General features: G+C 39.1%; 2 protein-coding genes and 1 long non-coding RNA gene across 3 annotated transcripts; all 3 read right to left on the bottom strand.

Annotated features, from left to right (window-relative positions):
• Positions 1–2,902: 2,902 nt before the first annotated feature.
• Positions 2,903–41,907, bottom strand: LOC147338724 (uncharacterized). The gene is made up of 3 exons (XR_015130202.1): positions 41,805–41,907; positions 41,338–41,404; positions 2,903–2,992 (listed from the first exon to the last, which is right to left on the bottom strand). It is a non-coding gene; the product is annotated as an uncharacterized LOC147338724 (long non-coding RNA).
• Positions 41,908–61,780: 19,873 nt separating this feature from the next.
• cd276 (CD276 molecule) lies at positions 61,781–133,845 on the bottom strand. The gene is made up of 8 exons (XM_086269730.1): positions 133,609–133,845; positions 128,627–128,722; positions 116,476–116,826; positions 114,708–115,004; positions 84,194–84,331; positions 80,687–80,731; positions 72,860–72,898; positions 61,781–62,652 (listed from the first exon to the last, which is right to left on the bottom strand). The coding sequence occupies exons 2-7, from the start codon at positions 128,670–128,672 to the stop codon at positions 72,876–72,878; spliced, it is 900 nt and encodes a 299-aa protein (XP_086125856.1). The 5' UTR covers positions 128,673–128,722; positions 133,609–133,845; the 3' UTR covers positions 61,781–62,652; positions 72,860–72,875.
• Positions 89,344–90,857, bottom strand: LOC147338723 (uncharacterized). The gene has a single exon (XM_086297379.1). It carries the CDS (start codon positions 90,664–90,666, stop codon positions 89,344–89,346), a length of 1,323 nt encoding a protein of 440 aa, XP_086153505.1. The 5' UTR covers positions 90,667–90,857.
• Positions 133,846–134,392: the final 547 nt, after the last annotated feature.

Here is a 134,392-nt window from a genome sequence, read left to right as displayed (position 1 = left end):
TTTGGTTCTTTGATTTTGTTATTTCATTATATTCTAGCTTTGCTTTATGGGTTTTAGGATCATTCTTATTCATATCCAACTGATACACAAACATTCAAACCTTCTGTTTATATCACTCAGGGTACTAGCAATAAAGATCAATAAAATAATGTTTAAAAAGGAAATGGGGGTATCTAGGGATCTGCAGGGCAGTAATACAGTGGAGGAGAAACTTGCGAAAATAAAGCCAATATTGTAGTTGCTTTAAAATGATTTTCATGTAAAGATAAGGATGAGGTGAGGACTTGCAGTTTAAAAAGCATGCAAGTGTGTGTGTGCATCCATGACTCAGATATGTAAGCCTGATGAGAGAAAGTTACATACAGGGCGGTATACCCGCTACTGATAAGAAAATTTAATGATAACCTATAGTGTGCACTGCACCGCTATTTCTAAATCTTATAGTTAAAGCCTGGGGGAACAGCTTTAAAATTTGGTCCTAAGACTTTGGTCTTTATGTATCATTTGAAAAGACTAAAAAATGTTAAAAAATGAATAAGAAACTAGTGTAGTCCCTGTTTTTATTTTTAATTGTTTTTGCAGAACCTAGAGAATGCATACAGAGGATGAAGGCAGCCATCCTGTCTAAGTGCCTTATAAATAACACCAAAATCTACTGATGCATGCCCTTGTTATTTTTCTTTTCTTACAGATACAGTTACAGGATAATTTGCTCATAATAATTTCTTCAGTAAGTCTTGTATAAAACACTCAAAAGGTTTTGAAAAACTTTTGAATACAGAGGATATTCCACAGGTTACAGTCACTGAGCCCGTGGAGTTACTGACAGAGTGTGGTTATAAGCACTTTTATACAGTTTTACATCGGCCCCAGAAATACTACTTTATTCGTAAGCAGTCTTCATGCAGCTTTGCAACCTGCATATATCATAGGGTTACAACCCAACTATAACTTTACACTGGGTCTATTCATCAGGTGCTGTGATGCATAGTGTGATTTTCAGTATCAGCACAATGTGTACAAAGCAGTAAATCAGAAAGGCTTTATGCATACGTACTTGTTTGTGTGTGTGTGTATGTGTGTGTGTGTCTGAAGAGTATGTTGTTACTTTGCACCAATAGGACCCACTACTGACATTAAGTTGAAAGCGACAGTGCAATTACAGTTGATTAAAAGTTCCCTTACTTCATTCTCTGCTGCATGTTAATTGGATTTGGTTGGAAATAACGTGCACTTAAAAGTTTTTTTTAATGCAGGCCCATAAGAACTAGATTTTTTTGTGTCCACTATTTTGATAGTACATTTTTTGTTTATTTTTTTGTTGCAGTGACATTGTTACAAAAAATTAAAAATAGAACTATTTCTTACGTTACGCTAAAATCATTAACACCATTTTCACACATTTTATGTTTGCGAAACCTTTTAATTACATTTTAAACAAATACTTGAGATTTTTAAAGCCTAAAGCTGTATGAAGTTAAGCATATATAGAGCCAAGCATAAGGTAATGCTTGGCTCTATATATGTTTAACTTCATAATAGCCTTTTACTGAATTAAAAATAATGATGATTAGCTCTTTTGAAGCAGTCCTGTGTTGATGGAAAATAGTGATTTATAGCAGTGCTGCCCTCAGCAGTTCAGGTGCTGAAATGCTGATCTATCAGTTTGCTAGGTTTATCTTAAATATCAGTCCTCCATAAACCTGAAGTCCAATACTTTACATTTTCAGTATTTTGCTAAATTAGACTCTTCCGAGTTATTTGAAAACAAAAAATTACTATGCACTTTACTGATGATAATGCATAAATATATATACCACAGAACTTTGGGAGAACATGCTGTACTATTACGACTAAATACTCAGCGCTTTACAAGGACTCTGTGGGTCTTTGTAAAGCAATACTATGCCTACCCAAAGACAGTCAATACTGGAAAAACAGCAAATGATAAAAAAGCGCCTTGGTATATGGTGATACATACTGATGCAATATTATCATATCGAAAGTAGCTTCACTTAACATTTACTCATGCACCATTGAGTAAAATTAGCCTACTTTAGGTCACAGCAACACAGTCAATTCACTGCGAGAGCTGCTTCCCAAGAAGTCAATAGAAAGTATTGTATTACATGCTGGCAATGATGAGAGGAGCAGTCCAGAGGGATAATACAGACTGAAATGCTGCATACATAGAGGGTTGCACTGAAATCTGAAGTATAATATGGGCAAGCAGAAAAATAACAGCCCCACTCTGTGGAGTGGAACCAGAGGATTCAGAGATCAAATAGATAAGCCACTTCAGACCTTTCCATTTTAGTGCATGATAGAGCTCACATCACTAAATTCTTGCTTGGCACATCATCCCTTCCCTATTTGATCTCTGCTACTTATGCTTAGACTACAAGACTTGACTGTGTTAGAAAATAGGGATCCAAACTGAAGTTTAATTAAATTCTTAATTATTCAATTGACCCAGCAGCTGGTGATGAGTGGAAATGAGGCATGAATAGGGTGTTTTATTAAAACCCGTAATCTCAAATTATAAAAGCAATGTCAATTCAAATTTGTCAATTCAAGTTTGCATTAGTCGGTTTCTGCGTGATGCTAATTAGAACAGTACACATCTTATTCAAAATCAGAGTCAACTTCTCAAACGTGTATGGCGAGTAAACTCCAGCACTGATATCACTAAACAGATGCGCTAAAGACTGGTAATGAAATCAGAGAGAAGATTATATGTGGTAGAGATCCAGCGTAAACTCACGGAGGGGGAAAAAAGAATATCAGCCTTTCACAGCGGTCCATACACTTCACCCTTCATCATTTGGCAAAACAGTACCTTAGCTACACGACCAATAAGAATATGACATGAAAGGAGGAAACACTTAAGTTGATACTTACTCCTTTTTAAAATCTTCATCGTGCATTACACTCCCTGCCAGTGTCCCCATTTAGTGGCCCCTCTTCTGTTTGTCGGCACATATTTTGAGAGCTGTTGAGAGAAAAACCTGATTACAGAAACCCAAATTGTGCTTTCACAGTAAGGACACTGTTTTGATTTTGCTGTATCATTTCACAGTAGAGGTAACACATGGAACACACGAGAGGCCAAGAGCATTCCTCGGCTGTCAAACGAAAATTTCCCTCCTAATTCTTGAGGACTTAAAGCCCTTAGATTCTAAACACACTAGTAAAAGTCATCCCACTCCCAGCTTAGTTTTACTTTACGAGGTTCTCTCGGTTTAACACATTTACAACAGCTCTCACTTTAGTTCTGGGCCTTTGGGGGTATTTGATACAGTCATCCACAACTCACTTTTGTAAAAATAAAAAAACCCATAATATTACTCTTTAGTGCTAAATTTTTGCATGTATAAAATGGATTTTGACAGACTTCTTGCACTGAAATGGGACTTTGAGAAATGACGCAGGTTTCACAAAAAACCTGATCAATGAAAAAGGCCAGATGTTTACTTCAAACAAACTTCAGCAGAGTGTGGTGAAAATCCCTCTAAAATAACACTGCACATTATCCTGTCTGATTGGACGCTATTGTGACACAGAAGTCCATAAGTGGCACATTTTATTTGTATCATCAACAGTAATTACGTTCCCACCAGCATGGTAAGAAGAGATGAACAGATTGCAAGTATTGTCCCCATACCCACTCACAGATAAGTTTACAAAGTGAACCTATGTCCTCTTTTGGCATTCTGAACTTCATGTCCATCTCATCAATGGTTTCAGTCAAACACTTGTAATTATCTTGTTTGTGAAGTATTACAGTTTGTTATCTTGAAAGAGCCCCTTGATCATCCTAAGCCATTATACAGCAGGTCTGCATGCCAGTACTAACATGTAATGATGACACATATTGTTAGATTTCCTGCATTTCAGCTACTCGTGTTTCGAAGACAAACTTACAGCATTTTACGAAGGTCTGCAGCCTGCATGTTTCCTCAAGCTTGGGTGTCAAATAATATCTTAAGCCCCTCACTGAGTGGTAACAGATGGAACCAAATCAAAACAGTGGAAAATAAAGGCAATGCATTTGAGTCGCATGGGCTGACAGAACTGGATGTGAGCCATACAAGCTACAATACAGTGGAAGCTGTGTGAGACATATGTGCTGCTATTTCAGTGTTCCAGAAGGGTGCATTTGTCATGACCCACATGGCCCAATATCCCACTCGCAGATTGGAATTTTAGAAACCTTGTGGCATTTGACAGGAGACTTAAGAGCAACCAAAGTACCATCAATTCTCTGTAATCAAAGCTTAGAAAAATCACATGAAATGAAAAAATAATAAGGCCTGTCTGAGGCATTTCTATACTCCTCTGTTATTAAATTTGATTACCTCGTCATGCAAATATTAGGTGGTAAACAAAGCTATGTCTGCAATCAAACCTTAGTTGACTGTAATCAAACAAAAGCTAGAGCCAGTAATTGGTGTTTACCAAGAGAGAACCAACATATCAGTTATGCTTTTTTTTAATCTTTCACTAATTCCAACCGGTAAACAGCTATAATCAATGGAATGCAATGTTTTATATAAGTACCAGTTTGTTCATGCCAAGCACCTAAAGACCAGAATAGACAGAAAACTCTATCAGTAAACACATGCATGGACTCAAAATCCTTCCAGACTTTATTATAGAGTCAAAAACAAAAATGTCCTTCACTTTTTGCTTTTGTTCACTTAAAGATGCACTCTAATATTTTAAGTTAATAGAAAAATATTAGGTCATAGACCACTAATAAACTAAAATAGACCACTTCTGGGTAGGAAAACTTAAATAAATAGAAGTGGCATTAACCTGCTTTGTTTGATAATGATTTATAGATAAAGATTTACAGAAAAACACTCTCAGTTCCTTTGACCTTAGACCCTTCCCTGATGAGTTTTTGGTCTCAATTGCTTGTTTCAAAATGTAATCATTCTAAAATGATGTTTATATGGCTCCTATTATAGTAGAAAAGAATAAAGCAGGGAATGCGTTTGAGGGGGTGGGGTGCTGTCTATCTTGTCGTTGATCATACGAGCATGCATTGTGCCTCTTAATAAGATCAACCACTCACTTATCCCATCCAGTTATCCAAACAGCAATAAAGAGCTAAAATGCTCAGCTCAAGGAACATAACAGAACTTCACTAACCAAGCACAAGGCAATATATTAATAAATAAATTTGGGGCATCACCAATTTATTGTGAATGGTGATGACTTTGTGGAGCCAGAAATTACAATATTTGGATATATTTGCAGTTAAAGTACCAAGTCACCAGCTAACTCTGGAAAGCACATAGCTGCTAATTAGTACTAAGTAACACTGGAGTTTAACACACCAAAGTTGGAGCAGGTGTTAATACAAGTTAGAATTCCATAAATAATAGTGTAAAAGAAAAAGAGGAAGTTTTAGCAACACCCCTTTTAAACCTTAATGTAATTAAAGACTTGATATATATATATATATATATATATATATATATTTGGCACTTCTATGCTGGCACACTTAAATTTCTCAATAATTTATTTTTGCCCTTAAAAACAGCATTTTTCTGTAAGTATTTGTATTTTCAGGCAAATCTGGAAAGAATGGACTGCCTTTACTGAAATGTTACTAAATATACTACAGAACCTTTAAAGGAACAATAAACATATATTTCTTTTTTAACGCGCCAGAAGGGCTTGCTCATAGGGGGTCATATGATTGTTGGGTTTATCTTTGTAACTATTATTGTATGATCTACTGTGCAATATAAAGCGCCTTGAGGCAACTGTTGTTGTGATTTGGCGCTTTATAAATAAAACTGAATTGAATTGAATATTTCTATTATGGAAATTCTGCTCATCATACAATTTTAAAGTGCCCATTTTGTATGAAGATAATGTCATAGATACGAATGTGTAGACATCCCTCAGGTGGATTTAAAGTAAAGCACTCTTGACAGTACAGGAGGAGAGGCCACAGCTTGACCCCTACTACTGTAGACCCACTCCTTCTCCTAAAGGCTTTTAGTTTGGTTAAGTGGGCTGGCCTGTGGGGCAGATGGTTGTAGGTAAGTGGGGGATGCACAGAAAACAACTGCGAATTCGCTGACCTCTGTCTCTCTCTTTCTAACGGCTGATTTGAGAGAGATCTGAGATTTCCCTCAGAGCCATGCCTTGGTCTCAGAGTGACATATTTATTGGCTGCTATCTCAGAAAGGAGGCCAGAGGAGGTAAGATTTTGGACACACACACACACACAGCAATTTTAGAAAAGCTATAGTAAATCTGGCAACATATACTTTATATATCTGCACAAAAGCTTCATCTACTTGCAGCCACACCAAAGACAGTTATGATAGTAATTCATATTTCTGCAATTTCTACAAGAGTAAAATAAATGTAATCAGTTAAACACCACCCAACTCCAGAAGCTATGCAGTTGATATTAAACAACAGCAGGTTGTAGGTGCAGGAACTAACAGAGGAGAACTAGCAGTTGTGTTATCTGGAAGAGGAGAAAACTTGGCTTAAGGTAAAAAATGAGGATTAGGCCGAGTTTTGCTTTTTTTGGCCATATCGTTACATTTTTAGGCACAGCTATTACAGTCCTCCTGGACAAGGTAATAAGGACATTAGACCTCTGTTGACACTGGGCTCCCACAACAAAGTCAGGATAAACACAGAATCTCATTAATAAAACAAAAGGTGGTTCTCAAGCTTAAAATCTCATTAACCATAATCATGTCTCCTGTTCTTCACACATAGGGTACATTAAAAAAAACACTATATATTCAACAGTTCTCTTGAGTCATAAAATTTATTCTGTTATTAAAAAATAAAGCCTTACAACCAAGAGTGACTACTTAAGCAGTTTTTAGATAGTAGTCACTTTAGTCTCTTCACGGTATTTGTTGTTCATGGTATGTTCTATGAACTAAATGTGTGGATAAACAACATTGAGCAGGGAAGTGTGCACACTTGTCTTAGCTTAAAGGAGTTATCATAACAGCACTAGAGTGATGTTTATTGCATGAAACAATTATTACTCCCAACAATACAGAAGACCTTATTCCCCGAGGCTACCTGCACAAGACAGAGCACGGTGAACAGCATCACCATAAAATCCAACATTCATCTAAGTGTTCGTTTATTCATCATATAATATCGCTCTAATGATTACTTATGTTAGCCAGCTCATGCTGGCACAAACAGCCCATGCCTATGGACTTTTATCACAGCTCTCTGAAAAGAAGCTTGGCAAGTTTGTTCGTTTGTTTGTTTTTGTTTGGGGTTTTTTTTTTTGGGGGGGGGGGGGGGGGGGGGGGTGTTAACACTTCATCAAGCCACTACCCTTCACCACAAAGAAAGGTGTACTACCATGTTTCATATTAAATGGAGAGCCACAAGGAGCAGTAGCCTCTTGAGGACGTATACCAGAGAGTCAGCTGAGTCCATCAAACCATCCAAGGTGTACTCTCAGTGGAGTGGCAGGTGAACAATATAAGAACAACCCCACCAAGGCTGGAGATGGAGCAATACTGGAAAAGTGTATGGGAAAAGGATGCAACCCATAGCAACAATGCTCAGTGGCTAGTGGAGCCAAGATCAGTCACAGTCCAGTAACCATCACAGTGGCAGACATCCAAGGAAGGGTCTCAAACATGAAGGGCTGGACAGCACCAGACCGTGACATGATTCACACAGAAACTAAATGCTTCTTGAGCCAAAAAAGAAGCTACTGGTAGACAGAGTGGTAGACTGAACAGACTAACCAATCTGTGCATTGCCTGGACTGATTACGAGAAAGCCTATGGCCTAATGCCCCCTGGAATCCCTAGAACTGTACAAGATCAACAGGACCCTAACAGCCTTCATCATGAATTGGATGGGGATGTGCCAAACACTTGAGGCCAGCTTCAAGCCAGTTGCACAAGTCATCAAGTGCAGGATCTACCAAGGAGATGCCCTGTCCACACTACACACCTGTTTCTGCATAGGCCTGTACCTACTCCGTCAGATCATCAACAAGACTGGCAACAGGTACCAACTACAAAATGGAGCAATCGTTAGCCACTTCCCCTACATTAAGCTGTATGCCAAGAGTAAACGAGACATCAGTTCACTGATTGATACTACTAGGATCTATACCAATGACATCAGAATGTCATTCAGAATTGCAGAAGTGTAGTCGGATGATAAGAAAGAGAAGGAAATTAGTCAGAACTGAGGGAAATGCGCTACCCTTGCAGATATCGAGGAAAGCTAAAAGCACAAGAGGAGCAAGGAGAGGAACCATCATGGAATGACACGCTCCTGTACAGCATATACCACCAGCAGATAGAAGTAGTTGATACTGAGAGTTCAGCTTTGTCCAACCACTGAAAGACACTACAGAGGCACTAATCATGGCAACACAGGAACAAACTTTAAGCACAAGATTCATAAAGCCCGGGGTCAACACCAGGCAAGATGCACCTGAGACAATCCAGCACATAACAGCAGGGTGCTGTTACATGATGCCAGCAGGCAGGGCATACATACATACCATAACTAAGTGGATGGCAAATATACAGGAACATCTGTGCCGAATATGGTATGGCAGTCCGAAAGTCAAAATGGAATATGCCCCCTAGGGTGGTTGAGAATAACCATGGTAAGATCATGTGGGACTTCCAGATACAGACAGAAAAGCTGGTGATAGCCAACCATCCAAACATAGTATTGGTGGAGAAGCAGAGGAAGATGGCCGTAGTGATACATGTATCTCTACCAAGTGATAGCAACGTCAGGAGGAAGGAACACGAGAATACTCAGGGCTGAGAGAAGCGCTCTGGGGTCCTCTTGGTAATCGGAGCACACGAGAGGGGTGACCCTCAAACTGGGTGAGTGGCTCTAGCAGATCCCAGGAATCTGCAGTCCTATGAACAGCAAAGATACTACACAGGATACATATACATGCACACAAACTGATCCCAGTAAAGTAGGTTAAAAGCTGAAGCTTATTCAGAGAGCTAAACTGCTTGGCTGATCAACACAGATGTTACTAGGAGTGTTTTTTTTTTCTTAATTTTTTCCTTTATCAGCAACTGTCTTTCATGCAGAACTGATGTGTGGAGATTGCTGAGTTGTCTTGTGCATTTGTAGTCAGTCATATATCAAATGGTTGTCATGGAAATACTTTTCCATGACTTGTACCAATTAACTGTAAATTGACCTTCAAAACAGAGACTGAACGGAAAAATGGATAATGAACGACATGCCAAAACATTTTTAGATATTTATTTAAAAAAACAAGGCCCCAGAAAGGGAAAAGACCCTCACATTCAGGTTTGTCATCTTAAAAATGGATGTGAAATATGAAAGAGATGAAGGACGACAAGGTTAACTGAGGCTTCTCGCACTGCTGTGAAGTTGTAGCACATTTTTTGGACAAAGAACCATAATGTGTAGTCTTGCAAAATCAAAGACAAAGCTCAAAACTTGCCTGAAGGAATTTTGTTATGAGATCCCTAAGAAATGTATTTGATACTTTAAGATGCTCTTTTATGATGTCCTCATTAGAAGATAAGACACGAATAAGGCACACTTGCTTACAGTGGTCATTTACAGTAAAATACATAAATTAGAAATGCAAAACTAATTCCACACGTGAATCATTACTCTGCTCATTAAAATTTAACTACTGAAAGAGCACAGGGACTTCAGAAGGAGAATAATACATACATACTGCAAAAACGCAACCCTTCAACATAAGAAAATGGCCATTAATGTGCTCACCTTACAGTAAAATCATAACTGCATCACTTCACTATTTAACACATTCAGGCTCCAACACATAAAATCCTGGACAGGAATGTGCACATGCATTTTTCCTTTAGATTTAAAAAGCCATGAGTACAAATAAGCACCCTTTATAAAACCCAATCATTGTGAAATGTTACACATGTGCAAGAGCTTGATTTTCAATCCCATCTTTACCCATGGATGCCGATTTTCCTCACTTTATTCTTCATTTGCATTTAAAAATTGCTCTTTATGCCACAAATCATTTCAAGCAGCAATTAATACAGCAGCAAAGAATCAGCATATTTTCAGTGAATATTAAACCGTGACACTGTTTGAAGAGGTGGTAAAAAATAAATGATGGTTTCAGGTCTACATTTTTGATCACAAACATTTTTTTAAAAAAAGCAGCGAATGAGAGCCAGTAAAACTACATCCACACATGGGACATATCATTAGCCACTGCAATGCTGGGTTTTTTCTAGCCTGTGATGCAATGGTGGGGAGCTAAGTTTCAGTTGCACATTAGCAACCCTGTAGGTCGCTGGTTTGAGTCCCTGTTCATATCGCAGCATCCCCGCAAATTGCCTGCGTGGTGTGTAAAGGCCTTTAGATGATTCACTTTGTAAATGACCTAGATGAAGAAGGGGAGAGGGAAAAAACACAAAACAAACAAAAAAAAGAAAAACATGAGCAAAAACCTCACCAAACCAATATTAAGAACCAGGTGTTCCACACCGGTGCTACCACTAGGCTTAATTAGATTGGTATAACTGTGTGTGGAAATTAGTGGGAATTTAGGTACTTAATTTGTGGGAATCAGTTGAGTTTTACACAATCCTACACTGAATTTTACGCACTGATTAAATACCATGTTGTTTAATTTCTTCCACTTCATCATATCAGGTGTATGCATGGTGTGATGCACCCATGTGTGTGATAGAGAGACAGCAACATTCTCACCAGACATCTCTATAAGTAACAGTTTTTGTAAATGGTAAATGGACTGGTTCTCATATGGTGCTTTTCTACTCTGAGCACTCAAAGTGCTTTATAGAATTTGCCTCACTCACCCATTCACACAAGAAGCAGGTCATTTTTTTGTATACACATTGTTTATACGTTCGGCCTTTGGTTTTGAGGATTGAGGTGTTAACTGATAACGCATCTGAAAGAATGGCTTTTGTATTTCATGTACAAGAATAATGACTTTAATACAAGAACTGATCATTTAGTATAAAGCACTTGCCATTACACAGTGGATATCCTCATTCCACTGTTTGAAAACTCTCCTCAGCAGAGTGCAACAACCGTTGTTCATCACCAAAAAAAATTGCAGATTACAACTTTCACAAGATTTTCTTTTTAAACTGATGAGGCAACATGTTGGTAAGTCTGACAAACTGACCATAGGCCCTCCATAAAGAAACACGTGGTGAGAGCTGAGAATTGTTAAATAGACCTCACATATATTGAAAAAAATGTTGCTTACGGATAAATGTGCTAGATTATAAATTATATTGTGCTCTACACAGAGATGGGGTTAGGAGTGATTATTCTACATTTTCCCAGCGATTCCATCTATGCAATGCATAAAAAACGTAGACGTATTAGTAGACAATTTGCATTCTGGAATGAGGAGCTATAGGGCAGCAATCTCTGCCTGCTCTCTTAATTTGTCTCACTGTCATTTCTCCTCTCAATCACAGAGATGCTACAAACATTACAGGCAGGCCATGGACCCTGCTGGGAGTGCAAACAGTGATGGGTATCAGTATTGACATTGGTCTAAAAGGATCAGTTAGTCTTCTCTTTACCCTGCAGGCCTCATGATTCCCTATTCATACAAAAACAGCCTGCAAATGCACTCCTCCCCCAATGCTTTCTCTCCAGGGCGCTCTGAGAAAACACAAGGAGCACTACTGCCTAATGCCCCATAAAATTCTGACATCACCTTTCCACAGGAGAGGAGGACACACTCGATTTGATAGGCTAATTGTGTGTGGCATAATTAATCAATGTCTCCTGAACGAAAAATTCCCACAAGTAGACTCCCAATGTCGCATGAATGCCGACAAAAGCATAGAGGGTAATTAAATTTACATTTATTTTTTCTCCTTTATCATGTGATTTAGTTGTTAATGGAAAATATTTGTCATTTCCCCTCACAGGAATCTAGATGTGGCTGACAGCTGTGCAAGATGGGTTAACATTACGTCAGCAGGGCAAGACTTGATTGCAGAGATAGTCTTTTACATTAGGGTAGTTTTTTTATACATATAAAGTAATTTTTGCTCTGTTTCTCACACAGGAAATTGCCATACTTAAAAAAGTATGCCGCTGATGTTGCTGCTGAATAACTGGTGATGTCAACATAAGAACTGCTGCAACATAACAAAAAAGGATTTAAATAATTCACAACTGTTTTAAGAAATTGAGGTCTTTATAAATGTGTTGAGGGGCAGCACAGATGTACAGTGGTTAGCACTGTTGCCTCACAGCAAGAACACCCTGAGTTTGCCTCCACCATCTGGCCGGGGCCTTTCTGCGTGGAGTTTGCATGTTCTCCCTGTTTGCGTGAGTTCTCTCTGGGTACTCTGGCTTCTGCCCCCAGTCCAGAGACATGGGGTTTGGTTAGCTGGTAACCCTAAAATGCGAGTGAATGTAAAGATGCTACTGTGGTCTCTGGTGGGTCTTCAGAAGTCTGTAAATGTGAATCTGCCCATTCACATTTTAGCCCATTCTTCAAAAGGAGAAGTATGACAGCCACTACATTTTGTAGCTTTACCATCAGGAATTCTGACTGATCAAAACAATAACCTGAAAATTACATTACGTAAAAAGCAATCAATAAGTATTTAAATAAGTCAAAATGACATATAGGTGAATGGTAAAAGCTTAGCTTAACTATCAACACATTAACAAAGTTAACAAATTGAATCCTGCAGTGGCTCTGCAAACAGATCAATTGTAAATGTCTCTTCACTTCGTTGTCTCTTCCCGGTTATGAAACAAACAAGTAATCAGTGTCTACAATTCATACTGTGTACAATTACCAGCCGCCTGTAGCAAATATCTCGAGAAAGCTTCAAAACAACATTTGAATAAATCTCACAAACAGAAGACAGGTCGGTGGTTGTTGTGGGTGCGCAGAGATTGTATTGTGGATGTTGAACTTCACTGTGTTAAATTACAAATCTTGGTTGAGCTAAAGGGTTACCCATTGTCTTCAGAATTTCAATGACTGCCTGCAATTCAGCTAAATGAAGAGCAACGCAGGGGATGAAAAAATACTAATTTTAAACTTGCTCTTCAAACGCCCCACATTAAATAAGCTGCAGAGACAAATTAAGAAGAAGTTGCATAAATCCCACACACAGTATCTAAAGGCATAATAACTTTTAAGTTTATGTTTAGAGATACTGCTCCTCTGAGTGAATCACTGTATGGGAAACAGTCAAATAAGCTTAATTTCCTGGAGCAATCGCAGGGAAGGAGTCATTTCAGCAGCAAGGAGTGCAAGCCACAGATTAACAGCTCCCTGGTGGCAAAAGTGTAAATATTGTTCTGACCCTAAAAAGCTTATGTGTGGAAAAATATGCTCGGGTGAAGGTAAAGAAAAGTTTAAATACTTTTGTAACTTTGACAAGACAAAAATAACTTACAACCACCAGCCTCCAGTCCAGCAAATTAGTAGTGGGGAAAATAACAATTTAATAGTGCACATGCCTGTTTAATGCATTTTTATTTTGGGAAAGGCATGTTTAATTAAAAGCCATTGCTATTAGAGCATAATGAAAAATTGGTTAATTTAGGATTGAGACCTTTTTTTCCCCGACTATTTACAGAACGTGTTTGTTTGAAGGAACAGCTTTTCAATTTGCTTGGCAAAGGCAAACAGCACACCACATTAATGCAAATGAAGTTTAAATGGATAAGGAAGACTTATCTTTACCTACAGTGAAGAGACTTATCTTTATCATACATTTAATTGTATTCCTACTTGAAAATTGTGTGCACAAATATTTGTGATTGGTGCAGCATATGTACAGAAATCATATTTGAGTGATTGTTTTAGGAGGTTACTTTGTCTGTTTTGGTCGAGACCTGCACCACAGAAAAGCAGAACAAGTGTGGATATTGCATAAATCTAACAAGTTAGACATACACTAGAAAATCATACACCAGGACACAACACATTGGCTTAGTTTGGCAGGATATTTACACAATATGATGAAGTATAATCTTCATGGTCTCCACTGGGAAAATACGGTGTTCCAGCAGTAACTTGTAAAAATAATGTGTGACCAAAGAATTAGCCAATAAAAATGAAATGTATACTTGGATTTAAATTTGGTCCATCTACCTTTGAAGTTCATCTTCATGAGCAGGTTCAGAGAGGGTTTCCAGCACGGTGGCTATATTTAGATCACTCAGAGTAGGTCTTGTTCTGTCCCCTTGCACTTGTGCCTCTGTTGTGTGCACTAGATTTCCTCCAGTGTGTCAAAACAGTGAACCATCAGCTTGACTTTTATTCTGGAGAAGTGAAAAAACTTGCTAACAGCCAAGTGGGCTGGTGGTTAGCAAAGATTGTGTTGGTATGACCAAAAAAACATTCTTCCAATGCACAGTGTGTTGGCACACAATAGCATGTGTCACAGATAAGGTCTTTCCTCAGATACGTTAGGATGTTACGTGTTTAAGTTGACAGTTTTACCTTGGAGGATGAAATAAAGTTGCACATCCTTGTGAATGTTTTTGAGAACTGAAGCTGAAAACTGCTGGACCACAGCCAGAGACCTCACTTTTACCACCAGTGGTGATTTACCAAATGAAAATGGATTGAGTTTCTGAGACAGTTGATGACTACTATCTATGTTTAGTTTGATGAAAATATAGACATGATCACAATACTTTACAATTTATCATTCTAAAAACTGAACTTGCACTGGAAGCCACCCAGATATACACAAGAAGAGTACCCTAAAACAGCGGCCCCCAACCTTTTTTGCGCCACGGACCGGTTCATGGTGTCCCGGATAAATACAACAAAATAAAACTAGTACCAGTACCAATTCATAACACAAGTGAAAAGACCCAGGAAAACCGAGTTAACGATAAAAACGATAACAAAATAACACTAAAACTGATAAAAATCCTGAAAACCATACATTTCACACCTGAGCCTCAACTCTCGCGGCCCGGTACCAAGTGACTCACAGGACCGGTACCGGGGGTTGGGGACCGCTGCCCTAAAAGGAAGATTGTATATAGTTTTTGATTTTTAAGTGCCTAATTCTTAGCACACCTTGGCAGACAACACCAAAGAAAAAACACAAATCTAACCATCTCAATCACAGAGATTTAAAAGCAGTAATTATTAATGTGAAGCAAAAAGCTACGGTAGTTTGATCAAGCATTCCATTCTACTCCATTCAATTAAAGCAAATGGGTATTTTTACTACAAAGGATTATTGTCATAAGAGTGTAAGAAAAGATCAAACTGGGCCATACAATAACTGAATTGGGTTTTTTTTTTGGTTTTTTACACTCACTGCTACATGTAGTAGTTCGCCTTTACATTTGTTATTGTGCTAAGTATGTGCTAGCAGCTGGCAGTTTATTATCTATGCAGTCTCACAGTATTTCTTTTACAGAGATTACTGACCAGCAAGGGAGAAATGAAGAGATGCTGTTTGACGTTCTCTCAAAGCATATGAAATTCAGCACTGCATGTTGCTGGCTGTCTGACTTTGGGAGGTCGGATCTCTTTGATGGTTACAAAGATCAAAGGCAGAAGATTTGCTACTACTATCTGCAGTAATTTACACACACACACACACACACACACACACACACACACACACACACACACACACTATTCAAAACAATTCATTATCATCAGAAGAATATCAGTATGGTTAACGTGGCTCTTGTTCCTCAGTGACAGAAAAAAAATGAAAGAGTTTCATTATTATATATGAATTTAAAAAAATATTACTAAAATCCATTCATTCATAGGGAACTGACTGTTTTTCATCTCTTTCTCTCAAAGAACACATAATAGCAGAGGTAGACACAGAACAGCTAGATCATGCACTGCTATAAAACATTTATGAGCCATTAGATTGCCGTGCCAGAGGATGCTGCTGCCGATTATGAGGTCTGAGAGACACAGGCAGGTGGAATGGGTGCACAAAGGTGAATTTAGACAGCCACCAAAGCCCGTCTGGTCCTTTTCCATCATTAGGCTTTTATAAATTTTGCTTTTTTCAAGAGCATATATTTACACAACTATTCACTGAATACAGTTTTTTTTAAAGCGACAACATTAAATTTCTCAGTGCTTTGAGAGATGAAAAATTTCTTCTCATCTGTAAGACTGCACTATAAGTAGATATCACACAGCCCTCTTCACTGCATCATGTCAGCTGAGAGACCAGTGTAGATATGGAAGCTAAAGCCCTTCTTCTAAGGGATTTCTCTGTAAGAAGGTGATTTTGTTCTCTTGGTGTCCATTATATTACTTTCAGCATTTCTGCAGCTAAGACGAGATCTCATTTCAGCATCGTGCCTGAAAGAAGAGCCTTAGAGGAGATGACAGGCCTCTGTCAGAGCCTCCGTGCCAGGAAAATTAGGGTTACACAATTACATACAGTTCCACAAGCATCACCAAAAAGCCCTCTTCGTAATTGGATCCATTTTAGGGGGTTTAAAGCCCGCTTCTTTGAGATATACAGTCAGAGCAACCCTAAGAAGAGAATTCATCATCCTTTCTCAGTCTGCATCCCCCTTTTGCATTTAGACTGGCCTGGAAGAAAAACAAAACAGCATTGCAGTTAGTCCTGTCACATTGAGTTGTAGAGCACAGATGCAACATGTCATTCTAAATCTCAATAATTCTTTCAGCTTCTATTTATACTTTGTTTTTGTTTGTTTTTCTTTTACAGGAAACGAAAGGTAACTCATATTATTAGCCCCATCTGGAGAATTTTGACTGATGGCACAAGATGATGCAAAACACTGCATATGTTGTGAGTTTTATTTTTGAGTATTAATTGCTTCTCAAAAAAAAAAAAGAATGGATAGACGGAGGTTGGATTACAACAGCAAGTTGTTCTTGTGCCAGGCCTGATCGGCACCAATTTCAAGACAGGGGTAGTATAGCATAAAAACTATATTTTCAGTCTCATAAATCTTATGTTTGTGATATTCTAATAATACTATCACTGAAAACAAGAGGAAAGGATGCAGTCAGATACATCGTCGTCGTATTGAATCATACTGGACTGAGCCAAGCTGAGCACTGCACTGCCATTAGGCTTCTTGTATTCTTGAGTAAATGACAGATGAGGCAGAAATAGTAACTACACTATGAAAATCAGTGTACATGAAATTTCATTTTACTACAGTTTATTTATATAAAAACAAGGAGGTGGCATGTACTCATCAGCTTTCAAAAGGGCAATTTAGTGGTTGAAAGAGCAGAAAAATTTGTATGTTTATATATACTGTACGAAAACTTAACCAGTACCCATTGCAGCTTACATACTAATTAGATCCTTCGGTCTATCAATTGAAGGAAATACATACTTATCACATAACGGCAACTGTGTTGTCACCTCATATTCCCATGGGTGTTTATTACAGCCCCTGAGGATCAAACTGTCTGGGGCAGACTATAAAGGTGATTGCAGTGTTTATGAGAACTGATTTTCAATCAGGCAAATGCAGTAGAGTGACTTTCCTCTTGAGCACAATTCAGCCCTTAACATGCTGAGTGATAATTGCAGCTCATCTGTAAAGGCTGTTTTAATGCTCTCTCTCAAGGTGTATCCTCACCATTTTGGATCGGTTTCGTAACTCTGCACGGCTTGAGGAAGTCGTGAAACAGAATAAGATAAAAGTTACTGGAGCACAATGTCATTCCCCTCAGGCAAGGGTAACTTAAACTTTATCAAAAGCTCAACTGTAAACTGTAGTTTTGTTCTTGGCAAGGTTAAATGATTTGTACACTTGTAAGGAGAAGAATGAATGCCTGTTACTGTTGAGTTTTACAAAATATGGAAAAGGGAGAAGATAAAAAAAAGAATCATCATGCATAAGCACGCACACAAGACCACTTACTTAGGTATACTCCTGTATATGAACACATGCAATCAAAAGGACACTTTGTCCTTACCATACAACCCTCCATCCCCCAAAAACATGAACACACACAACTGTCACTTGCACACAAAACAACCCTACTTCCTCTCTTCATTTTCATCAAAATATTGCAGATGAGGTCTTGAGCTCAATTAATCATGCTTCAGCCCTCCTGCACTCCCCCCCATTAATCACAAAGCCCACCATACTGCAGGGTCAGTCCTCTCTTTCTGGGAGGGGTTGTGTTGTCACCTGTTCTGTATACATAACTACACCCCCACTGCACTGATACACACACCTGCAAGCAGGTATGCACACAATCACATTTAATGCCATTTTTGTGATTTATTTCATTCAGGCAAAAAGGTTTGGCTCATGTACAGAGATTATGTCATAAGAAAATTAAGTTGATGTCAAATTTCTAAAAACAAGACACGTACCGTTTCTATAGTATCAAAGATGATGTAGCTACCACAGAAACTGAACAGTAACAACATGTAAAATGCTGGAGGCAAGTGCAGATACATGAACCAGTCTACTCAGGACAAAAAAAACAAAAACAAAAAACACAGTTGTACACAGATTTTTTTTTTTTTTTTCAATAACGATGATATGGAATGTTCTGGCTGAAAAGTACACTGCTGTTACGATGGAAACAGAAATACAAGCAATGTTCTGAGGGGTTAGTGAAGCCGGATTTGTTTATATGAGCTGCAATTCCTTGGCTAGCTACAGAGGTTAGGCTACAAAAAAGCATCACTGCCATTATCCTTAGGTGTTAGGGTATGGGTTTGCTTTCAATATATGTGCTCGTAAGAATCAGTGAGCAACCTTGTCCCTATACATACTAAAAAGATAGTATAGTATAGCTGTCAAACAAGTAATCTTTCCATTGTATTTCAAGTAAAATTGAAACTCAAACTGCTAGGATTCACCATGGCACATTCCTCTTATTTAGATTCAGCAGTGAATAACTGATCAATATTTATTTATCTCTCCTTACTCTTCTCTGCTCTTCATGTCTGCTATTTTGTTAATGGAAGTAGAGAGTACAACAGCTTGAGAGGCAGGGGCAGCCTACTTAATTATAATAAATTTGTGACTCTTATCTGTCCTTAGTCAACCTTGGCAATTTTTACTGCATTCCTTTTACTGCTCACTCCTCAGTGGGCACAGAAAACAACCATCTTTCGTCAAATATCTGCTTAAAAACACAAGACAACCCCTTATCTACAAGCAGCTGTGAGCGTGTTAAGAGAGCAAATGATTTAGTTCCTCAGTACACTGCAACTTGGCCTGTGATGCATTGAATTTCTCAGCACTGAGGAGACAGTGCACTCTCCTGCTTTGAATGGAAATACTAGATAAATCTTGATAAGAGACATGTGCAACTTTAAAATGAATACAGATTTCAACATACCAAAACTATCAAAACATTAATTTTTTTCTTTATAGGCTTGTAGGCTAATAAACAATACCTTAATATATCATCAAATCTGACAACCAAGCAACTAAGCATGCAATGTTACAAGAACAGAGTTGGTGTCTTCAACATATTGCCAGTAAACAGTCTCAATGCAGCAAGAAAGTAAATCACAGTGGGGCTGGAGCAATGGACCAACAGCACAGTGCAAGAACATCATTGAGAATTCACAAGTTGCCTGTTTTCCTCTCTGACAATCTGCTGTTGGGGCACTCTCACTCAAAATAAATCAGTTTTTCCAGACATAAAAAATTGAACAATTAGAACAATATCACAGTGGTTATGTACTGTATGATTCAAGACTGCATGCGAGTTCATATGCAGTACTCTTGGGTGTTACTTACACAGTAAATTCCTAAAAATATTGATTTAAAGTAATAATTAAACAAGAACTTCAGAATATACTACATCTAGAGCTGCTCTTGGGCTTGAGCAAAATTCATAATCACAATTATTTTGATCATAACTGAAATCATGAATATTTAACACAATTGCTCCTAGAAATGCATTATTGAACTTAAAATAAATAAATAAATAAAATTTACCCATTCGTCCAAATATCCATTCATCCATTTTCTGCCTCTTATTTGAGCCTTAATAGAAATTGAAACATTAATTAATTGCCAGATTCTTTATTGCACTTTTGGTAAATAAACAGACATAAACAACATCAATCTAATATTTTCTGTGTCCACCTTTTGACTTTAAAAATAGCACCATTTTATATCAGTTGGTATACTTGACCAGACAGTACCCTTTTAGATGAGGAGCTTTTAATACTTTTTATATCTCTTCCAAAGACGCCCTTTTTGATTCCTCACTGTAGGCCAAGAGCGCAATTATCAGTTTTAGGTTTTATTTCTCACCAAGTCAGAGAGGAAACGTTGGGTGAACCAAGTATATGTTGATTGATACCATACATAATGCTGCATAATGATTCCCTTTTGGAGAAAAAAAAAAAAAAACCCTCTATAAACATAAGTAAAACCTTAGCCAAGCAACAGCTCTTGACATCGGTCTTAAAATGGAACAGGATAAAGACTACTGGACTGACTGTGAAAGCCAGCTTTATCAAGCCTATATACTCCTGTACCAACTCCTGGCTGCATGTTAAATCATTTTGACACTCCATTGGTGGTGCAAATGTGAACCAAAAAAAAAGCCCCTGAAGCATGATTTCTCTGAGCAGCCCACAGCTGGGTAGTTACCCTCAGCATGTTCTCAGAACTGTTTGGTTCTAGAAAAAACTAAATACAAACAGACTACTGTAAATGCTTGCTACAAGCCAAACTGTGGCAGGATAATTGACTTTTTTGGGAAAACTAAACTTGTTCAAGTGGATGTCTGTAAACCTATACACTACCTGCAAAAAAGGAACCAAAAAGTAACAAAATAGAAACCCCTCTGCAAGCAACTCAGCATAACAAACAGTCAAGCGTGCTGAGTGATGGACTGAATACCTTTTTTGGTTATGACCTTTTCACTGGATTTTCTTTTTTAATTTATTTATTTTTTGTTAAATACCAAAAATAAAATATAATCCTAAATGAATCCTTTAAAAAGTGCGTAATCTCTTGTATACCCTGAATTTTAGAAATTATACAGATCAATTCTTTGTTCTAAGTATATTGTAACAAGATTAACTTTCTTGATCATTCATCCTTTAAAATGTGGTTAAAACCCACCTATACAAAAGTCCAATAAAATTAAATGTAAAAAAATTCATGCTTCAGCAAAATTCACTACTGCTAATGTTGCATGTAGCGAGAAAAGAAAAGTGAAAGAAAGAAAATAGCATGAATGCTGTCTCAGCTCCACGCAAGTGCTCCAGTGAGACAGCATTCAGGGCCCTGGCACCAGGAATAGAAAATGGAATATAGCTACTATTAATGCTGTTAGTTACAGTTGTGTTTGACTAATCGAACCATCTTTTTATTAGACATGACTATAAAAAAGGCACACAATAGTCCATATACATTTTCGTTTCACTATACATGTCATATTGGATTAAAGCAAACCCTGATGTCAAAGAAAATTTTATGCTTTCAGCTCAGAACAATTGCTGATAGCTCTAAGGATCTCAATCATCAGTGAATGCTATGATTTTTTTCTTTTTTTTTGGAGGGGGAAAAAAAAAAACACACACACACACACACACACACACACACACACGCACGCACTGAAAGACTTACTTTACTCAATGAATAAAAGATGGTGCTATAATTTTCTGGTTATCTAGTTGCAATTCTATTTGGGCCTGACTTAGTGTGACATCCACCACTTACTGTTTAATGCTAATGGATCAAACATTTTAACACTGCGAAGTTTCAAATGAACTTGTCTCTTGTGCACAGGTTGAATATATCGATTTGTAGATATCTGTTTATAGAGTTTAGCTACCAATCAAGAGGTCCTGGGCAAACCTAGGAGAGGCAGGAACGATATACATTTTTCTGCTGGATTGGAAATACCTACGTGTCCCCAAATGATTTGGGGGAGGTGACTGGAGACAGGGAGGTCTGGGCTTCTGTTTAGACTGCTGCCCCCATGACTATCACCCAGGCTCAGATAAGAAGCAGCAGAAAATAAATAAAGCAATGGATGAATCAATCCATTTCTATGCATTGGAAGCCATGTTCTTTTGCCTTCAAAGTAATATCAAAAAGGATTTGCATAGAGGCCTGTAAGCAGACCTCTATGCAACCCGTTTGATGTGCTTTAGTTGACTTAAACAGAACAATGGATAATGTATTATGCAAGTCATATGCACTTTATGTCTTTGATCACACACCATCTATAACTGATCAAAGCTTGGTTAGGTATGTGCATTTCGACTGGTACTGACAGTATGTAGACTGAACTATTGGTTTTTTGTTTGTTTCTTTCGGAGTGTAGGGTATTAGGCTGTGGTGATAACTGAGATGGATAGAAAGTGCAAGTACATCAAGTTATTACACTTTTATGTATGGTGAGAATCAATTAAAGTGAGATAATGTATCTGATTTTGTGGCTCTCACTGCAGTTTGAACCAGTACAAGAAACAAACTTGTTCCTACACTGGCTACATTTACTGCAACAGTACAAAAAGGGCTAAAAGCCTTTCCCCTATATGACTGTAAGACATGGACTCTGGTTGACCAAAAAAAAAGAAATTACAGCGTATGATTTTATTCAGAGTTGTGATATTGAATAAGCTACGTCCTTCACTGGTTTAAAGTGTGATATCCAAAAACTGTTCTCTGTATGCTAACATTCATTCTTTTTCTAATAAACTTTCAGGACTCCACAGGGAAGGCAATTAACAGAAAAGCAGTGGTATGCACATTTTCAGTGCCCCAAATTCATCATTTGCACATCAAACAGCCTCCGCCTTTATCCCAGTCAATTTGCATATAATACCACAAAGGTGCATCAATGTCAGATAGAAGTCTTCATTCCAATGCAGCAACTATGTCTCCTCTGCTGGGATGCTGAGAGAGGTAGCTGCACCTGAGAAACACAAAGAAGCAGGTAAAATGAGGGGCAGGTAGAGAACAGATACTGAAATCACAAGAGAAGTTGTTTTGCAGTTAGAGATTAAAAGGCAAAGAAAGGCAAAGAAACCTTCATCCTTACAGATGAAGGTTTCTTTTGTAGTGCTTTTGCCAATGTCCAGATTAAACAGATATATATTAAAGCTAAAAAATAAATAAAAAAACAGTAAGGAATTTTAAAATGTAAAAGTATTTTTTCAAATTCAATCACAATAAAAAGGGAATGCATAGCAAATAGTAATAGTTACATTTAAAAAAATTATAAAGCATGCTTTTTTTTCTTCTTTTTTTTTACCTGTTGTGAGCTGGAAACTTGTCCCAGGTGCACCCTGCCTCTTACCCTGTGACAGGTGTGATAGACTCCAGCCCTAATGAAATGTTGCTAGTACAGTAAATGCAAACTATGCTGAAAAGCAGGAAAATGAAAATTTTGAAACATTTCAAACTGACAATACATCAACTCTCAAGTAAACTGAGAAAAAAATATAATAGTAAAAAACTAAAAAAACAACAACACACAATTACAATGTTTTATCTGAACAAAATTAAACAATTATCTTGTTTCCATTATCAGTGTTCAAATTTGCCTTTGCAATGCAGAAATTATGCAGGAACACACCATGACCAAAGGACCACCAGTAATGCTATTGGCCCAAAGCATACTAGTAGTAATAGTGGTGACATAAAGCTAAAATTCTTAGTCAAGATTTGATTGACAAGATTTGGGCCCCACTCAGTGGATTTTTAGTGCATACAGGCCCTTACATTAATGCTGACAAGCCGGTTATAAAACACCTATTTTCACACATTCCAAAGAGATGTATCCCTCACAGCTGAGTGAAAAGGTTTGATCATTTCAAGCACTGACTAAAGTCCTACTTTAAATATCTAGCTAGCAAAACACAGTAGTCTGGATCCATGCATTATTCATATATTTTCTCTCCTCACAATGGCATATTAAATATTTGTTAACTGGTAAAAGCATCATGGAACACACTGCACCTCAGAACTATCAATTTTCCAGAAACGCAGGATTCTAAGGTACATGTGTTACATCACTGATCCTATTAAGGCCAAGATGGAGGGCTTGAATATTGGAGAGGAGCAGTTAAAGCTAAAAGACAGGAGAAATCACAACGGAGGCTCTAAGTCCACAAATAAATATAGCAAACATACACTCACTGTGAAACAGCTATTGCAACATATGAAATCCCAGCGATGCTATACACTGACACAGTGACACTGATGAGTGATTTTTATACTCTGAGCTATTCCTATGTCATAGAAACCTTTTGTAGATGGACCAATAGTGAAAAAAATATTACAATTATAATTAATACTGAAGTAGGAAAGAGTGTTACAGCTGAACATTTTTCTTTCATCAGCTTTTAAAAACAGTCTCTGTAATAACTTTCAATGTTCTTGGGATGAAAAAGTAGGATGTTCTGTACATTAGTTATTGTTTTAGTTTACTTATTAAACAGTCCCAATAAATCATCTGTAATCACTAAACAGCCAATGTAAGTAACCTTAATTTCATTCTGTGCATGCAGACAAGCCAATTACATTACACTATATATACGATCGGGTTCTTTTCTGCAATGATTTATTAGGGCCTATGTTGCTTAAATAATATTATTGTATTACAGATTCAAACATGTACGTGTTTGCATCTTTGTCCTTAGATAAATTAGACCAGAGAACTTTAAGCAAAACACTTGAAAAACTTTTCACTGATGTTTAGGTGGCCCGACCTAATCACCCATCGCCTCAAACTTGTAAGCCAGGTTTTATGCTTTCCACAACTCGACACAGGGGTTTTCCTTCATACAAGAATTTTTAGCAGACCTTAAAGAGGGTTAGGTTGGACTCAAATGCAGACAACATCACTGTAATTGTCTAATACACATTTTTTAAACAATTTTTATTTCAACACAGTTGAAATTCAAAATTAATGTAATGCAGAACAAATAAAGAGGAACTACGTAACATGTGGCTTTAAATAATCATTCAGGGTTTATTAATTCATTATAGTTCACAAAAGGTACGTCTTGTCAATTCAATTCAATTTTATTTATATAGCGCCAAATCACAACAACAGTCACCTCAAGGCGCTTTATATTGCACAGCAGATTTATATCTACTTTATTATCCAGGGCATTGGCTTTTTCCTTGTCTCTTTCGCTGACTTTTTGACCCATGTTTGCCAAAAATAAAAATAAAAAATCCTAGGCTTGAATTGTTCAGAATAAACACTTCTGGTTCAGTGTGCCAGTGTGCAACAACAAATCTTCAACGCAGACTGTCAGAAGCAACTGTAGCTCCACACAGAGACAGACACCATTGTGAAAGTTGTCTCACCTGTCTCATGCCTTACCTACTACCACATACCAGCCTGTATCTTATATGCAACTGTTCACTTATCAGCTATGTAATTCCTGTCCTTACCAAGTGAAGATTGTCTCCTGTCCTTGAATAAAAATTCTAGACTGTATATCAAGTTAAATCTGTAATTATTTACGTATTTTTTTCTATTTATTTCTTTATTCATTTTAGTTTTTAAAAGACAAAGCTAGAGGCAACATCATTTGTCTTGTGTGGCACTGAAAAAATGTCCATATTTTAACAAAGAACTTGCAAAGTAAAACAACTTTCATCAAGGTCAATGCAAGAAAATTGGTGATTAGAAGGTAATTTACTAAATGTAATTGTTCTAAAGGGAATGTAAAATACTACCAATAGATTTTTAACAAAGAGTTTTGATTACGTAATATATCAAAAGTTTATCTGCTTTGTAGAATAAATTCTTTATTATGTGTTTTTTTAGTAGGCGGACTTAAGTAGTTTCTTAACGGGTAATGTTTTATAGCCAACATTGATAAGGATATCCCAAGAGTAGAAAAAGCTGCTCTTCCTCTCTGCAGTTTCACCTCCAGATACAATCAAGGCCACTGGAATTCAACTTCTCTTTGAACTCTTGTGATTACATTTCAAACCTTGAAAAGGGTGCTTGTTTTTTGTAGATGAGCCATTGCATTGTGATTTAATTTAACATCCCAGTTCCTTTCCTCTTGGCATAATTAATATATCCAGTCTGTCTCTAATTAAGCAATGTGGATTAAAAAAAAAACAGAAGAACATTGTTGCTTGTTTTTTTTTTTTTTTTATCAAATTTGATGGAGTATCAATTTCCCATCTCCCTATTAATTGAAAATGTGTTTTAGAGATAAAATGCAATACATTATATGCCCCCAAGACATGATTATCTTTGCTACTGTGCATATCAGAAGTACAGATCAAGACAGAGAATCTGGTATTTTAAAAAAAAAAAGAAAAAAAAAAGATGATGATCTTCCTGCATGCCGTCAGGACAGAAAAGGGACACACAGAATTTCAACAACCTATTAATTCAATATCTGGTCTATCATCCTGCTATGAAAGTCCACAGCAGACAAAAAATAAAGGCCACTAAACAAACAGGCAGAGTTTAGAGGGCTGGCTGTTGTTGCCCAGAGGCTCATTAAAGCAGCCGGCCTCTCTTCTTGAAAGCATTTCTATTGGCAGAGTCACCGATAGAAACTCCAAACTGACAGAATATTTCATTACAAGTCTTGAATATTTCATTTGAATGCACATCTTCGTATGCAATTCCTCTTCGCATTAGAAATTAGGTGCAACAATTAAAGACACCCATCTGCATATGATGAAAAGTATGTTGAATCAGCGCTGACTCCATGCAAACCTTGTCCCTGTTCTGAAATATTCTTTCCAAAAGATTAATGAGATAAAGGGTGCTGTAGAGTCAGTTCCCACGCCTACCTTACTGAGGCCTATCAGCAGGTTTGTCAACATACCTAACAACACTCATTACAGCTCTAGCCACTCCACACCCCATCTGAAGTCTTGTGGCCCATAGAAACCAAAATCCAGCTCTCCTGACCCATCTGCCACTGCGTCACCATGGCAACTGTTCTTTTTTTCTTCTTCTTTTTTTTTTTAACCACAGCTACATTTCCTGAAGGCTGGTTTTAAGCAAGCCATCCAACTGATGTTTAAGCACTTGAAGGTGAAGTTATGGCACAGTGCCATGTCCCCCACCCCCACCCCCTACAAAAAGTACAAAGCTAGATGAAAATAATTCAGGACAGCTGTGTAATAGTCCTTCTACGATTCATATAATTAGTAAACAAAAGGCACTGGAGCTATTGTTCTGAGATGTGCCAATTATTGTAGCATCAGTCTTTTTGTTTTATGCATCTAGAGCTTATTTGAGACACATCAACTACCTTAGCACTTAACGTCACCATACTAGATATTCCTTATAAGGGAAAAACAAAGACTTGTAGAGTTTATTTTCCATCAAGATATATCTATCGTTGCAGCTCTACAGCTCTGCTCCTATTTTCCATCGAGGGTCCAAGGAATTACAGAATCGACTCAGATAATACCATAAAATCAATTATTGACTTGTGGTCTGGTAACAAGTACACGTGAGCCTTGTACTTGAACATGGTTTGATTCAAGTCAGCCTATGTCTAGCACAGAAGTCAACCAACAAAACACCACTGTTTTTTCTCTCAGTTACCAGGCGTCTACAGCATTGCCCAAATGAGCATTCAAGTTTTCCGGGAAAACTATGGAGTCCCAAGGCAAAACCCCTTCCAAGAGTCCACCCATCGAATCCAGGAACACCGAGTATTTTAAACTGCCACTTAGCACACATGCACAGACAGCAATCTGAGCCCTACCCTCCACAACTTGAAGTTTCACAGTGACGACCCTCTCACTTTTTTGAGAAAAAAAAACAAAAAACTGCCATACTGCTCTCACCATGCTCCACTCCAGAACCCTTGCAACATTTGGAGGTGAGCCTTACTATATCTAGTCAATAACAGTCCATCTCCTACACTAGCTCTAGTTTCCTCCCCACCAGCAAGGTGACATTCAATGTCCCAAAACCCAGTCTACGATGCTGAGGTTCCACTTGTCCAAGCCCCTGCCTACCGCCCAGCTAGTACTACACCTGACCCACTTGCCCCCACTGGTGGTGGGCCCACAAACTGAGGATCCATGTTATTTTTGGGCGCTGGGCCCAACTAAGCCCCATGGACACAGGCTTGGCCACCAGAAGCTCATTTGTAAGTTTCTCACTTCTAGGGGAAATTAACAAGCTCCGAAATCTCCAATTCACTGGGGTTTTCTGAGTCTCTTTGTCACTCTAGCTATCCCAAAAACATTTTACTAGGATGTTTGCAGTAGTTTAACTGCAAGCTGACACTACTGAAAAGCTCTGATCCTCCTTCCCCCTTTTTTTGCTTCTTTGACTTTGCAAGATTTGGTGAGATTTATCTCTGTATACCCAATGAGGTTGTAAAAACATCTAAAAATGTATTTAAGATCACTCTCGTATTTTTTTTTTAAATTCAGATCCTTAATTATTTATCTACTTTATCATATCTCTCTTGCTCAGTTAATTAAATTTACTCTATAATTTTAGTTGCCCATTGCTATAACTCTTGTATTCACTGTTCAGGCTGCAAATGACAATTAAACTGACATGATAACAAGGGTATACTTTGAACTTAACAACTGCTGACACTTCAATCCTTATCAGCATTATATCAAAGCAAGTTACAACGACAAATGTCGACTAAAAGTGCCTAATTAATATTTAAATCACATTCAAACAGCAGTGTAGACACAGTTTTACTTGTTTTATTTATCTTTCCAACATCACATCCCAGTGATGTCTCTTCACACCAGTCACACTAATCATTATCCCCTCATTACATGTGCTACCTGTCTAAATTTATCTAAAATAGCCTTGGATTCATGCTATTGCATTCTAACCATTACTTTACACATTTTTACCTGCCTGTTTACGACCCTCCTTTTTGTCTTCTCTCCCCTTCCACAAAAATCAGCTGTGTTTTTTTTTTTGTTTTTTTTTAAATCAGAAATGGTTAGTGTAAACTAAAAAGCTGATCTTCAAGTAATTTTAGCCAAGGGCTTATGAAGGAAACAGTTACTTGTCACACCACTAGTAAATTGGCACAGATTCATAAGTAAAGAGCCATCCATTATCAAATTGTGATTTAAACTTTCCTTTTCTTGTTGATGCTTGGTAGTACATGTGTCATATTTCTATTGTAGCTCTATCCCTTTAAACCAGTAAGACAAGGGCACTCAGTTGGGTATAACAACGTCTGTTAGAAATGGCTTAGGGTTATTGTGAAAGCGTAAGTGCTATTTGCAACAGTTGTGTCTTTGGAAGCCCCTCTGTGGATATTGCAATAAATATTGCATGCTTCAGATGTGTTTTTTTGAACTTCATATGACAGCCGTCCGCAGCGTGTGAAACTGCAGTGCATCTGGATGATGCTTTTGGGTCAAAGACAGATCATGACGTCTCTGAGCAGAGAGGAATCTGTTATCAAAGAGCTGCCTTGGAGAGGCGACACAGAGGAAGAGGGCCTTATCATGTTGAAGCTTGAAATATTTATTTGATACAATAGACACTTACAGTTGCTGTAGTTCAGTGTGATATGACTGAAAACCACAGCAAGACAATGTTTCACATGGGCTACAAGTAATAGATGATCCTTTTTAAACTCTCAATTTTTATATAGTAAAAAAAATATATATAATAATTTATAATTTTGCTGAGCACTGCTGCCTCACAGCAGTCCTGAGTTCAATTCCATTATCAGGCCAGGATTTTTCGTTTCAAATTCAAATTCAAACTTTATTTGTCATGTACACAGTTACACACAGTACGATATGTAGTGAAATGCTTAGACAACTGCTTGTGACCTAAAGAAAACAAAAAGGAAAAGGCTATGAATAAGATAGGAAATAAATATGAAAAATTAAAAAAGGGTAAATTTAACTAGGAAGGAATAAAATATAAATTAAGGTTAAAAATGAAACAACTGTACAACACAAATTAGAAATTTTTGGAGTTTACATGTTCTTGCGAATGGTTGTCTGTCTCTATGTGTTACTGCGACAGACTGGCAACCTGTCCAGGGTGTACCCCACCTCTCGCACTAAGGCTACGTTCACACTGCAGGCGAAAGCGCATCAAATCCGACTTTTTTGACCCTATGCGACCCATATCCGATCATGGTATGACAGTGTGAACAGCACAAATCCGATATTTTCAAATCCGATCTGGGTCACTTTCGTATGTGGTACTGAATCCGATACATATCCGATATTTTAGAAAGCGACTACTGTTTGAACGGTCATGTCGCATTAAATCCGTCTTTTACGTCACTGACACAAGACAGACGCCAATTATCAGCGCCGGAGAAGCACCCGAGAAGACATCGTGAACGCTTCCTGGCCATCCAGCGTAGATGTCAGTGAAACTGTTGGGAAGACAACATTGGAGAAACGTGAACATTTTATTTGTACTGTATAATCTGCAGATTCTGACAGAAATCTGCAACTAGCCTTTGAAGCACCGCTCCTCTAAAACAGCAATAAGGATAATTATTAGGTTATTTACATTATTATGTAAATAACAAAATAACTTAAAACAAAAACTGGGAAACGTAAAGTCCGAAGGCTTTATATTAAGGGCCATCAGTCAAACAATACTGTTTGCTCTGGGTCTAAACAGAGCGCGTTGTGTGTGACGTCTTCTTTTGCACATGCGGGCCGCTTTGAGGGTTCACACTAGAGCGCGTTTGCTGTCGCATTTTATTTGTAGTGTGAACGAGCAGACAAAAAAAATCGGAATTGAGCATTGAGTCCTGCAGTGTGAACGTAGCATAAGACAGCTGGGATAGCCAGCCCCCCCTCCGCAGAATTGATCGATGGATGGATAACATTTTGCCCATGTTTCTCAGTAATCTTCTTTCCTGAAGGTAATTTTCACTTGACATATTGTTTCAGTTGAAGGCACCGTTTTAAATTAATTCTTTTCATCTTTCTGAAAATATTCTCCCATTTACAGGGTGTATCCTGTCTGTAATCTGGCAAGCACAGAGCAAGTGTCACGACCAGCCACCTGCCAGAGCTTCACTGAAAATCATTAGGAATAAGGGCATTAAATTATAACTCTTCTATGGAATATCAGAAGTTGTTAGGAAAAATTTCTTGGTGATCGTTAACACTGCCAGAACAAAATGAGAAGACCTCCACAGCTTGTCTCATGTCACACTTTATATAATCACGGTACTGCTTTCCTAACTGTTTTTTCAAGACAAATGCTTGAAATCATTTTCCATTTCTCAGAAACTTATGAGATCACATTGCTGTACATTTACAGTTGGCCTCCAGATATAGCTTCCTTTTTTCATTTATATTCACTTTGTGGTCTCTCTTTAAAAAAAAAAAACAACAAAAAAAAAACCAACATTTGTCTTTTGTTATTGCACTCTTTGTATCAATGTTCATTGGTGCCCTTTATAAAACCCAGCCTTTATCCACTCATTATTCTTACAGAAATGTTGTTACTGTTATGTTAAGAACAGCAGTTCACATGTATTATAAACAGTCATTATGAGAATTAATAACTTTGAATATTAAAACTTTAAAATTATCAATTCATCAGTTAACATCAAATCATTGCTGACACATTTTCTGACAGTTGTACTCTGCAAAACAATGGCTTGGAGCTAAATTAGTGGAGCGTTGGCAGTCAGTGTTTTTCTCTGGCTCAGAAAGGGTGCATAGAATAAAGGCAGCCTTTAAATGAGTCTTTGTTATGTTATTTGACAGTAAAGCATTTGATACTTATTTCTAGCAACGATAAACAAAAATGTGTATTATTTGAGTGCAGGAAACTAACAAAAATAGTTACACATACACTTTATTATGATATTGGGGATTTTATCTTGGCTCTGACAAAAACCTCAGTTTTTACAAGTAAGAGGGATCTTATCGACTGAATCCCTAATCAGTAGTGGCAATACTCTGAAAATAGCCTCTTGTCTGGTGACAGCCTATTCCAGCTGTCATTGGGTGAGAAGCAGGGTACACCCTGGACAGGTCACCAGGGCTATTGCAGGGCTAAAGCATAAAGACTGATCAATGTTAACACTTATGGCATATTTAGAATCACCAGTTATCCTAATAACCATGTCCTTGGACTGTGGAAGAACTTCCACAGAGTATTCAACATAGAAAGACATCAGCCGGCAGGTGGATTTGAACACAGGGCATTCTTGCAGTGACGGTGCCAACCACTGCTCTACTGTAATATCTGTTTTAAAAATAACAAAATGATTTCTCATTCTAAAGAAAGTCATCACATTTGTGAAATCATATAATATCTAAAGGCATCTGAAAGGGACATACACGCATACTGATGAGAACCACAATAATTAGAAAAATTCAAAGCTTGTTAAAAATAAGACTATGACAATATTATCAACAGTCTCTACTTAGTAATAAATATACTGCAGCCTCAGCTTATCCACAAAATTTATGGATGGCTAAGGGAAAGGTGATGACTGCTAAAAACTCACTTTTCTGTTGCACAAGCAGTTTATTTTTCAAATAATCGTGCATATAATTATTGTTTAGAAAGCCAGCAGTCTGGTGTAAAAATCTATTGTGAAGGTCTCAGAGTCCAAACTGCAATTGCTAAGAGAAAATATTTCAGATGTAGAAAGTAGGGTTGTAGTCACAGCCATGCAAACATAAGTCAATCTGACTCCTTGGTTGATTGTTCCAGAGGTGGGACCAAGTCATTGTTTTGCAAGTCTCAAGTAAGTCTCAAGTCTTTATCCTCAAGTCTCAAGTCAAGTCTCAAGTAATGTCAGGCAAGTCAGAGTCGAGTCTCAAGTCACTGGTGTAAAAGTCCGAGTCAAGTCACAAGTCTGAAACTTTGAATTTCAAGTCCTTTCGAGTCTTTTAAAAAAAAAAAAAACGAAAAAATAATGTTGCAGTTATGCTAAATGTAAATATTAGACCATGTAATTTTAAAATCTGTGTTTTTCTCAACACATGACAAAATAGTGAACTTAGAAAATATACACAAATTGTGAAATTGCACCTCTTTAAAATGCAGCTCAATTAAACCTAGCTCCAAGAATAATTTTCACCGACAGTTCTGAGATAAGCTACATGTTATTCTTGGATGCGGTTGTAGGACCGGCTTTAAAATCGCATGACAAAAATATCATACACATTAAAAAAAAACTGTATCACCAACGTAGCCTGGACAACATTTGCTAGTTAGATGAAGTCAGCTATCTCATCTTAGCATATTTATATGCATATTTATAATCATACGGTTCTTGGAGTGAGTGCATACACTCATGAAGTTTAGTAACTTCAGGTCACTGCAACAAGCCCAGGTACAGTTTACCGACGGATGGGTACAGGACCTTGAAATGCACCGTGTAGAACGAAAGACCATCGTACGTATCATAAGTTTACCAGTCTCACAAATTGTCGTCATAAATACATATTCGTTAACCGTTTATTAATAGGACCTTTGAGCTCAATGGTAATTAATTAGTAGTGGAAATAATTTCTGGTACCCATCACAGAAATGTAGCAGTGACAACAATATTGTATGCTGTAATCGTACTGGGCAATTAGTGATACAAAAAACCTGTTTTATCCTGTGAATAAAAGTATATGTTTTTGTCAATGTACCATAATAACAGAGGCGAAACGCAATATTGTGTCAGGACAATTCACTATTTATGCACAATAAATAAAGGAGCATAGCGCGACAATTTCTGTTCAGCGCCAGACTTGCTTGTAACCTATATCACCAATTATGTTATGAAAATGACGTATTAACTACTAAAAAACACTGACCTTCGTGTAAATGCTTGGAGCAGACTAACCTGTGAGCTGGAGGGTTCTGGGACGTTATATTTGATCTTTGAATGGCTGCAATCCAGGCCATCCGTCGCGTCTTTGTTACTTCGGAAACATGGCTCGAACAATTTCTCTTCAACGACGTAATCCGATAACAACCGATCTCTTTACCCGTCGGCTTCCCGTGGCTGTCATGCGACCGGCTATTGCAGTTAATAATACAACGGCTTCTTGACATTTTTGTGTTTCTTTTTATCGCTGTGTGACTGATTTTAATTGAAAGCCTGTGTGCGCTAGTACCGCTTGCCACGAGTTCCCAGAATCCTTTGCGGTTCTACCTGTGAATGACGTCACATTTTCAATCTCTATATAATATGCATGTTAAATTTTATATTTGGGGTAAAATATCAAGTCTTTTCAAGTAAACCGGTTCAAGTCCAATTCAAGTCCCAAGTCATTGGTGTAAAAGTCCAAGTCAAGTCACAAGTCTTAGAACATTTTTTCAAGTCAAGTCTAAAGTCATAAAATTAATGACTCGAGTCTGACTCGAGTCCAAGTCATGTGACTCGAGTCCACACCTCTGGATTGTTCCACTCTGAAAGCAATTGACCAAAGAAGAAAAAGTCAAAACTCACAGACACAGCAGGTCCTGGTATCATTTGATAATAGGCAAGTAATTATAACGAGAACAAACTCAAAAAGTGTGGGATCATTTCAAAAACACAGCTTATCATGTAAAAAGCTTAATCTTTTTCACTTACACGGTACCTAAAAACTTAAGAAAACCCGCATGGGAAAGCTGAATAGTCTGGTCAGAATGATTATCTATCCAATTAAACTGTTTCAGACATTGTCAGGCATCAACCAGTGCTGCTGTGTCAGCAGAGAGGGGCAAGATTGGGTCAGGAAGAGATAGTTGCAGCTAATCAAAAGAAAGATGAAGGAGAGGAGAACAGAAACACTTCAGTATATAAATTGTTCATGAAACTGTTACTAGATCATTTAAATAATGGTTTAAAAAAAATAATCCAACAGTGATGCGATCAGCACATAGAGAAGATATATGGTGAATTCAAAACAAACAACTGCTTTGGGAATGTCAGTGCCTTTCAGTATAATCTGCCTTCTTGTTTTTCCTTCAGCCAGTATGTGCAAGTTTCAGTGTCTGCAGTGCAACGACCTGGATTCCAATCCACTGGGAAGAAGGTGGGGAAGCAGGATAACAAACTTCACAAGGGACCTTAGGAAGGTTTGGCTTTAACACATGCACCAATTACAGTGAGCACAGCGTGTATCCCATTCCAAACACTGCTGAGAGTGCCACACACCCCCTGAGAAAACATCTGCTTCTGTACACCGATCCCATTTCTACTCCCACATACACATGTACTCTGGTGCACACGCACGCACACAAAACAATAAATAAATTCCAAATAACAATAAATGAACTTTTTTAAAATAAGAAAGCACATTTAATTTCTTTCCGTCAGAATAAAATATAATTGTAATTCATATCTGTTTTGCCATTATCCAAATGCTCACTGACTGTGAAATTAAAATTTGTTTCAAAAGTACTAAAATAATAATTCTTTAATCTTTCTCATCATTTTTCTTTTCTTAAAAATGAACAAACCATTTTCTAAAAATTTTCACAACTTTTCTGTCCATGATTTAAGATTAGACTCACATGTGACCAACATGCATCACTCTCCTCAGAAATTAAAATCTGTAGATAGAAGCTGGAAAAAAAAATGCCAGCTGCTCTTTTCAGTGAAATCTAGAGACTGTCAGATGTCTTGTTAACATTAAGTTCAATCAAGAGTTTAAGCAGTAAATCAAATACATCAATAAAACACAGCATAGATATACTGTAGTAACTAGATTAAAGAAGATGCACACATATATATATATACACATATATTTAGCTATGTGTGTGTGCGTGTTTATGAGAGTCAGTTCACCATAAAGGATGATGTGGCCAAACCTCAGTTTTTTAATCAAAATACTACTAATACTAAAATCAGATGTTACTGTAAATAAGAAATTATTTATGGAAGCATAACAGGCTCAATTTTTGTACAGCTACTGGAGGTACTGGCGCGCACACACGCGCACACACACTCATTCAGCTATCTTAGTGAGGACCTTCATTGACATAATGCTTTCCCTAGCCCCTTACCCTAACCATCAAAAATGAATGCCTAACCCTAACCCTTACTCTAAACCTAGCCATAACCTAATTGTAAGCCTGACTCTAAAACCACATTTTGAGCCTCAAAAATGCCTTCAAACTTGTGAGGACCGGTGAGTGACTGTTGATTCTCACAAGTATAGTAGAATGCAATTTCGGTCCTCACAAAGATAGCTACACAGGAACACATACACACGTAGCATTTAAAGAATATTACCATGCTTTAATGGCCACCTAAATAGCACTGACTGACTGTCTTATACTTAAATGCCTCAAAAACATACACTTTCACTATCCTGATACGCATTAAGCAATATGTAATCTATACCAATCAAGAACTGTCTCCTTACACAAGATGAACCACACCTGTGTGTTTTCGTAGATATGATTTCACATTGGGCCTCAGGTGTCCCAGGCAGGGATACTGATAATCTGTTCTTCGCCATTTCCCAGGAGATGTATTAGGGGTCGTTCATTTAAGTTGGTTAAAGCAGGAATAATATATGTGATCCATCTGCACGGTCTAATTTGAGGTTTGTGCTTCAAGTTTTCCAATCTCAACTCACAAAGAAAGTAGCCTCAATTAAAACTTTCAACTCTGCAACAAGTTCTGGTAGAATAACAAGATGACCTCCTGTACTGTACATCAAACTGTTGGGCTATTCTAGGTAGTTTGTACTCCAAAATCACAGTCTCTCAGATAACGTAAAGGATCAATGCACACTGAGCCCCCTTTAAGCTCTCACACCAATTTCCCTGAAACAAAATTCCAGACATATTCTCTGGTTAATGAAAATCACATTTTAAATTTTGCAAATGAGTTTATGCCAGATGTTTTTCAGTTTCTGGAACCATGTACTGTAAATTCTTTGCCTGACTCTATTTCAATTTTAAAGAATTTGCAACACTGGCATTATTTCACTCAGTTATAATTACCCAAGTACGATCAAGAGACAATGTCTTGTACTCACAGATAACAATATTGCAGATATGCTACTACTCAACGTTGCCTATAGAGTTTATAAATAAAAGGAAATATTTGCAGTGATGGTCATTTATATTATAGTTTTGCAGTGTTTGTGCTTTAGGACTTCCTATATCCCACCAAACAACAGAGAATATTATATTTCCTATCATTGAAACTTGAAGGGGTGCAGTGGAATTGCAAACGATTGCAATATAATAAATATAACTTGCATACTAAATGAACAGTTGTTTGTCTTAGCTAAAATCTTTTGATTGTCATCACTCACTGCTAACTCTGTTCTGTCTGAACTCATAATGGCTTATATAATATGTGTGGGCAAACAAAGGATGATGGAAATGATGATGATGTAATTTCTGACTGCCTCTGTAACAAGTTTAACAGATTTCATTACTCCCTTACACAGCACACTGACGGCCACCCAGAATGGGCAACAATTTCTTGCCAACCAAAACTATGCAAGGTTGTCAAAACCAACCTCTGCATCCATGACTCAACAGTGACTATGTAGGTCAGCACCGTCTGACAAGCTCTAATGCTTGGGGGGTGTTACTGCACATTACAGAAGCAGACACACACACACACACCTCAACTATTAAAGGCGAAACCCAGTCAGTAAATGTACAGAAAGAGGTCATGAACGTCTAACAACTAATCCAGTAATACAGCAACATCGACGAGGAGGACGCAACAACATCATACAGCTTACATCATCTCAACTGACAACAATAACATTAAGTGAGGAATAAGAATCCAGAAATCTCCTGAGATAGTAATCAAGCAGAACATTAGAGTTTTATTCAAAGATAAGAACAAAATCCTGATTAAAATAATCAGTGATACTGGATTTTCATGGCCAAAAGCCATTTTTAAGGAGTTTGAAAAAAAAATCTGATATATATTTATTCATTAATTGGTTGTTTTTTTATCATTTCAGTGTCCAACTTACATACAATTTAGACACCGCATGGCTCTCCACCACCAGCTACAATGATGCAAACTGGAACATAAAGCAGATAGTGCTAAGGGTATAACACCAGAATCAGAACAACACTACTCTTAAAACATTGACAACATTTTTCATTTAGCCCAACAATCTTTTCTGCCTTTTGTTCTGCCAGATGATATGAAGAAACATATGTAACACATACACTGTATAATATATCAGTGCTGCCATTCTTAAAAAAATAAATAAATAAAAACCCTCACAACCCACACAGACAAATTTATGCATCTGGGTACCTTGGATAGTAGCATGTAGTCATTCAGAGGCACAAGAAGCAGCCCAACAGTTTCACTCCTCAGTATAGTAACTATAGACAGGTGGGCTCATCATTGTAAGATAAATTATTATTTTGTAAGAGAAAGCACAACAGTGCACTGGCCACAAGGAGTCCATAACTACTGCCTTGTGGAGCCCTGCTTATCATCAGCAGCAATTTTTGTGTCGCAAATATTCCCTCAACAGCCTTTGATGTAATTACTTTCCAAACAGCTACCCTCGAGCCCATATCCTGTTCTAAATTCATGGCTTGACTTGTTCACAACGTCACTGGAACACACACGTTTTTCATTTGTTGCCTTCTAAAAACCACTTCCACTAGGGAGAGGACCCGCAAATATTTAATAGTACTATGACAGAAAGTAAACAGGTGAATTGCAGAGTCTGATGGTGCACCAGAAAACAGCTACATATAATTAAAAAGTGGGAGAAAAGTGTTGTGGCCAAGTTTGTGAGGGTGAAATGTAAAGGAAGGGAAGGTCTAACTTGGTCTTTAAAAGAATGAATGAAGCTCATTTAATAAATGAGCTTCATAAAGAGACTACAAAGCAAACAGAGACTAGATCTACAGTTACAGACTGCCATCTGCCCTTTTTCCACAGTGCTTCAGAATTGCTCTAGTCGCTTTGCAATGTACTGTTTTCATTGTGTTTTGGAGAATGAAGCGTTTCAAAGAGTGAAATGTTCTTTTATTCGTGTACTCCCTTCTTAGATTAAAAAAAAGACAAAGTCATTTTGGAAGCCTTACATCAGATTCTGTGACAATTGGAACTTCATTGGGAACAAAGTGCCTGGCCATCAACCTTGACTAAATTGCACAATACAATTCCACTTCTAGGCTTCCAAACAGGCAGAATTATCATTTTGAACAGCCACAGATAATTTGGCCTAATGGAACACATTATCACACTACAATGACCAGAGTTTATTTCATCTTATAAAAGATTGTTTCAAGTCACCCAATGTGCCAAGGACCACAAAATAAAGGTTATGAAATGAATGTGACCTTTAACAAGATATTTGTCAATGCTTTCACAGATACATCAACATTTTCATTACGACTTGATGAAATCTGCTTCAAAGGGTGCGTACATATTTTGGGTGGTGCAGAAAGGGGAATGCATTTCTGCTCATGTAACTTGACAAATTGTGCTTCAAGGTTTCTATTTATATCTTTCTCATCTCACAGGAAGGGTAGAATCTTCCCAATTCCCTTGCTGTTTGCCAGAGGCTTAGTGTGACATATTGCTAATCTGGTTATTATGCAATTTATCAGCCGTCTCTCTTTTACAGCCGTGCATGAATATTATGCAGGTTTCTCATGAGCCAAACTGCAATAACACTGCAAGGAGCTAATGAGCAACCACTACTACTGTGGTAATATATCTCAAGTCACTTCAGGGTACTCTTGTTGCAACAACTTGTTAGTCTAAGTCACTCCATTAAACTAACTAAATTATTTTTTTGCTAATGATATAGAAAGCCTCTCAGGCTGGAGCCAATGGATTGTGACCAAAACAAGGAGCGAAGAACTCATCAGTGTCCTCTGTTTGACAGCAGATACTTCAGGAAAGAGAAGTTAGAGACCTTGCTGCAGACCAAAAGCCTTGCATAACTGGCACTCTGAATTGATGCAAGGGAAGGAGGAATCTCAGCAAGGATTCATTATTGCCTCTGGCATCTCTCAACATATGAGGTATGGCCACAGTCACCAGTGGAAGCTGTTTTTGCAAAGTGAGCACGATTTGATACGGATGACAGATTGAGTGTGGCCTGAAGCAAACATCTTCCAGAGCCTTAGATGGTCATCCTTTTCAGAAGCGGCTGTGTTTTTGTGCCACCAGCTAATTAAGAGTGGCCCATCATTAAAGACGCGTAAATCAGACCTTAATGTGACTCAAGAGCCTTGGTGAGACACCGGGCAGAAAAATGTGGTCCTCTGATTTAATGAGCCCTGAACTGAAGGAGACATAAGTCTTGATAATGATAGTCAAGTACAGTGTATTGATCACATCTCCCACTGGAGTCTATGTGGGTTAAAACAGCCAGCTCGGAAATTGAACAGGGATTTCTCGACTGTGTAGAGCAATCTTACAGAGAGGCGGGATGGTCAAAATAACCTGACTAATGCATTTCTACAAAACAACTGTGCTTCACTTTGTCACTTCTACAATATACTACAATAGACAAAGTTCTATCTTTCCAGCAGACTAAGTTGCAGATGACAAGAAACATATATACACAAAGGAGAGCATGCTGTAAAAAGATCTATTATTTTTAACTGTTTAATTGTCAAAAGGATTAAGATTCACACAGTGGACACAAACGCTAAATTACTGTTAGACTCTGCAACTGGCTATGCTCTCCATACAATTCCCTTCCCTGTCACCACGTATTCATGAGTGCGCTAAATGCTGGCTGAGGCTGCTCTGGGAAATTGTTAAGACAGTTGGAGCTTTCTCTAATTACAAGACAATAGTGACAAAAGTTTGACATTCAGTGGTTTGGCATTTTGCATTCCCATCATTATTGTAATGAAACATTAAACATTTATCATATACGAGCTGGGGAGGAATCATTTTTCCCGATGTCATTAAGATTTTGGTTAATTATCATGGCCCATTGGGTCCAGCACCGCCTGCAATGTGCTACTATCCTCTGTCCATTATCCACAATGTAATTATCAACACATGCTGTCTAGCCACCATTACAGCATTTTCTCTTGGAAACATGTTTTTAATTATACCTCAAGATGTTGATTTGCCAAATGCTGTTAATGGAAAGCTCCTGTTTGCCTGGAGTTGAAATCAAAAGCCATTTATGGAGGCACTTGAGAGTGCTATCTGCAATTACCTGTTCAGTGTTTTCAAAACCACTTTTCTAACACTTTTTTTTTTAAATCTCAGAAGACTTTGAATTAAAAGTACAATGGCAATATCCCATCTTGGCTAATGGTTGGCAATCTTGTATCTGTCACACTAAAAACAGGATCTTTCAAAAATGTGTTTGTCTACCATCCATCACGAGTCTGATTGATGCACACATTACAACAGATATGGTTATCGTGGTACAAAATATACACAATAGTGTCAGAAAATCAATCAATTTCTCAGACACAATATTCACAGAAAGATGCAAGAAATAAGTGCCTACCTGACCAGACTGAACCAAACCTCAGAAAAGTCTTACAGAATGAGATCCCACATCCTGTGCGCATTTCCTGTTTACAAAAATTCAAAAATAATGTAGAAGAATATGGATTTTACTTAACCAAAAAGTTGCAAGAACACTGTCTTAAATGGTTTCAAATACAAACAAAAAGAAAAAAAATTGACAAGTGTCCCTTTTATGGGTTAGTTTACTGTTTTTGACCTCTGGCGTCATTCTGGACCATCATCTACTGGCAAGTGATATACAAAAAAGCTCTTCAATACACTAATGCTAGCTAAGTATAATTTTAGTGTTTACTTTATTAATTTAATAATCTAGTTCTCTTTTTAGCTAGGATTAATTATATTTTACAGGGTGCTGCTCGTGCGTGCTAGCTAATTTGGTTAGCAAGCTGCAGCGATAAATGCACAGGTGCACCGAGATACATAATTAGACAGCTGAAAGCTCACCTCTCGCTTCTTCGTCAGGCTGTAACATACAGAAAGCCAGGCTACGTTCACACTGCAGGTCTTAATGCTCAATTCCGATTTTTTGATCAAATCCGATTTTTTTGTCTGCTTGTTCACACTACAAATAAAATGCGACAGCAAACGCGCTCTAGTCTAAACGCCTAAAGCGGCCCGCATGCGCAAAAGAAGACGTCACACACAACGCGCTCTGTTTAGACCCAGAGCAAACAGTATTGTTTGACTGATGGCCCTTAATATAAAGACTTCGGACTTTACGTTTCCCAGTTTTTGTTTTAAGTTATTTTGTTATTTACATAATAATGTAAATAACCTAATAATTATCCTTATTGCTGTTTTAGAGGAGCGGTGCTTCAAAGGATAGTTGCAGATTTCTGTCAGAATCTGCAGATTATACAGTACAAATAAAATGTTCACGTTGTCTTCCCAACAGTTTCACTGACATCTACACTGGATGGCCAGGAGGTGTTCACGATGTCTTCTCCGGCGCTGATAATTGGCGTCTTGTCTCAGTGACGTAAAAGACGGATTTAATGCGACATGACCGTTCAAACAGCAGTCGCTTTCTGAAACATCGGATATGTATCGGATTCAGTACCACATACGAAAGTGAATTAATCGGATTTGAAAATATAGTTTGTGCCGTTCGCACTGTCATACCATGATCGGATATGGTTCGCATAGGGTCAAAAAAGTCGGATTTGATGCGCTTTCGCCTGCAGTGTGAACGTAGGCTTAATGTCAGACGATTTCATTAAAATCCTCCAAAAACGCCACAAAAGTCAAACTAGCGAGGTGAGCCGTATCAGACAAGACTGGCTTCAACAGCAGATGTAAGGAAAGTTGCCACGTCACGATGTATTTTTATTTGAAAAAATAAAATAATAATTAAGACGCCCAATTTTTTTTTTTTACTAGTCTGTAAAAGTACGCTTTCAAAAACTGAGAATTTTAACACATGAATCTGCTGAGACTGACTCGCTTTTAGAGACAGCCTCAAGTGGTCATCAGAGGAACTTCATTTCTTTTTCGGGGCTTCATGCCGAGAGGAGAAAACACGAAAAATCTAGAGAAAAGTAAGAGGACATAAAAAGGCTTTGCAAGGGTATAAGATTTATTGCCAAGAAGCATTGTTACAAGAAAGAAACAAATAGACCAAGCACAAATCTGTCTTTTTGTGCTAACCCGTGCTAACCTTTCACCTTTCAGACTAGTCTGAAAGGAGAAGCCAAATCAACCTCATATCTGCATGCTTTTTATTCAAATTCAAATTCAAATTTTATTTGTCACGTACACAGTCATACACAGTACGATATGTAGTGAAATGCTTGGACAACTGCTCGTGACCTAAAGAAAACAAAAAAGGAAAAGGCTATGAATAAGATAGGCCACCAGGAGGCAACCCCAGTGTGTGCAAACAGGCTTCCTATCCTATAGAACTCTATGGGAAAATGCATCAATGCTGACCTTATTAAAACACTTTCCTGGTCAGTTGATGGGCTCAGTCATTCCTTTTAAATGTTAAGTAGAATATGAACTCTCTTTTGTAAACTTTGGTTATTCCAAGTGTCTCAAATGATATGTTCATTTACTAATGCTTCTTCATTGATTCATTTAAAAAAAACACCCAGGTAGAAGCAGCAAAAACACATTTCATAAAGAACTTAAAAATAAACAGGTTGCTTCAGTATTTAGTTTCATACACATGTATTTTTTCACCACTTCAGCTACTGGCTGGAATGTTGTTTTAAAAAGAGCTGAAACCCTTAAAAGTTGCTGAAGTTTTTAGTTATCTGTGTGTTCTTTCACATGGTGTTGTAAATTTAAGAGCATTAATGAATATTTAAACAAGGAACACTTGTTGGCTTTGAGTGGTACTCACTCAAGAAACCAATCAGTGTTACTGCACATTTGTATTCATCACAAAAATATGGAACTCACAAATTAATAATATAAATAACATGTAAAAATAGGATCCTAACTTTGGCTGTAAACATGCAAGTTTAGATAAAAGGAAAAAAATTATTTGGTCAGATATGACAGCGCGAAAAAATTAATGAGCATATTTCGACATCACAGAGGTACATGCTGTCATATGGCTGGGAAGCATTTCTTTCACGCTCCCAGTGTGTCCGGTGATGACAAACAGTAGGAAGAAGGACTGAACGCAGCAGTGCTTTTCCATTGCCTCATGTCTCTTCTCCTGCTGAGATGCAAGTACAAGTGTGCTAGTCTACGTATAACACGGTGCCTTTCAGGTGCAGGCATTAATTACTTGTTTTGTTTGTGAGTCCTTCCATTGCGTCTCAATTTTTGTGGCACCTGATAGTGGATCGTTGCCCAATCAGTCGTGAGCAGTCCTTTGGTCTCTTTTTTAAAATCTGATGTTCAATTACCAAAAATTCAAAGTCACATAATGCACACTACTCACAAATGGCAAATCTAGCCATCTGTCTGTGGCTTGTTGCAGTTGGCTAGTGGGAGTAATACATGAACTCTGTGGGCAAGAAATTACATTTCCTGTTTAAAGTACTGAGCATTATATGTGTTGTATTAAGAATTATGAAAATCAAATGTCATTTCCTTTAACAGATGCACTTCTTGACGTCAAATTTGATGCCTTTAACCTATTTATCATTTATGGTAAAAATAAAATAAAATAAAAATATGCTGCTTTTAGGACTTGAGGAAAACTCGCAAATGAAATCCACATAGTTCTGCTGATGCATGATATATAACTTCAGTTATCATTCTAGATGACAAAAGAAGACTTCTGGCATTAAATCTGGATTTAGTCAGGCTTAATATAGATATAATTGAAGGAAAAAGTGTCGAGCTAATGTGCTAGACTTGCTCAGAGGAAAAATGAGCCCCCCCCCCCACCCTCCAGCACACACACAGTTATTAAAAAGTTGTTTTGTTTTGTTTTTTTGTGCAAAAGTTAAATCAGTACCAGTCTCAGGCATGTCTGTTTCCAGTAAATACATACCCTAAAGCTTCCCATAAGGATTGCAGAAAGTATTTCTTATACTACAGTAATATATGACCACATAGAGTAAAAACACATTTAGATGTTTCCTTTACATCTATACTCTTAAATCTGTCTCATTTAGCCACCATATTTTGTGCTGGACAATAAATGACTGAGCAGTGGAAGAAAATGCACTGTATCAACCAAAGCACAGTTCATCATACTAACTGGTTTGTAAATGCAACAAAGGCTGTGAAACTGAGATAGAAAGTTCCATTCTTAAGCACGATTTTTTCTTCTTCTTTTTTTCATAAAGCAGCTACTTGACAAACAGTTTCTCCTCTAGTTAATCAAGACAATGACAGGGATGTTTGATTCAAAATAAAATGAGCCCCTGAGACACGTTGAGAGCCATGTTGACTGATCACAAATTAAGTGTATGCTTACTGAAGATTTCCCAGTTGCCTTTGACTTTGGGGGATTTCATAACTTTCACAAAGAGGCTGTCTTGAAGTTTGGGCCTCAGTGGGAAATGTATATATTTTTATGTATTTTGTTGCTTTATGCCAACTCCACACTGAGTACTCCTGCTTTCTCCCAATATCCAGAGGCATACAATAAGTGGGGTTAGGTTAACTGGTGATTCTAGATTGCCCATGAGTGTGAAAGTGAGTGTGAATGGTTGTCCATCTCTCTGTCTTAGCCCTCCATTAGAATGGTACATTGTCCAGAGTGTATCCTGCCTCTCACCCTATGGTAGCTGGGATAGGCTCCAGCCCTCCTGCAACCTGATTAGCAGAAGAGGATGGATGGATGGATGGATCCTCAACATCTAGGGTTCCCCTGAGCAGCTGAGCAGAATCTGAGAACTGAGCTAAATGATGCCTTCAAAGCAGGGTCTATAAGTCTATAAAAAACATTACACATCAAAACTACAGTATATCAGTTTAGACCATGCATAGAAAATGTCAACCTTGCAAAGAGCTGTCACGGGATTGGTGGATTTTCAACTTTGCAGTATTGATGTAAAAACAACCCTAAATGTGACCTCACACAAAAGTCTTCTTTTCAATTCAAAGAAAAAACATCCAGGTATATAAGAGATTATAACAGAAGAATAAAGTGATAGCATTAAAACATCTATCCAAACACCTTAAATTCATTCTGGTTACTTCTTTAAGGAGTAGAGTATGCCACACCTTTTTTGTGTATAGAAACATGCTCCGTATGATCCTTATGTTTAGTCTGCCAATTGTTGTTGTGTAGCTCAAACTGCCAGCTTTCATTTATAAGCAAATAAAACATGAATGAAAAAAACATGTAGTGGCTTCACTGTGATATGCCACACTTTCATATTTAAAGCAGGGTCATGAGGAGTTTTAACAATCCTCCTGAGGGAAACTGAACTAATTTTCATGACCAAACACAGCTGTCAACTTCCAATAAAAAAAAGTAGAGGAAAGAGATACAGTGCCCAATATAAAAGTCAAATGACCTCACTTTTATTTTCCTCCAGCTATTTAAAGCATAGCGGGTCATGAAAATGAATGCCAATGAACAGCAGTGTTCATTCATTATTCTTATCAAGTGTGACAATCCAAAGTTTATCAGATGTGGATTCCTGAGAGCAAAGACAACAGAGGAAGGCTTGGATAATTTGGCTGAAATAGCAAGTAGCTCCAACACCCCCACCACAGCTTCCACTCCCCCACACTGAGCTTAATCTTTTATTGAACAACCTGAATAACACAAATGAGTTCGTGCATCTTTATTTGTAACATTCAAAGGGACCAATCATTATCTTTTAATTACTAGTACCCAGTAGTGGGGCCCATTAAAGCAAAGTAATTAATCTAACAATTTGGCAAGGGAGGGGATCTGCTGTACAACAGCAAGTTCATTGAAACTGGTTTTGAGCTATAATATTTATACATGAAGAGGCAGTGAACAACAAATTAATGGTCCAAACAAGGACTAAACTGAGGCAGTACAAAGAAGTGAAAATACTCATGTGATGTATAGAACACAATAGTTTATCAGAAGCCTTCTTCAGACAGTTCTTTTTATTTTCTGGTCCCATTGGTCAACAGAGCACTCCTGGCACAACAGATAAAAAGAGCAATAAACAAAGTGCAAGTATGTTATGATCATACATAACCCCTTGTGTAATATACACATTTGCCTGCTTTTAGTATGAATGTTATATCCCTTGTTAACATATAAGTGTTTGTCCTAGCTATATTGATGCCTGATTAGCATATCGGATTAAATCACTGTGAAAGCAATGTTAGCTGTGCCGATAGTCCAGTTATAGCTATTAACTGGGCGAACCTAGCCAGTTCTCAAGGACAACAGTCAATCCCAAGATGCAGTATGACTAAAGATCCATATTTGTTAATCATTAGTTATTAGAGGCTGAAAATTAATAATTGCAGTATATTTGCCACTGAGGAAAAATGTTTTTGGTTGTACCTGATATTGTTGGTCATACAGCACCCATGGTACATCAAGAACTGTGCATTCAAAAGTATCCTATAACAACAGAGTCAGGCTCAGTCTCTTCTCTGTTAAAAATAGTACGGGAGTTGTCGGGTGGCATGCAAAGGAAAAGGGGACTTAACTGTATTGTGGGTGTATCTGGCAAACCCGTATAGATCCATACCCTGCAAACGTCTTGAGCTAGCTCCACACTGACACCATATTCCCAGTGAAATCAAAAACCTCATCCTTGATTATTATAACAACTTCAGACAAACAGTCACTGCTGGGTCAGGGACATCAGACTACCATCAGCTTGAAAAGGGCATCAATGCAGACTGCAACTCTCTTTCTCTCAAGGTAGGCCATGAAGGCTGTCATGGCCTACCTTATGTTCATCAGATCAATCCCAAGCAGCAGATGGATCCTTCAAGGACTAGTGAAGCTCATAACCTGGGCTAGGGTAAGTTTAAGTTAAGTTGAAGAATAACTTGAGGCCTGGTTCACCAAGACGGACAAATCAGACCTTCCCAGGAGATTCAAGACCTGAATTTACCAGCACTTCATACTACCCTAGATCTTGTGGCCTCTGTAAGTGTTTGAGGTGCTCATTACCACAGTCTTTGTGGAGAGCAAGATCAGCATCTACATCTTGAAGGTTTTAGTGGCTTTACCACAGAGTTCATGGTGTCACAGATGTAGGAAGCCTTATAGTGCAGGGAACCCAGAAACCTAAAAATGGCAACCACGGGTATCCACATTTAAACAGGCAGGAAGTGGAACACAAGCAAATCTCTGGAGGTGGCAGAGTCATGGCTGAGACAGAAGGTTTAGGTGGGGTCCATTGTAATGTGCTACTTCACTAAAACCAGAAGTACCTATGGGCAAAAACCAGTGACAACTTTTTCAGGGCAAAGAGTGACTCAGCATAGATAAAGGTCAAACAAACAAGATGATCGGGGTGGGACAACAATGAGCTTGGACAAGATGGAAAGGTGCAGCAGAAAATCTCATGTTCTAACATCCAACTACTGCTGTATAAGTTTCCTGATCCAGCATGTATATGATGCACTACCAAATCCTCCAGACCAATCAGTCTGGGGCAGGAGTGAGACACCTTCCTCCCATCGGCTTTGGAAAGAGCTCCTCAGAACCCCTTCTGAGCAGCTGCCCAGAAGGCCTTAGAGACAGTTGTTATCATTTGTTTCAAGATTAGGTCCTCAGTGCAGTGACCCTAGGGAAGCAGCTGAAGTTAACCCAGTTATGATCATTGTATCTGAATCCACCAAAGAATGGAATTAACACTACCCCAGAAAATGTGTCAGGAACTTGTTGATGCATTGTTAAGGAAACGGTGGTGAACCCCTGCAAGAATGTGGCAATGGGCTGTCAAGCATTTGCACATTTGCTCTGTAAGGTGATTCTATAGGCATCACTGGTCAAGATAAAAGGAGGGTCATTAAATCATGTACTGAAGCTGCAGAGAAAGCTACTAGATGGCTATGGATCAAGGGGGCACATCTGTGAACAACTGTTACTGGGATGTAAGTTGGGGTAGGATGATTCTCGTCTGGGTTACCTGGGAGAGAATGTATGATGCTGAAAAAACATTTGCTGACTCCAGGTTACATCACTGATAATTCATGCCAGATCATCCGCACTTCATGTTTTTTGTTTGGGGTTTTTTAATCATCATCATCTATCTGATATATGTAATGCACGAGTGAAAGCTGCAAAAATATCTATTGGAGGTATTTGGCATTTTCTAAAATTGCAGCAGGATCTAAAAAAAAAAAAAAAAATCCAATAAGATACTGCTGTTGCAGTATCGTTTTTCCCGTATTGGAAGTAGATATTACAGTATCAATTTTCCATTTTGATACTGCACATTGATTTTCGATATCAGTAATGGAAATCTCAGTGTCTGTTGACCCAAAGGTATGTTTTTCTGATAAATCTGTTGTAATATATACCCATGCAGTGCATATTTCAAAAAGAGCAAGTGGCATTCCATACTAAAAACAAATGCTGCACCGTGCTGGGTGTTTTGTTTGTTGATATGCATTTAATTCACAGTTTAAACTGATTATTGTTATCCTCCATCATTTCTATCTCAGTAAAATCATAAAATTCTTAGAGCTAAGATTGCCCCTCAAAACAATATAAAAAAACATCCTTTCACTCTGTGAGGGGAAAAAAACCCCATGAGTGAGCACTACTAATTGCACTTTGCAAAGATTTTATTCCTGCCTCAGGAAAAGAGAAGCCATCATGACTACTACTGGAAGAACACAACAAGGTACAACTCCAGAGGAAAATGGTTTGGAAATTTGACAGCACTGTGGTAGTTTGTCAGGGTCATTCTCCAAGATCGTCTCAACATCGTCCCCGCCCTTCATATGATGATTCATCTGCATCCAGAAGAGAAGCTAAGCGCTCTTTCTAAATTACCTATGAGTTATCTCCCCAATAACTTCTAATCAGACAGCTGCCGTTTCCTCCACTGTAAACAAAAGTAATTACAGTAGATGTGATGGATGGAAAGAATAAGACAGCTTCTGCATGCTCAGGACCAGTATGGGGCTCTACAGAGCAGAACACTTTAATTAGGGACGGCCTAGCCCAGCACAACAGAATGAGTCTGACAAAGCACACGTTCCAGTTACTAAAATAAGCCTCTGCCTATGCAGTGTCTTTTGTTTTCCCAAGTTTGGGCAAGTGATTTACTTCAGCACATTTGAAGAAGTTGTTTTAGAAAGGGAATAAAATCTAGCATGATATCACTTCATTCTTATTAAAGGTAATGAAATTCTAAATAGAATTTAGGAGGGAAATCAAATATGCAATATGGAGTCAGTCAAAGCTGCAGTTTCAATAGGCCGACCACAAGGGTGTCATTACTTATTTGCTGTTCAGCACACTTGATGATTGATCATTATTTATTAAATACTTTTACCCAGAGGAGACACTGTAGAGTACAACTGAAATACAACTAAAATCTAAATTGTTTATATTCAATTCTGCACACAGTAGAGAAAAGGAAACACTGACTGAGTGCATTTATTGTACAATACTGACAAAGGTTATTCGGTAAAGCATCTCCATTTATGTTAATTAGTAAGTTATAGAAGTTAGTGGGGACACTCTTTAGAGCCACATTTGCAGACCCTCATGAAAAAAAAAAAATCGGAATGCCAGTATTCACAAGAGAGATGTTAGACAAATGTGAAGAGGCTTTTGCAATGACACAAATACCATATCGTTAGCTTCATAGCATAATTGCCTAAGTCATTTGACTAAGTCAATGACTTAGGCACTTATGCTATGAAGCTAACGATATGTAAAACAGACTCTGATTTGCGACATTTGAACCTGAAAAAGTTTAGGCAACAGCTGAAGCTACCTCAGCCTATCTTACAGATACCCTTAAAAGTGATGTCATTATTTTAATCAACAATTCATTTATATTTACATGTGCTTTGGTACACTGCTAAACCAAATTATAAACAGGACCTTACAGTAAACTCATGAAACCCTGAAGTAAACCTAAGGAAAGATTTTTCTTTTATAGCTCCAATATCTCTCTCTATATATCTCCAAACACTGACCTCCCTTGATTACCACACTATACCCATATTCTGAAAGCTGTGTCTAGCAGGATAATGCACCATGTCACAAACATCTCGATTTATAGTTTTTAATACAAGTTCAGTGTACTCAAATGATCCCCAGATCTGAATCCAGTAGAGCATCTTTGGTTCGGGATGTGGTGGAAAGTGAAATTAGCATCGTGACAAAGCTGATAAATCTGCAGTAACTGTGTGATACTATCCATTCTGTTCATGCTATTGATTATGGACCAATATCTCTGAGGAATGTTTTTAGGAGCTTGTTGAATCTATGCCACAAAGAATTGAGGTAGTTTTGAACAAAAAGGGAATCCACCCGAGTACTAGAAAAGTATAGAAAGGTGTCACAGTCAGTCATGGGTAAAATGTCTGTTGTTTTGTGATTATGTATAAAATGTATGTTCTATCTCTCTGTGGTCACTGTATAATAATAATAATAATAATAATGCTAATAATCTGTCTTTACTAACAGATTATTAGCATATTTTTAATGTGTAGTATATTATGTAATGTATAAAGGACTGAAAACCAAAATAAAACAAACAAACAATAACAAAACTCACCTTTTCTTTTTATTGGTTGCTTCAGAGACCCAGGCTGCATTGCTTAAACCACAGTACATTTTCACTGATCAGCAGCTTGTGAGTGGGGAAAAAAGGCACATTCATGTTGGTGTAGACGGCATGTTTCCCTGACTCACACATTCGTTTGGCAAATGACAGCATTTTGATGAACTGGCATGTCGAGTTCAGTTAGCAGCGGGGATTTAGCCATTTCATTCTGTTTTGGAGGATCCAAAGGTTGGCTCGCTTCCAGATTCAGTGGCCAAGATTTCAAACAAACAAGTACCAAACATGAAATATGGTCAGGTGCAGTTTGCACCTGTCTAAGTATTTACCTCAACAAAAAATAACTTGGATGTGAAAGTGTGTTTCAGGGAAGTAGAGGTTCAGTCAAATACTATTAATTGCATGCAGAAAATGGGGCACACAGTGCTTCTTGGAAGAGCAAAAACATCAGAACTCACCATCATGTCAGGTATTAGACTTTTCACTGTTGCTGATTACGTGGAAAATAAAAATAAAAAAATCACAAAAATGTTCTTTGATGTCACTTTTGCAGCTTTGTATGTTTGCTTGTTCAAAGCAATCTCATGTTTGATACTGCAAAACTCCTTACAAAAATATCTGTCATGTCATTGATAAAGACAATGAACTTGTCAAGAGCCATGTTATGGAAATAACTGAGCAAAAGATTAACATACACTACATCACAGCAGGGAAAAATACACTGCTCAAAATAAATAAATGGTAAAATAAATCCGCTTGGCATCTTTCTTGGCCTTAAGACAATAATTCTGATGGCTAAAGATCCAAACGGGACACAAAATAAATAAATAAATAAATAAATAAATGAAATGCTTTAAACACTTTGAGATGTCAGTGCGGGTGGGGGACCATACTTGATATATATTGATATGGACTGGGTAATGTTCAATTCAAAATTCAAATTCAAAAAACACTTTGGTTTGTTTTAGGAACCATGGAAATGAAAATGACCAACCTACACAGGGCGGAATTCAAAAGCAACTGTAAAATCCAAGTGAAAAAAAAAAGATATGTCAGGATAGGCAAAATAGTGCTCAGTTTCTATAACACCCACTTGCTTGCGTGCGTGCTTGACAGCACTGGAGCATGCTCCTAATGAGACGATGGATAGTGTCTTGGGGATCTCCTCCCACATCTGGAACAGGGCATGACTGAGCTCCCGCACAGTCTCAGGTGCAACCTGATGGTGTCAGATGAACATAATGTCTTAGAGGTGTTGTACTGGATTCAGGTCAGGCAAGTCTGGGGACCAGTCAACAATATCACTTCCTTCATCCTCTAGGACAGGGGTCCCCAACTCCAGGCCTTGAGGGCCGGTGTCCTGCAGTTTTTAGATGTGTCCTTGATCCAACACAGCTGGTTCAAATGGCTAAATTACCTCCTTAACATGTCTTGCAGTTCTCCAGAGGCCTGGTAATGAACTAATCATTTGATTCAGGTGTGTGGACCCAGGGTGAGATCTAAAAATTGCAGGACACCGGCCCTCAAGGCCTGGAGTTGGGGACCCCTGCTCTAGGAACTGCCTGCATATTGTGCATCAGGGGGACCCAGGACCCACTGCTCCAGTATAGGGTCTGACAGTGGGTCCAGTGATTTCATCCTGATACCTAATGAAAGTCAGGATTGAATTGGCTAGCTCCCACGTCATCGCTGATCCACCACTAACCTGGTCATGCATTTTCCACAGCTTCTCCAAGGTTCAAGGTTCAAGGTTCTTTATTTGTCACATGCATAGTTATACAAGTATAACACACAGTGAAATGTAGCCTGACACGCTCCTCGACATGTGCAAAAAAATTGGGGGGGGGGGTGTAGAGGAAGAACATACATACACGCATACATATATATATATACATACACACACATATATATTAGGGGTGCAACGATACACAAAATTCACGGTTCGGTTCGGTTCGATACTTTGGTGTCACGGTTCGATATTTTTTTCGATACAAAAAAATGTTCATGCCTTTTTAATTTGTCATTTATTAAAATTATAAATATATATTTTAACTCAAAAGTACAGTTTTTAAATTTAACCCTAACCCTTGTGCGTGTTTTTTTTATTTTGACAGCGAATGCGCACCTGCGGACCACTTATGTGCAGCCCTGGTTATTTAGCTCATCATATTGCAGCCACAGAAATTCTTTTGTCCATGAAACCATAAAGCTGCACTTTCTTTTTGCCTTATAGTCTGATTTGTCATAACTTCTCCGTTTTGTGGTAAGCTTTTCTTTGGCTGTCACTTCTTCACCCTGACCTGTCTTATTTGGCTCAGCAGAACTAAAATATATATCGTGCTGCTTTTACACGCTCACTCACATAAGCTCAGCGATTCTCTGCGCGATCAACCTCTCACATGTTTAAGCTGCGGGAGATTTCACTTGTCATGTTTGCATAGTAAGCTAACAATTAATAAGACGATGTCAGAGGAATTGGTGCACAAATTATCATCACTCACAGATCAGTGCTGTCGCTCTCTATACACAGTTCGGTGATTGCAAAGTGAAAGCAAAAAAACAAGCGCAAATTCAAACGCGATTTCAATATGTCACATATTGACAGTGGCTCACCGATGCCAATGACATAATTACCCAGCTACATTTCTGAAAGAATGCAAAAGCATTGACATATATTTTTCCTTCCTACAATAGCCCGACGGGCAGGGCAGAGAAAGATTTTGGTAGCCCGACTGAAAAAATCGCTAGCCCCAGGACGTCGGGCTAGCGATATTGCGAGCCCTGTATCTGATTGAGGAATCACTCATCTTTGGAAAAGAGAGTTTATTACAGAGAAATGTCTCTTTCCAAAATAAAAGCTATACTATCCGCTTCTTCTGGGCTATATTCTCAGCAGCATATTAAACAGCTGTCTAAATGACTCGGCTAAAGTTAGTAGCATGCTTGCTTGTTTTTTTACTGCTTCCACTTGTCTTTGCACTAGGATGATGTCGGCGTAAATGTGCAGTCATATTCGTTGTGTTCCCACTAGTGCTTTCAGGTTAATCTCGTTGAAATGACCTTAACGCCACAACACGGCAAATCTCCGTTAACGAGCTACCACCGATCCCCTGTGCATGGGGCTAGACGGCCAACACGTTAACGAGCTAAGTGCGCTAACACACTAGTTCCCACCCATGTAATTGAGCATTGCATGGCACATCCAACATACTGTTTTACTTTAGTCCATGACTCGCTTACCTTCAGGGTCATATGTCACATGAAAACCAAAATAATTCCAAACGCCAGATCTGAATGAGGGTGGGGGAGGTCCATGTTGTAAGGAGCGCTTAACTTCTGTCTCGCTAGCTTGCCCTGCGCTCTTCCTTCTGACTATGCTGTCTGTGTTGAGCGCTCAGTGGATCTGCGCTCGACAGTGCAGCCTAGGCGGAGTAGTCGAACGCAGATTCACTGAGCGCTCAACACAGACAGCATCGTCAGAAGGAAAGTTGATAAAATAAATTACAAATTTTGTATTGTTCGATACATATGCGTACCGAACCGAAAGCACTGTATCGAACGGTTCAATATCGATATGAATATCGTTGCACCCCTAATATATATATATATATATATATATATATATAAAACACCCAGCACGCCCCTGCGGGCGGTTTATCCTTCAAGCTCGGGTCCTCTACCAGAGGCCTGGGAGCTTGAGGGTCCTGCGCAGTATCTTAGCTGTTCCCAGGACTGCACTCTTCTGGACAGAGATCTCCGATGTTGTTCCCGGGATCTGCTGGAGCCACTCGCCTAGCTTGGGAGTCACCGCACCTAGTGCTCCGATTACCACGGGGACCACCGTTACCTTCACCCTCCACATCCTCTCGAGCTCTTCTCTGAGCCCTTGGTATTTCTCCAGCTTCTCGTGTTCCTTCTTCCTGATATTGCTGTCATTCGGAACCGCTACATCGATCACTACGGCCGTCTTCTTCTGTTTGTCTACCACCACTATGTCCGGTTGGTTAGCCACCACCATTTTGTCCGTCTGTATCTGGAAGTCCCACAGGATCTTAGCTCGGTCATTCTCCACCACCCTTGGGGGCATCTCCCATTTTGACCTCGGGACTTCTAGGTTATACTCGGCACAGATGTTCCTGTACACTATGCCGGCCACTTGGTTATGGCGTTCCATGTATGCCTTGCCTGCTAGCATCTTGCACCCTGCTGTTATGTGCTGGATTGTCTCTGGGGCATCTTTACACAGCCTGCACCTGGGGTCTTGCCTGGTGTGATAGACCCCAGCCTCTATGGATCTTGTACTCAGAGCTTGTTCTTGTGCTGCCATGATTAGTGCCTCTGTGCTGTCTTTCAGTCCAGCTTTGTCCAGCCACTGGTAGGATTTCTGGATATCAGCCACCTCCTCTATCTGCCGGTGGTACATACCGTGCAGGGTCCTGTCCTTCCATGATGGTTCCTCGTCTCCCTCCTCTTTCTTGGGTTTCTGCTGCCTGAGGTATTCACTGAGCACTCGGTCAGTTGGGGCCATCTTCCCAATGTATTCTTGGATGTTCGTTGTCTCATCCTGGACTGTGGTGCTGACACTCACCAGTCCCCGGCCCCCTTCCTTCCGCTTAGCGTACAGCCTCAGGGTGCTGGACTTGGGGTGAAACCCTCCATGCATGGTAAGGAGCTTTCTTGTCTTTATGTCAGTGGCTTCTATCTCCTCCTTTGGCCAGCTTATTACCCCAGCAGGGTACCTGATCACGGGCAGGGCGTATGTGTTGATGGCCCGAATCTTGTTCTTACCATTCAGCTGACTCCTCAGGACTTGCCTGACCCTCTGCAGGTACTTGGTGGTTGCAGCCTTTCTAGCGGCCTCTTCATGGTTCCCATTTGCCTGCGGGATCCCCAGGTACTTGTAACTGTCCTCTATGTCTGCAATGTTGCCTTCTGGTAGTTCAATCCCCTCAGTTCTGACTACCTTCCCTCTCTTTGTTACCATCCGACTACACTTCTCCAGTCCGAACGACATTCCAATGTCATTGCTGTATAGCCTGGTAGTGTGGATCAGTGAATCGATGTCTCGTTCACTCTTGGCATACAGCTTGATGTCATCCATGTACAGGAGGTGGCTGACAACTGCTCCGTTCCGTAGTCGGTATCCGTAGCCAGTCTTGTTAATGATCTCACTGAGGGGGTTCAGGCCTATGCAGAACAGCAGTGGGGACAGAGCATCTCCTTGGTAGATCCCGCACTTGATGGTAACTTGTGCTATGGGCTTGGAGTTGGCCTCTAGTGTTGTACGCCACATCCCCATTGAGTTCCTGATGAAGGCTCTTAGGGTCCCATTGATCTTGTACAATTCTAGGCATTCCAGTATCCAGCTGTGGGGCATTGAGTCATAGGCCTTCTTGTAATCAATCCAGGCAGTGCACATATATATATATATATATATATATATATATATATAATATTATATACATTGGGTGAATGTGCAGTAGTAGCAGCAGACCCTTTCACGTTTGTCACAAAGGCTCAGGGTGAACCTGCTCTCATCTTTGAAAAGCACAGGTCTCCAGTGGTGGACCTGCCTATTCTGCTATTCTATGTCAAAAGCCAGTTGGGCTCCACAGTGCTGGGCAACTGGCCCTAATGAGGCCACTCTAATGAGGTTTCTGATTATTTGGTCAGAAATATTCATACCAGTGACATTCATATTCATACCAGACCATTTGTAGGATCCTTGCCGTGCTCGTCCTGTTCCTCCTCGCACAAAGAAGCAGATACCAGTCCTACTGACGGTTTGGGACCTTTTATGGCCAGCTATCCAGCTCTCCAAGAGTAACTGCCAGTCTTTTGGAATCTTCTCCATGATCTTTAGCCTGTGCTGGGAGACACAGCAAACCTTCTGGCACCAGCACATATTAATGTGCCATCCTGGAGGTCAGTCAGAGAAAATATGTAGGGAAAAACTGCCAGTGGCCTTCACCTGCAAAACCTTTTCTATTTTGGGGGTTTTCTAATTGTTGCCCCTCTAGTGCACATGTTGTTAATTTTATTAATGCCAAAAGTATTCCCTTATTTATTTTTGAGCAGTGTACATATGCAGCCAATAACACAATTCTGACAACAGAGGATAACACAAAGACTTGAGTGTGTGGCTCCAGTGATTCATCCATTTTTACTGATTATCTACTTCTAGTAGTTACGTGGTGTTTATCCTCAGCTACGTACCCCAGAACCTAGGGAGATCCAAAGACCATCCCAGGTTAACATGCTCTTTGTCTGCCCAGGTGGGTTTCCTCCCAGCTGGATATCCTCAGGATGACTCCACAGGGAAGAATTCAGTAGAGGCCACTGACTGGAGGCCTCAATTGGCTCATTTTAAAACAAAAGCCCAGTGGTGCAACTCAAATCCGATATCCTCAGCCTATCCCCCCTTATACCTTTTCTTTCTTTTGGTCTTGAATCTTCAAATTTATTTTCTATCCAAGTTAAATCAAGAGCTTTGCCTTCAGGCTCATTTCAATCTTACCACAGATCCCTGGTACAAAGAACACAATAAGTGCTGTATAAATCCCTGATTCGATTCCTTTCTGTAAATATTAGTCATATTTTGAACAGTAAAGCTACGAAAACTATGAAAAGCTGTGTAAAAATCCCTTCAAAGATTTTACAGTACATATTCACAGCTCGTATTCTTGAAAAATTCGGAATACGGCTTTACTTCTGACAACCCAAGCTTCTTTTTGTTCTCCTTCATTGTAGCTTGGCTTTTCTGCCCCCCCAATAGAAAACCTTGATTTTCTGACTCCATTAAATCCTTGCACTGGCATTTCATGCCCAGTAAGGTTGCTTGTCATTCACAGAGAAGTGTTATTCAGCTACTTTCAAGTAATTTATTTTGTTTGCGTGTTTCCTCTTCCACTTTCACATAATGATCCATTCAAGGAATTTTGATCTAACCTCAAAACCTCAACTCAAAACTCTTTTGTCCTTGAGGACGCAGCTGGGTATGCATCCTTGAAAATCCACAACACAAACTATGACCTGAAGAGTTTGTTTTTTAACAAATATCTAACAAGATGGTTCAGCTGGGTTTGTGTACACAGCATCCTGACTTGTATAATAAAAATGTCAGTATTTTACATTCAAATTCTCTAAAATCCATTGTTGTTATTAATTAAATAACCTATCTGTTGTAGCAGTTTTTAAAGCTGCAGTAACATGTTGAGCCTTTTGACAGAACATTACACTTACACTACACATTATATATTATGCATTATGCTCAGGTTAACTTCAAGTACTTTCTAGGTCTGGTCTGGTTGTGCAATGTATTGGATTTCGATTACTATTTAACATAAACACAAAGCCACTTTTAATAGAAGTTGACACAATACTAAGCCTGCTTTTGTGGATTTTGATGGAGGCCGATGGTTTGAATGGCATCTCAAAAATTCATCAAACATCACAGCCATTAGCAGCTTTGTTCCTGAAGTGCTGGTCTTAGCTTACAAGAGTGCATATTGGTAAAACACCACAGCAGTTGCCTGTTTAATGTTTTGCTCCAACCTCTGCATACAAAATGCACTGCTGAACCTCCTCAGGAGAAATAAAACACAGTGTAAAATGCTGGCAGTGTTTTCTTCTTAAGTGGTGAACAAACCAAGCAGATCGTAAAAATGATGCAAGGACGCTCGCAGTGAGCTGAATTCTTAGTAGGCGTTTACACGCTATGCTTAAATTCTGGGTAGCTGACCGATGGCTAGAGCACAAATTATTTACATGCATCTTGATAACTTGTGATGAAGTGGCCTGTCCCATGGTTCCATGAATAAACCAATTAAACAGCAGTCTTCAATCCTGGTTGCAGAGCTGGTTTTCTTTACTACAGCCAACTTAATTGCAGTCACTTGCAGTCCCTGGTGTGAATCAGTTCATGATTAGACTGAAATCAGCCGAACTCTAGATCCAGAGTACTTGGACTGGGAGTCACTGGCCTCAGGTGTTTCATCACAAACAGAATACAAATCACCAGTAACTATGAAAGGGTGAATTTGCCATTTGCCTCTTCCTATTAGACTCATTACTTTTGATAGATGTGACAGAAATTATTCATGTTGTAATGAAAGGATGCTTACGCAGAAGAATCTGTTAAACAAAAGGGATAGAAAGTACATTTCCAAAAGAGCATTTACCATGTACTAAAATTTAAAGAGCACAGCTGTCCCCATTTAAATTACTACTTTCCTAGAACCTCATGTTCAAATTAAGTTAAATGCGGAGTAGCAGAAGTGCTTACATAAATATATTGTGGGGTTGGACCACAATCTGAGGCACGCTGTGCTCTGGAAAGTAAAAGAGGGAGAGCTTTTTGAAAAATAGATACTATTTTAAATAAGTTACGGTTTCATCTTGTCTGCACTGACAGCAACATTTATACATTTTTCACTGGATTTTCATTGTGAAGTTTTCTTTTCCTTTTTGACTTGACAAACAGCCAACATATAAGTATATACAAGGTGTGAAGTGTGCCTGTGTCACAACTATTTAAACCTTATGTACTAGAACTTCAGCTGTTTCTCCTACGCCTTTGCAGATTGACAAAGTAGAAACGTAGAATACCTGCAACTGTTAGGTCATCTAAAAGTATGCTGAATTTGTCCCAATTCAGAATTCGTCTAAATCAGTGTGCCTCATTTCGTGTTTGAGTGACTTCATAAACACTCGTGTCACCTCTGAAGTATTCCAAGCATGGTAACTGTAACATGTAGTCATCACCACAGATGAAAGGGAGCGTTCAACTCTTAAAAAAAAAGATTATATTTCAAAGGAAAAAAACAAGTACAAAGAATTTTAAAATGACTGAGTATGCCAACTGGACTGCACTGCCAAATGAGAAGCTGGCACGAGCAGGGATGCTTTGCTTGAAATCACAGATGCTACTTACTATACAAAGGTTCCATATTATTATTATTGGTCATATTCATGAGTCTATGCACCAGAAGAGATTTAGGTCTCACAGTTTGAACTCTTTTTCAATCTAAAGCCAAACAAGTCTAAATTTTGATGTGATGCATCATTGGTTTATCATCTTTTTGTAATAAGTATTAGCACTACTGCAACAGTACTAGAAGTACTAGAAGATGGGGACAAAAATCAGTTTTGTGTAAGTAAAGCTAATATAGAGCATCGGTCATCTAATTTAGCCAGATGAGGCAGTTTTCTAATAAAATAAATACATTAATTAATTAAAATAATTAACACACTTTCTTTTTCTGCCTTCAAACAAACTGTATGTGAATGCAGTTGGAAGTGAATATAATTTTTAATTAGCGTAACATTTGCCTTTCTTGTTTTCCCTAAAATAATTTTTTATTTTTTTTTTTAAATCCTATTCAGGACGGTCAAAAAGTAACTATGACCTACTGAGACGACGCTTCATCAGAGTTCAGCTGAGCCTCTGTCACTTCCTCCTATAATGTAAGATTTAGAAATCTTTGCAGACAATTCAATTTTATGTGACCACTGGCTGCAGCACTCGCTGTCACAAGAAAGAAAATATCTTCAAGACTGGAATTTTCTCCCTTAAATCCCACAACATCTTTTCCAGTTTGTGAATGAGAAAATGAGCGCTTCACTGAAGGGCCAACCAAATAAACCCCTCTTTGGGCCTGGAGCCACTAATCTGTAATTTAATTTCAGGCGGGTGTCTGGGCTATAAGGACACACAGCAAGGTCAAGGGCTACTGTACAGAGAGATCTGCGCATTTGGGCACAACCTGAGGTTTGGTCAACAGTCTCAGCCAGCTTAAGCAAAGGACACAGTGTGTGCACGCATGTTCCTGTGAATGCCGTATGGGTATCAGTATGGTTAGGTGTGCTGGGAAGGTATTTCTGCAACACTTCTACAAGTCAGACTTGATACAAGGTAGCTATTTTATATATGACAGGAACAAACAATCACAGAGAAAATCCATTATTCAAAACAAGTAAAATGTTTGGGATGACTGAGCATCTGCAAACAGAGAGGGATTAGGCCCAAAATAGGACTGCGTCTAACTGGGAACAATTCAACATGTCAGTGTTGATCTGCATGTAAATGAAATATTTGTGTTACTTTGACCATAATTCATGTTTTACTCATTATGTAGAATAGGGTAGTCGGCAGACATATCAACTAATAGAAAAGTGGAAGGACAAATTTGAACTGCGTGGCTAATCCTGTGAGTGAAGAGAAGAAATGTCTTCTCTTCTCGACCTTGCTCTGCCTGAACGAACACACAGTGGCCCTGGGAACTGGACCAATAATTACCAATGACCAGCCAGTTTCACCTTGTCTCTTTAATGTAAATAGGCATTCGGTTATCAAACACAAATGGCTTTGACATTCATACATGGACATACCTGTACTGCATAGGAATCTACTTAAGTACTGCAATAAAACAACCTGCACAACCCCTGGCCTGGGCGAGATAAATCTTTCAACACCAGCTGTAGAAGCTAGCTGTGATAGTCTGACTTCATTAAAAAAAAAAAATTCTTACATACAAGGCAGTCAGGTCAGTGAGGAAATCAGGGTGTATCCCATGCACCATTTGCAGTTTGTTGGAGCTTAGCTGGCATTCAATTTCAATTCCCTCAACTTACTGAACATAGGAGAGCGGCACACACTGACAGGTACAAGTTACTCCAGTGACAGACGCTAATTAGCAAGTGCAGGAGTAATGGGAGAGCCAAGTTCTCTCCCTGGCCAAGAGACAGTGATAGCAACTGAGGCAGGGTCATCTCTTTAAGTGTCTCACTTCCTATTAGACAGGAGATCTCTGGCACATGCCCCATCACTACCCATACAGAGTGATCTCAGCGACAGAGAAAGGATCCTGTCACATCCTGTAGTTCTCAAATAGAGCTTCTCTTTTGCATAGAACACAACCCACTCAACTGCATTCACTCACTCGCGTGGCCCTCCGTCGACAGAAAGGGAGGACGGGCAATAGAAAATAATGGCACATGATGTGTTTATGTGTTTTGATGGAAACTCGAGGGAAAGTCTTCGAAAGAAGATGATGGACTCGTCTTCTGCTCAGCGAGGCTTTGACATTCTGTAGGGGATGCTGGAAATAGTCTCCAGGTTGATGGATAGGTGGAGTGGGATCACCCGCCAGACTCATCTTCTCCCCCCCATCTGGTCCTGACTCCTGAAAAAAGGCACAAAAAGAAAATCGGCATCAGCCTGCTCAGTGTGGAAAAGGTGACGATCACAGCAGAACACAGAAACGAAATAACTAATGCAAATAGTGATGAGTCAGCTTCACACCAAGTAAATAACAATTTTCAAAGCACTATTGTCATTATTAGTGGCAGTAATAATTTAAAAATTGCAAAGAAAGAGTCAAAAGAACCCAAGTGGATTTCACATTATTAAATAAACAGTTACACCAGTAAGAATTAGTCTTTTCAACACTGTTACAACCTACAAGTCTCTCTCTATCCTCCTCTCTGTGTCTTCCTGAACTTCCCCTTACTGGTGGCCCCCGTGGACCATCCCACTGCTAGCGCAGCGAAAGAAACTGTTCTCCCTGCATCATTAAACAGTATGAATTAACTTGGGAGGAATTTAATTATGTCACACATGACGCTCTTCTACTTGAAGCTTTTAAAGGCAGTATAGTTGCCTACACACTTAGAGGTTCAGTTTTTAGATGCAATAGTCAATTTAGCCACATCTGCTGGACTCCTAAATAAACATATTGAAGACAGATATTTTCATTTATGTTTCCTGCTAAGATGAATGTACTCTGAGAGGGTCTAATAATCTGACTTGTGTGCTCTCTGTACCACTAAGACTTTGGCTGTCTAAACCCGTCATGAATCTACTTTTGTTTCAGATAGGATATAACTTGAAAAGCTTTGACTCTGTGCACTCAATAAGCAGATGTATTGTGGTGTTTGAAGCCCTCACTATAAATTTCATCACAGGAAGTACAAAAATAGTCCTGTTAGCAAGCTGCTCCTACCTCCTAATTAATGGTTATTATCATCCTTTTATTATATTTTACACATGACAGCTGGTGTGATGTGGATAAATCCTAAATGAAAGCCCTAAGGGTATTGCTAACAGCTCCAAAATGTCAGAGCAACAACTGATACAGTTGTAGAGACTGTCATTATGAATGATAGGAATCTTTGCAAATTGTAAAGCTTGCCACAAGAAGATCCATTTCATTTGCTCCCTGTCAGAGTGTAATCTGACTTCCTAACATATCCATCAACCAAATGAACAACAGATTTTTCAACTGATTCAAATCTGCCCTTAGAGTCAGACATACACATTCTCTGAAGATGTGTTTTTCAAAGTCATCAAAGCTTTTGAGCCCAGAGGTGAAATAAAAGCACCCTTTGTTCAGTGAATATACAGCTACACCACAGTAATGTAGAATCTTGCAAAATAACAAGCTGTCCACCGGTAATCAAAAAGTAAGATCCACTTTAAATGTTTAATTAACAGCTTCTGTCTGAGAATCCAGAGGGGCCCTGGCAAGGCAAAACCACTCCTGCAACCCAAACCCTGAGACACAAGGAACCACAGATTTACTGGGGCTACAGGAGGATATTCACTTGAATGATACAGCTGCAGAGGGGGTTCAATCTAATGATTGATTAAATCCACACTGTGCCCATTTCATTCCTCATTTACAGTAAAATAAGCTCCATTTCATTTTTGTCATTGGTAACTTCTCCCTAAAAGAATAACATGAAACTTCAAGTTAATAACAAGCAACACAAGAACAATCGGAATATCAATCAAAGACAAAGATCAGGCATAGCGCTGTGGAAGAAAACCACTGAGAATAACCTTGGAGACGAATTTAGAATAATGAGGAAGCAGCTAAACCTTGGTGATACTTAAAAGATGTTACCGGATGATAAACACATCATGACGCTTTCTTTGCACAAGAATGAATAATTATGATAGGTTAGACATCTCTGCCTTTAAAAGTACATTTATATTTATTTTTAAGTAGATACCCTAGAAGCTTATAATGTAAAGATGATGCCAGGGTTACGGCAGGACAAAAACTGTATGCTGTGAAATATATTTAAATAGCAGTTACTATCATCAGTGTGGGAAGACCCACAAAAGGCTGTTATTATTAGGCCTAACCATGCATGTAAATGCACTGCCTTCGAGTAAAGTATGAGGAATGTGACTCTAAATAAGGTACTAAAAAAGTTAAGTGTTTTATTACCTCTCTCTTTTTTTTTGCAGCACCTTCTTTTAAAAATAAGCTGTAGAGTTCGTGACATACGCATTACTTGAGGCAGAACTCTTAAGTCAGATTTCACCATTTATTTTAGAATGACATACGTTGTCATTGACTGTCCCTGAGATCACATCCCAGAGACTGAGATTTAAACCATTTGAATGAAAGAAATACAATATGTACAATGAGGAGGAAGGAGATGAATTTCAGTGTATCTGGGCAATGTAGTGTGATGAGGTGAGCACAGAGCAGCAGGAATAAAGGACGTATGAAGCAAGCTACATGGTTGGGCTTATGAGTGTGGCCCTGTCTGAACTAAAAAGAAGTACCATTAACATTAAAAATTTCTATTCTTAAGTTAAAAATAATTACTAAATACTGTAAGTCCCGCATTAGAGCACCTTATAGGACAAGAAAATAAGAAAAAGGGTCAGAAAGAAAGAGTGGCAGTAACAAAATCTGCCTACTAGCATCTATTAACACCTTATGTTGTCTTTGGTAGACCTGCACAAAACCCATACTTTAAATATAAGTGCTCTAAAGTGAGCTCTAGAAGAACTGGGAAGCAAGCTGGCCATAGCTTCATACTTACAGATGGAAGAATGCTATCAATCTTCTCCTCTGGTTCTTGTCAAGAAAACAATAAGTGATAAAGGATTACATACGTGTCATATTCTCTGGAAATCGGCGCAGACAGTTACTTAACTGGAAACTGTTAAGAAGAGTTGTGGGCACAGGCCTGTGCTGGGATCTAAGGGGGAGGGGGGCCCTGGTCCCGTGCAGAGATAATTCAATAGATCAGAACATATAACAATGATCACTATGAATGATGGAGTAATGCAGCAGCTCTTGCTATGGGCTTTTCCACTTTATCCCAATAACAATAAGCCAGAGTGAGGTGTCTGACAGGTCATTCTGTTACCACACTGTTGTTCCAAAGCAGCAGCATATATCACACTCTAAAAATCTTACACCTTTATCAGCTCTTTTTCCTATGGTCGCGGTACCCCACCCTTAACCTCTTTCCAAAAGCAGTCTGCAGCCCCCCTGGTGTTAATTATAAGACTTTTCCCCCCAGAGCCTGGGCAAGACGTGGAAGTGCATTAATCTTGATTCTTCACTTCAGTCTAAAGGATCATTTGAAGAGACTCCTGTGGTAAGCCCCAAAGGTGAGGTGACTCAGTACCAGGAGAAAGGTACAAAAAGGGGTAAAGAAACTGCCCTAGTTTATTCTGGGCGCACACTGGGACGCTGGCTACCTCAACAGGCAAGTCGATCATTTACCCTAACCACTTGTATTCTCAGTATGTTAACTTTGAGGAGTATTCAGTGTCATACAGGATGACATGCCAAGAGTCTCTTACCTGTGTTGTGATTCATTTGTTCCCTGATGCAGCATGAAGGTGACTGTCACCTTACAAGCTGAACTGAGGCGAGCTGAGAGACAGCTAAAGGGCTGTGACATGTTTACGTCAAAGATTTTAGATTCAGCTCCATTTCATTGCACACTTTAGTCCATTACAGTTGTGCATAAAGGTCAATTCCAAATGTTTTTATGGAAGATTCATATTTCCCATTTCAGTAGGTTTCCGGGTATCTTTTTGGCTCTTTAAATGACTTTTATTAACGTAGAATAAAAGTGTTTTGTGATGTGTAAAAATAGTTTGGTACTCATTTTATAGCAACAATCCATTGCTGCCTGATGCACAATTACTTATACGCCAGTGCGTTCCTGCACTGTTTTGCTGGCTGTGTCACAGACTGTTAAGTGGAAGGATGGAAATGACACGGGTAATCGGGCAATTGCTTAAAAAAAACAAGCAATAAAAAAGCCTGTACGTGATAAACAATGGTCTGAACACACAGGTCATTTCTGAGGATAAGAGCAAAATGATCACTTCTAACTGACTGACAGATTGAATATTTACTCATGCACTACTATGCTGGATGCGATAGTAAAAGAATTAATGGTTCCATTAGAAGAAAAGAAAATCTAGAACATTCTTACAACCGTGTTAACAAGTGCATTTCAACAACATCTCTTCTGTGCACTTGATTCTGAATAGCTTGCTCTTCGCATTTGATCATGGTCCTTCTTATCTCATTAACTACTCTTCTGCATTACTGAAGCAGTTAGCCTGCCAAGACGTGCATGTTTAAGCTTCCGCTGTCTAATCATGCGATTTCTCCTGTAGTTTCACAATAATGTGCACACTTCTGAAAGCTATCCATGAAAGTCATCACGCCATCTCTCCGAGCAATATGGTTAACATATTCCCTTCACAGTGGGGGGTTTGTTCAGTGTTTAGGTTTATGCCATCTGTAAATTCTCTAGCGCTTAGCATATTCACTTTGATAACCAGCAGCATCATAAACAATACGCTGGGATCCATTTAAAAATACCAGTTTTTACAAGTGATGAGTAATTTATGTATAAAAAGTAGGTGCCAGCCAGTGTTGCTTGATATGAACTGAACATTTTCAATGTGAAAAGACAGTTGAGGAATATTAACCGATGCTATAGCTTATTATAATTGAGTTTTAGTCATTCTGTCCTTACCGTGTTGCACAGAGCCTAATAAAATAATCTCACAAGATACAAACATGTGCACACAACAGTGTCTATTATCATTATCAGCATAATAACTTTGTTGTTATTGTTGCTGCTATTTGTGTGGAGGCTTTTTTATAATCTATGCATTGATCCCATATCTCACAATCAGTGTCCATTTGGTCTGTATCCACGAATGCATCCACTTTGTGTTCGCACGTTTTTCCAACATCAACACGCTGTCGTATGCAGTCTTTCATCTGCATTATGAGTAATCTATGGTAGTTAATTGAGCCCAGAGGCAGTTGGTTTCAATGAAGGCTCCTGTGCTTTCCTGGCAAAAACAGTAGAGAAGTAACTCTCTGGAGAAGGCAGCTCTCTGTCGAGTGGCAAACAGAGCAGAACTCCTGCCGTGTTCATTAGCTGTCATTGATCAGTGATTCAGTTGCTGTGCAACTCCTACCATAGCTCACATATTACCAGTTTCATCTCCTAAAAATTAATATAAAGGTAAGAGAGCGAAGCCAGCACAGCATTTTCCTTCTTGTCTTTTATTTTTATTTTATTTTTCACAGCACTATTTTGATGTGGATGGATGTTTGCCAAGGTTTTCAACAGCATGCAGAGATTGCTACGCAGCACACTTGTCCATTCCACAGTTTTCTGATATCAATATGAGCTACTATATTCAGTTATTGGCTTCCCTCAGAGGCTATCATCGCTGCAACCTACTCCATCACAGGAGATGTACTGTAGAATGAGGCTGCGAGGTATAAAAAGGCTGATAAATGGCTGAGACAAAAGCATAAATAATGCAGAGATCAGAGATACTGGAATAGTGAGTCAAACTCTACTTCAAGATACCCCACACCTCCCTGGAGTGAGTCCAATGTAAGTGTCCTGTCTGACATGATCAGTGTCTGCCGGGCTTCACCTGCCACGTACAACACGGAATTCAAGAACCTCCTCTCTGGCTCCCCTTGCCCTTTACTACTCCTTGCTCCAAAAAAACACAACATCAGAGAACTCACATCCCATCTTCTAGAGTACACCTGGCTGCAGCTAGCTTTTAAAATACACTCAGGCTAGTTTTCTGTTTTCAAATTTCACCACATCTCCCCCCTTTTCATCTTTTCATATCTTTGAAAAAGAACTCCCTATTTGCAGCACAGTATGTAGTTAAAAATCCATGATAGAGCCAAGCCGGAGCTACTACTGCATAGAAATACAACAATGAGATGTATTATTCGCATGACAGTGCAGAGTTTAAGTGAATATATAGGGGTGAATTAAATCAATATTTCACAACTCTGCTGAAGGAGCTGCAAAAGGGCCATTATGTAGCACTAATTGCACCTATAGGGCCTATCTTTAAAAAATGTAATCTGCACTCTCATTGGAATTCATCGAAAGTCCTCAGGTAGATGACCGGGATCGTCCGTGCTACCCCTTATTTCACTGAGTTTTCTTTATTCCCTTCATGTCTCCCTTTGAATATTTATTCTCATCTCATTTGCAGCTATCTCTGGCTAGGCCAAGGTTCTGCGCAGTACCAGTGCTCATCCCCCCTTAACATGCACAAAGAATAAAAGACTTTAAATATCATTTCAAATTACGAACAGAGAGAGCAAGCAATGAAATGCAGAATTTCACCTGGGAAGCTCTAAGGTTTCTCTAGATAATGTTACTTCTAAGATATTCGCTGTTTTATGTCAGACGAGTCCATTGTACGATGTGATACAATAACTCCAGCTCTCTAAGAACAATGCATCGATGTTCAACTTTTTCCTCGAAGCTTTGCTGGGAGCATCATTATTCAGTGAATATCCTTCCATAGGCAGAAATACAAAAGGGAGATTTTAAACTAAAATGACAATTATGAAAAACTGGACTCACGGTGTTCTGTGGACAAGAAGGAGATTTTGTTAAATGTTTAATAACTTTAAGGGGCTCCTTGTTGAGGGAATAAATGAAAAAACCTCTCTTTCAAATCTCACTTTAAAGAAAGAACTGTTGTTCCCCATCAATTGTATCTGACACCTTTCAATGCTGAAAATATCCCACATATAGAATTGAACTTTTATTAACAGAAATTTTCAAGGACCAATAAGTTACCATAATGATCAGCACCTTATATTTACAGTGTTTACAATCTACAAAATATTGAGTGTTCTACAGATAGTAATTATCTCTACAGTCTGTGTGTATTGCTGCTAGAAATAAAACAATAAAAGTTTGAGTTGATAAATAAAAGTCACAAATGAACACATGTAAGGCAAAGGTTTATGAAAACAAAGTGCCCCCTGACTCGAAAACGACTTAATTAAATCCAGAGCCTCGCTTTATTAAATAGAATATGCTGCACTCTGCATAAATGCATTAATCGATAGCAAAGCTGCCACACAAATATTAGAATAATTGATCCAGGATGATTCAGCAGTGGGGAGGTCTTGAGGTTTGCAGGATATTACCTTGCAATAACAGTCTTGATGAAAGTCAGTAGATGCTACAGTAATGACAAATGTCCTCTCTTTGACTCCTTCTGGCCAGACTTTATTTTGGCTAGTTACAGGAAATTACTTTCTGTACCCTCCATCATCTTCTACTCACTCTGCATGGTGCTGCTGCTTTATGGCAATGACCAATCAGGGTATAATAAAAACAAGCTGTAACTGTCCGGCTTTATAATAAAAAGTATTCACACAATCGACACCAAACTGCTGGTTATTAAAGTACGAGTTAGAGGCCCAGCGAAGAACATTGTGATCTATACTTTGCTAATGTGTGATGGTAGTAAGTAAACGAGCCAATAAACTCCACTGGAACGGCTTGTCAGATGGTGGGATAGCTTAGAAAACATCCCGCCAACTGTTTGTCACACTTTTATGAGTACAACAGAGTACAACACTGTGAATGTCATCTTGTGGAGATGGTTTGAAAATTAGCCATTATCCGCATATTTAAATTACATTGCATCCTATCCCTACGCCTGCTGGTTTTTCACCCCATACTTCAGTGTGTCTGTACTGAACAATTATATACACTTAATTCAGGACAGAGTTGTTAACCTTTCATACTGATCTCTTTATTGCTAATATAACTGCTCGAGGTCCATGTGCATACTGTATCTGTACAGAGACCTCCAGGTCTGTATGTATGCAAATCTGTACACACATACAGACCTGGATAACAATTAAATGCATTAGAACTTGAATTGTAGATAACGGCAAACTTACTGTGGAATACTCTGAAAAAACAACAGCAAAAGTATCAGAAATTTTAAATAAAACAAGCTGTGTTTCATTTTCTGGCAAAAGACAGACTCTTATCTCTCCAGCACCTCAGTGACAAAATACTTCAGTATTTGTCAAATCAAAATGAATGGACTACCTTCTAAAATGTCTCCCAACATATCAGCACCTAATATCAAAAGATCTATGTCAAACCAAAGGGGAAAATATATCTTTTCACTTACAAAAGAAAGCTTTGAAGACAAAAATATCTTTTTTCCTCATAACAACTTCTGTCCTTTGTTGGATACAGTACTGAAGCTTTCCCAAAATAGCTCTAAGGTTCTGGGCTTTCCTGGCCATGTGCTGTGTTCGGGGGGAGAAGGCTAACATAGCCATATAGAGAAGTGCCTAGTTACCCAGCAATTTAAACACTGCAATTCAAGTACTAAGGAAAAAGATATACAAGAACAATGCCCTTGTGATAATACCCAGATGACAAACAACTGCCAAAGTCCCTCAGGCTAGATAGAGAACATGAATGGATTCAGTCCAAAAGTATAAATACCCAGAGAGCATCTTTTGGGTTGGAGAATGGCAGCTAAAACAGGGAGGACAGCCCAGGTAGAAGGTGCTCATAGGGGAACGTATCTACAATGCAGCAGAAAAAAAGAAAAAGAAAGAAAGAAAAAAAAAAAGGCAGTTTCCTGCATTCCAGACAATATGGATATCATACAGACAGAGAACTCCGTGAGTTATCTGTTTACTTGTTGGGCCACTTCTTTGTGACTCTGTATAATGCGTCTGTACTGATGAGGTTCCTCTCAGTATGGTCACAACATTCCCTTGACAGTTATGTAACAATTCTCCACACGCTCTCCAGGGAGAATCCCCTCAATAATCTAGTTCACTACTCTGCTTTTATGTTCACCAACTCTTGACTTTTCCAGAGGGGTATATCTGAGTCATTCACTAATTCACAAGAGACCACAGTTCAGACTGGCCAGGTACATCACCACTATTAACTCATTCACTGCCAGCCATTGGCAGTGAATGAGTTAAACCCATTGACTCATTCACTGCAGTTGACGGCTATAGACGTCAATGGCAGTGAATGAGTTAAGGAGGCAATCCCATTCAGAAAGCAATACCAAGATATGCAGATCTTCAGCCATCTGAATCATTTGGGGGTAAAAGTGTTGCTGTCCATGGTGCTGAAAGCCTTTTCTCCTCTTCCTTGCATAAATAGTGGCCTTTGGTTATGCATCACTTAATAAACTTCTAGTTTATTTCTTTTATATAAGCTTTAAGAAATTGAAAGACAACTATCTATTATTCTATGCTATAAATGTTTTCTTTTATATTGCTACTTGGGATAAATTGTTGCACTTTATTTTTAGACTTTTAATTTTCATATTATGGATGAAATCTATTTTCTAATGTGAAGACTAAATTCTCACGAGCCCTGCTGTACTTAGTATATCATGAATCCTGTGCCTTTTTACTCATTCTTCATTTTCTGTAAATACACTAATGTTGTCAGATCTACCAATCCCAAGTCAAGTCAAGTCAAGTCAGCTTTATTTGTATAGCACATTTAAAAGACAACAAGTGTCGGCCAAAGTGCCAACACCTGAAAAACAGAGAAAGTGACTAGTAATCATGTGTATCTTTAATGGTGACAAGGATGTCCAGAAAGCCAGCATGATGGTACCAAAGTGTCCACTGTATGCTGATTAAAGTAGATGTGGTTAGTTTGGGTTTGTAAAAAAAGAAGCTTCTTTTATCCTGCAACACTGGGTGCACTCTTCTAAACACATTACATTCTAGATTATCCAAATATCTATAAAGAAAGCATCAACATTTTAAAATGGTCTTATTAACCTTAAGGCTCTGATTTAAAAAAAAATCAGTGCAGTCTGTTATAGCTATGTTCAGGGTGTAGCTAGCAGTTTAAATGCTTTATAAGGATGACACTGAGCACATGTTTCAGATGCCATCAAAAAGGAAGAGACCCTGCATAGCTCACAGCTTAATTGTTTACCATTATTAAGACTTTCACTGTGGTTTTAAGGAGTCCAGGAAATCTGTCTGCATGGCAGATGAAATTAAATAGATTCATCACATCAATCAGTGACCCTGTGATTCCAAAAATCAAAATGTCAAGACTTGTCATATTCCAGACTTTCTGCTGAATTAATACATCCTAGCCTCATTACAGCTGCACTTACCCCTATCCTCCAGAGCATTACTACTGAGTAAGACTACCAGACAATTGTGATAAAGAGAAAAAAACAAGTGCGACAACTGAGCAACACATTAAAAAAAACCAGATCTACTTAAAGACACATATACTCACCTTTATTCGTTCGACCTTAGCTTTTCAGCGATATCATTCCTGAAGGTAAGAGAAGAAAACAGTTAACAATTCTGCTCAAAATATGAAACAACTGTATGACAACTGTACAGTGGTCACTTTAGTTACTTTCTTGTCCATTGTCTTATAGACCAAAGCATTATCATAGGCTTAGTAGTTGTTATCCTGTTCCCTTCTTCAGTAGCACCCCTCTGCTCCATCTTTGTGCACCAACCTTGCCATGGCTAACAGGAAGCAGAGGGCACAGCGCTTTATTTAATTAGTCACAGCAGCTGAGTGCTCATGTGGAACCAAACAGGGGAGGCAGATTGGGGTAGTGAGATGGATAGGCACTCTCCCACTGGGTCTTGGCTGTGCTGTCAGAAGAATGCAGATTACATGACAGAAGAGGGATTGTTATAAGGTGGGTGGGTATGGCAGGAGGATGTAAATGGCACTTGTACAGGGGGATTCATCCCAGAAAAAAAGAAGAAGATTGCTGTCACTCCTAAAGTAGTCTTATTCTTTCACAAAAAACCCAAAACATAAACTCTTACTTACATGTACTGTTACATTTATCTAAGCCGTGGAACTAGGGATCTGTTTTTGTGATGCGCAACAGTGAGCAGTTTGGCTGCTTTTATTAACTGTGACAACGCTCATTATTCCAAATGATTTAGGACCTGTTCTTTCTTACTCTTCTGACAATGTTCAGGTGGCCTTTTCCTTACAGACCAACAGATAACCTCTAAGACACTGCAGAAGTTGTTTGTTGTGAAACACATTCTTGATGAATTTCTAAACTCAAACAACTTGCAATTCACTTTTGTAAATGCTGATTTTTCAACTTACGTGTACTGAATGTATAAAATAATGAGTAAGCATACAGGAAATAATGCAACCATTTGTATATAATTAGAAGATTATATGTGATGTGAGGACTACATGATTCATGTGGTGTGAGGTTTATAATTCCATTATCATCGAATCAGTGTTACTTGGCCTTTAACCCTGAAGAGCTGCCTCAGGGTTTACCCTTGCTGAAAACACAACTGTAAACATGTAGGTTACTGTATGTTGCTGAAACAGCAAAGAACATGAATGCAGTACTTGTATAATTGTGCGCAACTACTAAGCAGTGGTGTGCAGGGAGCTCTTTTAATTAGCGCTCTTGAAGACATTCAGTGACCCACATCTAATAATGAAGGCAACATGAATGTTCTATTTACATATCTTTACTCAGTAATGTGTGACCGTTGGGAGAGCTCAGTGGTGGAGATTCTGGTGCCAATGAAAAGGGAGGGCATGTCAAGCAGAGCTGCCTGAGGCTACCTTCCAAGGCCTTCTCAATCTGAACTGCAGCAATGTGAAATGGTATGCTAGCGGCCTGCAGGTCTGTCAAAGTGGGTTATGTTATAAGGAAACTGTGTGCAACTTTTAAATAAGGCTTCGACTTGTAATACCATGTAGTCCAAGAAGTCAATTCCGAAAGCTCCCCCCCCCCCTCCACCGCAATATGCAGTTCTGGTTAGGGCTTCTTGATTTAGACCATTACAATTATTGTATCACAATACACACACTGGCAAAACTACTGAGGCCCATCAGATCTTTTACTTCTTCATAAAACATTGAAAAGCCCATATCTCAGAAAACACCTAAAATATTTATTTGTGTTTACATCAATTTTTCTTGCAACTAGCCTTCCACTAAACCTCTTGTTGGTGTTGCTGGTCGGTTAATATCACAGAGAGCAGCTCAACAGAATAGCATGGGGCGATCGTGGCTCAAGAGTTGGGAGTTCGCCTTGTAATTGGAAGGTTGCCGGTTCGAGCCTCGGCTCGAACAGTCTCGGTCGTTGTGTCCTTGGGCAAGACACTTCACCTATCGCCTGCTGGTGTTGGCCAGAAGGGCCGATGGCGCGATATGGCAGCCTCGCTTCTGTCAGTCTGCCCCAGGGCAGCTGTGGCTACAACTGTAGCTTGCCTCCACCAGTGTGTGAATGGGTGGATGACTGGGTGTGTAAAGCGCTTTGGGGTCCCTAGGGGTGGCAAGTAAAAGCGCTATACAAATACAGGCCATTTACCATCAAACAAATAAGAACACCTGATTATTTATTTATTTTTATCTGCCCCAAAAAACAACCAATCAAAAAAATATTACTGCTTGGGGTTATCTAATTTTTTACATTGCAAATTAAGATTGATTAAAAACTACTTGCTTACTCAATAGACAAGACGTTAAGGTAATCCATAAAGCGTGGCTGTCCTTGTTTCTGTTTGGAGTCACCATCTTGAAGCCTTTAGTCAGTCAGCTGTTTCAAATTATCACAATATCTAAGGTGACAAAGTGCTGGGATTGAATCTTTAACATGAGTTCAGTAACTGTCATTCTTCTTTCAGTGGTGGTCTTGGCACAAAGTTGCTAAGAGAAGAGTGAGTGAGAAAAGATGGTGGGACTTCCCTCTGTCATCACCTTTACAGGGCTTGCTATTCCCTAACCTTACACCTTCACAGAACCTTGCCTCAGTTAAAAGGGGTCAATAAAACCCTTTTTCAAATTCTGCTTCCTTTTAAAGGAGTATGTCAAATTGTTATTTTCCAATGATTCTTTGTCCGTGAAAGAACTGGGTCACTGACTGGCACTCTCTTTCAGGGCCTTGTTGCTAAGGCCTGACTCCTTGGAGTCCAGGCTTATGGAGACAGGGTAGTGCACACAAACTGAAGTCAGGTTCTGACAGGAGTTGCACTTGCATGACTGCGGCCTTCTCTAAATAGCACATCATGCTCAGATTACTGAACACATTTCTGAGCGGAGGTAAGGGATGAAGGCAGCTAGAACTGTATGCACTGCACGTATCTGCATGTGAATGGGCACTGGTGTAAACCACTGCTTCTGTCTGTGTGCTGCGGGTGTGTTCCTTTGCTTCCGACTGTGTGTTTGTGTGTGAAAAGGTTGCTGCTGGCTTTAGCCCCTAGAAATACATCCAGAATTTGAGCTTCACTGTTTGTTAAACATTATTTGCCTCTGCTGTAAAGGCAACAAAGGGATTCTATCCCACTGCAAATGAATGAGTCCAGGTCTCTAGTTATCGCTGGTTATTGTTCCAATCAGGCTGGCTTTGAAAGGGGAGGCGCGCTTTCCTTTGGACAGCTCATTAAGATAACACACAAACGTGGCTCCCCATCATCCTGGGTTTATTAAAGTGGGCCTCATTTCAGCTCCTTTGTCTCATGCAAGAACCTCTGCCTTTGTCAGCGCAATTGGAGCCAGATGGCAAAACAAAGCTGGCTGTCTGGATTGCTTAGAGAGCTATCTCTGAAGACAGAGCCATTAGCTTGACTTCACAAGCTCACCGCCTACTATGTCCACCTGGATCAACCAGGTGTGCAGACGATGACGAGAAGCAGTAAGACCAAGGGTGGCCTCAAGTTGTGCTCTTGTCACTGCAATACATGCATGCATACTACAGTCTCTCAACTCTGCTATCCTTTACTCAGGCCTTTTGGCTAAAGCTGAGCTATTAAGTCTCGCTAGTTGCGGGATGGCTGACCCTGCTCCTGGCTGCACAGATCTCTGAAACATTCATGAGAGAGGCAGTAGAGAATAAAAGCCACTGTCCCTCTTCACTCAAAGACTCTCCTTCACCTCTCAGCTTATTAAAATCACATGGTATTAGACTTGGGTGTTCACAGAAAGGCTAAATAATTCAATCAGAATAAAGAAGGTGTCAAATGAATAACTCTAATGACATTAACGCTTGAGGGAGAACTGCTCAGGGCTGTGAGGGGTAGTTACTGAGGCTAGGCAGCCAGAAGAAACTTGCTCTGCTTGCTAATGGCAAAATTAATTCTGAACTCAGAAGGTCATATTAATACTAAGCAAAATATCACAGCACTGTGAGGCTCCTGAACTCTCTGCCCCCCTCTCACGGACAATAACCATATCCAACTTCTTAATAGCAATGAACTGGTCTGCACTGGTGCATCATATCTTTATTCTCTTCCCCCTCCTGCCCCCCCCCCCCCTTTCTTAAATAGATAACTATCATATCTGATATCATATCTCACAGTACAATAATATTGAATGGGTTGCATTGTTGTATTTTGTCATGTTTCTCAGGTCTTTGTCTGAATTTCTACGAACATTATTGCTAAGGATTGTCTTATTGCATTGGAGTCACACTGGGTTAAATATGTACACTTGGGTTTTAAGGGGTATTTATTATTTTCTTCTTTTTTTTTGGGTTGTATGGAAGCCCCAAACGCAATTTCATTGTTCTTGACAATGACAAAAAATAAATAAATACTAAATACTAAATACTCTATTCAAGGGAAAAAAAGGCAAACATGACAGTATTTTATTTTCGTTCACTAGCACACTAGAAAAGGCAAGGATAAATACTGAAGAAACCTGCAGCTCTGGTTCAATGTGATGGTACATCTCGAAAGTTTACTAATTAACACGACATGTAAACAAGTCTGAAGTTTTACAGTGTTTGTGCCACTACTTCTTCCCGCTTCTCAGACTCCAACTTCAACGGTACTTTACATTTACTGCTAATGAGCAAATATTAACATAACATGCGAATATGCTAAACTAAGACAGTGAAGATCCTCAATACAAGGAGGAAAGAAAGAAAGTGCAGCAACAACCATGTCACAGTGGTCTCTAGAAATAGTAGAAAATGACTCTTGTACCGCTCTGGATTTTCACTGCTGTCAGTGCTGAACTTTGCTTTCTATACAAATCATGTAGTGAGTGCAAAAAAAGAAGAAAGAAAAGATTCTGTGGACACAGACAGTGTTACATTGCAAATATGCACAAGTCTTTTTTTTAATTGTCTAATTTTTGTCACTGTTTCTGGTTTTGATTGGTGCTTACTGTCCTGCATTGTTAGTTAATCTATTTGAGTTTTCATAAGAATTTCTATTGTCTAAAGTTTTGAATTTCTGATTTGATCTTTTTATAAGTTTTATAAGTGTTTCGAATCCTTTTTTCATTGGTATTCTAGTATGCTGACCTTTAGTTACCATGGTATATTGCCATGGTAACCGCCTACTGATCTATCAGTTCTCAAGAAAATAGCGTCACCATTCCTGGAAGATCCCTTGGACCTCTGCGGGGTGAGAAGGTTTTTGCATTTCCCTCATGAGTATCATTCGTGAATATCAGGAATTGTTTATAAAATTTGAAGATTTAGAAAATGTATAAATTCTGTTCTACTTGATATTAATCTGCTGCTAAATCTCTTTTAAACTGCTGGAGTTGTACCTACTAGAAAACAGGACACGTGCCAAGAATCCCCGTTTGAAATTCATTTTATTTTGATCTGTATTTAAATTAAAGTGATTTCCACATTTCCTTACTTAGGGCTAGTAATGTTTAATGTTTAAATGTATCCCGTTTAAAGTTTCAAAGCTCTAATGTGCAGATGTCATGCTAGAAATAAACAGTAACATAGAGAGAGCACTCAGCAATAAAATAATTAAGTTGAATTATCGAGTCAACTGAGTTGATAGCTAGCTTCGTGTGACCGCTTACCCCGACTGCAAATGTTAGCATAAGTACATTTGGATATTGTAAAGATACCCTGAATTTGTTGAACTTGCTTTATAGTACAGGGACTCAGTCCTCCCCGTATCCTATGTCATATTTGTTTAATCCTTCTGTGTAACCCGTAAGCTTAATTTAGGCTTCTGCTGGATATCTATGTGCTAATTTATGTATCTGGAAACTCCTTTTATCGGTACACCACAGCCTTCATGGTATGTGTCGACCCAACTTGTAGAATAATTCCTGCATTAGTGTGCGTTGTCCTGCCGTTTATCCCTCGTGTTTTCTGGTACCTCCCAGCTCTTCAGTTTTTGGTTTTGTTTTGATTTTCTGTGTCATGTTTCTAATTTTGATAAACCTTGATAAAGCTTGTCCTTCCTATTCTGCCTTGTTCTGCATTTGAGTCCTCCACCTCCACACTACAATCCACACAGCTACATTGTGACATTTTTAGTAAATTGGCATCAGTGCTGTGCAAGAACACACTATTCACATTTTCAGTAAAAGGTGTTCGCAGTTAAAGAATGTGTTTCAGAATACACGGGTGCTCTGAAGTGCCTGCGCCGCCTGTGATGGACTGTAAACAATAATAGAGAAATGACTACTGCTGGCTTCAGTTCCAACAACATAGCTACCAGCAGTAGTGCTGAGGCCAATCTATACGAAGATTTGAGGGCAAAAAACTCTGACTGAAAACTCTCACATTTCAGTCAGATCATCAGCTAAACTGGCAATCACTTTGAAACAACACTGACGAGCCTGTATTCTGTATTGGGTGACTGATGACAACAGGAAATAATTACCAATGAAAATGAGCCAACAGCCAAACAAGTTTCTATACAGCTGTTTTACATTTGTAATCTTTTACTTTATGACGCAATGCGGTAAAGTCGTAAAACACACAAATGCATGTTTTCTCTAGACTTGTGAAAGTAAAGTGTGTGTGATTCTATAGTGGTAAACAGTAACTGTTTTTATTTGGTAAATGGTAGTGTAAGATGATGTTCTACTGGAAAAGAAGACCTCAGAGCACCTTATTTAAACAAGTGCAAGAAGTTTATGTTTTTTGTTCTTTTGACACATCCGCTTGCAAGCTGATTAGCATTTCAATTGCAAGCATGCTATTATCATATTAGCATGCATCTTTTTCTGCCTTAGTACTACCCAAAAGAACTGCTAGTGTGTGTGTAGATGGTACAGCTCTGACCAGCTCCTATTCCATGAAAAATTCTAAATAATAAGTAAACGACTTTAGGCTATTGGCCCATTGGATACATTTAAAGAAATAGTGGCGTGGAGACTGCTAGAAGTGTGTATTTATTTTGCTAGACATCATAAAATTCAAGGCAACTTATTTCAAGTGACAACAATATGCCCAACACATTTCAGCCAGGATTCAATTGCAAAATCAATTTGCCTTGATAAAAAGGATAATTTAAATGCAGGACACGGCAGCACTATTGTTGGCATTTTGAGAAACTTGAAACTTGTGGAACTTGTTACCATTAAATTTACAGACAAGATAAATTTTACTTTTATAGCTGTAGCTTTGGGGGGTATGTATAATGTAAAACAGCTTGTTGGCATCACTAAATTAGTGTGCCCGTCTCCCTCTCCCTGCCTCAAACACTTACACACACACACACACACACACACACACACACACACACACACACACACACAGTGGAAGAGTTATGCCACCGGGTTGCTGTGTTGAATGGATTTGATGCTTGGAGCTGGTCTTGTTTCTCACACGCACTCATGCTTCATCAACGCTCACTCACACTTCAGTAAACAAACTTAACATTCAGTTACTTGTGCTGTTGAGTCCCTACAAACCTGACACCTGCACTTCGTGTTAAAGAAGCTAGACTAAACTGTGGGGGATTTTTGCATTATTTAATATTTTTGCAACTTGAAAGCCCTGCACTGTAAGTAAAGAAACCCATATGTCAGGAAAACATACACTTCTAGATCAAACCACATATCCAAAGTGTTGCATTTGTAAAGAATTGATTGCCTTGTTTACCAGCTTGGCTGGGTTGACTAATCCAATTAATACGGAACTAATTCTTTCTTTTTTTGTTACCTTGCCTGGTACTGACAGTACCAGGCATGCATGCATGATTACATTTGAAGTATTTAAACATATTTAAACATTTTTGATACAAGCTAAAAGATGTCAAGCTTTAAAAAAAAAAAAAAGCTATTTTAAACCACATCTCTTCTCTGACCATTTGAAAAGCTGAAACTTGACCAGGTGTGTATTTGGCTGACCTGTCTTTGACTCCTCTTCTTCTTCCAGCACCTTGGCTTCTTCAGCTGTGGGAAGACAGAGGAGCCATTATCAGTGGAAGCAACAGTACAAAGGCAGGCACACAATGTAGTCACTTCATCATAAGCCTGTGGTGAGCTGATCCTTCGCAGCTCAAAGGACACGCTGTGATGACAGAGCTATATGACGATGACGCTCCAAACAATAGTACCCCCACTACATCACACGCAAGCGCGCACACAGACACACACAAAGAGTCATATCTACCCCTTAACCTCCTATCCAGCTCTCTCACAAAGACAGTAATCACATTAGGCTTTAGCTGTGGGCTCTCTGAAAACCACTGTCAACGGAGTTAGGGAGCCCAGTGATGACTGTCACACTTTATACACATGTGGCATACGTGTACACACACACACACACACACAGGCTAAAAATAGCCTGGGACAGAGCATCCGAGCACCAGATATGCATTCTGTGACACCATTTTCACTGCAATCAGACTCAAGATCCACTCTTTAGCGTGTGATACATGAGATTAAACTGCTGGTTGAACAAAACTAAATGTCAAGGAAACACAATTCAGATGTTTATATTCCAGCACATTTGCCTGACTTTCCTGGACTCTGACAGCAGGGACTATAATCCTCTAGGGAAATTAAGCAAAATCCGTATTATTACAGCAGCAGAACGTGTTGAGTTTCCAGATTCAAACAGCCTGTATCTAAGTCTTCCCACACCATATTCCTTAGTTTATCCTCCACTGTGTTATGATGTATTTGGAAACGTATTACACTCATTGACACATGTGTCATATATTATCACACATTTTCATTAATCGGACCAGGTTTGGGCTTAAAGCTGAGTTGAAGATTTTGGGAAGGGTTTAGTGCCCTCAGCAGACATATTTTTAGCAACTTTAAACTAAAAAAGCAATATAATCCATAATGTTACCACATGAGCCTGTTTGAATTCATGTCTTTATTCAGCACCTCCAAGTTTGACCAGTCCTAAAAAATGGAAGCAGTCGAAATACCTTGAGGGACAAGACTTTGATAGGAGAGTAAGGTCCGTTTAAAAGCCACCTTAACGTCAGGGTGAAGACGAGGCCAACCACAGAGAAGGGGTGAAAACTGTCTCCCTTGGACACTGAATGTTATAATTTTATACCCCTACTGGCAGTATTCCAAATGCGTGGGGGTAACAAAGAGGGCGGCTATGGCTTAAGTGCAAAAGCTGTCCGAAAACACATAAAAGTATTTAGAGTCAGGGGACAGAGATTGCTGTTCATTGAAGCTAGTAGAATGTTAATGTTCCTCTTCAACCTGCCATCTGTCCCTGTGCTTCTGAATTTCTTTAAATACTGCTGTGCCATCATGAATGATTCACATGTAAGCAAAAGAAAGGCCACAGTTAGAAACCAATAGTACTAGAAATACACTCATTAGTGGCTTAATTCATTCATTCTTGGACCCTAGAAGCAGCAGAGGCTTATTCTTATAAACCCTTTGTGCATATTAAAACACACAAGACTTAATGGCAGCTGCGTTTTGTGCTGGTAGGGTTTTAAATCTCCCTTTGAAAATGAGTGCTGGATGACAAAAATCAAGCTATTTTGCCCATTTAAAAAAAAATAACCATTTTGCTAGTATTTTGGTAAGAGATTTAACGAACGCCTGTTTTAATGTGCTTTTTACATACACCTGGAACAAAATAATTTTGTTATTTCAAAAGCTTGAAAGCTTTTTGGCATGGGGTATTCCTGTTTTTTGTGCCTAACCGTTAACCCCAGTAAAACATGTGCACCACTGTGCTACAGCCCCACAGGGAAAACACTGACTCCCTTCTGACTTTCATCTCTCACACGGGGGAGCTCTGTCCTGTGTCCCTTACAGATGATCCCAAGTGTAGGCTTGATTAAATCACACGCTTATGTGAATGTAAATTATGCTTTAGAGAAATGGATCAGTGGCCCCTGCTAGCATATCTCAGACACATAGTCATAGTAATTATGTAAAGAGGCCAAAGAGAAGTATGAATGAAAAATACAAAATGGGAGAGGGCCGAGCCGTGCTGGCGTTGAGGCAACTCTGCCTCTGGAAGGGAGCTTTCACTTCCAGCTGCAATACCACAAGCAGCTCAGCTCTGTTATGATACATATTCTAGTGCCCCACATACATTATGACAGGGAAGAAAAATGACTTGCTCACTTCTCCACTTTTACTGACCCTTCCACCCTCGATACCCAGACACAGTGAAAAGGAGTGTCAACTTCAATCTGACCATATCCGGGAATACCATTAAAAGATAAGACAACCACAATTAAGTTGCATATCCCTGCTTCCTATTCTCCCCACAGCTCTGGATATATGCGTACCAATCCTATTTTAAGCCACTCAACATCTGTATTCACAGAGTATCACTTTATCAGGAGTATAAAACTTTGCATGATATGTGAATAAGTCAGCATTCCCACTTTTCGGATCGGTGCTCGGAAAAATACATTTTAATAAGGTGGGCAGTGGATGACCACATAATCAATCCTGCCTTCAGTGGTAGGGCTGCAGGCGAGACAAGCAGATCATCTTCCAGCCCACTGAAGAAAGGGGTCCCACAACCCCTAGGAGGCCTTTGCCCGTGGGAGGAACTGCATTATATTTTTCTCTTTCCATTTCATTTGATTTCATATGTTCCATGGAGCTATTTACTCTGAGTCTGTGTCACTTCCATATTTATTTTTAAACCTCTGGGCCTTGGTGCAGACACTGGCTGACCTTTATTTAAATGTCTCCTCCACTCTGAGCAGATCTCATTACAGCAGAGCTGGTGGCTTTGCACTATCTATCTCATTTCAAAACTTTTTCTCTGTGCACTTGCGGCGATCCTTGGCTATTCCGCAACGCTAATTACCAGAACCTAGTAATGATGTTCCTCTCAGCTGAAGATATGTGTCCCACCATCCAAGATCCTGCCTATATGCATTAACCAGAACTCCCTCTGGATTCTCACAGTTCCTTGAGCAGTTAACATCTCATCTCTGCTTTCTCCTCTATCTCTCTCACTATCATTGTGCCTCCCACGTGATCTAGGCGACACATTGGAGTACTGCATCATCCACCGGGCCAATATGTGAAGAGTTTAATAAATCATCCAACATTTTAATGAAGGCCCTGAGAAGGCTTGAAAATGCTTGAGAGCACCACTGGTTAACATCCATTATTCAGTAAGCCCTTGGATTATGTATGTAGTAGGCAAACATAGTCCAAAAACTAAAATATCAAAATAGACGACATAATATCATGACTTTATTTTATTTTTTGTGGGGGATAAAAGCTGCCACTGCTCTAAGATTAATATTTCATATTTCCTAATGAAAGCAAGGCAGCCCTAAAACATTCTTTTATCCAACCTTGAGGACTCAACACAGAATTTGAAGAGGTCATCACCCATGAAATGTGAGAATATACACTGGTGTTGCATGTGCACAGCCACCTCTCCATTTCCCCCACCTTCTCTCTTGGCCTCCTCGCAGCTCTCCTTGATCTTCCTGCGGCAGACAGCAGCCAGGGCAATGAGCAGCACCAGCAGACATATAGCCAGGCCAACAGTTACCCACAGAGCCACCGGAGGGAACGCAATGTTCTGACCTGAAGCAGAAAGGGCAGAGGGAGAAAGAGCCTCATTATTCACTCTCGCAGTGCTAAAATAAGAGTGCAACTGTCACTGCTGTATCCATCACCATTATCGTGCTATTTGACAATTTTGCTGTTAGAATTCCTTGCCATAAAGAATCTGAATTACCAAGCCTGCAGAAGTACTAAAGCAAAACATGATGACACAGATGATGATTATTGCCATCATCATCATCATCATCAACACTGTCACATTGACTCCATATTAGGTTTGACTTTCAGAAACACTGGGACTGTCAGAGAAAATAGATATTACTGGGAAAATTTGCTTGATGTGAACAGTAAGAGCTTCTTTACTACTGTCCAATTAAGACACTTGAGCCTTTCAATTGAGCCCAGATGGCAGATAGTTTACCAGTCACACAAGACTGTGTTGTCGTTTCAAACAGCACTGGCACCGCTTTCAGAGGTTGCTGGCACTAACTATCCCACTCCCTACCTTCTGCTACACATTGGTCAGATGTGACAAGTTTTGATGATTTTAATACTCTATAACTTCCTGATGTATCCAGTCAATGACTAGTTCTGAGTTTTGAGATGTACAACAAGCCAGAAGATTCTCAATTGTGGTTGCCAAAATTTAGTTAATGTTTGTTTTGTTGTTTTTTTTGCTATACATATGCCCATATGTTAAATACAGGTTTCTAACCATAAAATGCTTTCACTTCACATCACTTTTCAGAAATTATCCATCAAAATTGGTGACAGTATCCTGGCTAACTGGATACTGATGAGGAAAAATAAAAAACTGGTTAACGGGACAACAAAAAGATATCAGACACAGCCAAATTTCCCTGGGGTATTCAAACTGAACAGAGGGAGAAGGAAACAGCAGAGCCACTAAATAGCTGCGAGCCTGGCTGTAGCACAAACAAGCCTCCTTCAGAGAATGCCCACTCGGGGCAAAAAAAAAAAGAAAAAAAAAAAGAAAGAAAACAAATGCTGAAAAAATGACTGGCATTGGACAAACGCAATGGTGAAGCATGTGTAAAGACTTGGCATCAGAAATGAAGACAGGCAAGCTAAAATATAAACCAGCCAAGATGGAAGGCTAATACCGGCATTTAATCTCCGAAGGAAATCCATTAAAAAAGTAAACACCACAACAAAACAAAAAAACATTATCCTGTAAAACAAGTGTACTTGATATTAAAAATAGATTTATTTGATATGGCAACATTATTTGGTCAGTTTGTTGGCTTACCATATTATTAGATGAAGTGGTGTGGCATTTATTGTACAAACATGACTCCTAATGACTTCAGGAAAGATGCCAGTTAATGTTTTACAACACTAACTGGAGAGATCTCTTTAAGTCTGTACACATATTGATCCTTTAACTCTTTTGTGAATGCCACGATCACATCAAATTCTCAGTTTGTACAACATTTTGGTTTATTGACAAAAAAAACCCCTGCAAAATGACTATTCACCTTCACTGTGAACATATTAGCATGCTGATGTTAGCATCTAACACGATGCACCGTTTGACTTACACCCTGCTTTGTTATTTCTGCTCGACGAAGATTCATGCTTTGATATCACTCTAAATTAAGAGAGCAGAATTGCATACAAAAACGTATGTTAAGATTATACTGTAATTTTAAGGTTGCCATGGCCTGTTTAGCTGTTTATATCCATTTCAAGAGTGTCTCTCAATACAAAAGGCATTATAAAGACTCCTTGGTGCTGCAACTGCAGAGCAGAATAAAGAACGAAATGTCAGAGAAAGGATAAAATCTGGAAAGTCAATCTTGTCATTATGATGAAGCTGTGTAAGCCTCCCCAGGCTAGCCATGAGTGATGATGCTGTGGACTGCTGTCCACTGAGCCCTTCGCTCTGCTATATTTAAAGAATGACCATCTGAAAGCCACTTCGTACCAGGAACGAACACATGTATGAAAGAACTAATCGTACAAGAGCTGTTCACGTGTTGTGATTGCAAAAAAAGGTAACAAATATGTCTAGCTTTTTGTGGCGAGTAAAGAAGGTGCAGTGCTCTTTGTTTCCATGGTCTCTCATTCTCTTTTTATTCTCATACCTTCCCCACCATGCTTTTCCTCCCTCTAGGCAGGCTGATAAAGACAAATGCCATAGTCGGCTATCATTGCAACGCTGGGGCCCAAAGGGCTGCAGGATCATATTTTTCTTTTTCTCTTGTTTGATGATGTGATTTTGTTTTCTTCAGAAATAGATTTGTCTCTAATGGCTCTGTTTACCTATCCTCTCTTTCCCCTTTTTCCCTACTCCCTCTGTGCAAGGGTAAGGATGGAGTGCTCTGGGCTGCACTGTCACATTACCTGGAGCCTGCAGACAGAGGACAAACTTAACTGATACACTTGGCATTTTCTCAATGCTGTTAATGTGTAGCACTAATCAGAATACACACTTAAAATGTTGTCTGTTAGAAAAATCAATTATAAATTTCAAGCCAACTTTGTACTCAACACTGTTGGAAGTGTAATGTGTGCCTAACATTAAGCTGATTTGATTTGATAGAGACAGACAATGATAATAACAGACCTAAATGCCAAACTCTCATCAGGGTTCCTTGTCTGTATTTATTATCCTTCCATGTTTGCTGATGCCAACACAAAGTGTTGTGTTACCAGTAAACATGAAATGAATATTATGTGCACTGTGGGCACAAATGAAATCATGCTATCTACAGAGTAGATCTTTTTTTGTTGTCATATTGGCACATAAAGAACTGGAAGCACAGTAACGATCTAGATACTTTTAGCGTATTTAAACTTTACAGCATTTATGAATTTAGTCTTGCGTAACAGTAATACATTTTATCCTGAAATAATATTTGGTCTTCTAAAAATTACATTTAGTATACTTCATATATGAAAGAAGATCAACAGAAATCTCAATTTGAATTCTGAGGAATTTTCTTGCTTGTGGCATGTGATTCCAAACAAGCAGCCTCTGGTTACTCGTTTATTAGATATTTCTGTCTTGTGATGTGGCCACTAAGAAGGGACATAATCCACAGCTCATGTAGAGATCACATATTTTGTGTACATTACTGATAAACAGATTGTGAGGACATGGCAGTAGTAACACCAGTGCAATATCATAGCTTACTGATTATGTTGTGACTTTACTCAAAGTGTTGGTGTGACGCTATATATATGTAAAATATAAGGTAGAGATGGCACGATACCACTTTTTTATGTCCGATACCGATATCATAAATTTGGCTATCGGCCGATACCGATATGAATCCAATATAGTGTGTTTTTTAATCAATAAAACTGTTTTTTTAATATCTTGCTGCTTTTTGTATAAGTTCATACTCAAGTAAAAAAAACCCAAAAAAAACCACACTAAAGCTATTCTGTTATACCTGTATGCAAAAAATGCACTGCACCCAAAATATTTCATAGTTCAGCAATACTGATCAATCTAATAATCTTAAACCTACTCCATCACCCTCCCTATTCTGGTATTTTAAAGAGTAAGCAACCTAACTAATAGGGCTCTAAAACTCCCAGCAAAAAAAAAAAAAAGAAAAAAGAAGGAACCACCCCCCACCCTCCACCTCATGATGCTTAATCGACGTAATCAACTTTAATTTGATGCAGTGTGAAAAAAAAATGCACAGAAATAAATTATTTTTCAAGAATAAATAAATAGATTCAACATCTTTCTTCAACATAATTGCAGACTGCACAGATGGTACCTTCCCAAAGGAAAAAGTACTATAGCTTACTAGGGTATATTAGACTTAATAGCTACTATATACAGTAATGGACTTCTATTCATTTTACGTCAGATTAAAACTTTGGGTCTAAGATTCAGATAATTATTTAATAAAAGCTAGACATTTTAAATGAGAATAAGAAAGAAAAGTATGAGTTTTGTGAGGTGCTTTTTTGATATTTAATGGATAGGATTACATTTTGTATTTTTCTCCGATATCCGATCCAGTAATTTATGTCAGTATCGGACCGATACCAATATGTAATATCAGATCGGTCCATCTCTATTAGAGATGTGAATATTACTGCAGATGTTACTGTCAAAGTTGCTGTGACTCAAACATAGAAACATTTGATTTTTTTATTTCCCTCACCTAGTTTATTTTAAAGTATTTTATAGCATAGAAAACCTTTGAAAATAGGCTTCAGTTCACATTTAAGTCCAGAAAATCATAAATCAAAATATGGATATTACCTGTCCACAGATTCATGGTGACGTAACTGCTCTTTTAACTGTCTGGTGTCTTTGCTTTGTTTGGTGTTTGTAGACATGGTTTACATGAGTTTTTAGCTGAGATTCAGAGGTTTCTGTGGACACTACTCATGTCAGCACTTATATTTCTGACCTTGTGTTATAATTGATTAAACGCGATCTCCTCCCTTTTGCCCCCATTTTTGATGTTGTGGGTGCAAATGATCAGGCATGACATTCTCATAATAAATCAGAGAACATACTGCAAATAATTATTTCTGCATTTGTGTGATTGAAATGAATTGAAAATGTGTGCAATGACACCGTTTTAAAGATTTAGCCTAAATAATTTTGGCGTGAATGAGCCTAAACATGATGACCTGACTAATGACACCATATCACCTGTGACACTCACACACGCACGTATGACTTTGCCAGTTTCAGCTGAAACAATTTCAGTGTTTCAAACCATGTTCCAGAGTTTTTAGTTCATCGTTCATGAGGTTTCAAGAAGAAAATGAAAGACAGATCTGAATGTTTGAAAGTGTTTTGGAGAAATTCTGTAAAGATTAGATGAACAGTACTCAAAGGATAAATTTAATTGGTTTATTTTGTTAGATAAGTTGAACAAAAAGTTAAACAAGCAAGTAAATAAAGAAACAAGGTAAAACGAAGTAAGAGCAAAAAAGTTAGCAAGTAAATAACGAAACAAGGTAGAGGAGAGAAAACCCCAACAATCCCCTCTGAGCAAGCACTAGGCGACAGTGGGGAGGAAAAACTGCCTTTAAACGGGCAGAAACCGCCGGCAGGAGGGGGCAGTCAACTGCCGGGACTGGTTGGGGGGGTGAACAGAGGTGGAGCAAGACGAGGCTACATCAGTTGAAGAAGCAGTATTGTCCCTCTTCCGAAAAAAGCTGAAGAATTTTTTCTTCTTTTTCATGGACTTTTCTACGAGCGCCTTTTTCTCCAGGATGAGGGTTCTCAACTCATCGATGGTTTCTGTGTTTTGCTTCTTAAGTTTCTTGCATGTTTCTTCCACCTGTTCTAATGTTGCTTGTGTTTCTTCAAGCTTTTCTTTGAGGTCTTTGGATGTTGCCTCCTGTGTTAGCTTTGTCTTCTGCAGGTCTGCATTTCTCAGTTGATCTTCTTTGTGCAGGCCTTCTAGCTGCTCATTTCTTCTCTGGATGTCGTGGAGCGTACACTGCAGGTCTACATGCGTTTTGTCTTGCTTTTGGGCCTGCATTTCGGTGTTTTCCCGCTTCAAGTTGTTGAATTCCAACAATATCCCCTTAATGAGCTCTGAGTTGTTTTTTGCCATTTGATCGATCCTTTTCTGCATCTGTGAGCATCGTTTTTCCAGTGTTTTCTTTTCTCCCTCCAGCTCACTTGTTTTGACCTTCAGTTCATTACAGAATCCTTGCATTTTTTGATTTTTACTCTCTAAGTCCTTGATAATGCACTTTTCTTCTGTCAGTCTTTCTTGCTGTTGCTCTTTCTCTTGAAGGAGGTCTTTATTTTGGCACAGTGTTTGATCCAACCTTACCTTCACCATTGTGTACTTTTCCTGCATGCCTTGGAGTTCGCGCTGCAGGTCTTTTTGCTTTTTGTCCTGTTCTTCCTTCTGTTGGAGGACTTCTTTATTTTTTTCTTCAGCTTCATCAAGCTTTCTCTGGAGCAGGTGATTCTTTTGGTCCATGTATTGGAGATCCCACTCTATCTTATCAATCTCCCACTCCATCTTATGCTCGGACATTTCTTTAACTTCAGCGCTCTTTTTCTTGTTTTCTTTGATGAGGAATACAATCTGCTCTCTGGCTTGAGCAAACTTGATCCCCCAGCCCTCATTAATAATGTTGATGTCGGGCTGGCGCTGTAGTGTTTCTTCCAGGTGTTTATTTTGTGCTTCCATTTGTAAGCACTTCTTCTCCAGGTGAAGTTTTTCTTTTTCAATTTGTTGAATTTTGTTCTGGAGATGGTTGTTTACATTTCTACTCTTCCGTAATGCCCTTTGAGTGGATAAGAGGCCATTTGGAGAAATTGGCCGGCCACGCGTGGAAGGAGAGGCGGCGTAATCTTTTTGTCTTGGTTGCCGTAATCTTGGATACATGTTGGCGTTTGTATCCGATGACTCTGACAGGTTTCCGAATGTTTCTGTAGTGAACGTTTGAAGGCTGCAAACACAAAGGCTGCGAAGAAACGAACTAAAAATTGCTGTTTCTCACCCCTACTTAAGGAAAAACTTCAAAGGATCAAAGATCCATATGACATCATCACTCCTAAGCCAATCAGATTGTCACATGACATTTTGGAATGGGGATTTTTTTTTTTTTAAACAGTTTTCAAATGTAACTTAATATTTCTTAAGTGACCTGTTTAGTTGATTAAGAAATTTATTGCCACAAACGTCCCTAATGTTAAATAAGAGACAACAGAAAAAAAGAGTTTTTTTCCTATGTAATAGAGCTATAATATTTTTTTTAATAATTATCCTACTTTTTATAAAAGGGAACATTATTTAAAGAATATGTAGTTAATTAAACAAACTCTCTGTTCATCTACAGGGTATAACGAGAAGGGTGAGCTTCCTGCTCGAAAATGAAATGACCAAAATAAATGTATTTCTCTGCAATTACAAACTGTGTAAACAGTCTTTGTATCAAAAAGCGAACGCTTGTGAGATGTCATTAGAGATTACAGATGGCACGATACCACTTTTTTATGTCCGATACCGATATCATAAATTTGGATTTCGGCCGATACCGATATGAATCCGATATAGTGTGTTTTTTAATCAATAAAACTGTTTTTTTAATATCTTGCTGCTTTTTGTATAAGTTCATACTCAGGTTAAAAAAAAACAAAAAAACAAACAAACACTAAAGCTATTCTTTTATACCTGTATGCAAAAAATGCACTGCACCCAAAATATTTCATAGTTCAGGAATACTGATCAATCTAATAAACTTAAACCTACTCCACCCTCCCTATTCTGGTATTTTAAAGAGTAAGCAACCTAACTAATAGGGCTCTAAAACTCCCAGCAAAAAAAAAAATAAAAAAAATAAAAAAAATAGGGAACCACCCTCCACCTCATGATGCTTAATCGACGTAATCAAATTTAATTTGATGCAGTGTGAAAAAAAATGCACAGAAATAAATTATTTTTCCAAGAATAATTAAATAGATTCAACATCTTTCTTCAACAGAACTGCAGACTGCACAGATGGTACCTTCCCAAAGGAAAAAGTACTATAGCTTACTAGGGTATATATATTAGACTTAATAGTCACTATATACAGTAATGGACTTCTATTTATTTTACATCAGATTAAAACTTTGGGTGTAAGATTCAGATAATTATTTAATAAAAGCTAGACATTTTAAATGAGAATAAGAAAGAAAAGTATGTCTTTGTGCCCCCTTCTCCCTGTTCATGCCCTATCGGCCCCCCTGGCCAAACTTTGCTAGATCCGCCCCTGCACAGTTACCAGCCGTCAGCTACGTAGAAAAGGATCCTGGTCTAGAAAGCAATATCAGAATCAGAATCAGAATTGTGTTTATTGATTCTGATATTATTAAATATCCATATATTAAATACATTTTAACAACAGATTATCAAGCTTAAACGTGCTGCTGTTATTCAGCCGCTGGTTTCCTCTTTCTGGTGCAAAGTGGGAGATAAACAAACAAGAGAGACGGACTCGCGACAGAAAAGCCGATCAGCTGATCACTGATCAGTTTCATGATTGAAGTAGCAGCAGGAGGGGGAGAGAAGAGGCAGTCGCTTCATATATCGGTTGTTAAGCTTAACGTGGGAATGCTTTACAAACATTCAGAGATGAACTTACACACTTGCTTTACTTCTCTCTGGGATCACTTCCTCGGAGATGAAATGCTGGTTTGCATGCTACAAATACACACAGCCGCTCTATGTGAGCACACTGCTTTGACATGCTACGGTTATGAGGAGAGTCACGCCGTGTCGCAAGTTTTGTGAGGTGCTTTTTTGATATTTAATGGATCGGATTACATCTTGTATTTTTCCCCGATATCCGATCCAGTAATTTACGTCAGTATCGGACCGATACCGATACGGTCCATCTCTAATATAAGGCAGGTGCAGAAGCTATAAAGCGGTCATTTTCTATTACGCTGCACATGGATATAACACACTATGTCGTTTCCTTGCAGATTTTTTATGAGCATAATCAAATTTCTCAAAAACAAGTGCCATATGGAAAGTTGCTACAATTATACCATCAATCAATTTTTGTAGCATTTTTATATGTGATAACAACCACACCTAACCCAGGGCTTATCCTGAAGTAATACTTATTATACAAGGGGTGCATCACCGTAGGTGTTTTGTGGACTGTAGAAGACCACAGGAGCCTACTAAGATAAAAATAGATATTTAATGGGGGCAGGTAAGAGAATGATAAAATACCACCTCCATATGGAGCCTCTAACATAGGGCGCAACGCCAGGGAGAAAAGAGGCTCCCTTAGTCTCTAGAAGACACTATAGAGGACTTGCAAGGGCCCAGCTTAGGTATTGTTTGGGCTTCAGTAAAAGATTTGCAGGCATTTTTACAAGCCTGAGTGTTTTCTCTCCAGCACCTCTGGAGGAATAAAGTGCTCCTAAGACTCCCTTGCCTGTCATCTTGGTTCTGCAACGTGAAGGCGGTCGAGATCAAAGCTGCTTTCTCTCCAACTGTCACCCCAGTTTTACCTTCCTAGAAGACACCTTGCCTCTTAAGCTGGGACCAAAGGAGAATAATGTCTCTTGACAGAAGGATGGCTTCAGGCTAAAAAGAGCCTCAAGGCTCATTGTAGACAAGCTGGATGGATGAGGAAGAGGAGAGGAAGAGTCAATTAGGTTTTTCTTTCATTGTCAGGATGAACAACTTGGCTTTTTCCTGGCTGGTTGTGAAGATGGAGGTAGAGAGAAAGGGCACCTGTTACAGAGGAGAATTGATCACAGAAGAGCAAGCTGGACTAGGGGCTAGCCCAAGGGTTGAGCAGCAGCAGAGCCCAGCCCTGCTAGAGGGCCTATACAGCCCTGGAGACCACAGAGGCACAGCTAGAAACAGGCTTTTATAGCTTTCTAACAATGAGTCATAAGGTAGAGATAAAGACATTTATTCTGACAATACAGTAAGAGCGGGAAGACAAAGTAAAGTGAATGAGATATAAAACTCAATGAGACAAAACAGGAGCTCAGAATTAAATCATACTCACCGTAAACTAGTGAAGTGATTGATATATATACACAAACTACCTCAGAAAGTGCAAATAGATGCACAGGCATCGATGATTTCAACTTTTTTCATGCACTTTCTGCGTAACACAACCTGACCACGGAAGAAAAGATTGGCAGAAACAATAACAACTGTGCTAATGGAAAGATGGCCTCAGTGTCAGAGGACACGGATTAATCAGAATGAAAAACATGAGCATGAATATTAGGATTACAATGAACGAATGACTTTGAATTTGTTTCAGCTTCAGTTTCAATTATGAGCCTTTATTATCAACCTCGAAGGTGTCCATCAAAACCCCAGAACCCTCCCCATTCAGCCCCAGCTTGAAAAGCTTGTGACTGCACAGGCACACCAGCTGTTCTTGCAATATTTCTAGGAACACCTCTCCTCACCAAGAGAGGACAAGGAGCTGACTTGTAGAGGGAAAACTTGGCAAACTGAGATGGATGGCGACAGGTTTTTGTCCTGTCAGCATCTTCGCTTGGAGCCTTTGCTCTTTTTTGCATTTCAATAAATAGCTTTTCAGTAAGATGCTACCTCACTGTCATATTGGCATGCAGAGAGGCAATGTGCTCATCTCTAGGACGACCTAGCGCCCATTTACTTACACAATTTGTCTGACATTATTGCCCTTCCCCTGACGCTATGGGTTTGAGGCAAGCAGGAGTGTATGATGTGCAGACGTGCACATTAAAACAAAATAATGGCTCTGCATTTATAGGAATAAAGATTCTAACAGCCCTCTTTTTTTCTCAGCGGGAGAACTATAAAAGCCATCTGGTGGTGGTGCAGAAAGTAGTGGAAAGTATGCAGGAGAGCAAGGTGGATGAGTTAGTGAGTCAGTGAAGGTTGAAGCGATGGGGGGTAAGCGGGGGAGTGACCAAGTGACCTGAGGAGGTGAAAAAACAATTGGATGAATTAGTTTTTGCTTCATAAGCAAGCAGAGACTGAGGCTGTGACTGCGTGAATGCTGGACTGGGCTTGAATCACAATGAACTCTGTGGTATTAGTCTACTCTCAACTCGTAAGCTATCTCTCAGACATGTCAGGCTGCTTCTGACCTTTCTCCAGTGGAAGGTTGGCTCAAAGTGTGGAGGTAGTCTGCCTATAATGCAGTGCTATGGATTTAGAATGATGAGATGGTGTGCTAAGGTTACCACCCTCATAAAATGAGTCAGACTTTAATCTGATTGATCCACAGGTGAATATTCCCTGCCACTCAACAGTCGCACAGCACAGAGAGGTTACAATGAGACATGGAGATGGAGTGTACTTGAGTTTCATTTGGCAGGTCAAAGCCAGAGATGGATTTCGATGATCGCAGCTTTTGCATATGAAACAAAACAGTGTAGCAGTATGAATGAAAAACTAAATTAATAGTATGAATTCACCTTTTTTCCCTCTCTTTGTGTTTATACGCCACTCTGCATTTCCACAGTGTGTCTTTTGTCTCATCTCCCTCCCCTGGCCCCCTACTTGCCACAGCAGATGGCTGCCCCTCCTTCAGCCTGGTTCTGCCAGAGATTTCTTCCTGTTAAAAGGGAATTTTTCCTTCCTACTGTCACCAAGTGCTTGCTCATGGGGGGTTGTCTGATTGTTGGGGTTTTCTCTGTATTAATATAGGTAGGGTCTTTACCTTGCAGCAACTTGTTGTGATTTGGTGCTATATAAATAAAACTGAACTGAATACAGAGTATAAAATGGTAAATGGCCTGTATTTATATAGCGCTTTACTAGTCCCTAAGGACCTCAAAGCGCTTTATATATCCAGTCATCCACCCATTCACACACACATTCACACACTGGTGATGGCAAGCTACATTGTAGCCACAGCCACCCTGGGGCACACTGATAAAAGATGGATATAGCAACTGTAACATGACCCATTGGTTTCTGAAGTCATGTTTTGAAGCCTCAAACAATTCTGTATCAACATCTGTTTCAAAAGGGTGGAGCTGATAACGAAGAGGGGGCTCTGACTGTAAATCTGCATGCTGATTGGCTAATAGGTTTTGGCAGACAACTTATTAGCCAATGCGCATAAAACCATTCAATTTGAAGCACAGTGTGAGACAGATTTATTAAAAATGCTTAGCGTTTTTATTCAATGTGACCACGAAAGATTGACTAACCCATAAACTCAGGACTAAAGTGTTTGCAGAAAGCTGTTTTCTGAAAGACTTCCATAATGCCAGAAGTCTTTTTGCAACCATAGCTATCGCCATCTGGTGGCCTTCAGACAGAATGAAAATTGTTAGGCTGAACTGGCTTCATTTTTGTGACCCAGAGGCAGTGTTGGTCAAGTTACTTGAAAAAAGTAATCAGTAACTAATTACCGATTACTTCCCTAAAAAAGTAATCCCGTTACTTTACTGATTACTTATTTCCAAAAGTAATTAATTACTTAGTTACTTTTTAAAAACACGATTTACAACCTGAGTAGGTGATAAAGTGATAGATCTTTCAGCCCAATTCTACTTTTTCTGCATAATCCATCATACAAAATGTAATCAAATGGAAAAGTCTCTTTTTAAAACTTGTTTAATTAGTTTTAAACTTTTAACTTTATGCATCAAGCAAAAATTTAATTATATGCAACATTCTCTGACTGGAAGAAATTTGTTTAACATTTAAACTTATTTTCTGCACATTCCAGCACATAAATTTTTTTTTTTTGTGTGTGTGTTTACACTCAGTCTTTCAAATAGATGCAAGTAAAACACAGCAGAAAATAAATAACATCAAAGACTCAGCGGTCCTCTTGCTCTATTTTCACCTGTAAAGCAGGAGTGGCGTAGGCGGAGGTTTACCCTGGTGCAGGTGTGCCGCAGCGGTCAGTTGAAGAATCCGCGAGTTTCTCTGTGAATTTCCCATTACGTCGTAGCGCACTCGGTGCTTGCTTGGAAGTTTAGGGGGTTTTTTCGCTGTAAAAAGAAGTTTTCTTCCCACGCACAACGGACACTAATGTTTTTGTCACTTTTTATGGAATCAAACTCAAAATAAGGTCAGTACTTCCACGCTTTAAACGCTGCACGCTCATACTCTCTCCCGCACTCGATATATGATGCACTGTTGATCTGCACACAGCTGTTGTCACGAACGTCGCACTCGCTTACCTCACTGTCGTGAGACATTCTCGCAAAAGAAAAAAAAAAAAAAAAAAAAAAAAAATCACGGTTTTAGTAACGCAGCGTTCCTACGGGAAAGTAACGGTAATCTAATTACCGTTTTTGCAATAGTAATCCCTTACTTTACTCGTTACCTGAAAAAAGTAATCAGATTACAGTAACGCGTTACTGCCCATCTCTGCCCAGAAGTGATATCCATGTTTTATACTGTTGGTCTGTGGGTTGTGTGTGAAACAAGGTTAGCCAAAGAGCAAAATGACATGCATTTAAAAAAAATGGCAATACCATATAAACAAAAGGGGAAGAAGGTAGATTCATAACTGTTAGAATTTTTGAGTTTTACCACAGTACACATAGCCAAAAGTACAATGAATGTTACTGAACTGTCTGATGGGAAAAGCATAGGGAAACTAAGTCACAAGTATTTACAGAGAAATTATTTCAAGTCTTGCTCATATATGCCAGGGGCAAGGTTAGCGTGAATTTTCTCATCTTTACAGCTGAAGGTAATCCCATACCCAGTAGAGGGGCTAATTAACTGAATATACAGCTCAGAGCCAACTGCACGGCTGTCGTGTTAGTAATGCAGAGGGTACGTTACAGACAGAGAGGTGCGAGGATGCGTAATAGCTCTGTGCTGGCATATATAAACAATGGCCTGGGGTAGAGGTGCGCAGTATAACCAGAATAAACTTCAGAATGGTAAAGACACTATCTGATGTGGATTTGGATACACTTATTTGTTCTGGTGCAGAATGGAATTTAAATGTCACATCAAAGAGCACAGTGAGCATCTTAAATGGCTTACTGGATGTTAACCAGTAAGCATACACTTGCATTTTACAATAAAAAAATGAACATTTGCATGCAAAGAAAATGGTGGGTGAAGAAACAGACTCAGGCGGCTTAACAGAGAGACGCAAACCATGAGGTAGCATGTCAGTAAGTGTGTGGGATGTTTGAGAATGTGACCCAGCTGTGACATGAACAACCCTTGCACTGGTGTAAAAAGAAAAACCACAAGGCACAAGACACTGCTGACCGAGTCCCTGTCCTAATGATAAGACAAGTCAGCCATGGAAGGACATGGTGAAAAAACAGGATTCATAGTACATGAAACACACTTGCAAGCCTTTTACCCAAAATGAAATCCCAAACCAGAGGTTTTGTGAAGCACACTGCATGGATATAAACACACGCACACACTCTACTGGCTACAGGATGCGATGAGCTCTTAATTTTAACCAGCATGGAGCTAACCTCCACAACTACTGTAAACTAGAACAACGTTTAATGTGATGATAAGTTAAACTTTAGCTAAAAAATGTATACAAACAATTCTGTGCACATTGTCTACACTGCATTTGAAACCTATTCAATTAAAAAAACATGAACTATTAAAAAAGGTACACAGTTCTGATGTTTGCACAGAGACCACAGCTGCTTCAATAATGTTGAGGTTCAGGTTCTGGGGAGGAAAATCTATGACAGTGCTCCATTGTGTGTTTTTCTGTCCAGATATGCTTTTACTGCAGTTTGAGTGTTGAGATCACTGTCACTCTGAAAAATGACGTTGTCGCTGATTAGATGTTTTCCACATGGTATTGCAAAGTCGAATAAAAATCTAAGGGCACTTTTTTATCAATTTTAATAAAATCCCAAACACAAAAATCAGCCCTGAACTGTCACAGCCCCTGCACCATGTTATACAAATGGCTGTAGGCACTCACTGTTTTGCCTCTCTCCTGACCAAATCTTGACAGCAATCTTTCCACCGAGACCATTTCGGATGAGGCTTCAGCAAAAAGTAGATGGATCAAGTGAAAAGTTAACTGCATCTTTCAGGTCCATGGCTATATTTACCTAGTGTCCAGCTAACAGTTCTTAAGGGATTACCTCATTAATACTATTTTATGTCTATCAAACTGAGTTATCTTTGGCATTTTGGTAGAGTTGACTATGAAAATGGGAACAAATGTGTTTTTTTGACATGCTCCCAGTAACAAAGTTCCTAGAAATGTAATTTAAAATAAGTTTGTTATCCGTTACGTGTAAACATAACAGTGTTAAGTTAGGTGCATTTTGTATGCATGAACAATTACCCTATGGATCATTAAGTCCTTTAACAAACAAACAAACAAAAACAAATTCCTTTGAAAATGGTCAAGTTCAAGGACTCGACTAAAAATCAGTGAAAAAGCAGCCAATGCCCTTGAGAGCAAGAAATGAGAGGGGGCTCAAGACTTTTGCACATTGCTGTACTATAATAAAAATTGTAATATAGTGTGCAGCCTTAGCATAGCAGAGGAACAAAAGCGTGTGAACACTGTCTCACAAACGGCCTTCCCATGTCATCTAATACGGGCCAGGCTAACGCTCTTCTCAGCATTTCCTGTCTCCCTGTCTGCCCCGCTGGGGCCTCAATTAAAAACTCCTCTGATGTCTAGTAACTGACAGAGAGTCCATCACTTCCGCACATCCCTCTCCTCTGAGAGTGGCATTAAGATGTTGGAGGCAGAGTGGACTATTGATTTCTTTTTTCTTTTTTTTTTTCCCCCCCTTCGGGTGGGGGTGGGGGGCTTCATTTCTTCACAAGGCCATCTTCACGATTCAGTCCCTGAGTGTCAGTGCAATAATCAGGTTACAATGTTGCCTTGTCTAAATTTTTAATTAGCTATAAAACAATCACTGTCTCTGAAGATGGTGAGAATGTGTAGGAGATAATCACTAGTGACAACTATCTGTACCAAAGCAGCGTATCTGGCTGGTTGATAATGGAATAGTAGAAAAGCTATGTTACAAAAATACAAAAAACCAAGAGCAAATAGGTTTAAAACACTAAGACAAACAAGAGCTGAATCTTGTTTCTTTGGTAGCAATATTATTTTTTTAGCTATATGGTGGCAGGTCAACAAGCTGTAGCCACTTATATTATACAGTTAGGTCCATAAATCATTGGTCAGTGACAAGGTTTATTAAATTTTGCCTCTGTACACCCACAACAGTACATTTAAATCAAACAATCAAGATGTGTTTGAGGTGCAGGCATTGAGCTTTACTTCAAGGGATTTAACAAAAATTATTTGGGCAGTTCACTGGCATGTGAGACCAATTCCCTCCTTATTTCATGAGAAATCAAGCAAATAAAGGTTTTGAGGTTGAGTCCAAGTGCTGAACTTGCATTTGGCAGCTTTTCACTGGCTTTCTTAATATGAAGCACAAAGAGATGTTAATGCAAGTGAAGGATGTCATCATTAGCCTAAAAGTGAAAACAAATCTGAGCGAGAACAAAAACTGACTGGACGAATCATCACTTTGGTACATTCTTAAAAACAATGAATGCACCGGTCAGCTCACTGATACAAAAAGGCCACAAAAGACAACGATAGAGTATGACTGCAGATTCTTTCTTTTGTTTAGAAAAATCCATTCAAACCATCTAGCCAAGGCAAGAGCACTTTGTTGGAGGTATGTATTTTTGAATTGAAATGCAGAGAGTCTATAACAAAGTAGGGTTATACCAAAACAACAGGAAGCAGAAAGTAGGAGAAGGAGAAAAGGAACATCTACCGCCATGTTTAATAGAACTATCATACATAGTGGAAGCAACTCTATGGCATGGGCACATGTCCACCAATGAAACCAAATCGGTAGCGTTTGATGATGATGTGAATGCTGATAGAAGTAAGAGGATGAACATTTTCTCTCTGCACAGTGTTTCACAGCACAAATAGATAACAACCCAAAGCATACTGCAAAAACAACTCAAGAGTTTCTCAAAGCAAAGAAATGCCACATTCTTCATCAGCCAAGTCACCTGATCTCAACCCAACAGAGGGTACGCTTTAGTTACTGAAGATGAAGCCAGAGAGACCGGCACATGAAAGAATAAAGTTACGTTGAAACCAAGCACACCATTGTTTTTCTTGTGACATTACCAATACGTTTGATGTGTCACATGGCCGTCTTCCTATTGAAAAAAACAAAAGTTGTATCCAAGATGGCCGACTTCTAAATGGCCACCATGGTCACCACCCATCTTGATGAGTTTGCCCCCTCACATATACTAATGTGCCACAAATAGGACTTTAATATCACCAACCATTCCCATTTTATTACGGTGCATCCATATAAATGGCCCACCCTGTACAATGGAGCCATGTTGATGTATTGCTTGCAGAATATGATTTTAGCGTTTTCTTACTGAAATGAGCACGGCCTTCTCTAGTTGTTGCTACCTGTGCATAACGTTCAGTCTTAATGTTCCCACTCAAGCATAAGACACTTTTCCCATTCTGTGTCTACTGATGAAACCAGATACCTTTATAGAGGCTGTCTTTGGGACCAACATAGACCCTCCCTTTTTTTTTTTTTTTTTATAATAAACTTTGTTTGTTTAAAAAGAAATCCAAATGATTATAAGTATTTTGAAAAGTGATAAAAATCATCATGTTTTCTTTGTATGATTTTCAATTATATGAATAAGGAAATAAATGTAAATGTAAAATTATTACATTACATTTCTAGGGATATTTTATGCATATTTTATGTTTTGGAAATGGTGTTTTAGGACACATCAAAATGAGTGATTTTTTTTAATTATTTTTTTTAAATCGCCAGCTAAAATTTTAATGGCAGCTATGACATTAAGCTAAAACAGACCATAAAACCAAATCAAACATGCCTTGTTATCACATGGTACCTTTTCCCATAATTAAATGTAATCCACTATCACTATGAAAACATGTTTTACTGCAGCTTTAGACATACATAACTTACTGAAATGTTTTTCTCTGCATTTTCTCTGTATATACACTGAAAAACAAACAAACACTTAAAGTGATGATTAAGTGAACAGATGGAACCATAACAAGAACGTCTGCATGCATAATACGTGACACATAGACAAAAATTAAATATTCCATTTCAAAATACTGAAATGTCAAAGTTCCATGGTGGATGAGCCATATTTCCAGATTCCTGATGCTCATGCCTGCGGCTCACTGCTCCGAGAACAAGCTGCAGCCTGAAACCCTCTGCAGACACTCTGTAAAGTGCACACCTATTGCTGAAACAACTCCTGTGTTGCATCAGTATAGTGCAAAGTGGGAGAGAAATATAATTCAGTATATGAACCTCAACATGACACTTATTGAACCATCCATTCGAAGTGTTCATGCCAGAAACATACCCAGTAGCTGCACTAGTTTTGTAATGGTTTTTCACATTTGATTTTCATCTCTTTAGACTGTTAAGAAGCTGTAGAACACTACATCCTGTATCTAGTGTGCTTAAGTTCTAAAAACGAAAGAAAAAAAAAAGCCATATCACTTGGAAAACTTTCACTCAGTCATCATTGATTCTGTCTAGCATCCTCTGGTTAGACTTTGAAAAAGTGAGGCAGAGATTTTAAAGTATCAATGTTTGTTTATGATGAAACAAAGCCATAGTTCAAACCATCAGGAATGGTTTCTGCTTACATGACAACATCTCTGAATAAAAAATGACAGGATGTAAGCTTAACCCTGTATCACAAAGCAACGTAAGCTCTATCCAAAACATTAAAGCACTGCCTGGACCGCTTCAAAGAGCACAACTTCTTAGTATGCTTCTCCCACTGCAGTATTACTAGGAGAATATATAATGATAGATTTTTTTAAAGACATGTCTCTGTATGTCTCTGCCTAGGGCTCTCATTATAAAACAGCATTTCTCATTTTCCTGTGCTGCAGTCTTTGGTGGTTACTGAAGAGACAGATGAATATTCTCAAAGCACTCGAGCTAGGCTGGACTCGGATGCTGATGCAGGTCAGCTTATTTGTGTTATTCATTTATCTCATGAAAACAACCAAAATTCCTTCAGTGATTAAACTACATTTTACCTAGTCTAGAAAAAATATAACAAATCTTGTTGCTTTTAGGCAAGTCAAAGATCAGATTTAGCTACTGAGTACTATATACATGACAGCACTGGTGTTATAAGGGATAGCACATTTTAAACATTAACATTTTTTTTTTAAACCCATGTGTCCTCAAAGGAACAACAACATATTTATTTATTCAACATCCACTAGTTAAAGCAGACAGCAAAGAGGACACATAGCCTTGGAGGGAGCACGTGGCCTCTATGTAATACTATTACAGAGGGTTTGAATGCAGCCCAGGTCCTTTGCTGCGCATCTTCCCGTTGCTCAGCTGTTCATTCAGCCTCATAATAGATGCACCTATAAATTTAAAATTTCCTCTGTGATTTTTGTCAAACTTGACCTCTGACCTTGACCTTGACGTTGACGTCACTGGGATTTAAACTTGAGATTATTACACATGCACCTATGACCTATGGCAACTTGTTTCATGAGTTATCACGTTCATGGGATTTTCAGAAAACCCGACCTTGGTCAAGGTCAGAGGTTCAAGGTCACTGAGATTGTCCAAGAGCTTTCAAAATCCTGTGTCCGTTGTAGTGAGTTATCGCATTCACAGTCTTGGGTGTTCATGACGCTCGCCCGCCATACCAACAGGGTGATGATAATACCTCGCCAACTCAACACTAACTCCGCAATAAATAGCTTAAATAATAAATAATAAAGCAGTGTGGAAGCTGGCAGGAAATGATTAAAAGAAAACAATTCAAATATTTTAGGCTGTTAAACAGTAAAACAGCTTCACCATGTCCATTAAGAGCTCTTCTAAATCAATATAGTTCGTCTTAGAAAATCTAGCCATTTATTGAGTCTAAAACATAAAACAGTCCCTTCATTCACTTTTCATTGACTGTGTTTGAAGTTCTTGTAAAATACTTTGTAGCCAAAAGTCGGCACTGACATTGGTAAGAGTGTCATTATTGATGACTAAAATCACATTAAAATATAACATTTTGGCACACTTACATTCTTTCTTTACTGCAGTCATTTGACAAAAGCAAAAAGCTACTCCAGGCTTTGCTTTGACAGTTCTTTTAGAAGAGTCTCTAACAATGCCTTTAAGCTGTTCCAAAATCACTGTCAAGTTCAGCTTCTCATGGCTTATTGCTTAAATATACTTTGTCTCCTTCCAGCACTTTTAAAATACGGTATCTTGGACAGACTGAAAAAATGGCTCTGTAAATCTGTCTCTCTCAGTGGAATTTAGCTAATCACAGTCTCACAACTTGTGTGTAGCTAAGTTATTTAGCCTGAGAAAATGCTCAGCCTCTGGCTGAGAAACGAGTCAGAGACAATATGTTCATACTAATGTCCCACAAGGGTAGCCTTTCCACAAAACGAATATATTATAACTAAACAATGCCTTCTTATGCACAAATGAGGACAATTATTCTCTCATTCACCTTAGAATATCTACACTGGGGGCACAAAACAACTGAAGTAAGTTCTGAAAAAGTCAGAGTCAAACCAGATTAAATCTGAAACTGACTGATCATAATTAACATGTCAATAAATCCCTTTTTTCTATCAACAGATAGAAAAGAAGACAAGGAAAAGCGCGACAATGATGAAAGAAAAAATGAAAATGAATAAACACCAAGTTTTGCTCATTTTTTAAAAGTTAGAAAACAGAAAAGTATGTTTAACTGTCCTTGAGCACTGTATTATCTCCTAAAGCTCACCCCAGCTCAGTTACTGGCATATGAGAACACTGGTCATTCCCAGGTGTGACTATGTGAACCAGGTCACTGCTATAAACAGCAGCTATGCTAAGCAAGCATTTTCTTAATAAATAAAAACAAACTCAGTTGGGGCATGACTTTCTGTAGAACAATGAATGTCTTGAGAACCATAGGTGCAAGTTTTCAAACAGTCTGACAAGATGCACTTACACTAGGGCTTAATTATAATTACAGGTGAATATAATTTGCTCAGGGATGTGCAAAAACACTGAGAAAGGATTGAGTCACAACTACTATATGAGGCCGGTAATGTGTCAATGCATCCAATGTATTCTGTATACCTGGTTTGATGGCACATGTACTACAGAATGGATGATGATTACTTCTACCAGGACTTAGTTTTTGATTGTATTCTTCTTTTTTCAGTTACAGAATACATCTTTATAGGTCAAGGTCAAGATAATCTTTTTAACCCTCTTTAAGCAATTTGTTGAACAGCCAGCAGCAAATACAATCATCGTCAACCGTCTACACACAAACAATTTATACAAAAAACCCCCCAAAACAAAATAAAAAATGAATTTTAAAAAATTGCATCATGTTATTCAGAAGCACGATCGCAACAGGAACAAATTAGTTTCTTATCTATTAGTCTCGCTACTTGACAGATTATATCAGCAAACCAAATGGATGTAATCTGAACTCAGTGAACAAGGCTCCTACCATCACTGCACCTAAACGACAGAAAGACCTTGAAGCAAATGTTAAAATGAGTTTGTCCTTTGTTTTCCTCTTTTTTTAAATCATATTTGAATCCATTACAAAGCACACCGCTGTCGTCTTTGAGGTTGTCTGTCCCTCGCTTTGAAGTACATGATAAATAACAAGGAAATACAGGGAAAACATTTTAAGACACTGTTGAAGAATCAATGGCAGGTTTACAATGTTCAGGATTACAACTTGAATCCTATTTTACTCTGTAACCTTGACAGCTTCTTTTCCTGCTTTGGAGTACCGGCACTAATTCTTCTCATGGTTCACAATACAAAACAGGACACACTTACTTTCATCTCTGGAAGTAAGTCATAGTTGGTGAAGCAGCACATATTTCATACCTATAAACACTTACATTATCTGGTCAACGGTGTCATCACTTTATGTCAAATAACTTTACCCAGAATTGGCGGAATAAAGAATTCCAAGGACATCAGTCATCGGTGTGCTTGTAATGTATTTTAGCAGGTATATAAACAACATCCTATAATACGAAATGTAATATCACTGATACAAAATCTCTACACACCTGAATGTGATATAGGTGAGTTGATGAAAGAAAACTTCATAAAAACAATTGTCTCAGTTACTGCTGGTGTATATATTTACATATTTATTAAATTAGCTTGTGCTGTGCATTTGTCTATTTCAGTTGTGTTTTATTCAACTTCCACTGAGTTTTTTGCGCCACTTTTTGCATTTGCTGTTTTTTCCTCAAGTTACAATGTATTTTACCTCTAAGGGCTACCATCAAAAACTATGTTTTTGACATGTGGTGGAGGACAGAGAAAAGGAAAATGTAACTGTCCAAAAGCTTAAGCCTCTAAATGTATATGAGAAAATGAGAAGTTGCCCACAGAGGTTGGATGGACTGGAACATGATTAATTAACTGTACCAGTAGTAAGCAAAACAGCATGCTAGAGTTCTGTTTAATTTTTTTTATATAAAGATAGTACACTGAAAATGTATGCAGTGCTTATTTATTTTGTTTGTTTGTTTTTTTCATTTCACAAGCCAAATTAAATAAAATGAAAAACTTGAAAATTTGGCATTCCAAATGTTTACAGTAATGTATATTAGTATTGTTATGATACAGATAGCTTACATGTATTAAATTAATCTTGCCTAGACACCACTCTCATATCTGAACTGTAAAATAAAAATCAGATATGGCTGCAGTTTTGGCCATTCTGCTTGTCTTTGTACAAAGCCTTATGTCCAATCAGAAAATCACTTTTAAAGTTAAATACCTATCAAACAATATTTTCAGTTGTACGTGGATTTTGCTACCTTTGGACATAGCTTGGAAGTTCCTGGTTCCACAACACACTCATAGTACAGTGAACGATCCAAACCCTGTTTGGTTTCACTTGACCCCTCTAACAGCCACATTTGGAAAATAACCCAACAAATAGCATCACTCTTATTCCGGCAGAGTCACTGACTGAAAGTGTGGAGACAGATACATTATAGATATGACAGACTCTTGTGGTGTGGGTCACTGAGCTGTCTGTGCCACTGACAAAGAGTTGCACTTACTGCGGCATCACACATGAGAAGGCCAAGTGATGAAATTAAACACAGTTGACAATATTAATAAGGTAAGTGGAGCGAGTTTGCTTCCTTGTGGACAGTTTGTCTGTAATGAGCTGCAAGTTGTCAGGCAATAGGGAGACAGGCATGGCTACAAACTCCAAGCCAGCAGGAAGATATTAATGCAACGTGAAGGGGATGTAAGTCATGCTGAACTACTGTCCATTCAAACTGGTATCATAAGGAGCACGGCCACAGCATGGCTTAATCACAGTTATTACTGTGATATTTGACACTAGGGGTTGAAATAAAGGGCTCTGTAATAGGTGCGTTTCTTTTCATGCAGTGAGTCAGCGGGTGCTTACGTAGTTTCAAGTTGAGCTGTCAGTACAAAGAGAGGTGAGTGAGTCCAGCATATGCTTGCTCAAAACCACTCTCCTTTGGGACACAGCCACACTCAGTCCATTCTTAACTTCCATTTCACACTTGGCAATCAATTACTGCTCTCTAGAGCTATTGAAGAAAAGAGTCACCTATCCCGAGAATAAGCTAAATCTCTCAACGACTCCTAATTGAAAACACATTATAGCGCTAGACAATGGTTTTTGTGTGTTGCCAGGCACTAATTTGGACTGCTTGCATGCACAGAACAAAGCAATTTACTGAGGTTGCAAACATCCTTTGCAGGACAATAATTCATAGTGTTATCAGGTGCAGAGTTTAAACCTCAAATAAATGGGCTGAATAATTAAATAACCAAACTTTGAAGGTGTGCCCAGTCATTCGTTGGTGGTTATTCTCCCAGCAACTCTAAAAAGCTGAAACTAATATGATTTCATATCGTGAAGCCAAGACAGATGCCAGACCTCCCGAAACCAATCCCTCTTACAGGATTTACAGGGAGCTGTGTGAAATGTACACTGCAGGGCCCGACTGGTCCCAATGATAGTCCATGCTATGAGTCCGAATCAAAATGAAATCGATCAATAACAAAAGAGGACTTTTGTGTGTTTACTACCATCATAAATACAGTGTCCTGAAAAGAAAAGCGAAGGTAGACATAGAGAGACAGGTTTCCACCAGGCTGGGAACAGACATAAAGATGTCAACCTCTACTTTGTGGGAAGGCAGCAGAGGCTAACGTCATACTGTGTTGGTACAATGCCAAAGCTGGACCCCGTTTTGATTAAATACAGAAGACCAAAATAAAAACTGAGAGGTGTAGTCTTGTAGAAACTAGACACATTCATTCACTAATGTAGTCTGTGTGTAAATGCACATAGACAGAAACTGTTCTTAGAAGATAAAATACTGAACATAAAAGAGAGGAAAAATTCCCTATGTAGTAAGAAATGCTCTAGCCAGGGTCCTAAGCTTTTTGGACAGTTTACAATTTTCAGAATTTTGCCTTTCTATATCACCACTATAAAAAAGTGAAGTAATATACATAATGAATTGCTGGTCTACTAGCTTAGTAGCATTTAACCAAAGAAGCAAAAATGCTTCAGCTTCTATCAACAGTTAACACTGCTGAGCCATTTGCAGACATACAAAGCCAAGTCTACCTTTACCATGTTTGATAGGTGATTTGATATGTTCTGAATTATGAATGCTTCCTTCCCATCCCCATAATATTCTCATGTGATCACGGTGGTACAAGTTCATCTTGGCTTCATTTGTCTAAAGAATCCTTTTGGATGTTTACTAGCAAAGTCTACTTCCTGTTCTTGAGTGCTACCACTGACAGGTAAACCCTCATTACATTCATGAATGCACTGTTTGTGGACTTGACAATGACATGCCTAAACAAGTGTCCTTACTTGTCTGTAAAGGGGTATTTCTTGATCAAATAGAAAAGAGTATTTCTTCTTTTTTTAAGACTGTGCCAAATTGTTGATTTGGCCTCTCCTAAAGTTTTTGCCATTGCTCTAAATTGGTCTGTTTTCTTTTCGCCACAATGACAGCTTCTTTTGTAGCACCTCTCTGGTCAACATACTGAGAGTTTATAGAAAGCCCTATCAAAGGTAAATTGAACAATTGGAAATAATTTCACACCAGTTTATTTCCTTAATTTGTCATTAAATAAGAAAAAGCCAGGTCACACATGGCCACGGTACTGCATATCAGTCAAGTTTCCAATTATTATTCAGCCTATGAAAAATGTAAAAATGGGTAACTGTTATATCACCTCGACTGCTTCATTTCAAATCAGTTGTGGTGATGACCAGAGTCACAATTACAACAAATGTGTTATTGCCCAAAAGCTCAGAAACCTGACTGTAGGTCAGTGTTGCTTTTAATTGTAGCAAAGAAAAACATTCTGACAACCTGACAATGCCAAAAGCTTTGCAAAACCACACAGATCAGCAACTGCACACAACGGAATATAACCCAACAATCCCTCAGAGCTGCTAACAGTACTGGGACCATGACAAATAACATTGCCTGGGCCATAATACAGGGATAAAATTTCCTATACTGAAGGCCCAGAAGAGGACGTCTTAGAGCACTGACAGCAGCAAGTGGCCTGGAGTTAATAATCCTGATAGGAATTAATGTGCTTACAATGGTGCATTGCTGCCTACCTGAATTTATTTTAGATTGCCTACATTACTTCATCTGTCTATTGGGTTGTTTTCCCTAGCTGGGCTGCAGATAACACAAAGCATACATTCAGCAAGAGGAAGAAGGCCTGTTTGTGCACTGGACACTAATTAATACAGTCGAGAAACTTGCTTGCTTGCTGCTCTGCTGACAACAGATTCATTTATACTGTTTTTTTTTTCTGTTTCTCTGACGGCTCTGTTAATTGCATTTAAATTAGACTTTGTTCAACAGAGAAGCAGGGCCAACACAGTGGTTTGTTGTGGAATCTAGAAGCAAAACCTTGATTTGGGGCAAAATATTCCCCCAACATTGACGGACAGAGCTTTTGATAAGAGATCCTACTGAAGTAAGATGCAAACATGCTTGTAAAATATGTCATGAATAATTGCAATTACTACATTTCACCACAACAGCTACTCTAATGAGAGAAACTTTAAAGCAGCAGATACTGCATCTTTCTGTTTAGCCCTTTAGCAACTGGAGTACAGCAATGCTTTTACTTCAATTTGAGATACATTAATGTTTCAAACTGCTGCACAATTTTTTTCTTCAGGGATTCTAGGAGAAAATAAATAACGTATATGACAACATTCTGAGAAAACAGTCATTGAAAGTCTTAGAAACAGCAGAGAGCTGGGTGTTTTATGGGTTGAATGAGTCTGGCAGGTGGCTATTTAGATGGCAATATGATGCCAGGATTAAGCTTTGAAAACGTAATGACACAGACTGAAAAAAGTTGTAAGAAGCAAGCTGGCACACATCTAATGATGTAAAATAATACTTCTAAGTGGAATGAATACAGAATATTTTCACAAACCCCACTTACCATTAGCACCTGTGTTAGAATCCGTCTGCCTGACAAAGGTCAATGTTTGTATAGCAATTAAAAATACTTTTTAACCTTGATTTATCCAGCGAAGGTTGAATATGTATGCATTTGTTTCACAATTATACAGTAACAAACAATCTCCTTGGGGATACACTGCAGGCAAAAGTTTGTGGGTTGCCCAGAAAAGACTCTCAGAAAGAAACTGTTAAGGTATAAACATTAATGTTCACCATCAGGCATGTATTTGCATAAGAGTCTTTCATAAAGCCAAATGAGTTGAGCAATCCTTTAGATATTATGAGCTGAAAGGGATTTAAGGGCGGTTAGTATTAGTTAGAGTTAGGGTTCATGCATGGTAAAAAATGTCATGTACTGCTTACGAGCAAGAAGATTGGTGATTGTTGCAAAGCAAGCAAAACACACACAAACAAAGCCAATCCCAACCATTTGTGCCATCAGCACATTGTCTCACACCAAGAAGATTCTGGGTTTCCACCCCTGTCAGGGCAGAGAAGTTAAAATGTTCGCTGTGCTTGTGTGGGTTTTCTCTTGAGCTCCGAAGGAACCACAGAGGAATCGAGTTTCTCCTACCATCAAAGACACACTAGGTCTTTCATCAAAGTGATCAAGTACCACCAAGCTGCTCCTAATATTAAGGATTATTTAAATACCAATAAAGAATTACCCTACACGGATCAGTATAAAATAACTTAAGAAACTGTAAACTGCCCTTTTACCTAGCTTCCTTAGCTAGGGTCTACAAAGAACTACACAATGCCTTTGAGCACTTGACAGAGGACATTCTAGAAAAAGTTTTTCTTTAATACTTTTGCTCCACAGCAAAACCTTTTTTAGGGTCACACCAACATTTTCACAATAATATAGTAGGGTGCTGGTTTTGAGGCAATTTTAGTTGAGCCGGTGAAGCTGCCTAATGATCATGGAAGTCTTAACATAAGGTGGTAATCACCTCAGAGGCTGCTCCATTCCTCTTTACACAAATAAGGGTACTTACTGAATTAAATCTGAAAAAGACCCAATCATGGCTAAAATATTAAGAGTTGGAAAATATAAAAAAAAGAAAAGAAAAGGAAAAAAAAATGATGAGGTTAAAAATAGTCATTTTCCCAATGATTGTTCAGGCAGTGTACAAAACAACAGTGCTAACCTTTAACTAACTCTGCTACCCAATGAAACCTTGAAAAATGTGTAAAGATAGTAAAATCCAGCAGGAAATTTTCCGTGCTGGGTGGGATGGCCTCACATTCCATCTGCAAGTCTATCTCCAGTGTGTCAGGTCATAAATGCCACAGCTCTGGGCTCAGCAAACATTGTTGTTTCCATCTTACTTTCTGTCATCTACTTCATACCCCTCCTAACTCTGCCTCCCTTGCTCCCTCTATCTCCCTACATCATCTCTCTATCTCCTTCCTTTCCTCACTCGATCTCCATCGGCACACTTTTCACTGTAAATGCTGTGCCAGCAGAGCAATGCCGGGGAAATGGTGCCTTTCACATTGAGAGAGCAAGCAGACGGAGTGGGGGTGGTGCTGGAGGGGGTGTTCAGTGACAGTCCTGAAACCCAGCCATCAGACAACAAACTGCAGCAATCACACAGCTCCAGAAGATGGGATACACTGCTAAAGCTCTACATTCAGAAAAGGATCTGGAAATCAGAAAAAAACAATGATAGGAGACAAACTGCTGATCCCCAAAACATAATTGTTTTTGACAAGAACAAAGTGGTCAGAATAGGTTGCGAGTGTGAGACAGTGAACAGCCTCAAGAAAAGAGAAGGGGGAAGGGAGGGAGGTTCACAGGCACACTGTCCAGGCAAACAAATAGGCAATGGTTCATTTGAGGACAGAGGCACACTGTCCAGGCAAACAAATAGGCAATGGTTCATTTGAGGACAGAGGCTGCGCCTTTCCATCATTCAACTGTTCATTAATACCAACTATTCCTGTGGGTCTCCCCACACCTAATCTGTGCTTCACTCTGCAAATTTATCAATATCCCAGCAACACAAAAAACGTTCTCTACTCCAGGACCTCAGCTTAAAAGCTGACCAGCACTCTGCAGGGCATTGCTAAAACAGTCTCAGAGATGTCTGATGATATCTGCATATGCTGTGTGAATGCTTTGTTGGAAGTTAAGATGTTTATGGTGCAGAAGTTTAAATTGTACTAACAGGAAAAGAGGTATGAGTATGTGTTAAGGAACACTTTACACAGACTCTCAACATGTTGCTCATGCCAGACTACATAGTGCTTGGCTCAGTTTGGGTAAAGGGTTCATTTTCTCAAAATTAACCTTGTCAAACTTGTGTTCTGCCTGGGGGAGATTTGTATTACTATTGTAATTTTTCAATCAAAGACTGGGGAGAGTGTGAAATTTGAACATGCTTGTTCACACTTTACCTCTTCTCATCTCTCTCTCTCACGCTCTCTCTTTACTCTCTTATTTCTTACTCTTTTTTTTCCCCCACATTCATAGTCCATTTAGAATTTTAAGCAGATTTCACCCATTCTTATAATAGGATTCATCCCTGCCTGAGTGTGGTGTGCTGTTCCTAAGTGTATACAGCAAGCGCATTCGCAATATCAACTCAAGCTCGGCACACTCTGCTACTCCAGCAGAAGAGTTCTGCTAGGTCAGAATTAATTACACAAACTGTTAAGTACACACCAGCTGTTGTAAACAAATGCAAATACATTTTCATTTCAAACAAGCCCTCTTGTATCGTGACACACAAAATACTATAAATCTTCTGTGTGTTTACTTACAACTTGGGCCATCATCAAGCTGTGCTGCCGCTCCTACTGAGAAATTACTCTTATTCATGTGCACCCAGTTGCTGAAAATTGCAATCACCACTGCTTTAATTAAGGGTTCCCCTAGTTTATTTGTGGATTTGCTTCTTTTGTTGTCTCCGTTTGTTACAACAAGTTTCAACGCAGTCTTTAGCCAGACACATTTTTGGACTATTTTGGTTTTTGTTGTCTTCTTTGATTGGGTTTCTTGACATAGGTTTTCTTTGATGTTTAGTTTGGGGAAAAAACCAAAACCGTAGAATGATATATAAGAATAGCTTTACCATCAGGGAACAAATCTGTAACGTTTAAATGTCTGGATTCCCATGTACAGGCTGTATTATTAATAAAAGCTATGCAAATAAATAAGAAAAATATTGTTGTGGTATTGACTTGCCTCTCCTAGAAAAAACAAAAAGACCAACTGCATGACCTTTTAAATCACTAGCCCAGAAGGCTTCATCAACATTTTTCAAAATGGAAGACTTTTGTTTGTAGAGAGGAAACAGAGGAGTGAAAGAAAATAACACTATTATATCTATCTCAGCAAAACCAGAAATAGTCCATCAATCCAGCAAATGGAGAAGGGTAATAGCCACCACAGACTATTTTAACAATTACTTTACTTCCCTTCAGTCGTATTTCATTCACACCGTGTTTTTAATACCTTTCTACTCCCCCAATGGTACTTCTGACTGGTTATCTGTGCTGTTTTAAAAGAGGCCAACCAAATTGTTAGAAAGGCCACCTTCCCTCAGCCATCCAGTCCTGCCAATCGGCCATCCTGTTTCCAGACAGCACAGTCATTTCCCAGCCCAGTGGAGCAGCACTCCCTGACCTCTGCCTCGACCTCCGCCTCAACAACCCAAGCTCCAGCACCAGCTTCAGCCCAGAGAGCAGGCTCGGGCCACCTCTACTTATTTATGAGCCATTTCACACAGTGCTGCTCCCATTAGAGACCCAGCCTTGGCCCACCTTACACGGTACTCTCCTTGCACTTAACACATAGAATACACCAGCAGCGCAGGGGGGACATGGATGGTAGGTGGTGGAGGGTGGGTGTAGGAGACTATTAGACCTGTCATACAGGTACTGTCACACATATTGCTAAAGATTACATAAAACAATGAAAGAGAGGACAGCACATCATCCTGATCCCTGGTTAGCAAATGCTTCCTGCAGACAGCTGCTGGGAGGCCAATTGCTTCTTACTGCACATTCTTTCATTATCTGCTGAATAGCTATTTGACTATGCTTAGGGAAATAATAACTCACTGATCTAATTTAACAATGCACAAGAACTGATAGGTTATGCTTATTGGACCATAATTGGACATTTCATTATTTCTCATTCATTTCTTTATATCATTACTGTGACTTAGAAAGGGAGAAAAAAGTTAAGCATCCACAGCAGAAAATTCAACTCATTGATTGATTAACAAAAGCGTACAAGACTTTAATAAGAAATGCTACATATTTATGAATGAACAAAAAAAAATGCAGTGTAAGCTGGTTACGTTAAAAAACGTTGGAAACCAATGAGAATTTGCTTGTTCGCTCCCCACATGAATGAGAAAACTTTTATAAATCCCACCTGTGACTGTAACGGAGATGTAGCCCTCCTCTCCAAGTATTGGGTTGATCAGTCGGCAGCTGTAGGTACTGTTGGGCTCCAGCACCACTGTTAATACACTGGTCACGGTAAACAGCCCTTCTCCATTGGCCACAACTGAAGTGGTGATATTCTCTGTCAGGTTGCGCCCGCCCGCGTCCTGCCATATGACATCACCCTCAGGATAACCACCATAGGAAACACAAGTCAGGGCAACCTCATCACCTGGCCGCAGGTTGGATTGAGGCTCTAAAGTCACCACAGGCTTGGAATAGGGTGCTGGGGAAAAAAATGTGCACACAAAGAAAGATAAGATATGGGTTAGGACTGAAGGAGGGAGTGAAGAAAAAAGAGGACTAGGATGAGTAAAGACAGGTGAGAATAGGGATAAGAGAGCAGCAGAGCCATACTGAATTCACTAGTTTTAGATTCTCTGCAGTGAGTGTCACCCTGGGAACTGTTTGACATGATTCCCATTAAATTCTTAATTATATTTAGGGAGCTTAGCATAACACAGTGCTTAAGATCCCACAGACAGCATCTGCGGCACATCCTGATGCTGCATCTCTACACTCTAACGCCACTCTCTCTGGAGACCCAAAGCACTGAGCCACTCCCAGAAAGAAAAATATAGTGCAAGCGAGTGAGGAGGAGGCCTGGGAGAAAACTGCCATGCTGAGAGATTTGGGACGACTCAGCCTATGGCACAGAAAAGAGTGTAGAGGGGTGGAGGTGAGGGGTGAGTCGTCAGCCTCGGCTAGAATCACGCTTTTCCAATCCCTTGAGCTGAAGCATGAGTACAGAGGTGGCGAAGAAAGAGGCTGCTGTATTCCCAGAACCAATCATTGCACAACAAACAATGGGGTGGAGCTGAGGGCGAGATGAAATAAGTTTGTGCTGCTTTTTGAAAAGTGGACTCTCAATACGAAGACGGCTATAGTGTGGCACACACTAACTTCCTCAGCTGTCCATTTGACTGACAGATTTCCGTTGAGAGTTCCATTCATTTTCTTTCAGCGCAGCTGAAGGAAATCTGCAGTGTTACTTTAAATGCTGGCTAAAAATAGAATACCTATCATTCTAATGCATAAAATGAAACCAATTTGTCACCGTTGGAGGCAGTGCTGTCCCTTTCCCCGGCAGAGGGGAAAAAAAAGAATACATATGAAACATATTCATTAGCACTGCCTGATGCATAAAACAGAAACAAACTCATAACAGATACAGAAATGTGAGAAGGGATGAAAGGCACAAAGTACCACTACAAATAAAAAGAAGAATCCCTGCTGTCAAAGTGGGATGTGTGGTTACCCAGAAGAGAAGATGTTAGCGATGGCTGATTGACCATAACAACGGCTAATAATCAATGTCATCAGATAATGATGACAGAATCAATGTTTGACCAAAATCAATGCTTAATAGCCCAGAGGAAACTATTTACATCTTGAGAAAGGAATTTATCCCAAAGAAGTTAATTGTACGAAAGTTAAATTGATTATATTTAACTGGTGCATATATGCTCATTATGTAGTTGTTGTTAGCGATACTAGATCAAGGTGAATTCATAAAAATGTGCAACTCTATTTCTTTAGCCTAATTCAAGAATCAGAATGAGAATACTTCATTAATCCCTACGGAAATTATGATTCCATTACACCACGAACGTAGAATATAGCATTTATCGATCTTGAAAAACACTTTTCACACTTTGTGCATTTTAATGTGTCACAGACATCACAGCTTGACTTACCAGCCACCTGCAGCAGCAAAGCAGCGCTGCCAAAGTCCTGCACCCTCACAAAGCAGGTATAGCTGCCTTCATCAGCCACCACCACCCTGCTTAGTAGGAGTGAAGCATTGCCCAGGCCCAGCTGGTTGGGAAACAGTCTGGTACGGTTGGCGAATCTCTCTGCCTGGTCTGCCAGCTGGTCGTGTCCCTCCAAGTACCTATGCACACTGCGTTGTGTGTCTGTCAACTGCCAGAAGACACTCAGATCGGACAGGTTGAAGGGGTTGGTGTGGTTAAAGGAGCAGCTGAGTACCACATCACTGGAGTGCAACGCCACAACTGGCTGCTCTGGGACATTCAGTTCCAATACAGCTATAAGAAAGAACAAGCATTACATGAGTATAAATAAAAAGAAAACACTGGGAAAAATACCAGTACTGTAAAGAAATGTTGTATTCTGTCAGCAACAGAAAAAAAATTAATTTATTAAATATACTTTTGGACATTTTTCCAGCAGACATCTGTAGTCAGAAGCCTTTACTATGCCAATCATGCATGCCAAGCATTATCTCTTTGCCCCTTGGCTAGCCTAAAATAAACAATAAATAGTATTATTAAAGACTATTTGGCTCATGTGTAGTATAAACATAAAGTATTCACTGAATCACAGTATTAATTCAGTGTTCAAATGTGAAAGACTGACACCTACTCAAATGTGAATGTCTTTGAAAATGAAATCAATGCTGCATTTTAAAATGGATGCTGTGACTGAAACATCCACTTTGGGCAGCACAGTAGCATAGAAAAGGCGAGACGAGATGAAGGCGAGAGGGGGATGAAGAGTGGAGATCTGGAGGTAAGCATTAGGACTTTGTTTGTGTTCCTATAGGCCTTGCCTCCTGGCGATGGCTCAGTGTGCTGAAACTCAGCAACGGAAGCAACAACATCAGTATAGCTTTAGGTTAAATGTTAGTGAAATCTAAAAAGACTTTGGTGGTGATAGCGGTGGAACATAAATGCAGAAACGTGTGTTTTTGGAGAGTAAAAAGTGACTGTGCTTCGTACTCAGAGGCTGTGCATCTGTATGTATGCATTTTGTCTGTCTAGACTAGGCCAAGCACAAAGACACAGCATAATCATTGTGGATTAGTAGCCATTGCAGGCAGTCTAAAGTACATCCATGGTATTCTCAAGAGTCAGCATTCTCCATTGATCCCTGTCTGCTGTTATACAACTCTGAGACACTCATCAGCATCACAGGAGAGAAAAAAAGCCAGTCGGCCCCTGGAGCAATACACTCTATGCTCAGGCTCTCTAATTGTTATAATCACAGCGTCATTTTAGCCTCAGCACCCCTTTTTGAGCTCTGTCTATCTCACAGCCAATGTCAATGTTGAATCACTTTGCTATGAAGGATATTTGACTGCTGCAGAGGTGCAGTAATTACTTTGCCTATTAACAACAAACAAGTCTTTCATCTGAGAGGGTTCATATATGGATGGATATTGCCAAGTCAAGGCAGACCTATTTTCAATCACATTCAGCCAATCCCAGCAAGGTGGCCTCCACATTACACCCCCCAATACCCTGCTCCTCTGCAGGAACAGTGCCACCTACTGGATTACCTCTCAACTGCAGATGAGGACAGGAAAAAAGCGTCGATTTATGCTAGTAGAATCTCTTGTATGCAGAATACAACTGCATATAAATGGCTAAAACTGAAAACACAATGAGGTTTCTGTGTTTTTACCCAAGTAAAAAAGTTACAGTGAAGGACACGCTGCATAAAGCAAAAACAGTAACATAAAAGCAAAAGCACAAAACTGTTTCTCTTACAGAAGACCATCATATCTGTGTCATAGGTTAATGAGTTGGTATTACCTCAGAGTGTCTGCACCAACAAAGTGCCAGTCACAACAATTCTCTTATCCTCAAGGTGAAAATGGCAGGAGGCTTTTTTTCTGTGATTACAAAAGCTCTACTGTTGTTGTGGGTGTTTCTATCTCCCTATACTGTGCACACATTCACTCAGCATGGCTACACAATACAGAAGGGTTATCACACCAAAGCGTGGCAGAAGCAGGTGGCATTCTGTCGCCACCAATGGGGATAACTGAGCAAATTTCTAGAGTTTGTATTGGCACTGTCTTAGAAGACAGTCCAACCTTTGTGGCAACGAACAGGTTGATGGTATTTTTTGTATAAGTAGAGGGTCAGTGACGGCCTCTACGAGACATGCATGTTGAGGGAGGAGGAGAGAGAGCAATTAAATCACTCCCCGAGCAGCCTGGGATGACTCACACCACTGAGTTCGTACACGAAGGGGGAAGGGAAGAGGGGAATAAGAAAGAGAGGCTGGTGTTGAGCTCACACTTAAAGATAATATCTGGAAACAAGCCAAGGAAGAGGCTGTGGTGGAGCCTCACACACTAATCCCTCAACCCGGACCAGAGCCATGTCAGAGAAGAGAGAGAGATAGAAACTCCCCTCTCTCATTCTACATCTCCACCTCTTCCCACCTCTTTCATTCACTGCTTCTTTAAGCAGTGACCTACCACTCACTCCAAGGCCCTGTGAGGACACAGCTCTACACAGGGACCTTGTGTAGAGACACCGACTTGGGTTTGGAAAGAGAACACAAGTGGGGAATTTTGCATTGCATCAAGGGGAGGGGATTGGACAGGAGAGGAGGGCAAGCTAGGCCGGCTGACGTCATGGAAAACGCACATCTGATGTCCTATTCGTCAGAGGTGAAGCACCACAAGCCAAAGCGAATGAGCACACGCGGTTTTTGATCTGCTGCTGCTTACAACCGAAATCATTTATACGTTTAAGTGCAAACAGCAGAAATCTACATATATTTAAATACGGAAAAAAGAGATATCGGATTGCCCTCTAAAAAAATCATTTGAAATATAATGGTAGCAATGCATGTAAAACATATACAAAAGCACAAAATTGTTGTTTTGTTATGGGGGGTTTTATTCACCTGTGCCTACATAATCTTTGGTTTATAAAGCTGTATGCACTAAATGAAATCAACTCATATAGCATAAAGACAACATCCCCAAGAGAATGCAACTTTACACTAGCATGCTGTACCTTTTTGGAACACTGCTGCACAACAAACATCATCTTCTGTACAACAGTTGACTTTTTGATATATTTCCACAGAGGTCTGCTACCGACACGGAAAAAAAAAAAACCACGCTTACTGAGCAGAGACAAGCATAAGCAGGAGAAGATAAAGAGTGCAGTGCTTGTGGTCTTCCATGAGGAAGCTGCCCTGCACATTGTCTCCAGGCTATTCATGTCTTCTCAGAGGGTAAGTGAGGATCTCACCTCTCCCTTCTCTCTCTCGATAAAGAGATGCTCAGAAGCCATAGAGGGCAGGCTGGGAGATGTCAGGCTGTGGGGATTTACACACTGCACTTTGTGTTTATGGGTCTCAGCTCTGTTTGAGTGCCTGCGAGACAGAGACGGGCACTTTCACAGCCGACATGAAATAAACTCATTACAGCCTTTGCGAGCACTGGCAACGGGCCCCGCTTAGCAGCAAGGCACAGGGCTGGCTAGAAAAGGCTGCAAGTGATCTTAACACTGCTCTCCACTCTACTTTCAAGACTACCCACTACCTTGTCACTATCAACACCTCCTTCCATCCTGCTTTCCTGAGACATGCAAGGTATGGGTGCTACTGGGGTTTCTTCTACCCAGAGTTTTTCATATAGTGAACAGCATGCTCACTAGGCACATGAGATGAGCTTGGAGGCTGACTGTGAGACTGAGAGACAGTGTGATATGCAAGAAGACAGCAAAGGTGAATCTGAACTGTTATACTGGGGCTGCTCACAGGGTAAAGCACAAGTCTGTTGGTAAATAAAACCCACAGATGCCTCGCATCAAACTGACAGATACCGACAGGTGAGTGTGCATGTGTTCACCCACATGCATTTACAGATGCAGTATGTGTTCGCGTTGGATTACCGAGCTGTGACTGTAGGCCTTCAACAGTCAATCTAGTTATTACGATAGGCTTTCATTTCGACAAGTCTGATGTGCACACCTCAATTACTGTGTTATGTGCTGGATTTACAGTTAAACAAAATCAGTCGCTGAGTTTGTGTAATTTTCAACAAATTATTTTTAACCTTGATGTACTTACGTACTTCTGTATATCGTTAGCTTCATAGCATAAGTGCCTAAGTCATTTGACTAAGTCAATGACTTAGGCACTTATGCTATGAAGCTAACGATATGTAACTGTACAAACAACATCTGGATTAAATGATTAACGTTAGAAATAACCAGATATATGAAGATTAAATAAGAAGAAACAAGAAAGAGCCTCTTAACCAAGTATACTTAAACGGTGGAATGAGTAACTAGTATTGGAAAGCCATGTTTCCAGGGCACTGATATAGTAATAGAGTCTGCTGTGACATTAGTGAAACCAGAAAATACTCCTTACTCCTTGTATAGAGTGAATAAAAAAAACTGACTATGTACAATTTATACTACCAGCTTTAAATATCATGAAAGAAGGGAAAGTATAGTGCCATTGAGCTTGAGTTAGCTTTATACTTGTGGCAGCTTTGTACTCTGGCAAGCTGTCCAGCCCAAACAGCAGACAAAAAGTTGTATTAGAGACAATTTGCAATATTTAAAGTAAAACGCTCAAAACCAAATATATTAAAAAAACAAAAAACAAAACAAAACTGGAAAGATGTCCTGTCATCACTTTCCTCCTGTCACTCACTCACATGCTTCACATGCGTCATGCAATTTACTCATTTCAACATCAACTTTTTTTTATCCCACAGCTCCAAAAGTGAGTCAACAAAGGGATAAAATGTACAAGCACATTCAGCTGCAAACAAGACCATGCACATACACTATTACAGCAAGAGAGAAAAGGATAAGACAGACTTCCAAATGAGCTTGGACATGTGTGTGGGACAAGGACAGTTTAAAAAGGTGCAAAAATGAGAAGAATATCCTGTTGCAGACAAGCATGCACCAATACAGAATACAACCAGGGAGAAGGAAGAAGAGGCAAGTTAGGTAGTGGTTACTGGTCTAAAGCGAAGCATCCATTAGTTTTCTGCTGCTAGATCATAGTACTGCAGAATTAAGATAAAAACCAAGCCTTTTCCAACAAACAGAGGTAAACAAAAATTTAAGTAGAGCAAGAGTGCAAGGGACAAGCTACTACCATATGTTCTTTCTGGAACATACTGAAGTACAGATGAAGACCTGGACAATAACACTCTTATCTTGCATTGTTGTTGATTGTTATTACCTGCTGTGAATCACTTCACAACTGTAATCTAACTGACATGAAATCTCTTTACAACTAGATTTCAAATCTACAAATGGAAGAATTTTTGATAATTAAATAAACTAATATATTAGTGAAAACTTGAGAAAAGTTTCCAATAGCAACAATACACTATGTCTCAAAGGCTGCATTCACTCTTTTGATCAGCTTTAAGTATTCTTTGGGGTGTTTTAGCTTTTATTATGAGCAGAAAGCTTAGAAAGAAAACAGAGGAAAGACACAGAAAATGGCTCTTGGCAGATTCAAACCCAGGCATCTGCAACAGCCTTACGGCATATGAGCCACCTGCTCAGCCTCCACGCCACCTAGCTTTAATCTCTAGCCTTCTCAGAGTCATCATGTTCCAGTGGTCCTAAGTAGGGATGGGTATCGTTTAGGTTTTATCCGATACCGGTGCCAAACCGGTACTTTTGAAACGGTGCCGGTGCTTAAACGGTGCTCAAACCGGTGCTTAAAGAATGGAGAACACAAAATTGGTCCAAAAACCTCTCATGTTCAGCTGTTTTTTTTGTAAAAAGATAACAATGTTAGCCTTTTCTGCAGCTAGAGGGCATATATGGTATCACTCTTGGCTGGAAGCAGTGCTTAAACAATGGAAAAAACACCAACTTTGTCTAAAAACCTCTCATGTTTAGCTGTTTTCCACTTTTTCTTTGGTCATTTTAGCCTTTTTGGCCAGGGTGAAGGGAGCATCTGCCATCAAACAAGAAGACAGCCGCATGTAACTACGACAGTGTTTGCTAGTTCACCTTGCATGCATTAATGTAATAACGTGGTTAACCTACTCAACGTAAATTACACACGAACAACATTAAGCTACTCACGCAGAGAAGAACGGCTGCTGCTGCCTTCATAATTTCTGCTACACTGGCAGGGCTAGGGGCCAGGACTCTCCTCTTCGGGTTTTTGGGGGATGTTGCTAACTCCGGGTCCGATAACAGGCAACCCACCTGGAGTGGATGTGCTCGGTGTGAGGTCTCGCAGCAAGCTATCAAATACGGCGCATTTTTCGGCTTTTAAAAAAAATGCTATGCGTCGCCAGGTGTTTCATCGGATTTGAGGTGTTACCTCCTTTGACAGTATCACAGTATCAGCTTAAAGCACTTGTTGCAGGCTGCTGAGTTTGCATATTTTGCTATGAAGTACAGCCTGACTTTTGACTGCTTCGCCTTGGGCATTTTTAATCTGTAGCTCTGCTCTAAAAGAACGTACGTACCTGGGCCCGCCTACTATCCTCGGAAACGTAAAATGATTGGCTAGAATTCAAAGTGTATGACATCTCAGGAAAATAAAGCACCGAAATAAAGCACCGAAATGTGCGCTGCTTTTCGGTCTGGTTACTACCGTTTATGTCAGAACGATACCGGTACCCATCCCTAGTCATGAGTTTAATCAAACTGTTGATCGTTGCAAAATCTGATCCCTTCTGGAAAAAAAATGCTTGGAAAAACAAACTGTGCTGATGCCAAAAAGGGTCAGTTCTGCATGGATGTTACTACAAGATTTAAAAAATAAAAAGATGGTTATGCCATTCCTGCTGTCTTTCAAAGAGCTGAAAGGTTTTGCACAAACAGTATTGTGCAGTAGGAGTAACAAGTGCTGTACAAATGTGTATATTGCAGTAGATCACTACTATGCTTTGTTGGAAAAGGGAAAGGCTACATAAAGTGTTAGTATTGATGAAATGTATCAGTGTTATCTCTATGAATGCAATTTTAAACAAAATCCAGGTCCATAAACACAATCCTACTGACATATACACATATAGAGACAGAGACACAACTTCATGCAGAAACAGACACCCAAAGGCCAGACAGCACATTGATATTCCACACCTGTATGACTGCTGACAGCTCCACAGCATCACACTGTCAGAGGATTTGGACATGAGGTACCCTGACACTACAATGGAGACACTGTTACAAAGTTGCTCTGGAGCAGAGAGGTTCCATCAGCCACAGACACAAACACACACATGTATACACAGTGCTACATCACTACCCGGGCCCCTTCCAATGTCCTTGACACACACACACACACACACACACACACACACACACACACACACACACACACACACACACACACACACACACACACACACACACGTCATTATTCAAATCAGGAGTTTCTGCAGTAATCTACAAAGATACCTCCAGTCTTTATCATCAATGTCCACTACAAAAAAATATATTTTTAACACTCAGTTCAATAATCATTTTTTAGCACTACAAAAAAGTGTCTTTGCTCCAATTAGAGTTAATTTCATTCCATTCTGTCCCACTTCATAAAGCTAATAATGGCATCAATTCACTAACAGGGAATGGAGCTATTTGCACAATGAGTGTTTAACACAGTAAGTGCATGTTTAAAAGGTACAGCCCTGCTGAAACATGATACAACAAGTGCTAATATGATTTAATACATAAGGAACATCAAGCACAAGCACTGGAGGGGAAATTGCTGGGGCAATATTGACACAGCAAAGCAAACCGGTACGTAAGGTGCAATACTAACAGACTGCACCGACAGTGGGTTTTGGTTGGGCAGGGAGAGACGCAGGAGAAAAATGCTTTTACAATAGTGCCCCCCTCTGTTGATGAATGTAACTGTAGCTCAGCACATTTCTATTCTACACATTACGCTCTACCTGAACATCAAAGGATTTTGCTCAAAGGATCTGCAAGCCCTTTCATACCGATTACTCTTATGATATTACCAATCCCTGTATAAGTCTGAGGGGAACACTAGCTTTTGATTTCATGGTGTCAGAGCAGATGTGCATGTCCATAACACTCCTATTTGAAAAAAAAATGCATTTGGAAAACATTAACTGAGTGATGGGAGCATGTGCATAGTAAGTATGATATGGATAGGAATCACTGGGGACCGAGAGCTTATTCTCAAAAAATATCATAAATCACAACAGGAATTATCATTGCTCTATTTTCCTTTTTCTCATTCATCTCTTACTTGTTCTCTACCTGTGTTTTTTCTGCCTTTGTTTCTTCATAGAAGTATGTCATCTCATATCCCGTCAATAACTCGTTAACGGATTTCGGCAGTCAGATGGTGTTGGCTAAAGAACAGTGGGCAGATAAAGGCAAGCCTCTGGCTTACAAGCTGGAGGGACAGAGAGCCTTTGATGAACAGGAGACAGAAAAACTAGTGAAGAGATGGTGTACATGAGAGCGCCTGAAGGTAGCAGTAGGGTCATGGGGTCAGATATTAGTAAAGTGAACATGATTTCTAATATTTAAAGCCTAACAAAAATAAGTGCTGCAGTTTGTTTCCAATTACAAAAGGTGAAAAACGAATTCATTTACTTGTTAATGCTCCACTAGGTCACAAATTGTTAGTAAGAACTGTTATTTGATGATGAATCTAGAGCTGATAATTTCTCATACTCTTCAAATGTTTTAGTAACGCCAACAGTGGCTGAAGAAGCTGAAAATTAATCCAAAGTAGGGGAAGGCTATAATTTCAAATATTTGTCACTACGAGGTATCTGAAAGGGATTCAAATGTCACGCAGTTAGGCAAGAAACTGAAACTCAAAATTGGCTCCTACGACAAAATAATTGCAATGAGACCTCAAAATGTACTATGAAGTAGATTTTGCTGTAGTAATGTGCAACATCTACCAAAGAAGGGGTACTGAAGAAGTTTCTTGTACATATCTCACAATTGTGGTTGGGTTTTTTCAGACCAAAAAATGTAACTAAACAATGCAGATCACGCATGCAAATTCAGTTTGATAGGTGTTTGTTGTTGGAGTTGAACATGAAACAACCCGACACATCACGACAAAAGACAGAGGCAGAGTTTTATCCCCACAGCACCTGACGTCACCACCGCCGTGTGTCAGACGCAACACCAGGCAAGCAGGGGTCTCCCTCTGTCAGCTGCTGGGATGCTTTCGCAGCAAGCCAGTAGTAGCTGTGACACTTCCCAAGCACAGATCAGCATCCGTTCAACACATTCATCAAAGCCTACTAGACACACAGCAGGCCCACATATGGCTTCAGGCCTCTCTTCCCCTCCAGAACTGCAATCTCGGCATATTACCTGTATCAATTTTTTAACAATCCACAAGCCAGCATTTTTAAGACTTGTTGAAATAATCATGAGGTGCTTGTTGGGTAATGCACTCTATTTCAATAAGTGCACTGTAAGAAAAGAAGAGCTGGGAAACAGTGAGACAGAGGCAAGCCAACAGAGACTCGTCATTATGTATGCACTGCAGCGAAACCAATCTTTGTTGAGCCTGTCCTCGATTGTTTTTAAAAGGATACTTTACTGGACACAATCAAATTAGCAAAAACATCACTGATACAGGGTAATAACCCTAAATTGAATTTGTGCACAGGCTAAAGTGTCCCCTCTCTGCAGAATCAATTGCTGTGAAGAGAAAAGGAGGGAAGGAAGAGGGTATTCATAGTTAGCAGACCTTTAAAAAGTACACTAGAGATGAAGGCATGAGCGGGCTATTTTCACGCTCTGGGGCCCTGCCATAATCTGTGCCTGGCGACTACTTTACTAGATGCAATCTATCCAATTATGCTAGTTAATTTGAATTACCTTACAGTTGCCATCACTGAGAGTAAAAATCGTGTCTGGTTTTCAATTCTACATTTGCATGGATGCGATTCTCTTTCATTGTTTGGTTTCTAAGAGCTGCCCACAGCGAGCTCTGGCAGCCTAGTGACTGTGCTAACTGAACACAGAGTATGACAACAACAAGCAATTAGCTAGACAGCCCCCTGTTAGCTCTGCAACAGGCTGACACTGCTGTGTGCTGCAAGCCAAGACTGTTACTGTACTCAGCTAACTGTTGTGGCTCAGGCATTACTGTACACAGATCTGCAATTTATTTTGCATTTTGCAGACACCTGTAACCACAATACGTTATAATGAGTGTGTTAAAAAAAATTAAGTAACACTTAAGGTCAGGGGTCAAAGCCAATTCTGAGCAGGGTGGCAATCTTTTCTCTCTCCTGCTTCCTAAATAGAGAAAAACAACATCCACCTACAGACAAGGCTCATCCTAGCTCTGGAGGCAACAGCTGTGCAGTGCTGTATGAGTAACATCAGGGAGAGATTTTACTGAGAATAATCCATCATCTGACTCCTGAGTCAGGATATAGCTGGGAGCTACAGAGACAAAGTTACTATGCTGGGATGACAGTGCTGTCATATGCCTTATTTCTTTTTCTTTTTTTTTACCCCAAAACATACCATTCTCACAAAGTGTTTTGGCAAAGCCCACAAAGTAAAATCACGTCTGCTGATATGGGAACTTGCAGGAATTATCAAGAAATGACATGGTTGAGTACAACAAAGATTACAGCAAGTAATCCCAGCGAGGGAGTTAGAGACCTCGGAGACCCTGGATCATATCAGCACAGCCGTCCACACATATAAATAGATGCTCAGTTAAATGCACAAGTCTGTAGGTTTCTGTGTGTGCCAGCAGAAGCTCTCTAAAGCTACAGGAAGTGGTGATAATAATAGTTTAAATAATGTCCACAAAATATGAGACTTTTGTAATATGATACGGTGTTACATAGGCAGACTGTAGTATCAAACTAGACTCCAACTAATTCACTTAGTGCTCCAGTTAGCAGAAAGTGAATCATTGTGTGAGCTACAATATAGCCCATTACCCGTGAGTTAAAGAGCTCCATCAGTCCCTGACACCTCCTCCTCTTCCCTCCCACTGAGGGAAGCGAGTTAGGCAGTGGATGCTATACAGCCAGTAATGAGCAGGCCGCAGGCCCATTTGTGCTGGGAGAGAATGGGTCCCTAATGAACCACTGAAGACACTTAGGTCCACTGAGTCAAAATTGTAATGTGCCACTGATGGCCGATAGGAGGTTGTGTCAGCTCAACCGGAGAGCAGAAAAGGCAAAAAAAGCTCTTTAAATGATGGCATTTTGGACGATAAAAGTTCTTTGTGAACTTTGAGGATTTGCGAACTGATTTTGTCCTTCTTCTTCAGGCTATATATTAATATAGAAGAATGGTACTCAATATGAGATTTAAATTTACATGGCATCAGCCACACACCAACTGAGAAAGGGCTGATGTTGAAATATATGCACTGTTGATACTTCTTTCGGCATATGCCATTCCCTTCTTTTATTTACTGTCATGAGATGCCATCACGTCAGCCCAGGCTATTTGTTTCTTTTTTATGATGACAAGTTTTCTTTGAGCGTCATTTCTACTGAAGTGAAACTTTTGAGTATGCGAGTCATGCATCCTCAGTTGCAACATCAACCACCAGCACCCTGCTTCCCGGTGTTATAAATATAATACGATGACTTCCTCATCACCCTTCTTGAGTCAAGGCAGGAAAACTCAACTTCTAGCATTTTTCACAGCGCACCTTACCTATGCCCAGAGCTCTCGCCACTCCTCACATGCTTGGAAAAGGTCAAAGCTGTTCTCTTTTACAAGCTGAATTATAAAGAAAATACAAAACACCCTCATATGATGAAGTTGTAACCCTTTAAAACTAAACTCAAAAGAATTACTTTGAAAAATATCCCTTTTCTCCTTTAGCCAGACATCTGTTTAAATAGGAATTTGCTCTCTGACAACTCATTTCAGTTGATGTGGGTTTAAACAGGGACAGTTTATAACTTTTAAACTATTGGCACATTATTTTTTGGGAGTAGCCTCATTTGAACGGTTGTTTTTTCCCAGTGAAGCTTTTGAAGGCAAAAGACTAATAGGCCCTGCAGGGTGTATTGTTTAACAAGCGATGACATTTCCCACCGCAGCCACTCGAATCTAATAGCAGGGCAGAGGGAGCAGCAACACCCACCCATCGCTTGGACAGCCAGCACTGCGGACAGCAGGAGGGACAGCATGGTCTTTCAGGATGGATTCAAAGTGCAGGTCAACTTCTTCAGACACAGCGCTGCGGAGGAAAAAACACAGACATATGAGGAGCCCCGAGATTTTTATAACAAGGACACAATAGTATAGCAACATAAGGTGATGAGCTGATTGGAGGATTACTGAAACCAGACGGGTTGCCTTATACTAATGTGTCTTGGCGTTCTTTAACTTGTTCTCCCAAGTGGAGAGAATTTGAGATGAGAAGACAATATGTGCTATATGAAAATCTCAAATTAATTTTGTCATTTACAAACTTTACTGACAAACCAAGTTACACGTGAAGGTGACTAAGACAGTCCTTTCTCTGGCCTGCTGAAAGCTTCTTTCTTTTCAGAGCGAGTAAAGCTGTGATGACAAATGGGGACTTTCAAAGTTGACCGGAAGCAGCCAAATCATTTTCTCCACTCCCCAGAGGGAAACACTTTGTGAGGACTAAGTACAGCCAGACAAAACTATCTCCTCCTTGTCTACCTCCACTCTCCTATGCATGAAATATTTATAAGATACTTATCTCAGCTAGATTGGTAAAGGTCATTATTTGTATCTGTATTTGCTGAGACAAAGCCCTGATTTTGCATCTTGGATAAAACTGAAGACTATTGTTTTTTCCCCAAAGAAAGAAAGTCACTGTGATACAACCACAGAATATGAACTAGTGGTGTAAAACAGTGTAAAAAACACACAAGTTAGAAAGCACCACTTTGTTACATTTTTTGTTACATTTTGCAACTATTGTACACACAATCTCTAGGTAATGCTTTCTTGAGATAAACAATATTGATGAACAATATTTTGGCTATTAAAGCAGAAAGGAAACTGGTATTTTGTGGATTATAATACTACATGCGTGAGTAATTCTCACATTGTTAACAATGTTAATAACAAAAAACGGTCAATTATTTAAAAAATATAACTTAATTGGACAAGGAAAACTGAACTTTTCATATATGTTTGTGGTCAGAAGTTGACATGTGCTTATCATGGGCATGAATATAAGGGTTATTTGGGGCTTTTAATGATTTTGTTGAACCAATTCTTTTTCCAGAGTGAAATGATTGCACAGCATGCATCTTTAATTACTTAAAAAAATGTATGCCCATGATAAGTATACGTAAACTTCTAACCACAACTGTACATTCTGTAGATAACTCCCATTGCTTCGAGTTAAAAACATCTAGGTAGAAGGAGCAAAAGTCATAACAGGCTTCTGTAGGTGAAACTGTGGAAGGATCCTTAACGGTTGCCTGCAGCTGCTTTCGTCTCCCATGGTCTCTCATTTGGTCTGGTTTTGGAGGCGTACGACCACAGCATCAGTTGTTGACCTCAGCTTTCCATCTCTTTCTCTCTGGCTATCGTGTAGCTCTCCTGAGCAATGCGAATCTGCCTTTTGTTGCCCCTTTCTGCACCCGCTGACATCCCAGTAGAGACTGTGGGCTGGCAGGGGCCAAATGACTCTGTTTCCCGCAGTATCCCTCGCTTTTTTCATTAAAAGTTCACTCCAAAGTTTTTAAAGATCGAATAAATCACTTGTAAAAAGACACCCTTTAAAGTTAACGTTGGTGTATTTAAATAATCTAGATAATTACTGACCAATATAATCACTGCTTTTGCCACATCCGGGTAGTCCTACCTCGATGCAACTTCTTTGAAAACACAGAAAATTAGCTCAGGGCTTTGTTTTTTTCTTTTATACCACATGAATGAGGATTATCCAGGATTTATAGCAATCACTGAGTGTGATTCACTGCTTTGATGAAAACCCTGAAAATCCAGGTATGACTGTAAGCTGGGCAACGCCCTACCACTCACCACAAGTGATAAAAGTTTCTGGTGGATCATACAAATCTACAAGTTCTGGAAATTTTGCGTTATGTTTTGCATGTGCAAACACATTTCAAAATGGGAAAACAGCTGATGGATCAAATGTTTTGTTTTAGTGCTATGAATCATTTCATCATGTAGCTCCACCTCATGGCTTAGCCAAAGCTTTTTCCATGAGTTTCCATTTATGGCTTCAGCAGAGAGGATGTGGGCCGGAGTGCCGTTTCATCGCATTTTCCACAACAGCTCTGCTCTCCACTCCAGACTTTCTGTATCACAATGTGAATTTTTCTAACCTTAGAGACACTGAATTCTTCACAGCAGCGAGACTCAACAATGAGAATAAATATTCATTGAATAAAAGAGCAGATGTGTATTGTAGCCAGCATTTTTCCAGCTTTACCTAAATATATTCCTAATGGTAGCATGAACTGTAGTCTGCCAACACACCAAACCACAGTCTGACTCAGTCTGTGCAGCCCAGACATCAGGAAGCCATCAAACAGATTTTACTGAATGAGTCACATTGCTGACCCCTTACCAGCTTTTGTTTCTTTCCTTTTTCAATTTAAGATTTCGTTAACTAAACTTGCATGTCACAAACTTTATATAAGAATACAATAAAGCTTAACTGTAGGAAGTTGCAGTTGAATATTATCCATTACCATCTTACATCAATATATAAAAAGTACTGCCAGCTTTTTATTCAGGTTTTGACATTTAAATTATTTTCATGGTATTATAATAGTTAATTGACAGCACTGTCATAAGACCATATAAATGAAAAAAAGAAAGGGGTTCAAAAGCTTGCTTGACAGCAAAAAAAAAGCTCAAATTTCTCTTAGTGATTAGTTGTAAGCTTTTGAGTCATAATTGCCCTTTTATATCATTTTGACACTATATGTTAAGGACTATTAAAGTTCTTATTGAGGTCAGGGGAAAAGGAAATGATTCTTGAGATGTCACAGAACATTAAGATGAACAATTTTGCCCTGCTCATTGTACCATCACTCTATTCTTTCAAGTAATCTCAGTTATAGTGGTCCTCTTTCTTTACTACTACACTCTTGAATCCAAGATATTAAATCTTGACTCACCTTTCTGACTGAAATGTCTGATTGGCATAAAGCATCGTTACCAAGCTCCTCAAATCATCTGGACCATCATTCACCTTACTCACAATACTGACATTTTTTTAACCTTAAAGACAAAAACAGAGCCCCTGAAATTTATATAGAGGCATAACTAGATTTTACCTGAGTCCTCTTAGGAATGACTGGATTCCTTTAGTCAAATCATTTACAGCATTACCTAATAAAAGTATAATATAACATATAATTCGCTCATCAAACTGAAAAGCATATCTTAAACTTTAAAAAAGGGCTTATGGCTAAGGAGCTGTATAAAAGTTTGACTTTTACTACTGAATGCCGAATTTAGTTTTCACTACAGCGCCACCTTGAGTCTCATACTAGTGTTCAACATGTAATTTAGTGACGGCTATGAGGCAGGGGTATACATCTGTATGAATCGATATTTGGCTCTTGGTAATCTGCAAAGTTTAGAGAAACTTTTATCTTATGGCATTCTTGATATATGCTGCATGTGGATTGGCATGGGGAAGCAAAACAAGAACTAAAAGAAGGTAGCGCACCTGTAAAAAAGACTAAATAAGCTCATCCCCTAGCCAGCTCTTTGCTTTTTTTTCAGTGATCAGTTTTCAGAGAGAAATATCCTGAATGATAAATTCTACATCCTCCTGCTTCCCACGGGTAGATCTACCTGCCTGCTAAGCGCAGCTGCACAATCAAGTGACAATTGCAGGATGACGGCAGGCAACATCCTCTTTGTACCATTCCTGTGGCTTCCAACCTTCTAAGCTTGTTTTCTTTAAAGAGCAAATATGCCGACTTCAGAATCAGAATCAGAATCAGAATACTTTATTGATCCCTGGGGGAAATTATTTTATTGCAACCTCACTTTCCTGACTGTCATCCTGCTGTGACATCCAAGAAGTTCACTCTAGAGAAAAACTTATCCTTCAAGTTTTGCATTAAGAAGCAAAGATTAGGAGAAAGCCTTGTCTTTCTATGGTAGAAATATGAAGCCCCAATCTGTCTTAGAGTACAGATTGGTGACCAATGTAATCTAGGATAACCTGATTTGCCACTTTATGCGTGCAAGCATTTTTATCCCTCGCATATTGAGATTTGATTTGTCTGATTTGGTTCTAGTTTACAAAAGTAAACACATACAAGTCTCATAAAAATCACATAAGAGATCTGTACTGAAGCAGAACAGCGGCTGAAACAGCAGTTAACAGTTATAACAGTTAATGGAGGAAATATTTGAGTGTAAAGAGACCTCGCACAAAAAAACTTTAGCCTTTATTTAAATTTATAACAGGGGTGTTAAACTGTATTCAAAGTAAATAAAGTATATGTGTTCTTAATATTCAAACCTTTAGCCTGCATAGCTTGTTTGTGTGATTTTAGGTTAGATATATCAAATTATCAGTCTGGTAGGACTTTTTAGTACTACCAGGGTACTATTTACCCCACATGTAGTTTGTTTGAATCTAGTAACGGTAATATAACACGGGCCTCCATCGCCACAGCTCAATCAAAAACACAAAGAAAGAAAATATGAGGAAACTGGAGGAAGATATTGCAGTAGTAAGCAGCTTCTTTATGAATGTTACTTTATTTGGAACTACCGTTAAATGCAATGCTCACTTTCTATCAAACGAGGGCGCAGTCCGTTTAATTCATAAATATGAGCTTTTTAGCTCCATTTTTGATAGAGTATACGGTCTAGCTTAGTAGGCCCACGACTTGTTTAAAAGGTAAGCTACAAACATCTGTACCAGACGTGTCTCTAGACCCGGTGAACAGAGCAGACTAAGCCTGTTTAAGTCAGCCATAGCGCCTCCCTGGTCCGACTTCGTGGAGTTTCCCTTCTCCCCAGCTGTTGCTCGTCTTTTAAAATAACCTAAGTTTCCCGTTAGCTTTTTCACTATGATACAAACAAAACATGCCGGTTAGCTGGTGCTTTTGCCCCCAAACACTATGTATAAATGCTTACCATGACAAGAGGGAGAAACTTGAAAACCACCAACCCTCCAGCGGAGGCGACTCTTTTCTCTGTTCAGCGCTGGCGGTGTGATTTTCCAGAGCAGTTCATTCCTCTTAGAGCAAAGCACGGCTATAACACTTTGTTTTGACGCTGGATAAAACTAGAGGGCGTTTTTCCTGAGTGTTTGGGTATGTTCCATTGATTTGGGACGGGGAGCTCTTCACAGAAACCACTCCTTGCTGCTTCGTCCAGCAGTGATGTCATGCTGACCCCCATCCCCCAGTTAACCATTTAGTGTCGTACCTTTTTTCCGTGAACTCATCGACTTTTCTTGCCACGTTACAGTATTTCAGGATAAATACATGGTTTGACTGAGTACTTCCAAGTCCAAGTGTGTGCAGATCGTATGGTCCTAAAAGGTATGGTGGCCCTAATGTGGTAAAATGTACATTTTTTTAATTAATAGGTTAATAAATAAATAAAATAAAAACACACACAAATAACGAAAGAATGAATTGTATTGTGCTTGGCAAATTTTTGTTTTCACCCGGGGATAACACAAATTATTGTAAATCATTTTTGGATGCTTGCAATTTGGTTGCAATTTCAAAACAACGCCACTGAAAAAAGCCCCCCACACACTGGCACCATCCATGTGCCGCCTAAACAGGAAATTATGGTTCAGCAGTGCTAGTGCACTGGACATCTGTGGCAGTCTGTGAAGAGCTACAAACAGTGTCTGTTGTCAGATAGGGGTTGTGTCAAAAGTATGATACTCTTGCTTGTGCTGTTC

This window comes from Aulonocara sp. 'chitande type north' Nkhata Bay, linkage group LG1 (assembly GCF_057382095.1).
Source record: "Aulonocara sp. 'chitande type north' Nkhata Bay isolate Kocher_YH1m ecotype deep benthic linkage group LG1, A_spYH_male_GT1.1, whole genome shotgun sequence".
NCBI classification, from domain to species: Eukaryota; Metazoa; Chordata; class Actinopteri; order Cichliformes; family Cichlidae; genus Aulonocara; species Aulonocara sp. 'chitande type north' Nkhata Bay.
Note: the sequence above shows the minus strand (reverse complement) of the source record. Positions and strands in the feature narration are given on the sequence as shown.

Bases quoted from the DNA above. Each gene is read 5' to 3' on its own strand.
- LOC147338723 (XM_086297379.1), bottom strand. From the start codon at position 90,666: ATGTATCCAAGATTACGGCAACCAAGACAAAAAGATTACGCCGCCTCT.
- cd276 (XM_086269730.1), bottom strand. From the start codon at position 128,672: ATGCTGTCCCTCCTGCTGTCCGCAGTGCTGGCTGTCCAAGCGATGG. The intron at 116,827-128,626 runs GTGGGTGTTGCT...TCTTTCTTATAG, and splicing joins GCTGGCTGTCCAAGCGATGG to CTGTATTGGAACTGAATGTC. The intron at 72,899-80,686 runs GTCAGCCAAATA...TCTTACCTTCAG, and splicing joins AGAAGAGGAGTCAAAGACAG to GAATGATATCGCTGAAAAGC.